Genomic DNA, 130,891 nt, shown 5'->3' with positions numbered 1-130,891 from the left:
CCCCTGTGCTGCTGCCCCCACCTCCTGTAGATCAGATCCAGACCCCAATTCTCATATCAGGGCCTCACTGCCCTGCCTTCCTCCCCGCCATTCCAGGTCTCTGGGTAGCTAGGCTCCCCCAGCGCCCAAACCAACCCCCTTGTCCTCTGTTCCCAGTTCTTCCTGGAGCCGTGTGAGATGGGCAAAGGCGCCCCTACGGGGCCATGTGAGGGGTTGTGCAAAGGTCCCCCTGAGGAGATGTGCGAGGCGATGTGCGAGGATCCCCCCAGGGAGCCCTGCGAGGTGGCGTGCGTGGAGCTGTGTGAGGACATTCTTCCCTGGGAGCTGTGCAGGGATCCCCCCATGGAGCCATGTGAAGGGCTGTGCAAGGAGATGTGCAAAGATCCTCCCCCCAGGAAGCCATGCCAAGGCCCCCTTGGAAGTCCAGTGCAGGGGAAGGCCCGGCTGCCGTCCATCGTGGTGGAACCCACAGAGGCAGGAGAGGTGGAGAGCGGGGAGCTGCGCTGGCCCCCAGATGACTTCCTGCTGCTGGAGGGTGAGGACGAGCTCTTCACTGATGAAGAGGAGCAAGCAGCAGAGCCCGGGCCCGGTGAGTCTGGCGGGCAGGGCTGGGGCCTGGAGAGTGGGGGGCAGGGCCTGGAGAGTCTGGGGGCAGGGCTGGGAGAGTCTGGGGGGCGTGGCCATGCAAGGGGGAGAGGGGCCTCAACAGGACCCTGGGATACAGACCAGAACCCTTTGTTTTGGAGGCACCTCAGGATCTGGGCTCCCCAGCCTCCATGGCGAGAGCCCCATTGGGAGGGGAGGGTGGCCCCATAAAGCTCTGGGGGGTGGGATGGTGCTGCAGGAGCCCCTCCCCCATTCAGTGTATCTATGAGGCTATTGGGGGGTCAGGGCGTGGGGCTGGCCCTGCTCTCCATCTCCATTCAGTGCCTCAGCCATGGTCAAATTGTGAGGGGAGTGTGGAGGGGATCCAGCTGGCTGCTGAGGCCTAGGGGCCACTGGGGCCTTGAGGGAAGCTGCCAGAGGAGCTAGAGGAGGCAAAAAGGCGGGGAGGGGCTTGTCAGTGCCTGGAAATGTACCAAAATAGCTCCTTGGACATTCTGGAGTGAAAGGGCCATGATCCTACTTAGCTCAGTCCACGCCCAGTGTCCACATGGGGCTTATTCCGAAATAGCTAGTGGGTCAATTTCCAAGAGCAGACAAGCCCTAGGAGGGATTTTCCTCTGTACAGGGTATTGGTGAGCCTGATCCTGGGGCTCTGAGGGCCACATCGGAGAATTGGAGGGGATCTGGAGGGCAGGAGAAAACACCTGCCAGTGGGAGACTGAAATAACTTGACCTGTTTAGCTCAGGTGTCTGAGGCCTTTGCGGGGAGAAAACAGCAGATAGAGAAGGGCTCGAACTGCACAGAGGCAGGCAGAACAAAAACAGTGGCTGGAAGCTGAAGTCAGAGTAACTCAAGTTAGAAACAAGGCCCAAATTTGTCCCAGGACAGGCGATTGACCATTGGAACAAGCTCCCCAGGGCAGGGGTGGAGTTTCCATCTCTAGTCCAGGCTGGCTTCCTCTCTGGAAGGCTCTTCAGTCAAATACGAATGATTAGGCTCAATGCAGGAGTGTCTGGGGGACATTCTCCAGCCTGTGCTACACAGGAAGGCAGACTACATAATCTAAAGGTCCCTTCTGGGCTTACATTCTCAGCCTCGGGGAATGATTCTGCCACTTATTCCCAGGGCCCACAACTTGGATGACTGAGTTGCTGTTTGACAGTCTTCTTAGAGCAGTGCCCTGCCAGATTTGATGCAGTGCCCTTTACCTTTTCCCACAATGCAATGAATAGGCAGTAGGTTTAAAACAAGCAAGAGGAGGTGTTCACGCCTGTGGAATCCATTGTCTGGGGATGTAGTGAAGGCCAAAAGTATAACTGGGTTCAGAAAATAATTAGATGAATGCACGGAGGACAGGCCCATCAGTGGCTATTAGCCAAGATGGTCAGGGACACAACCCCATGCTCTGGGTGTCCCTGAACCTCTGACTGCCAGAAGCTCGAGAATCAGACACTGGTGGATCTCTCCAGCATTGCCCTGTTCTGTACACTCGCCTTGAAGCTCTGGTACTGGTCACTGGTGGAGACGGGATACTGGGCTAGATGGACCTTTGCTCTGACCCCGTATGGTAGCTCCTGTGTTCGTATGACCTTTCCCTTGGGGTAGGCACCTTTCAGACGTTCTTCGGGCTATTGCAAGGTGCCCTCTGCGAGGACTGGCGCAGGATGCCACAGCTCGCTTACTGCCTGGCCGCCCAGCTGGTCAGAGCTTAAGAGGGTCTCTGTGACCCATAAAGTCCTGGGACCGTCCTGCCCAAGGGGCTGTTGCGTCTCTCCTTGGGCCATCCTGCTGTGACTGTGATCAGCAGGGATGTCTGAGCTGAGGCCCTCTCACTGAGGGTGCAGCTGGCAGGGCATTCTCTGCCAGGGCTCTGGCCCCTTCGACTTTGCCCCCCACCTATAGTTTGAGTTAGTCAAAGCCACCAGGCCGCGAGGCGTTGGGGAGGGGTCTGTTAACGCTGCTGGCATGGAGCTGGATGGTTAATGGAGCTTGGTCTGGCAGCTTGTGAGGGTGAGGGGAGGAGAGGGACCTGGGGAGAGGGTTGGAGGAGCGTTCAGCTTGGGGGAAGGGCCTGGGGAGCACAGAGGGGAGGGGCTTAGTATTTAAATAGATATTATCCTAACAGGGCCCCACATTACCTCCTGTGCTGCCCCAAAGGCTCTGACCTCAGGCCTCTCCCTGCACTTTGTTTCAGGGCCCCCTGCTCTGGAGAGTACCCTGGATGAAGTGCTGCTGTGAGGCTGCCAGGGGCAGAGAGGACCCCACTCCCCGCCTGGCTCCAGACCCCACTAGAAACCCAGCTGTAGCCTGGGGAGGGAGAACGTAGCTCAGGACACCCTCCCCAGGAGCTGGACAGCAGCAGGAGGGGATGGGCCCCCTGCCACCAGAACCTTAGGGGGCAGAATAAGACCAGCCTGGCTGCCTGGAGCTCCCTCCTTGCCGGATCCAGTGCCCCTCATCTGTGAGCAAGAGACAACCTGACTTTGATCTGGGACAGCAGCACCACGGGGCACGCATTGCCCCCACCACCTCCAGGAGCTGGGGCCCAGACTGGGCACCTGCTCTGTATGGACAGTGGGGACCCAAGGCTCAGGGGGGCCAACCGCCTGCGGGGTTTGTGCTGGTGGGTATAAGCTGCCCCCTCCTCCCCTGCTGAGCTCAGCAATAAAAGGTTCCTGTCCTAGCTGTGATGTCTCACTGTGAAGTGGCTGGTGAGGCCCGGGGAACAGGTGTAGTGTCCCAGTGGGGCTGGACTCCTGGGGGCTGCGAGCTCCACACTCTTCAAGCCCAGGTGGTGGCTCATCTGTGGGGATGGAGGGAGGCAGCAATACCTGGGCACCTGCAGCTGGGGTGTGGGGCCTCTGGCTGATGCAGTAGGAGGGGGCTGCTGTTCAAGGGAGGAGTTGCCCACTATGGGGGTGACCACCCCTAGATGTAGGGGGATAGAGTACCGAGCCAGACTCCAGCAAGGTGCTAATTCCTTTATTAATGATTCTCCAGCTGGCTTGGGCACCCCCACCCTGAGCACATGCTGCTGTGGAAGTCCCCTGGCACATTAACTGGAGGCACCATCCCCTTAGTCCCTAATGCTCCCAACCCTGAGTCCTGAACTCCCTTTGGGCAGGGTCCCCAATTCCCCACCCCCATATCCATGGCCCCATAGTCCAGGGTCTCCTGTGCCCTCCTAGTTCAGTGCCCGAGTGGTTGGTGTCTCTAGGGCCGGCCGGCAGAGCGTGTAGACATAGTAGCACATGCCACCAATGTGCCTGACTTCCTGCACTGTCACGCCAGGCCCCCCAGCCTGCTCCAGGAAAGGGACCCTGGCATCTGGGTCCTCGTCTGAAAACTGCAGCAAGCTGCCCCCAGGGCGCAGCACCCGCAAGCACTCAGCCACCAGCCGCCCAGCCTGGCCTGGCCCCTGGGGGCAGCGCAGCAGTGAATCACACGTGCCCTTGTCCAGCACCAGGTGGAAAGTACCATCCCCAAAGCCACCCCCCTCAAGGTCAGTGGCATCAGCCACATGGAGGTGAAGCTGGGAGAGGGGGTGTCGGGGTGGGGGGACCTCCTGGAGCAGCCGGTGAAGAGACCTGATGGCCACAGGGGACACATCCACACAGGAGATGTGGACAGGGTGTGGGGAGTCTCGGTATAGCCCCAGGCCCAGATCCGAAGTGCCACAGCCCACGTCGAGCACCCGAGTGGGGCTGGGATTAGGTTCAGGGGGGCCGCAGCCCCGCAGGGTTGGGAGCAGGAGCCCGGAGATGGCCCTGTAGTCAAAGAACCAGTTGAAATGGCTGGGGGTGCCAGCTGTGTCCTGCTGTGTGTAGAAGCGGTCCCATGTACCGGGCTGGGCCATGTTGTGGAGCAGGCCATCTGCGGGGAGGAAAGAGGGGTCAGTCCATGGGATGGGGAGTCGGTAGGGGGAGGGGGGAAGATCCCAGCAGGGCCCACAGGGAGGGGTCTGAAGCGCTATAGAGCTGGGATTGCCCAGTCTCAGCTCAGGCCTAGGCTGGGAAGGGTGGATCCCAGCCCTGTGGAGTTATGCTGGAGGGGTATGGGAGAGCCCCTGCAGCCCATGCAGACTCCCTTTGGGTGGCTGGGTGATGCAGATGGTGCAACCCTATCCTGGAGCAACCCTACACAGAGCCCACATATGCTGCGGAGCTGGGGATGAGGTAAGTGAGACTGAATGCTCCATTTCTGGGGCTGTGATCCCCCTGCCAACTGGCCCCATAGTGCTAGGACCACCCCTCCCCCCAGTCTGATTCCCTCTCCCCCATCATAACCCAGCCTGACTCCATATGACCAGGATCCTCACCTCTCCCCCAAATAGGGCAAGGACCCTTCCCACCCCTGTCCCCCAATCTGATCCCATCTCCCCACCTTACCCATAGGGCTGAGATCCCCATCTCCCCCACCCCTAGGCTAACCTCATAGGGCTGGGCCCCAACTGTGAGAGGCCAGGACCCCCCATCTTCCCCCCAACCTATCACCCCTATACCTCCCAGCCTTACCCCATGGGCCCACCTCATCTCCCATGCCCCCAGCATGATAGTCTAAACCAATGGGACTACGACCCCCGCCTTCTGCCCCTACAATTGATCCAATGGGCCTGGGAACCCCCATCCCTCCAGGCCTCACTCCATGGCCCCCCTCCCCCTGAACATGCCTGTGCCTTTCCCGGTGTCGTCGGAGACCCCTGGCAGCGGCACCCACTGCGGAGACTGGACACACCCGAGCCCATCCTGCCTAGACCACCCCGCCGGGGAGCCGGCACCCACCTGCCCAGGAGCAGAGCGGCCGGAGCAGGGTCCCCAAGGCCGGGCCGCCCCGCGGGAGGAGCATGAGCGCTGCCATGCGGCGGCTGCCTAACGCCGGACTCCCGCTCCTTGGGGTGCGGCGGGGCCTCGCTGCCCAGCCCCGCCCACTTCATGCGGCCCTGTGCTCGGAGAGGCAGGGCCTGGAGACTAATCCCCACTCAGGGACCCAGCCCTGAGCTCCCCCCCCCCCCCCATCCCCAGCTGTAACTCGAGCCTGCCCGCGGGCCTGAGAGCAGGTTCCCCTCCTCAGTGAAGCTACGTGGCTTTGGTCACAGTAAGCAGCAGCGGGGGATTAGCCTCTTGCTGGCCCCCCTCTACTCCATGGCTGGGCAGCCCCCGCCCTAGGAGCTGCGCAGCCTAACGAGCCCCAGGGGGCCCCTGCCGCCCATTAGCGAGGGGCTGGTTCATGGCCAGAGAGCAGGGTTCAGTTTCACAGGGATATTTTCCTCGCTCAAGTATGAGGGGGTAGCCGTGTTAGTCTGTATCTACAAAAACAACAAGGAGTCTGGTGGCACCTTAAAGACTAACAGATTTATTTGGGCATAAGCTTTCGTGAGTAAAAACCTCACTTTTTGCATCCGAAGAAGTGAGGTTTTTACTCACGAAAGCTTATGCCCAAATAAATCTGTTAGTCTTTAAGGTGCCACCAGACTCGTTGTTTTTTCCTCGCTCAGGCAGCTTGGTCTCCACCACGTCCCCTCCCAGAAACGGCTGAGGCCAGCCAGCGCTTTAACACGAACGCCCCCCATGGTGTCCCGCAAACAGAATCAACCAACAAGAGGGTTTGAACTCCATTCAAATCTTTATTAGCACAAAGAGCATGTTCATTGAGCTTTAGTGCAAGGCGTTCACGCGACCTCTTCCCCAGCACTTCTGTTCAGAGGCACCTGCTTTGCCAAGGTCAGGATCTCTTCAAGCCCCATGCTACAGAGGCGTTAATGGAGGCGAGAACGAGACTTACCAAGATCACCCAGCAACAGAGCAAAGAATAGAACCAAGGCCACCTGACTCCCACTACAGGAGTCTATCCAATAGGCTGCACTCACCCCACAAGCCCGCCTACGCAAAAACGTGCACTACTTCAAACTAGAATACCTCACCTCTGTTTAAAAGCAACTTCACTTAACACTCTACTCTGTCCAACAGATGTAAGCCAAATAGAAACAAAGTTGGTTAAATTTAAGTCCCCAGGACCTCTTTGCTAAATTGTGCAAACAGACAAGTCTGAACAGTCACCTGCCCCATATCGGTGTCATCTTGGACCCGGAGCATTAGCTCTTCCACAGAGGGACTGGGGGCACATTTTCAAAAGGGCTACGTGACACAGAAGCCTAATATCCCGTTTTCAAACTACCTGGGTACTTAAGAACCAGTCCCATTAATTCATGTGGGCTCAGCACCCCTAGGCCCACCACTATCAGCCCCCTGAAAGGAGTATTAATTCCACCCCTCCATTGAGCTCAAGTCTGAGCCCAAGCCGCATGGGGCCAGTTGTAAACCAAGCTAGATGCTATTGTTTGCATGAGGGGTCCCTGCCCTAGGAGCTCACAGCCCCAGGCAAACACACCCGCAGAATCAGTCTCAGCCCCTCCTTAGGCAACAGGTCTCCTAGAGGCATCAGGGCAGCTCTGGAGAGGAGGTTGCAATAACGTCGTGTCTGGTTCCAAGCCCCAGCATCGGTGCGCTCTAGCGACAGGAGTAGAGCTGAATCCTCCCGGCCTTATGGGAGCCTGAGAAAGAAAAAGATTCGTAAGAAACCCCCTCCCCACGATCTGTCACCAGGGCCAGCCACCCGCGACCCCTACCACGGAGGGTTACCCCCACCCCTCAGGAGAGCCCCCTAGTCTGGCACGCAGCCTCCCCACGGGGCCGCAGCTGCGTGTCCCGGTGCTTGAGGATAGAACCAGCAGATGGGGAAGCCGCTGGCACCGAAGACAGAACACCGGGGGGGATGGGATCCCCTTCCTCTGCCTCCGGAGCATTACAGAGCCGGGCACCGCATCGCCCGGGCCTGCCAAGAAAAGGAGGCGCCGTCCTAGGACCCCCAGAACGCTGCTCCCCGATGTCCAGCCACCGCTAGTCGTCCCCGTTCGGACCTCAATCAATCACCGCTCTCACCTTAGATCCCCAGATCGGCCGAAAAATTGTCACTAGAAACGTACCGCGTGTACGCCGCGCCTTATCCTGGCTGCTTATAAGGCAGGCCAGGGAGGGACTCCACGTGCCAGGGCAGGGGCGTGGTCTAGTGCACCTTCGTTGTGACTGGCCAGCCGGCCTCCCAATCAGAGAGCTGCATCCGGCTCTACCCAATCAGAGAACGCGTTGCGAATTCAAATCCCCAGCGCGGCCGGACGAAGGTAGGACACGTGTATGGGGGAGGCGGGAGGAATGAACCGGAAGACAAGTGTGATGATCACATCACGTGGCGTAACCTTCCAGAACCTGGAAGTGCTTTCGTCAGGGGCCGCGAGACCGGGCTCACGTGGGTGCAGCATGGGGACCCCAGGAGGGAAAATCAACCGGCCCCGAACGGTGACTGAGAGCTGCCCCAGCCCTACCCCCGGGGCTCTCCCCAGGGTACCCCACCCGGTGCCCTCCCAGTCCCCATAATCATCCAGTCCCTCATTGGTCTTGTACGGGATCCCCCTCGTGGTCTCAAACCATCTCCTGGGGGTCCTCTCTGGCCCCTCTATTGCCCCCATAACTGAGCCCTGCCTCTCCCTTTGCGACACGCCCAGTCGCTCCTCAGATCCCCTTTGGCGGGTTCCCCCTTCGCATTATCTTGTCTTGGACCCTACCCCCCCCCCCCCCCCCCCCCCCCCAGAAATCGTACACCTTGATCCCCAGTTCTGAAACGTATTGTCTCCTAGGGACACCAGCCCCATCACCCTTTTCCCCCACACATAGCTCTGATCTACGGTATTTCTGCAGTGCTGAGCCCCAGGCCCTTGCTCCCTGCCTCCCCCAACCCTGGGTTGGAAACGGGTGGTGGGCGGGAGGATTTTATTTCTCTCCAACCCCCAAATTCTCTCTGGCTCCCAACAAGCTGGGGACCATCAGACCCTCCCTCCTCTGGCATTGTCATTTGCTAAGTGTTTTATGATCTGGATTCTATACTGTTTTGCTGGGTCTGTGGCTTTGTGTCCTGTGCCCTCCCTGCCTTCCACCTGGGGTTTCCTAGCCCCATGGCTGCTCCAGAGGTGCTACTGGTGCCAGGTGGTGAGTTAAGAGCCTTGTGCTTTTCCTCCCTTAGGAGCTGAAGAAAAACCTCTTCAAAAGACGCCGGGTTTTAAGCAAAGAGAAAAGAAGGAAGCACCAGATTACAGGAGCTGTGGTGGACGAGGGACTGATCACCATCCACCACCTGAAGAAGCGTGCGTGAGTCCCCCTTCCAGATGCTGCTCTGCGACGGAGGGCCAGGGAAGGGCATTTAACTATCCCAGCTCAGAATAACAACAAGGAGTCTGGTGGCACCTTAATGACTAAGAGACTAAAGTAACTTTCACTCTATGCATCTGAAGAAGTGAGGTTTTTACTCACGAAAGCTTATACCCAAATAAATCTGTTAGTCTTTAAGGTGCCACCAGCCTCCTTGTTGTTTTTGTAGATACAGACTAACACGGCTACCCCCTGATATTTGACACCAGCTCAGAATAAGCTCAGCGGCCCCTAGAAACATTCAGGCCTCACCATCTCTTCAGGCACCTGGGCTCTATCCCCAGCTTTGGGAGGGTTGTGGGGTCTAGTGGTTAGAGCAGGGGGCCCTGGGATCCAAGGCTCTTGGGTTCTGTTCCCAGCTCTGGGAAGGGGGTGGGATCTGTGGTTTTAACATACTGGAGTCTCCATGGTAACAGGGAGAGCAGCGAGCACCTGCAGCTGGGAGGTAGTAGACGCTGCTGATTCAACTGCTTCTTCTGGTTCCTGCCCCGTCTCAGGGTGTAATATGGCTTTGGGTATCTCCCCTCACAGTTCCAGCTCACGAGCCAACATCACCCTCTCAGGGAAGAAGCGGAGGAAGCTGATGAAGCAGATCCGTCATGCTGCCAAGGAGAAAGCCACCATGCAGGGTAACCCCTTCTTGGCTGTGGCCCATGAGGCTTGGGGGAGGGTGTGTGTGGTCAGGGTCCTGAAATGGGTGAGTAACCCAAAGGGGGCCAATGAAGCTAAGAGCAGGGATGGACAGACTCTGCTCTGAAGAGGGGGCAAAGTTCAGGGTCTTCCGGCTCCTAAAATCTCATGATACTCACAATCCCCAGAATCTTCTGGGGCTTCCTGGCTAGTCCAGCGTCCATAATGCTGGACTAGGCCACGGATGGGATCAAATTCCTGCCTCCGCCACAGACTCCCTGTATGACTTTGGAGGAGTCACTTCATCTCTTTGAGCCTCAGTTCTTAGTCTGTCCAGTGGGGATAATGATGTTTCCTTTCTCCCACCCTGTTTAAATGGGAAGCAGGGACTCTCTCTTCTCTGTGACGGGGGCCCCCTTGCATCTTGGCCGGGCGTGACAGAGATTACAATACTGTTATCTGCGCACAAGTGATTTTCCTTTTCTCTTGAGCAAAGTTGAAGCTGTGAACCTGGCACAGACAAAAAAAATCACCGGCAGTGGGAGGAGAAAGAAACTTGCAGCCTCCCAAGACGTGGAGATGAAGGAAGCAGAGGCTGGGCCAGGACTGGACAGCTGAACCACCGACTCCAAAACTTGGAATTTGCCCCACCCTTGCTTGCTGCATTGATGCCTGCAGCTCTGTGACTTTCCAGCCTCCTTGGGGCAGAGAGTGTCTTGTTCTCATTCTCCTGGCTCTGTTCTATGCCGGACCCTGGGTGAATGGTCAGCTCCCAGCATCTCTGGCCTCTACCTGCTTTTCTAGAGCTGAAGCAATGCCAATCCCATCTCTGTGGGAAGTGACTGGCTGAACTGGAGCTTTGACGTGTGACTCAATGGTATCCTGTGAAAGAAATAAAATCATGGCTGGTCCCTCCGTGGGGCCAGAGGCACTTGGTATCTCAGCTTGTTTGCGCTGCTGCCTTTGGGGCTTTTCCATTGCGCCCCTCATCCCAGCAGTCTGTGTTGAGCATGGCGGCTGTAAGTCAGGGTCGAGAAGGGGGCTTTGTTTGTGGGAGGGAAGGGGACAGTGGCCGTGTATGAAATGAACCTTACCATCTCCCTCTGGCCTGACCCCTAGAGGGACAAGCAAGGGTGGGAGGGGCTTTTTTGGTAATGAATAGTCTCCTTCAGCTTGGCCTTTAGGAGATAGGAACTGAGCTGGGCTAGATGGGTCTCAGGGCAGTGGTTGTGGTGGGTCATTCCCCTTCAGGTGGAGCATATCAGGAGGGCTCCTTCTGGGGCAGGGGCTGACTGTGCTGCGAGTGTCTGTAGCTCACAGTTGTCTTAGTACAGCCATGACCAGGTGCAGCAGGGAGCCTGTTCCCTTTATTGGCTGAACACTCAGGGAACCTTCTCCAGCCCCGGTTAGCAATAAGCAGACTCGGGGAACATGCTGGCATGATGGTTTCCTTGGCAGGAGGGGATGCTGTCCAGATGCAGAGGGATCCCTTCAGATCATACACTAAGGGGTGAGGGGTCAGGAGGAACTGTGGGAAGAGGTCAAGGAAGCTCCTACCTTACAGCTACTGCTGGACTGCACAGTCTGTATGAGGTGGTAGGGGTGCGTGACTGAAGCTGGGTATCACACCTGGGGTAAAGAGGGGCCAGATGTATTATTATTGCCACTAACAGCATCAAACTGCGTCAGGGCAGTGCCAAGATGTTCCCCTCTAAGCCTACAGGCAGGATTGCCCAGTGGGCGCAACATGCTATGCATTATCTAAATCAACAGGGATCTTGGTGCTGGAGACAAGAGACTGGGGGATCACTACTGGTGCATGAATGAGGCAGGACGCTGGCCTGAAGGGGCCACATCAGCCAGCTCGGAAACCCAGCCCTGCTCCTACTTTCATTAGTCACTGACAAGGCTTCTATGGATGGCAGGGGGCTAGGTAGAGCCCTGCGCAGATACAGAAATTTGGATCCACAAAGATGGCAAACAATACAACCACATCCATGGATGCAGATATCTCTGGATCTAAAGCAGATATCTGCAAATGTGATGGTCTCTAGGGATAGGCATGTGCTTTATTGTCCCAATTGGGAGGGCAGGTCCCTTGGCAATGCTGTCCTGCGGGGACTTGGGGTGGGAGGGACTTACAGTGGCTGTCCCAGCACTGGGGGATTTGCAGTGGCTGGAGGGCGGTAGTGCTATCTTGGGGATCCAGGTTGTCCCTCAGTTCTAGCCTTGCTGCCAGACCTAGCACTAGTGTTTGGTACAAACCATAACAAACCTTCCTGTGCTGGGGGATGGGGGAGGACACCCAAAAGTGAAACCCTTTCGCATGGGAACCCAACAAGGCTTAGATGCCCCCAGCCTAGATTTCTGCTCAGTCTCCATCCCAGATCAAATCCGCCTGCCCCAGGTAAGAGATCTCTCTCTCTCTCTCTCTCTCTCCAGACCAGACCCTCAACTCACCACCAACCTCACAGCCTCCCTACTCCCCACAATTCAGAAGGTGGCAAATCTCCAGTGCAGGACCCACCATCCAAGCCCCCAAATCCCCCCAGCTGAGCATCTCTTCCTAGCCTGCCCCCAGCTCAGCACCCAACCCATCAGCCAGATTCCCAAATCCATTCCCTAGTGAGACACCCCATCTAGCCCATTTCCACCAACCTTGCACCCTCCCTGGCCTGATCATCATCTCCCCAACGTACCGGGGCAGGAACCTTCATATCGGGCACCGGGTGCGGGAGGGGCTATTTCGCTGTGACACCTTCCCTCAGTGCGCAGGCGCGGAGCGAGCCTGAGTGCTGGCACCGGGACCCCCCCCCGGCCCGGGATGTCAGCGCTGTGCGATCCCCCGGGGGCAGCGCCGCCAGGGCCTCCCCAGAACCCGGCCCATGGGGCCCACCCGCCGCTCAGGTATAGGGAGCCCCCAAGCAGACCTCCGACTGGGAACCCCCGAGGCCTTGAGTCCCACAGCCCCTCCCCCCGGGCAGGGACCTCTCACTGGGAACCCCAGGAACAGGGATGCCGCATAGGGAAACCTCCAGAGCTACAACCCCTCCCACAGGGACCCTGCCTTCCCTGGCAAAGCCCCCCACAGGGAACTCTCGTCTGGGGTCTTGAACCTATCAACCTTCCTCCTTCCCCACACCCCTTCCTGACTAGATCCCACCTCCCAGGAACAGGGACCCTTTCCCTCCAGCTGCCCAGCAGGAAATCCCCACTGCCCCCTTCACCTGGAGCCCCATAATCCCCACCTCTACCCGGGGAATTTGATCCCCAGCCAGAATCCCCAGGACCCCTCTGCTGTTTGGCAGGGACCTCCCAAGCAGGAAATTCCCCTTTCTCCAGGTTTTGTAGGCCCACAACCCATCTGACCAGGCTATCCAACTGCCCCAGCTAGGTACCTCCCTACCAGGTAGGGACTGATCACAATCCCTTCCTGAAATCCCCTTCTTCTCTAAGTCCTGGAGTCCCATGACAGCTTTATGGGTCTGTTCTCTCCTGAGTCATCAGGTGCTGCTTGATGTTGGGGGAGCAAGGTTTAAAGCCCAGCCCCAGTGGGTTGTAGGATATAATGTAGTTATAATCGACTTCCTAATGCATGAGAAAGGGAACTGCAGGCTGGCGACCCCTTCATAGGATGAATGACTGGCGGCCACTCCAGAATCCTTGGGCCTGCTCTCCCTCTTCCCCTCCCCCCCCACAGTGCAGTGGACCCCCCCCATCTCTCCAGGTGCTAAAACCACGTGGGAGTGAATTTTGGGGTCCCGCATCTTGTGCTCCAGAGCTGAGAATCCTTCTGGGATGTCAGGCTGCTATCTAGATACGTATATATTCTCCATCTCTGCAATATTGCGGTGCCTCACGCTCACTTATCCCTATGGCACCCTTTCCATCCCCACTGTAGCCAGGAACAGAATCCAGGTGCCCTGGTTCTGAGTCAAGTGCCCTACCCACTAGATAGCCCCCCCCCCTCCCCAATAGCATGAGAGCTGGTGATGAGGATGATGGTGAGGAGACTTGGGATCCAGGCTTCAGGGGAGGTTGGAACATACATCCCTGCTTGCAGCCTGATGCTATCTGTGCTTCCCCCTCTTGTTCACAGTTCCCAGGAGCTGGCCCAGGAGATCAAAGCCTTCCTGAGCGGTGTGGACCCTGTGCATGGTAACAAGCTGACCATCAAGGAACATGCCCGCTGTGCCATCCTGCTGCTGCGCAGCCTGCCACCTGCGCGCAGCGCCGTGCTGGACCATCTGCGCAATGTCTTCGATGAGTATGTCTGCACCTACTTGTTGGAGCTGGAGAGCAGTGAGGGAGGGCTGGGTGCCAGGCGGGCTCAGGGGCCCAACCTCGACGACGTTGTGCAAGAGATCCAGAATGTGCTGTCTGAGTTTGTCCGCATGAACCCCAAGGCCTGGGCACCTGTGGTCTCAGCCTGGTCCATAGACCTGATGGGGCAGCTGAGCAGCAAGTACGCAGGGCGGCATGGTGTGCCCCACGCCTCCAGCCTCAATGAGCTGCTGCAGCTGTGGATGTCGTGCAAGGCCACTCGGACGCTGATGGACATCTACACCCAGTGCCTGTCCTCCATGATCAGCACCTGCCCCGATGCCTGTGTGGATGCCCTGCTGGACACCTCAGTGCAGCATTCTCCGCACTTCGACTGGGTGGTGGCTCACATTGGCTCCTCTTTCCCCAACACCATCATCAGCCGCGTCCTCTCCTGCGGCCTCAAGGACTTCTGCGTCCACGGGGCAGCCCCTGTCGACCTGCTCTTCCCCACTGCCGCTGACAAGCGGGTGCCCAAGATTGCCTCGGTGGTGGGCATCCTGGGCCACCTGGCCTCGCGCCACTCAGACAGCATCAAGCAGGAGCTGCTGCGGATGTTCCACGAGAGCCTGGGCCCCGTGCGTGACCAGCAGCAGAAAGCTACAGTGCCCTTCCTGCTGCAGCTGGCCGTCATGTCGCCCATGCTGCTGGGGACTATCTCCTCCGAACTGGTGGACTCCCTCAAGCCGAGCGTGCTGAGCCAGCTGCACCAGCACTTCGCTGCACTGCCCCGCGAGGACTTGGAGAACATGGTGAGCATTGTAGTGCATCTCATCTGCCAGACGTCAGTAGGGGCCTACCGTATCCTGCAGTTCCTGGTCAACACGGCCATGCCAGCCTCGGTCATCACCACCCCAGGGTTGGCCGTCCATGACAGCGTGCGCGAGGCCTGTGACCGCATCATCCAGCTGTTGCTGCTCAACCTGCAGAAGCTGGTGTACAACCGGGGCTCGGCCAGCCTGGGGGACGCCCCGCCCCGGGCTGTGCCCTTCCTGGATGAGCTGAAGGGCCACGTGCGGGAGCTCTGCGTGGAGACGCTGCGGCTAGAGCGCAAGCGCTTCCTGTGGCAGCATCAGCTGCTGGGGCTCCTCTCAGTCTACTGCACTCCCAGCTGCACCACTGACGCCCTCTTCTACTTGCTGACGCTGTCCCGGAGCCAGGAGGAACTGGGCCTGGCCACGCAGCTCTACGCTGTGCTGAGCTCCTGCATGAGCGACCTGCTGCCAGCCACTGTCAAGAAGTGCGTGTGCCAGATCCACATGGGGGGGCTGTCGGAGCAGCACATGGTGCAGCTGTTCCACAACCTGGCCCTGATTGTGCAGTGGGAGGGGGAGGGCCCTGCCTCCATGAGCGCCCAGCTAGGGGCTGTCCTCTCTCTGCACCTCTATGACCTCGGGCAGCTGCTGCTGCATCGCAATCCCGAAGTGGCCGAGGCTGCCTCCCTGCTGCTTTCTGTCTGTCCCTTGCCCCGGACCATCCGGCCGGCTCACTTGCTTGTCATCATCCGTTCAGCCGTGCACCAATTCTTCCTGGTGCTGCACCGCCAGTGCCCCACGGGCATCAGCTACAGCACCCGGCTGCTCTCCCGTCTTAGTGGGGCCTCTCCAGCTGCCATGAAGGCCATCCTGCAGCAACTGGTGGAGGGAGCCCTGCACCCAGGGAATGCTGAGCTCTTTGGAGGCCTGGCCGAGCTGTCTGCTGGGGATGATGCCAGCCTGGAAGGCACCAGGATCTCCCTGTTGGACATCAACCGGCGCTTCACAACTGCCGTCAATTTCTCTGGCAGTGTGTGGTCAGTATTCCATGCCGGGGTGATTGGGCGCGGGCTGAAGCCACCCCAGCCCGCCCGGCGGCAGGAGCCTGAAGAGATTGTGCACAATGTCCAGAACTTCCTGAGCCTGCTGCTGCGCTGCTGCCGGGGCGGGCGCTACGGTGCGCCTGAACCCCCGGCCCACACAGTGGCTGTCAACCCCGAGGCAGCCAAAGCAGTGGCTGTGGTGCTGGTGGAGAGCGTCTGCCCCGACGTCACCAACAGCGAGCTGGGCTGGCCGCCCGAGGAGCACACTCGCAGCACGGTGGAGCGCGACATCCAGATCTGCAGGCGCTTCCGTGACAACCCGCTGCTCTTCCAGCTGCTGCGGCTGGTGGCAGCCGGCCCCCCAGCCCTGTGCTACTGCTCCGTGCTGTTGCGTGGCCTGCTAGCCACCCTCATGGCCCACTGGGAGGCCTCACGTCACGGTGACACCACCAGCTCACCGTGGCACCTGCACGCCTCCTGCGCCCTGGTGGCCTGCATGGCTGAGGGCTCCCTGCTGCCGCCAGTGCTTGGCAACATGCACGAGATCTTCCACCAGCTGGCGCCCTTCGAGGTGCATCTGCTGCTGCTGAGCGTCTGGGACTACATGCGGGACAACAGCCCCCTGCCCCAGAAGTTCACCTTCCAGGCCGATAAGGGGCTCTTCTTCCGCGACTTCTCCCGTGACTGTGACGTTGGGAAGTACCTCTGCGTGCTGCACAGTGTGCTGCACAAGAATATCGACCGCCTGGGGCTGCTGTCAGGGCGCTTCCAGACCTAGCGCTGCCCCCCATCCTAGGACAGTCCTGGACTCCTCCCACGGCACAGCCACCCCTGCCATCTCAGGACAGTCCCAGACTTAGCTCCTGCCTCACTCCTAAGACACTGCAGTGGCTGCTTGAGTGGGGGGGGATGGGACATTTGACTTTTTTTTTTTTTAATCAATTAAGAGTAACTGTAAAATTCTCCCAGGGTTCAGTGAGGGGGTCACGGTACCTCCCACACAGTCGCTGGAGCTGCAGGCAGGAGCTGGTGCAGCTGGCACTGGGGAAACTCCACCCCCTTGTCAGTTTCTCTCAGGGACTGGGAGCTTTAGTTTCTGGTTCCAAGGGGCTTGATGGCCCAGGTTTCGGCTGCCCTGGGGTAGTGAAGGGCCCTGGGCCACCCACAGTGAGGCACTGAGCATGCTCAGCAGGTCCCAAGGCCCCATCAGCTCACTGCAAGTGCTCCCAGGCTGCTGGGCTCTTGTCTCCCCACCCCTTGTGGGGGAATTACAGCAGGGCCACAAGGTCATGTCTCTGCCCTGGGACCCAGCTAGAGAAACTGGCTGGGGGTGGGAAGTGGGGGATACAGATGTGTTCAGTACTTCTGTTCCAGCCCACCTTCTCCCCCCACTCCCTGGTGCTGCTGAGCTGGGCCTGGGTGGATTCTGTTCCTGCTCTATTTTTAGAGCTGCTGTGGACAAGGGGGTCTCAACAGAGCGTAGACACCCAGGGGCCAAAACCAGCCTCCACCTCCATCTACCACTATTGGATGGGCTCTGCTGTGGTTAGCAGGGGCTGTGTGCTGGCGCAGCCTGGTTCAATCATCCTCCGAGCCACCATCTCTCTATTGTCATGGCCGGCAACCACATCCTGCTTTGGGATCAATGGAACAGGAATTGTCTGAAGACTCCAGCTATTCAGGGGGACAAAGGGGTGCCACATCCCACACAGCTCAATCTGCTGTCGCCTTTGCCAATTCCTTCTCCTTTTCAAAATAAAGACTGAGAAGGGACTGTTGCCCCTGCAGTTGGTGTTGGGGGGTGGGGGTAAGGCCCCAGGACCTGCAGCTTGGGGGTTGAGGAAGTTATAGTAAAGGAGCGGAGGCATGTTGGGGGCCTCTGTGTTTGAGAGAGGTGTGCACATGGACTTGGTGTGAGTGGGTTGGGGTTGTGACTGGATGTGTTGCCAGCAGAAGATGGGGTGGGGTGGGGGGCAGGATGCCTGGGTTCCATTCCCAGCTCTGCCTCGCACTGGCTGTGTGATCGCAGGGGCGAGGGGGGGTAGGTATGTGGTGAGGTACGTTGGGGACTGTGTGTGCGGGTGGCAGCGGAAGCCCCCTCCTCCCGCGATGACTGTTTCCTGCCTCTGAGCTGAGCCCCCGTGTGTCTGGGTCACGGGGGAGCGGTAACTTCTGCCCCAGCTGCCTGTTCGGTCCCCCTCAGCATTGCTGGGCTCCCTGGAGCTGGAGGCTCTGTCTCCACGAGGGTGACCCTGCGGAAGTGTCAGCACCCCCAGCTGGCCACGTGCTGCCCGAGCTCAGGAGCCTGGGCCGGCGGTGCGCGGCCCCACAGCGCTCAGGCAGGACTGAGCAGAGCCGGGATCCCTTCGCCAGGGCAGGGGACCCCCTGGGCGTGGGCAGCAGCCGCTGGGCGTCACCTTGGCCTGGGGCCCGGAACATCCGGGCTGTAGCCCAGGGACCTCCCAGAACAGAACGGGACCCGGGCGTCCGGGACCGACATCATTAATATTCATGACCGGGGCGGGGCCTGTACAAATAATTCAGCAACGAGGCGGGCGGGCGGGGCTCAGGCCGCGCCGGGCCAATGGGGAACCGAGCCGTGCTGGCGGGGGTGGTGTGCGGGGTCAGGCTCGATCCAAGATGGCGTCGAAGAGGTGAGAGTGGGGGCCGGCGGGGAACCGGTACCCAGAACCCCCCGGGGCAGGAACCCGCCCCCGCTAGGGCCCCGAATCCCAATCGAGTCCGACCCCGGCCCTGGGTCCCCCGAGACCATCCCCGACCCAGGCCCCCCAAATACCAGCCCGTCCCCCCTCCCCCGCCCGGCCCAGGGCCCCCCGCCAGATACCAGCCTCTGTTCCGCCCCCACCCTAGAGCCCCCCACTACCAACCCCTCCCCCTCCCTAAGCACCCTCCTCTCGGTTCCTGTCCCAGCCCAACTACCCTCTACTTGGCCACCCCCAGAGACCCCCAAATACCAGCTTCTTCCCACACATGCTCTGTGCTCAGCCCCCAGAAACCCTCCCTCAGATATTAGCTCTTCCCCCCCCCCCTTCCCCCAATACCAGCACCCCCAACCAAAGCTCAGGCTGCCCCCTAGACTCCAGCTCTGGTCCGTCCACTGGGGTCCAGCCAGAACCTGCTAACTGCACCCAGGGCAGCTGGTTCAGAGCCTGGGCTGGCAGTGCCCTGGGGCTGTCCACTACCTTCTGCTCCCTTGTCTCCGGGGGGGGGGGGGGTGAGGGGCTTTCAAGTTCCTGAAAATCCCTTCCCACCCCCCGAGCCACTTCTGCCTTTTGCACTGACTGCTGCCCTAAAATCCCCTGTCCCAGCGGATGCTGGGGGCCAGCTCTGGCAGGGAGGGACTGTGGGGGGAGCAGCCCTGGGAGTGGAGGTCTGGGGGCATTGTTCCCCTCCCCAGGATAATGGGAAGCATTAGTCCTGGTGGCAGGGGGCTCGATATTAGGGCTCCAGGGGTGTAGTGGGGCCAGGTAGGAAGGAACGGGTAGGCTCGTGTGGCCAAAGCCCTTCCCTGATCCCTACCTGTGCCAGTGCCCCTCAGTCGTGTCCTGCAGCCCCTGCTATCCCAGCACTGGGCTCCCCATGCACAGTTCTGCTGGGGCCCTTTAGTCCAGACCCGCAGCGCTGGGATTTGCCCTGATGCAGGGGGGAAGAGTTCATGCTGTAACAGGGTGGCTGGTTGGCACCGAGTAGCAAGCCCCATTCACATGGTGCTGCATGGCCCTGCGGCCTGTGTCGCAAGCGCTTCCTGCAGGAAGGTGCCCTTTGCTCCGTGCCAGCGTGAAGGGACCCTGTCCTTCATCTTCTCCCCCTGCTGCATCAGGAGCTGCCCCAGCGAGGGTGACTGCCAGGTAGAACCTCTCCCAGTGCCCCTTGCCTGCATGTCGGAGGGGCCCGTGGGGCAGAGGGACCCAATAGCAGGTCCTTTAATGAGTCCCATGGCTCATCTGGCTCACCTGAGGCTTCTGCCCTGGGAAGTAGGGAAATGGGCTTCTCACAAGAGTCTGGCAGGATGAGGGGCTCTGGCGGCTATGTTTGCCCTGTCCTGAGTGCCAAGTGCTGGAGGTGGGTGCCCCTAGGGCAGGACCTGTGCTGAACTGCCCCCTGCGACCCATGGTGCCCATGTAAGGGGGGCAGTGCTGTCTCTCCTCTCCTGGCACTGGGGCTAACTCTTATGCAGATGCATTAATTCCCCCCAAGTCCCATCCCTGTCCACACACACACACTGGCATTAACCTTAGCAAGGGGCCAATGCTGTCCCTGACTCAGGGCAGGTGCTGGGTACCCTGAAACCAGTGCTGCCCCCTCTGGGAAACCCATGTGCTGGGCTGGGCATTCCCCAGAGCTCGCCTCTTCCGACCCCGGCTCTCTTCCAGGCTGGGGATGGCAGCTCTCACCTGGATGGCTCTTTGCCTCGCTGCTGCCTTTGCTGTGGACAGGAGCAACTTCAAGACATGTGAGCAGAGCTCCTTCTGCAAGTGAGTAGCAGGGCAGGGGCATAGGGCTGAACAAAGCAAAGGGGGAACAGCGAGGGCAGGCAGCAGGAGTGGAGGGGACCGGGCTGGGAGGATCATGGCCCCTAGATGGGACCAGGAGCTGCTGCTCTCTCTGGCCACTCCCCCTTGCAGTGGGTTTCCGTGGGGGGTGGGCTGTTGTGCAGCTCCCAGCCTGGATTTTCCCCCCCAGCTCTCCCCAGGGCAGGGAACAGAGATACAAACAAGCTGTGCTGCTGTTGGGATCTGGAGAGCAGGGAGCCAGGCTGAGCTACTCCCCTGGAGGCTGCACCTGGCGCTGGCTGCTCTAACCCTCCCCCTGTCTCCAGGCGTCAGAGGAGTGTGAAGCCCGGGAGCTCCCCTTACCGGGCACTGCTGGAGTCGCTCCAGCTCAGCCAGGACTCCATGAAACTGCAGCTTGTCAACGAAGTGAATAAGGTGAGGGGGGCCCAGTTCGGGGTGGGGGCTCGAAAGGCCTGTGGCTAAGCTAGGGCCCAGCCCTGAGATGCAGGTCCTGGGTCCGATGAGAGCAGAGGCTGGGTAGGAGTCAGGATTTCTTGGCGGTGCTGGCGGCGTCGCACTGGAAGCTGTTCTGGTACTGTTCAGCAGCAGTGGCAATATTGTAGTTGAGCCATAAGGGGACCTGGTCCCTGAGCCTCCATGCTGCTGGGGGACCCGCTCACCCACAATGAGCAGCATGTTGCATGCATGGTCCTTCTGGACTTCGCAAAGCTCCAGAGCGAGTGGCAGCGTCTAGTGCAGCCAGCAGAGGTACATGACCCTCACGCTCCGGGGCAGGGGCTCGACAGCTCCTTCTCTGGCCTGGTCACATGAGCCGCTGCCTCTGGGCAGCTCAGCTCTGGGGCCAGGGTGTGTGTGGGGGGGCGGGGTCTGTGTGCCCTGGAGTGAGCAGGACACAGTGTGGGTGAGTCCTGGGGGGGTGGCATTAGAGCTGGAGACTAAAGGCTGCCGAGGCCCCAGCTGGTTACTGAGCAGGGACTGGGGTGGCCAGATGAGTTGCGGTGGAGAGGTTGGCAGGAACCCTGTTGGAAAGGACTCAAGCAGGGTAACCCTAGAGCAGCCAGGACACGCAGCCAGACCTCTCTGGAGTCGCCGGTATGTCCCTCAATTCAGTTCCCTCCTATCCGCACGGGTTTGGCACCGCCCCACCATAAATGTGTGTGTGTCTGGGTATGTTGTTTTTAATCTGGACACATCACTTCGGATAACCTGCTAGTCCTCAGCCAGGCCTGGTTTAGCCATTCAGAATACAACTAAAATGTGAATTCATTTAATAATTCTTGTGTACGAAAATCAGTATTTTAGTGGCGTTACGGCACCTTCAGATTTAGGACTAACTACTGCTCCTGGGTTCTTTCTCCAGCTCTGGGAGAGATGTTGGGCCTAATGAGGCAAGGGGACTGGCAACTAGGACTCCTGGGTTCTATTCCCAGTGCTGGGAGGGGAGTGGGAGCCAGTGGGTTGGAGCAGGAGAGCTGGGAGCCAGGACATGCCCCTCCCACCCCGCACAGCAGGATGATGCATGACTCCCCAGCTCTTCAAAGCGATTCCCAGGGTTCCCTCTGGCCAGGGAGACTGGCGTGTCCCCTGTTGGAGGATGCTGGGGGAGGGGAGGCCTTGGGACTGGTGTGAGGCTGACACTAATTCTCCCCAGGTCCCACTCCTGCTGGAGCTGTACGGGCTGCAGGGGAACATGACACGCATCAAGATCAATGAGCTGAGCCCGTTGCGCCCACGTTACGAGGTGCCTGATGTGCTGGTGCGCGACCCACCCACCACCTGGTAAGAGGCCTTACAGGGAGGGGGACCCCCTTTGCTGTGCTTGGGGGAGTTGTGGGGCTTACAGCGGGGGACCCTTGGGCCTGCTCTTCCAGCTGTGCTCCCTGAGTACGCAGATATGGGGGGATGGGCAGGGGGTCCCCCATGGCTCTGGCCCTGCAGGCTAGCGGTGTCCCCTGTCCATATCTCTGCCCTCCATCCCCTCTCTGCTGCCCCCCAGGCTGGCGGTGACGGGCCGGGACGAGAACAGTGTGGAGCTCTCATTGGGCGACTCTGGACACAAACTGATCCTGACAGGGAAGCCGTTCCGCATGGACCTGCTGCACGGGCGGGAGCTGGTGCTGAGCATCAACCCCCGTGGGCTGCTGCACTTTGAGCACCTGCGGCATCGGAAGGACTCGTGAGTACCAGGGGGAGGGGAGCTCAGCTCTGGGCCTCTCCAGCCCGTAGCCCTGGCAGCTGTGAGTGCCTCCCTGCAGGTGGGGCTGTGTCCCTGAGAGCCACCAGGGTTCTGATCCCTGAGGGGTGACCAGCTTCCATTCAGCTTAGTGCGCTCAATCTAAGCCTCTCCCGGCAGGGGGCATATAGGGGGCTGGGCCAGTGCGGTGGCTGCAGGGAGAGCTCCCAGCTACTCCAGCCCTGGCCTCTCCCAGCAGGGGGGGCACTGTAGTGAGGCAGCGTCCATGTTCAAGCTGTTGATGAACAGCCCAAACCCCTCGATTTCTTCTCTTTGGAGACCCTGGTTGGGGGCTGGTTTCAAGGCTGGTCGCTGGGGGGCTGGAGGGGGCAGGGGCTGGGACCCAGCCCCTTGCTGTGACTCTGTTAGGAGGCACAGCTGGGAGGGGGAGCAGTCCCTGCTGCATCTGTTGTGCTCCTTGGGGCGCAGGGCCTGGTGAGGGGCAGGTGAAGGGGGGGGCGGGGATCTCTCTGTCTGGAATTCCATGCACTGACTCTCGCTGTTTCTGTTTTGTTGGTTGTGCCTCCCCCGGCCCCAGTTTCTCGGATAAAGTTAGTAGCTCGGTCGGTAGCTTGTGGGATAAGATCAAGAGCCTTTTCTATAGGTAAATCCACAGCTTCTGCTACTGTCTCTGACCCCCACAACCCGCCCGTAGCCGGGGGCTGTAGTAGTACAGCTGGGGAGCCCTGGGACCAATCCCTTCCTCCTCCCACCGTGTCCAGATTTGGGGAGCCCTGGGGCTGATCCTCCCCCCTCCTCTAATCCCAGGGGGATGGTGTTCACCCACTGCCTCATTGTCTGGGGAGGGGTTGCTCCCTCTGAGCACTCCCCAGACCCTCAGTGACTTAATCCCTACCCCGGTGGCAGGCTGTGCCAGGCAGGCAGGACACACACAGGGAGGGAGCCGGCAGGTGCATGGGACCCCCTAGCTGCTCAGGGCAGGGGCCTGCCTGGGCAGCCACCTGCAGGAGCTAGGGGAAGGTAACATGGGGGCTCTGTGGACTTGGACAGGTAGAATCTGTTTGTGGGTTGTTTCCTCCCAGGGGGCAGGTTGGGGAGGGGCTTTGTCCCCCTGGGGGCCAGGCAGGGCAGGGGGGTGGGCCAGGGAGGGGCTGTGTCTCCTGCGGGAGGAAGGAGTGGGGATCAGGTGGGGAGAGGGTCTGTGCCCTGCCCCAGGGGCCATGCAGGGGGAGTGGCTGTATCCGGGGGGTGGTGGTGGCGGCAGGGACAGGTGAGCCTAGCCCTGCCCCCCTCAGGCTGAATCCAATCTTCCAATGAATGCTGTCAGGGAAGGGGCTGCCCTGGGGCTGGGAGACACCTGGCACTGTCCCCTCCCTCACCGTGGTATTGTAGCCCCAATCTGAGACTCTCTGAACCCCCTTTACACCGTTGTATGCCCCAGCCGTCTAGCTCCATAGGACCCTGCTGGTGGCGGGATGCTTGCTCTCCCTTTGGGCGATGAGACCTGCCCCGAGTATGTTAGCAGGGGGACCCAGCCCCCTGGACTGTGGAGCGTCAGGATGGGGGCAGCACCCTCCCTGGCATAGAGGGAAGGCTCTGCCCGGAGGGAGAGAGTCAGGTCAGGGGGCTCCCTGCAGAGTCTGGGTGCATCTAGGCTGGGCTGTCCCCTCTCACCCCCCGTCCCCGCTAACCTGGTGCCAGCCTGTGCGTGAGTGATTCCTGCTTCTAGAGACTAACGGTGCCTGCCTGCCCTGGAGATGCTGCTGTGCCCAGCTTGGGACGTCATCCCTGGCGCTGCCGTGCCCTAGTGGTGCCCGGGGCAGGTGCTGAGCCGGCTTTTCTTCCCTCTGCCTCTTTCAGAGAGGAGCCAAAGGAGTCAGCCCCAAAGGACGGGGCAGCCGGGGAGGAGACCGAGCCAGCTCTGCCTGGGGACCAGGAGTCCAGTGAGAAGAGCACAAAGGTGTGTGAAAGAGAAGGGGACTCGTGTGGAGCAGGGGGTGGGGGCCCTGTGCAGAGACTCAGGGGGCTGTGGTTGGTAGGACTTGTATGGCGGAGGGGGTAGAGCCTCTGTGGGAGGGGGTAGCTGAACAGTAACTGGGTGCAAAGGCACGTAGAGGACTTGCCTACCGTGCCCCATGCATGTGGAGGCTGGCCTGTTCCCCCAGAAGGGTTCCCCGTGGATGTGAATGGGAGCTTGGGGGCACCCATACTCTTCCCTGCAGCTCCCCTGTCTAACTTCCATTCCACTCAGTCAGAGGAGGTGTCGGACGGGCCGAACCGGGCTGAAGAGGAGCTGGGTTCCTGGGAAGAGACGTTCAAGACCCACACAGACAGCAAGCCCAATGGTGAGAGCCATCCTGACCCCACCGTTGGGTAGTGTGGGGCTAGACGGGCCAATTATTCTGATCTGGAGTGTGGGGGTTACTGAGCTAGACGGGCCAATTGCTCTGATCGGGGCGGGTGGGAGTGTTACTGAGCTAGATGGGCCCACTGGTCTGACCCAGAGAGGGTGTTACTGGGCTGGACAGGCCCATTGGTTGGAGGAGACCAATGCCCATGCCTACCTTGCCCCATAGAGCCTTTTGCTGTGGTGACACTGGGAGTGACGCTGGGCCCCAGCCTGCACAGCCAGCATGGGGGCATCGTGCTGAGGCAAGGAGGTCCCTTTCTGGGCAGGGCCTGGCAGTGCCATGCTGCCCCAGACCCCATGGGCTGCTGAGAGCTGCAGCGTTATCACAACCCTCTCATTCCAGGGCCGACCTCGGTGGGGCTGGATTTCTCGCTGCCTGGCTTTGAGCACGTCTATGGGATCCCGGAGCACGCCGACAACCTGCGCCTGCGCACCACTGAGTGAGGAGGGGGCCCATTGGCGCTGCGGGGGGTTCTGTGCCTGTCTGGGCCCATGGGCGATGTAGGGGTGCTGCTCCTGTTGGGGCTGGGGGGAGAGGAGGCTGAGGGACTGTTGGGGGACGGGATGCTGTTCCTCTCAGGGTTGAGGATGGGAGGGGCAGGGCAGTGACCTGACGTGTCCCCGCAGGGGGGGTGACCCGTACCGCCTCTACAACCTGGATGTATTCCAATATGAGCTGTACAACCCCATGGCACTGTATGGCTCCGTGCCGCTCCTGCTGGCCCACAACACCCAGCGCACCCTGGGCATCTTCTGGCTCAATGCCGCCGAGACCTGGGTGGACATCAGCTCCAACACAGCTGGCAAGGTATGGGGGCACTGGCTCCTGCTGGGCTGGCAGGGCAGGATTCAGAAATTGTCTCCTGGGGGGATAGTGTGTGTGGGGGTAGTTCCAAACGGGGGGAAGGAAGGTGGTTCCAGTGAGGTACTGCGTGGGGATGGCTCTGGGTGGAGGGGTTGGAGGGGGACAGTGGGGGAGCGGGTACTCCCCTACCCCCCATTGCTGATGACTCCCCCTGCAGACACTGTTTGGGAAGATGCTGGATTACATGCAGGGAGGCGGCGAGACTCCCCAGACCGATGTGCGCTGGATGTCGGAGAGCGGCATCATCGATGTCTTTCTGCTGCTGGGGCCTGCGCCCACCGATGTCTTCAGGCAGTACACAGCCCTGACTGGTACAGGCCAGGGAGGGGGAGTTACCCAGCCCTGATGGGTATAGGTGGTGGGGAGAGGGGGATACAAGGCCCTGGTGGGTACAGGCCAGTGGGTGGGGGTACGTGGCCCTGGTGGGTATAGGCCAGGGGAGGGGTTATGCGGCCCTGACGGGTACAGGAGGAGGGAAGAGTTTACGCGGCCCTGATGGGTACAGAGAAGTGGGGATGGGGTTATGTGACCCTGATGGGTCCGTGGGGGTGGCGGGGAGGGCTGTGTCAGGCCAGGCTGGGGGGTCTCTACACAGCCCTGTCAGGGGATCTGGGTGCAAGGGAAAGGTGGCTCCATGGGGTGGGTGGGGCGCCCCATGTATTGATTCCTATTTCCCCCAGGCACACAGGCCCTGCCCCCGCTCTTTGCCATGGCCTATCACCAGAGCCGCTGGAACTACAATGACGAGGAGGACGTGGCTGCCGTGGATGATGGCTTCGACATGCATGACATCCCCTGCGATGTGATCTGGCTGGACATTGAGCACACCAACGGCAAGCGCTACTTCACCTGGGACCCCAACAAGTTCCCCCAGCCCCGCAACATGCTGGGGCGCCTGGCCGCCAAGAGACGCAAAGTGAGAACCCCACCAGTTCCCGCCCCGACTTCTCTGGCACCCACCCACTGATCCCTCCCAAACCCGACTTCTCCGGCGCCTGCTCCCCAACGTGCACCCCCTAACCCGACCCGACTTCTCTGGCGGCCACCCACCAATGCCCCCCCCCCCCCCCCCCCCAAACCCGACTACTCCGGCACCTGCCCACCAACCCCAACCTCCAATCCCCCCCCAACCCTGACCCAACTTCTCCAGCACCCACCCACCAACGTCCCCCTGACCCTACCCTGCCGGGACCTGCCCACCAACGCGCGCCCCCCCCACCCGACTTCTCCGGCGCCCGCTCACCAATGTCCCTCTCCGACCCGACTTCTCCGGTGCCCGTCCACCAATACCTCCCTGACCCTACCCTGCCGGTGCCTGCCCAGCAATGCCCCCCCCCCCCCCCCCCAACCTGACCCCACCGGCGCTCCCCCAAGCCAACTTCTCTGTGCCCACCCAGCAAGGCGCCTGCCCCAACCCGACTTCTCTGGTGCACACTCACCAACACCCCCCTCCCCGACCCCGCCAGCGCCCACCTGCACTCCCCGGGGCTACTTCACTGGGGACCTCAGTCGGTTCCCCCAGCCCTGCAGCGTCCTGGGCCAAGAGATAGAAGGGGAGATGTCCCCACCACCTTGAACCACTGGGGTGGCTGCCGGTAGGAGGCCCTCTGTGAGGTCCCTGCAGGGGTACATGGCCATGAGCCCAGCCTGAATGGCAAGGAATGCCCTGCCCTGCCTGACCCCCCCCCCTCGGACTGTGGGGGTGCCCGGTTCAAGTCTCTGGCCCCTCCCCCCAGATGGTGTCCATTGTGGACCCGCACATCAAGGTGGACAGCGGGTACCGGGTCCACAACGAGATCCGCTCCCGTGGCTTCTATGTCAAGACCAAGGATGGCAGCGACTATGAAGGCTGGTGCTGGCCAGGTGAGCTGGGGATGCTGTTAGGATGGGGGACAGGGCTGTGGCCCGGGACAGGGTCGGGGTGGGGCTGGCCAGGAGAGGGTGCCTGGCAGAGTGCTAGGCATGGAGTCCCTAGGGTTTCACTAATCCTCCCATTTTCTCCCCCCCTCCCCTCCCCCCCCAGGCTCGTCTGGCTACCCTGACTTCACCAACCCTGAGATGCGTGCCTGGTGGGCCAGCATGTTCTCCTACGACCAATATGAGGTAGGGTGGAAGTGGGGCCATGGGCGGGAAGTGGGGCCATGGGGTGAGCTGTCCCCACACTCAGGTTGGGGGTCCAGCATTGGGCTGTCCCTTGACTCAGCAGCTTTTCCCAGGTGGGGCAGGAGGACTGGGGTGCTGCCTGTGTCTCATTGCCCCCCCATCCCCCAGGCCTCCATGGAGAACTTGTACGTTTGGAACGACATGAATGAACCATCCGTGTTCAACGGCCCCGAGGTGACCATGTACAAAGACGCCCTGCACGAGGGCGGCTGGGAGCACCGCGACCTGCACAACCTCTACGGCTTCTACGTGGTGAGGGGGTGGGGAGCACTTGGGGGGCACTGCCACCTGTACAACCTTCTATGTGGTGAGGCGGCCTGGGGGGGAGGGGGGGAGGGGGCACTGCCACCTGCACAACCTTCTACGTGGTGAGGGGACCCTGGGGGGCACAGCCATCTGCACAACCTTCTACATGGTGTGGGGAGGCACCAGGAGTGTTGGGAGCTCAAGAGCCTGTGGGGGGAGGGTTGGCCCATGGCTCGGGGATAGGGAAGTCACCCCCATGGTGAGATCCCAATGAGGGGGGTTCCCAGTGGGGGAAGAGTGTCACTCACCTGGGGTTGGGGATTGCAACCCCATGATAGGCTCCCAGGGGGATGGGGTTTCCCTAAGGAGTGGGGAGGTCCCAGTTGGAGAAAGGTGTTGGCAGACTCTGCCCGTCACCCTCACAGGGTCTCTTTTCCCTCCGGCAGCAAATGGCAACAGCACAGGGACTGGAGCAGCGCTCGGGGGGCCTTGAGCGCCCCTTCGTGCTGAGCCGTGCCTTCTTTGCCGGCTCCCAGCGCTACGGTGAGTGTGTGCGGGGGGGCGGCGCTCTGACCCCAGGCGCCCTTGCGGGGGCAGGTAGTGAAGAGGTTGTGATGGTTTTCAGGGGACCCAGGACTGAGACTGTGAGCTAGGATAATGGAAACAAAAGGGTCCCACACAAACCAGAAGCAGCACCCACTTTCTTGAGACACGTCGCAGGCTGATCTCCTGGCGAAAGCCCTTTCGCTCACCCTGAATATCCTTTGCAGCCTTTCAACCAAGGCTGGTTGTGATCATTTTAATGAATGTGATTGCACTGCCCAATTGCTTCCTACATGAAGGAGAAAGGGGGGGCTTCTTGCCACCTTTTATCCCCCAAATTTCCTTGTCTGTCCCCAGGGTCACCCCATGGCAGTGTGCCACCTCCCTGTTGATTTCACATCCCTCCCCCCTCTTGACTTCATACGCAATCGGGGCTTCTGCAGCGTTGGTTTACAATGCTCCATTTACATGCTGCCCATAAGCCAGGTGAATGCACACCTGCTATGGTGGAAAGCTGTTGGGCAGCTCTGCCTGGGTACCGCCTGGCAGACGGCGTGGTCAGTATTCACAGGTATCTCCCGTCGTATCTCCATACGTTTCACACCAATAGCAATGACTAGTCTGAGCCTGGCTTTCATTTAAGACCTGGCACGAGTATTTTTGGTGCACCAGACTGCACATCCCAGGGTCAGGGGAGTCTTGTAACCCCCTTGAGCACAGGGGACTGCTCTGTCCTTACTCCTTTCTCTGGCGCCCACCCCCTCGCAGGCGCGGTGTGGACGGGAGATAACGCGGCCGAGTGGGACCACTTGAAGATCTCCATCCCCATGTGCCTGAGCCTGGCCCTGGCAGGCATCTCCTTCTGCGGTGGTGAGTGTGTGCATGGGGCAGGGCTTGCCTTGGCTGCTGGCCTTGGCTGCTCTCCTTCCAGGCTGTGGCTGAGGGCTAGGGGTTGGCAGGACAGGGAGGTGGGGGGCAGTTGGGGGTCAGACTGGTCACTCCTACCTTGGCACTGTCTCTGTGGATTGGGGGCCTGAGGGGCTTAGGGTCAGGCTTTCACCTCTGGTGCTGGGCGGAGCAGGTGGGGTGTAGGGGTCAGACTGGGCTCTTTCCACAGCCCCATCTCTTAGGGGGCAGGAGGAAGGTTGGTGGGGGACATTGGGGACTGGGGTCAGACCAGGCACTCAACTTGGCCCTGTCTGTCCTGCTGCAGCTGATGTGGGTGGCTTTTTCAAGAGCCCGGATGCGGAGCTGCTGGTGCGCTGGTACCAGGTTGGCGCCTACCAACCCTTCTACCGAGCCCATGCCCACCTGGACACTGTACGGCGTGAGCCCTGGCTGTTTGGGGAGGAGAACAAAGCCCTGATCCGTGCTGCCGTCCGCCAGCGCTATGCCCTGCTGCCCTACTGGTACACAACCTTCTACCACAGCTACCGCTCTGGCCAGCCTGTCATGAGGTGAGCAGAGGTTGGAGGATAGAAATCTTGGGGCACAGGCATCGCTGGATAGTGCGGGAGCTCTTGGGCTGGGTAGTTGGGGGGCTCTAGGGTCAGGGACATGGCTGGGGATGGAGTGGGAGCACTACTGGAGAAGGCACTGCTGGGGACAGTGTGGGACCTCTTGGGGTGAGGGCATGGCTGGGGATGGAGTTCGGGGAGGCGTTGCTGGGTAATGGGGGTGGCTCGGGGCAGGGGCACTGCTTGTAACAGAGTGCAGGAGCTTGAGGGGCTCATGGGGGTCAGGGTCTGGTCTCCCCCTCATGCCCTGCTCTGTTCCAGGCCGCTCTGGGTGGAGTACCCTGACGACGTCACCACCTTCAGCATTGATGACCAGTTCCTGATTGGTGAGTGCCCAGCCCATGGGGATCCCTGGCTGGGGGGTAGGTGCTGCCTTCCCCTTCTCTCCCCCTCCCACTCCATGTCCTAGCTGCTGCTGACTTTGCTGTGTCCTCCCCCCAGGTAATGCATTGCTGGTCCACCCAGTGACAGAGCAGGGAGCCCATGGCGTGCAGGTCTACCTGCCTGGCAAAGGAGAGGTGAGGAGGGAGGTGGCTTGTGGTGGAAGGGCAGCAGGATGCTGAGAGCTATGGGGCACTGGCTGTTGGTATCCCCTGTAACTTCTCCTCTCTTGGCAGGTTTGGTATGATGTCCACTCGCACCAGAAGCACCATGCCCCCCAGACGCTTTATGTGCCTGTCATCATGAGCAGTGTGAGTCATGGAGGGGCATCCCCACTGGGAAATGGGACAGGGGGCCTTCACTTCTAGGGGGCTGTGGCTCTGATCCAGCTCCAGGTTAGAGGGGTTGGCTGGCTCAGTGGGTGAGCGATGGGACACGGGGCCTTTCCCCTCCAGGGACATGGCTTCGATCCAGCCCTGAGGGGCAGCCCTGGCTAGGGCCACTGACCACTCCTCTCCCTGCAGATCCCTACGTACCAGCGGGGCGGGAGCATTGTGCCGCGGAAGGAGCGGGTACGCCGCTCATCGGACTGCATGTACCGTGACCCCTACACACTCTACGTGGCACTCAGCCCCCAGGTGAGTGATGCAGGGCCCCAAGGTGGGGGTTTTCTAGTAACCCTGCCACTATTTACCAGCTTCTGTCTCCACACAGGGTACAGCAGAAGGAGATCTCTTCATTGACGATGGGCACACGTACAACTTCGAGAGCAAGGCCCAGTACCTGCACCGCCACTTCAGCTTTGCCAGCAACACTCTGACAGCCAGGTACCCACATGGTGCCGGCCTGTTACTGGTGCCGCACCTCTCCTCCTCCTCTCCCCCCCAGCGCTGGGCTGCCACCCCACCCTGTCCCACCTTGATGCTGGTACCCATGCCGCACCAGCGCAATGCTGACACCCCTCTTCACAAATGGCACCAGCCCACAATTCCTCCCAGACTGCCAGGTAGCCTCCCTTCCCCCCACCTACAGTGCTGGCCTAGCAGTGCTGCCCACCCTGGACAGCCTGGCTCTGCCCCCTATCTGGCAGCCTCTGACCCCCAGGCTCTGTCCCCTTTTCTAGATCGGCAGATTCCAAAGGCGTCTTCGAGAGCCCAGCCTGGATTGAGCGGGTGGTGATCCTGGGAGCAGGGAAGCCAGCCGCAGTCTTCCTCAGACAACCTGGTGAGTGGGGGCACAGGGCCAAGGGCCCTCTGGACTTCCTGGTCCAGTCATGGGGGATGGCAGTAAATGTCCTGTGGGGGTTGGGTCCAAGTTGTGGGGTGGGGAAGAGTGCTCCAGGGAACTCTCCTTTCTAATGGCCGCCCCTCCTGCAGGTATGGTTGATACACGCCTGGATTTCCAGCATGAGCCGGAGACCTCTGTCCTGACTCTCCGCAAACCTGGCATCAACATCGGAGCCGATTGGAGCATCTCCCTGCGATAATGCCGTACCGTGGGGGTGGAGGGGGGGGCTTGGAGTGAAGGATGATGCTCCCCCACCCTCCCCCCAGCCTTCACAGGCAGGAATGGGGCCTTGAGCCAGCAGTACCCCACTCTTCTCTCTGTATCTCAGGGCTGGTCTCCTCTGAGAAGGGCAGACAGGGGAGTTCTGACACCACCACCACCCCCAGCCCTCACAGTGTAGGGGCGGCAGGGAGGTGGGAGTGTCCAGCCCCTACCATCCTTATCTTTCTCTGAGCTGCTTCATAGACTAATTTCTAGCAATATTTGCTCCTGGTTCTGAATGACAAATCTTTGGGCTGGGAGCCAGGTTGGTGTGTTACTGTCCTACACCCCTTGCTGATCAGAGGCCCCTCCTAGTAGAGGTGGGAGTGGGAGCAGCTGCCCAGTCACCAAGTTCTTCAGAAACATTTAGGTGCCCTGGCACAAAAGTGGGACCAAACACTTTGGCTGGCCTGATCCTTTGACACCCCCCTTCCTGCCCTAGAGGGACTCACTACTTCTCTCTCACACACTTCTTGCTGCCCTTCCTCTAGGGGTGGTGCCCCATCTAACTCAGCCTGTCCCCTAAGCAATGCTGCTGGACCAGAAGCAAATTTTGGAATGTGCAGGGAGCCTCCCTGTATCCCACCACTGGGGTGGGAGGGCACCCCCACCTTCCTGCAGCCCCTGCCCCCATCCCATGGTGGGGGGAGGGGCGGGGCAGGTGGTGCGCTGCCCCTGCGGCTGGGAAGGGGAGGGTTCTGCTGTTTCAGGTATGGATGACAGCAACTCATTGTCGCTTGTATTTATAGTGGTGAGGGAGCAGATGGATCATGTGGCATTGGGGATCAGAATCCAGACTGGGCAAGGGGAAGAACTAGCTGCGTCTTGGCTCACAGTGAGAGCTAACGGTGCCTCTCAAGCTGCTAGGACTGGGCCTAAAGGCAGCCTCGTCCCCTCTCCCAGCAGGAGAAGAGTGACAGTGAGGGGTAATGGCGGGAGTATTCATCCCTACGCCCTCCCTCGGCTCTTGCAATGTTGCTGTCCCTGCCCTGCCACTGTCCAGGTGCCTGTGGGGTAGCATTCCTTGCACAGAGGGGCAGAGCTGGCACTGGCATGTCTTTTTATTCCCAAACTGCCTCCTCCCCCCAGATGACTGGACAGACAGAGCCACGGGTGGCCTGGCCCTGCAAGGGGCGAAGCAGTCATTGACTTCATGTTTTGATAAAAGATGAACAATAAAAAGAGAGGAAAAAAAAAAAGTGATGTTCTGGGTGTCTCGGCTGGGTGTGGTGGCTCAGAAACTGCAATTGTCCCAACTCTGGTTGGCTCTATCCCCTGCCACCTGTGCCTCAGAGACTCTTCCTCCCCCTATCACCCCAGCTCTACACCCCCACCCCCCTGCCTCCGGCTGGTGCCTCAGGACCCCTTCCTGCCCCCATCACCCCAGCTCTGCCCCAGGAACCCCTCCCCCGCTATCATGCTGGCTCTGGCTACTCCTGGGATTGACAGCTCAGGACCCTTCTGTCACTGCTCCGGAGCTGGCAAAGGCCAGAGCCGCCGGCCATTCTCGCTGGCTGGGCGGTGCCTGTTCCCCTCCCGCGGGGGGCTCGGTCCACTCGGTGGAGAGGGACGCGGAACCGCTTCTCTGTCGGGGCCGGTGATTGGCCGGAACTTAGAACCCAGGAGTCCGGGCTCCTGCAATAAGGACAGGAAGTGGGGGAGCTGCTGAAGAGATCGGACCGGAAGTGAGTTGCAGGGGGCGGAGGACGAAGGAGACCTACGGGACCCGGACCAGAGAGCGGGCCGGACCGGAAATGCCGGTGCCGGGTGCGGAGGAGGCTGCAGGGCGCTGAGACCCGCCTGCTGACCCGCTCCCCACCCCCCGGGGCCGGCGCGGTGAGTAACCAGCCGCGGTCTCCGTGGCAACGGCAGCACGTTCCCTCCCCCGCGGCGCGGTCTCCATAGCAACGTGTTCCTGCTCCAGTGGTGCAATCTCCCCGGGACGGTGCCGTGTCCCCTGCCTCCCTCCGTCCCCGTGCTGCGATCTCCCGGGACAGTGCCGTGTCTCCTGTGCCCCCGCCCCCGTCCCCCTCGTGCGATCTCCCCGGGACGGTGCCGTGTCCCCTGTGCCCCCGCCCCCTCCCCCTCGTGCGATCTCCCCGGGACGGTGCCGTGTCCCCTGTGCCCCCGCCCCCTCCCCCTCGTGCGATCTCCCCGGGACGGTGCCGTGTCCCCTGTGCCCCCGCCCCCCTCCCCCTCGTGCGATCTCCCCGGGACGGTGCCGTGTCCCCTGTGCCCCCGCCCCCCTCCCCCTCGTGCGATCTCCCCGGGACGGTGCCGTGTCCCCTGTGCCCCCGCCCCCCTCCCCCTCGTGCGATCTCCCCGGGACGGTGCCGTGTCCCCTGTGCCCCCGCCCCCTCCCCCTCGTGCGATCTCCCCGGGACGGTGCCGTGTCCCCTGTGCCCCCGCCCCCTCCCCCTCGTGCGATCTCCCCGGGACGGTGCCGTGTCCCCTGTGCCCCCGCCCCCTCGTGCGATCTCCCCGGGACGGTGCCGTGTCCCCTGTGCCCCCGCCCCCCTCCCCCTCGTGCGATCTCCCCGGGACGGTGCCGTGTCCCCTGTGCCCCCGCCCCCCTCCCCCTCGTGCGATCTCCCGGGACGGTGCCGTGTCTCCTGTGCCCCCGCCCCCCTCCCCCTCGTGCGATCTCCCCGGGACGGTGCCGTGTCTCCTGTGCCCCCGCCCCCTCCCCCTCGTGCGATCTCCCCGGGACGGTGCCGTGTCCCCTGTGCCCCCGCCCCCCTCCCCCTCGTGCGATCTCCCGGGACGGTGCCGTGTCTCCTGTGCCCCCGCCCCCCTCCCCCTCGTGCGATCTCCCCGGGACGGTGCCGTGTCTCCTGTGCCCCCGCCCCCCTCCCCCTCGTGCGATCTCCCCGGGACGGTGCCGTGTCTCCTGTGCCCCCGCCCCCCTCCCCCTCGTGCGATCTCCCCGGGCCGGTGCCGTGTCCCCTGCCCCCCCCCCCCCCCCGTCGCCCTTGTGCGATCTCCTGGGACAGTGCCGTGTCCCTTTCCCCCCCCCCGTGTCCCTTTCCCCCCCATCTCCCTCTTGCGATCTCCCCGGGACAGTGCCGTGTCCCCTGCCCCCCACCCCCCGCATGCAATCTCCCTGGGACAGTGCCGTGTCCCCTGTCCTCCCCCACATCCCCCTGGTGCGATCTCCCCATGACAGTCTGTGTCCCCTGCCCCGTCCCCATCCCTCTGGTGTGATCTCCCCGGGACGGTGCCGTGTCCCCTGTCCCCCCCCCCCCCCATTCTCCTGGTGCGATCTCCTTGCGGCAGTGCCGTGTCCCCTGCCCCCCCCCCCATCCCCCTGGTGCGATCTCCCCTGGACAGTGCCGTGTCCCCTGCCCCCTCCCCCCATCCCTCTGGTGCGATCACCCCGGAACAGGGCCGTATCCCCTCCCCATCCCTCTGGTGGGATCTCCCTGGGACAGTGCCATGTTCCCTCTCCCCCTCCATCCCCATGCTGCGACGTCCCCAGGACAGTGCCATGTCCCCTGACCCCCATCCCCGTGGTGTGATCTCCCCGTGACAGTGCCATATCCCATGTCCAACCCCACATGTCTCCATGGTGCCATCTCCCAGGGACAGTGTCATATCTCCACCTCCCTGTCCCATAGTTCAGTCTTCCCAGGGATGGGGCCATAGCCTCCTGGCCTGGATCCACAGGTCTGGTTCTATGGCCCAAGCTTTGGAACTACCTCTGTGAGGAAACTCCTGCAGCATGCCAGACCCAACTCTTCTTCCAGGATAAGCCACTTGGCTTCACCACCTCCTAGGCTGGACCTCTGGTCTATCAGCACTTTGCTTCACACCGTGAGCTCCGTTCAGCCAGTCCAACTGGGATGGACCTCCTGAAGGAGACTTGTACAATCTTAGGGAGCAATGCCCCACCTCAGACATCTGTGGGGGCACTCAGCCAGCATTGTAGAATAGAAGGGTTTGTTAGTCCTTAGCTTAGCACAGAGAACAGAAAGTTACCGCATGGTCCATCTTGGCCAGCCCAGAGCCTTATTCTGACCCCTCTTTTGTCCCAGTTCAGGAGAGTCTCCAGCTTCCATCCACCTGGCCCCTCCTCAGTCCTATGTTCCTGTTCTCCCGCAAGCATGGCTAGCTTCCTGCGGAGGGGAGGGTCATCCGTGGTCCTTAGTTGCTAGGTACCAAATGTCTGGGCAATGGAGTGGCCATTGTCATCTTGGACCCTCCAGGGACATGGGTCCCACCCCCCTGACAGCATCAGTAACACCTGGGTCTCTGCAGAGAGTAAACAACCTTTTCCCAGCACCTACTTAATGCAGCATGCAGGGGAAACTGAGGAGTGCACACACTATTCATACAAAATATTACAGAAAATTCCCACTCCATCACACCCCTGTCCACTCCATCCCTGTGGCGTGATCTCCCCAGGAATGGTGCCATATCCCCCCACCACATCCCCGTGGCGTGATCTCCCCAGGGACAATGCCACGTTTTCCCCCCATCCCTGTGGCGCAATCTCCCTGGGGATGGTGTCACACCCTAACCCATTCCCGGGGACGGTGGCACATCCTCCATCCTCCTCCCCATTCCCGGGGTGTGATTTCCCCAGGGATGGTGCCATGTCCCCCTTTCCCCCCAGTGGGCACAGTGGCCATGGTGGGGCTGAGATTTACATGGCTCCAAATCCTTATCCACTTCCAGCTGCATTGCCCAGCCTGAATTGAAGGCTCTTGTCAGGGCTGGGGGCCCAGTCGTGCCAGGGGCTACCAAGAGACATGGTAAGCCCCGCCCGGAGACACTCCCAGTGGTGGCGGGTGCAGGAGGTCCAGGGTGGCCATGGTACAGAGATGGGGACTGCGGTGCTAGAGGTGCGTGTCCATGTGCCCAGCATGTCCTGGATGTGCTCACCATAGCAGTTTGGGGGGGGTGGGGGGAGTGCTGCAGCAGGATACCCCCATAACCAGCCACTCCCTCCCCATCTCCCCAGGGGCCAGAGTGGCACCATGAAGGTGAAGCTGAAGAATGTGTTTGTCATTTACTTCCTAGTGTCGGTGATTGGGCTCATGTACGCGTTGCTGCAGCTGGGTGAGTGCTGGGCTGAGCGCAGCAGCTGCGGTGCTAGGGCTGAACTCAGAGCAGGTTCGTGGGCCCGGACAGCGCTGTTGGGCCAGGAGCTGTTCTTGATCCCCACCAGAGCACGATGCCAGCAGTCACTGGCCCCTGAACATCCTCTCTCCCCCTAGTGAGACAGACAGACAGAGGGGAGCCTGTCTGGGTACCAGTGCCAGCCCCTGTCCTACTGGATGCTAGCCCCTGCCCCAGCTCCACTGGATATCTGCGTAAAGAGCCAGGAGTTCAGCCAGAGGTGCGGAGTGAGGGATTGGACTGGAGGGAAGAGCACAGATCCTGTCTCAGGAAACTCGGGGAGTCACAGGAATACTCGAGGGTCAGACGGTGGGTTAAGAGGGAGCATGTTGGTTTGGGAGAAGGGATGGGAGCCTGGTTGCTCCCTGACCATGGCTGGGTCCAGCTAGGGAATCGTCCCCAGGGGAGAGGCTGGGAGCCACGCAGCTCCCTGATGGGAATGGATCTGGCTGGGAGCCCCGCTGCTCCCCAGTAGGGAGAGGAGGAAGGGCTGGGAACACCATTACTCCACAGATTTCAAGTCAGGCAGGGAACGCTCTGGGGACCAGGGTGTTGGGCCCAGTCTTCCCCTAGGGAGGGGTGGGCTAGCTGCAACCCAGAGGGTCTCCCTTCTCTGACCTGTCTGCCTCCTCTGCCTGGCTCCAGGGCAGCCCTGCGACTGCTCCCAGCACCTGAGATCAGCCAGCGACCTCATGCATGGCAAGGACAAGAAGATCTCCCAGCTGCTGAGTGAGGTGAAGCGGCTGCAGGCACGAGGAAAGGGCCCAGAGCTGGAGGGACAGGCACTGCCCATCATCTACGCCATCACACCCACCTATGCCAGGTGGGAGCTCCTGCTGGGGGGAGCTGAAGGGGGCTTGGCCATGCTGGGAATAGGCTGGGCTTGGGGAGATGGGAGGCTCTGCTGGGGATGGGAAGAGTCTCCATGTGCTAGGAACAGAAATTACTCCAGGGCTGGATTCAGCAGCCTGAAACCCAGCCGCAAGGAGAGCAGGCACCTGCAGGTAGCAGGTTAGGGCCCTGTGGCTCCCATGGAACCTGCCAGCTGGCTCTGCTGCAGTGTTAGCAGTCAGGGGGCTGAAAGAGGCCCTGCTCCCCCTGCCCAGCACCAGTCAGTGTTTATGGAAATACTCCAGTCACTCCCAAGCACCCAGGGAAGCAACCTCTGCAGAAGCTACTAAGCCATATTTCCCAGGATCTAACTGGCCTGCCTCTTCCCATCCTTGTCAGATGAGATCATGAGTGTGGGTTTCCATACCCCCAGTTAATGTTGCCTTGCTGGGGTAAGACATGGCTGAGGGGAAGTATATCCCTCCAGCAGACAGAGTTGGTATTAAACCCATTTGTGCCGGAGGAGCTGAGATTTCTCTAATGCCAAGCACTGACAACTCCAGAAATGGATATTTCGATACCCAAGAGGTGCTCTTTGGAACCCGACTGCTTCATCTCTGTTGGGAGGAACCGTCTAACTCCACTGCGTGATCCCCCTTGCCCACCCCAGTCTGCCTCATCACCACCCCTTTCCCTGATGGCTGCTGCATGTCCCTGGTTTCTCTCCCACTACCACCTTCTCCAGCTGGGTGCTTCTCTCTGGCTTCTCCCCCTTTATTGTTCTCCAGGCCAAGTTGGTATGTTCCTCTATTGTTTTCCCCTTCCCCCTAGGCTGAGCTGCCCCATCTCTATTGTTTCCCCCCTCCTCCCGAGGCTGAGCTGGTGCATTTCTCTATTATTTCCCTCTTCCTCCCCAGCTGGCATATTTCTTTATTGTCTTCCCCCACCCCGCCCGCCAAGCTGAGATGGTGCATCTCTCTGTTGTTTCTCCTCTCCCGCAGGCTGGTGCAGAAGGCTGAGCTGGTGCGCATCTCACAGACCTTCCTGCACGTGAAGAACTTCCACTGGATCGTGGTAGAGGACTCCCCAGTGAAGACCCAGCTGGTGTCGGAGCTGCTGGCCCAGAGCGGCCTGCGCTTCACCCATCTGCACACGGAGACACCCAAGGAGCACAAGCGCAAGGAGAGCGACCCCAACTGGCTGAAGCCCCGTGGCGTGGAGCAGCGTAACCTGGCCCTGCATTGGCTGCGGGAGAACCGGGAGCTCAGTGAGGAGGGCGTGGTCTACTTCGCCGACGACGACAACACCTACAGCCTGCGCCTCTTCGATGAGGTGGGTGCTGTGTGCTTCGGGGGGAAGGAGTGGGGCACTGGGACAGCATAGATGTAATGTGTGTGTGTGGGGGGGGTGGCAGGTCACTGGAGGCATGCTGGGGAAGTGGGGGAGGCAGGTGTCACAGATCCACGTGATCGGTGCTATGGGCCCAGCTCTGGAACAGTCTCTAGGAGGAACCGCTTCATTGTGCCAGTCCCCCTAGGTTCTCACCCTGGAGGAAACGTGAGCCATACGGCTTCACTTTCTTCCTGAACCTGTTCCTCAGGGCCTCCAGCACTCCTGCTTCGCACCATGAGCTTTGTTCAGCGAGTCCAACTGAGACACCCTGATGGAGACTGGTACACTCCCCAGGGATCAATGCACCTTGCCAAGCATTTCAGTGACACTCACACAGTGTTCTCCTCTGGAACACACCATAGGCAGTCCTTAGGTTAGCACAGAGAACACATCAAAGCACAGTCCAATCTGGTTAGCCCAGAGCCCAGCCGAGCTATAGTGAGCCCCTTGGTTCAAGCTGTCTCTGACCCTCTGTCTGATTCCTCGGACTCCCCAACTGACTCCTGCTCTTCTCCCTCCTCTCACATCTCTTCAGTCTGGACCTGAGACCAGCCCCCATGTTGTAAGGCAGGGAAGTCCTATAGTTTTCTGGGCTACTTGGTTGCCAGGTATCAATGTCCGGGCAATTGGATTTACCATTGTCTTTTTACAGGCTCCACTTCTATGGGGATTAAGGCCCAGACAGTTAGGTGACACCCACACCTCTGTCTCCTAGCCAGCCCCAAGACCAAACAGTCCTGCCCTGCCCCCCTCCCAACACCACCACTGAGTAACAATGTAGCATGTAGGGGAAACTGAGGCACACATAAGCTTCATAAAAATATTACCAAAAATTCCCATTTTGTCACATCTCTTCCCTCTTTGAGACCAGTCACCTGCAGAAGTTCAAACCCACAAATGTTATCCAGAGATACTACAGCATCTTCCCCTTCTCCTTAGTAGCTGTCCCACCCGGCACTCTCGAGATTCTTATAGCACAGTTGCCATTCAGTCCAACTTATAGTTTGAATACGCCATTCCGAGCACTTTCCCATCCTCCCTTAGGTCTGGTCTGTTAGATGGCACCAGCAGGGTGCAGCCCCTCGCCCTTTTATACCCCAAAACCTTGAGTTTGAAACTGGGCTGAGATCCAGCCACTCCCTGGACCCCCTCATTGGCTGGGAGTGAGGAGGGCAATGAGCCCCGGTCCTCCAAGTGTCAGCTTGGCTGCAGCCGGGGGTGTCCTTAGCCTAGGTTGGGGTAAGAAGTGACTCCTGGATCATTTGGTCTTCGCCTAGCCATATCCCTGGGGCTGTGGTGTCCCAGGCTCTGGTGAGGCAGGCATGCAAGGGGCTCCTTCACATTGGTGTGTCTCAACCCCAGCGCTGTGTGATGCAAGGAGCCCATCTCCCTACTTGGGATCAGTCTGTTGCCTTCACCCCCAGGACAGTCCTCTCATCCCCTGCTCCTGGTGGGCCGTGATTCAGGCTCTCTTGGCTAAGAGAATGCATGTGGTCAGGGCCACCCTCTGATCAGGTGTCTGTTACCAGAAGCGGCCTCTTCACTGGGGTTTCTCTCCCCCTGGCCAGGGCAAACCTGTTTGGCCATCCCCCTGCCCTGCCTGTGTCTGCCCACACTCAGCTGGGGTTTCAGATACCACAGGGCTTGGCTCTGCCTCTACTTTCCCAGCGAGGGCAGGCCGGGAGCTTGCTCCCTTGGTCACAGCATCAGACGTCAGGGAAGTTTCACCTGAGCCAGTGTGACTCACATCTCCCGTGTGCGGCTGGCTGAGGCCGTTCCCCTGCCCCACTCAGATCTGGCTGTATGGTTACAGACTGAAAGGTGTCCTGAGCTAACAGCCATTCCTTTCTGTTGCAAGCAAGGGGGAAAAACCCTCCTGCTCCCTGCCAGCCAAGCTATTTGCATTTTCACTGACACCTCCAGTCTGAGCCTGTCGGCTGGGGTGGTTCAAATCCTGGGCTGGTACAGAAATGGGCAGAATTTTGTCTTAAGGTGATACAGTCAGTCCCCAAAAGGATGTCAGAGCTGATATCTTGGAGACCAGCCACCCCGAGCCCTCCTGGGTCTGCACAGAGCTAGACAAAAGGAACCTTAACCCAGCTGACACAGCCTTTCAGCATGTGATGGGTTGTACCACATGTGCTCTGACAAGGGCTCTCTGTCCCAGAATCTCTCTACCCCAGGAGCGTCTTCCCAGTAACCGGCACCTTCTGCTCCCACTGGGGATCCCATGAGTCTGAGCCCAGCGGAGTACCACAGGACATGTGTACAGTGCCTGGGTCAGGAGTCCATCTTTCACCACTCCCGGTGCCCCCAAAGAGCTGGCTGTGTGACTCACACTCAGCGCCTGAGCTACAATGCGGCCTTCTTGGTTGGGCAGAGTGAAGTAGCAAACCTTATTTCATGAAGCCTTGGCCATAGTGCCCACTTCTGTCCTGTTTTCCTACAGATATTACATCTCCCTTGGAAGAAGCCTGCCCGCATGGGTTTACCTGAGTCCCACTCCTGGGGTGCCTCCACTGGTTCCCTTTCCCAGGACCCATGCTTAGCCCAGTTCCCTTTGGGTCTCTCTTCATACCCACACCTACTGTCCACAAAATCATTGGCCAACTGACCTGTGCTATGCAGATCCTTCAGTTCCCTGTGCACTAGCAACATTTTAAGTTTGTGAGGACAGATCTCATAGAGTTCCTCCAACCCACCCAGGTTATACCAATCCTCCCGTATAGTGTCCCTGCACTCTTACCCCACTTGTGGAGATATTGTCCCATCAGGGTGGTGGTTTCCATGTAGGTCACACCCTGGGTCTTTTGCGCACCCCGAAACCTCCCTATAAGCCCCAGATGTCAATTCAGACGTAAGCCATAGAGTCTTTCTGAACTGTTCATAGTCCCGAGTGTCAGCTCCATGCATGTGGCTGAACGCCTCTATAGCGGTGGGCCTGAGTAAGGGGTGAAACAGCGGAACCTGTCTGCAGGGTCAACCTGGTTCAAATCACAAGCCTTTTCAAAGGCAGTGAGACAGGCATCAATATCCCCACTCCGTAAACTGGGATCTACGTTCCCTGCGGAATCAGCATCTTTCCCCACTTGTCCCTCTGCTTCTCCATATCTGGTTCCTGCTTTCACTCCTTCTCCGGGTTCTTCCGCTGTTCTTCCTCCTTGGAAACCGAGAGGGAACAATCTACTAGCATCTTCATTCTCAGCGCCAAATCCCACCACTTCAGATCTATCAATGGGGAACCAAGTCACAAAGACCACTGCTGTACAGGGAGCCGGGTCTCAAGGATGCCCTATTGCTGTCTCTGTCACTCTCACACCCTCTTGGAACCCTGCCTGGATCTGGAACCTGCTTCTTGGACCGGTCATCCTTCTCCAGCCGTGCAGCTGCACCTTGTTGAGCTTCCCAAAGCTTAACCTTCTTTGCCTGCACATGTTTCATCGTCTGTCTTAGGGAGCTGGCTACAGACCATTTTTTTGCTGTTTCCTTTAACTATCCTTGTTTTACTGCTGCAAGTCATTTATTACAAAATGCTACCGGTGCATTCAGCATCCCACCTCTACCACCACCTGTCATGGATCCACAAGATCGGTGATACGGTGTCAGTTTGGGAAGAGTCTCTAGCAGGAACCCCTTCGGTGTGTCAGACCCCCTGGAGGCCGTGTAAGACACATGGCTTCACCGCCTTGTGAAACTGGACCTCTAGGCCTCCGGCATGCCTGCTTCACATTGTGAGCTCCATTCAGCGAGTCCAACTGAGACAGACCCCCAGTGGAGACTGGTGCACTCCCCAGGGATTAGTGCACCTCGCCAAGCATTGGCAGTGATACTCACACAGTGTTGTCAAAACACTTGGGTTTATTAGTCCTCTGGAACACACCATACGAGTCCTTAGGTTAGCACAGAGAACAGACGTTAAAGCGCAGTCCAGTCTGGTTCGCCCAGGGCCCAGCCAAGCTGTAGTGAGCTCCTTGGTTCAAGCTCTCACTGACCCTCCGTCTGATCTCCTCTGTCAGACTCCAGGTGAGAGCCCCGGCTGCCTCCAGCCACCCACTCTTGCCCCTCCACCCCTGCTCACATCTCTCCAGTCCTTGGATCTCAACCTGGGAGAATGTTGCTCAGCCCCCCTCCCCCCTGCTGAGGGGCGGGGAATTCTATAGCTTTCTGGGTCATTGATTGCTAGGGAGCAATGTCCAGACAATTGGATTTGTCTGGTGTCTTTTGAGGTGTGCCACTAGTATGGGGATTGAGACCGAGACAAGCAACCTCCCCCCCCCCCCCCCCCCCCACCACCACCACCACACACACACACTGGATAACAATGCACCGTACAGGGGAAATGGAGACAGTTAGAGGTGTCATAAAAATATTACAAAAAATTCTCACTTTGTCACAGCAGGGTGCCGGAGGCAGGGGGTGGGTTGATGGGGAGGTGGGGGCGGCAGGGCGCTGGAGGCATGGTGGTAGGGTGACGGAGAAGGGGGTGGGCCACAGGGTGCTGGATGCTGGGGAGGGCAGCAGGGTGCTGGAGGCAGGGGGTGGGGTGATGGGGAAGGGAGTGGGCGGCAGGGTGCTGGAGGCAGGGGGTGGGGTGATGGGGAAGGGAGTGGGCGGCAGGGTGCTGGAGGCAGGGGGTGGGGTGACGGGGAAGGGAGTGGGTGGCAGGGTGCTGGAGGCGGGGATTGGGGTGGGGAGCGCAGGGAGGCATTTGTGTCACCTCCCCAACGTGGGGGTCTCTTTCTGCTGCTGACACCCCTCTCTCTCTCTCCCCCACAGATCCGCTCCACCAAGCGTGTCTCAGTTTGGCCCGTGGGGCTCGTGGGTGGCCTGCGCTTCGAGCGCCCCCTGGTGGAGAAGGGCAGGGTGGTGGGCTTCTACACAGCCTGGAAGCCCAACCGGCCCTTCCCCATGGACATGGCTGGCTTCGCTATTGCTCTGCAGCTGCTGCTGGCCAATCGCGAGGCCCGGTTCGACTTGCTGGCTGAGCGTGGCTACCTGGAGAGCAGCCTGCTGCAGTCACTGGTCTCCATCGAAGAGCTGGAGCCTCGAGCTGACAACTGCACCAAGGTGAGGAGGGGGACTGGGAGCCAGGACTCCTGAGTTCTATCCATGGTGCTGGGAGTGGGGAATGTGAAATTTTGCCTCTAAGCAGGATGGTCCCAGGTGTCTTCAGTCCCCCAGCTGTGCTGACTGGCTGGGGGTGCTGTTTGGGGGAGGGGCACGGTTTGGGGGGATCTCTCTGGACCCCACCTCTGTCCTGCACTCCTCCATTGCAGGTTCTGGTCTGGCACACACGGTCGGAGAAGCCCAAAATGAAGCAGGAGGAGCTGCTGCAGAAGCAGGGCCTGGGCTCTGACCCAAGCATCGAGGTGTGAGTGGCACCTGGAGAACCAGTACATGGAGGCCCGTGTGGGGAGCTGGCCCAGAGCCCAGGACAGGATCAGGGCTGCTCCCAGAGTAATGGACTTGGGGACTGAACGCCCCAGACTGCTTTATTTATTGTGACGTGCAGGGGCCCTGCCCCCAGCCCCCACCCCACTGGCGGAGCAGCCTCTATCCCAGCATCTCCAGTGCTGCTGCTCCCTGCTGAGGGAGCCCCCCCAGCCCAACATCCTCAGTTGCTACTGCCTGGAAGTCAGACCCTGCCCCCAGAGAGGCAGCTGCTCCAGGATTTGTTCCCAGTGAGCCCCTCCAGGACACGTTCCCCCTGCCCAGCAGCTCCTAGGGGGTCCTAGCCCCTCTGCATGGCGCCTGAGGATGGCGGCTCTGATCCTGCCCTGCTGGGCAGGGCTCCTAAGGACGGTGGAGCTGAGAGAGAGTGCGACACAATGTTCCTCCCCCCACCCACCCCACTCATCAGTGGGCTGGGATCCCCCTCCCCGGCTTCAGGGAGCCCTGTGTGTCCATATTGTGTGCGTGGCTGTTGCATGAACGTGGTGGCTGTTACAGCAATAAGCATGTTATATCCTCAATAAAGCGCCTACCCCCCATTACCCCTGCTGTCTCTCTGCCCCTCAGCCCACTGCCGCTGCCCCACATGTCCCAGTGGTTATGCCCTACAGGCAGCTGCCCAGGCATAGGGGGCAGTGCAGGGGCCAGGCTGAGCCTGGATGGAGTCTCTTGTAGGGGCAGGTCCTGCCCTCATGGCAGGGGGCTCCTATAACCTTGTGCTCCCCATGAGGAGACCACAGCCCCTTGGCCCCCAGTGGGGCAAACTCTTGGAAGGTGGGGCTCTCCATGCCAGGCCAAGGGAGGGGTCCTGCCCCCCATCACATGAAGAGCTGCTCCATGTCCCTCCCATAGAGCAGCCCCAGCCCGGGGCAGGCCAGGGCCTCAGCAACGGGCTCGGCTGGCTCTGTGTTGGCCCAGGGGGGGCACCCCACATGAGGGGCAGGGAGAGTGCCAGGTCCCAGCATTCCCCCCTGCCCACCCCAGTCGTCCTGCTGCCGATGGATCTTCATGTGGGCATTTCGGCTCTTGATCTTGTAGAACGTCCTGGGGACAGAGTGGGGGGCAGGGGTTAGTGAGGTGTCTGCGGGGGCCCTTCAGCCGAGCTGCTTCTCCCCCAGCAAGCAGGAGGCCTGGGGAACACTCCCACTTGGAGCCTGCCCCCCACCCCCCACTCTGGTGGGTGTGAAGCCCAAAAGTTAAAGCCACTTACTTGCCACAACGTTTGCAGGGGAAGCTGGAGCCGGGGGGGGAGTCCTGAGGGAGCTCTGGGGTAGGTGGTGGCTGAGAGAGAGAGAAAGAGGGGGACATCATAGACCTCATCACAGACCTCCCCCAGGCTGCTTCCTTGTCTGGGGAGGGGCTCCCCCCATCCCTGTCCCTGAGGTCTCACATACCTGCCCGGGGCCGGCCCTGCCTACGATGGCGCCCGACTCTGACCCGGCACCACTTCGTTTGTGACTGCGCCGCAGCCGGCTCTTGTGCAGGTAATAGAACTCCACGCACTGGGCCAGCCGCTTGGAGGGCACCTGGGGGGCAGGGAGAACTCGGTCAGCTAGCATCCCCCAGCCCTGCTGGGAGAGGCCGGGCCTGGAGTAGCCGGAAATCCATCCCCTTGCAGCCAGCGCTCCCACCCCACTCCTACAGCTCCCCCTGCTGGGAGAGGCCGGGCCTGGAGTAGATGGGTGTCCGTTCCCCCCGCAGAAGGTGGTTGGAAGTGAGGGGTGGGGAGGGGGCTAGTGCTGCTCTCACCGCACGTTGGATCTGGGCAAAGTCCTTCCTGTGCAGGGCGAAGGCTTTGGAGAAGAGGCGGCGCTCGTGGGTACTCCACACATCACTGCCTGGGGGAGGGAGAGGAACCTGAGACAGAGTATCCTGCCCCAAGCCCCTCATAGCCCTTCCACACCCTCCTTCCCCCCACAGCCTGGCCCCATCCCACCCCCCGCATAGACCCTGCCCCACCCAATGTTTCTGTCCCCCCCCCTGCTGCTCACAGCCCCAGGGGCTGGAACTGGGGGTGCGGCTGGCTTGAAGTGGTTTCCATCATATACAGGGTTTAGCGTTTGCTTCAATGGCTCTCAGCACCCCCACTATGCAAATTGTTCCACTGCCCCCTCACAGCCCCGCCCCCAACCTCCTGTCCCCTACAGCCCTACCCCCTCACAGCCCTCCCGCCATCCTCCTGTCCCCCACTGCCCTACTCCCTCACAGCCTTGCCCCCAACCTCCTGTCCCCCACAGCCCTACCCCCTCATCCTACCATGGCTCCCAATCCTGCCCCCACTCCTCTTCCATCCTGTCCTGCCCAGCTGCTGCTACCCCTGTTCCCCTTCTTCCCCTGGCCCTGCCCCCACTGGCCCCCAGCCTCTGCTAGCTACCCTGGCCATGCCACTTGCCTGCCCCCCCCCTTTACCTGTGTAATGGTAACTGGCCAGAGGGTGACATTTGGGCCACACTGGGGTTCGCAGCAACAGAGTCTCCAAGGCAACCTGAGGGGGGAGTAAAGCTGAGAGGGGGAAGCTGCCCCAGACCCTTTCCCTCCCCAGGGCGCTCCCCTGCCAGAACCATCCTGGCCTCGGGTCAGACACTGCTACTTACCAAGGACCAGGCCCATGGGGTGAGGGTGGTCTCTTACCATGACATTCCCGCCAGCCTGGCACAGGCAGTGCAATGCCAGCTCCTGATTGGTGCCACCCCCGGGGAGGGCGCTGGAGCAAGCCACGTCCAGCAGTGTCTCCACTGCAACCAGATAGCAGCCATCAGATGGGCCAGTGGGATCCCTCCACCCCCCTCACTGCACCCAGACAGCAGCAATCAGATGGGCCCTGGGAACCCCCACCCCATGGGACCCCTCCACTTCCCCCAAGAGGCTGGGGATTGACTGGACCATGCAGACTGAGCCACTGGGGGTGGGCTTGTCCTGCTTCTCCTCCCCTCCCCCTATTGTAAGGGACATATGGGCCTGCCCCACCTCTCCCTGCCCCCGCCTGTGGGTGCCCCAGCTCCTCCCCGTGATAATCCCCAGTGCTACCCCTCACCTTGGCGTTGGGTCTCTGCATCCTGCTCCAGCCCTGGCCAGGGCCTCCAGGCCAGTTCAGCCTGTGGGGGGTCCAGCTGGGCCAGGTGTGGGTCCCGCAGCACTGGCAGTGCCGGCTGGAAGGCGGGGCCCACGTTTATCTGTCTGCAGGGGAAGGGGCAGGTGAGGGAGCCTCAACCGCAGGCACATGCCCGCCCTGTTACTGCCCCTCCCAGACCAGCCATTTCCCACCACTCATGCTCCCCAGCCTGGGGATTCCCCCCGCCGCCAGGAGGTCCCTGGCCCAAAGTTCCCTCCCTGGGGCCTATCCCCTTTGCCACACCTGCCCGAGGGGCTGTAGCCTAGTTTCCCTCCACCCCAAAAGACAGGACTTACGGGGTGTCCAGGTGCTGGAGGGGGTCGGGGCTGCCACCTGTGGAGGGGAGAGTCCAGCAGTGAAGGCCCCTGGCACAGACACAGTTCCCCAGCTTGCCCTGAGACAGAACTCCCGACCTCCTCCCCATCTTCCAGGGCCCTGCAGGTTCCCCCCATGTGGCTCTGTACCCACCCAACAAACCTTCATGGACTCCACACCCAGGGACCCAGTTCACATGGCTCAGTGGAGGGAGAGACCCTCCCTCACACCCCTGCCCCTTGGCCACGCTCAGCCGCATCTGGGAGTAGAACCCGGGAGTACTGGCTCCCAAGCGACCAATCAAGCCCCCCAGCCTGCGTTGGAAGGTGGCCAAGGTGGGCACTTACCACCTAGCGAGGCGCTCAGCTCAGCAAACAGCCCAGTGCCTCGGCGCAGCGGGTTGAGCATGGGGGGTGGTGTGTAGTGCGGGGGGCCCCTGGCCCAGTGCATCCGGCTCCAATAAGGAGTGCCTCGATAACTGGAGGCCAAGGAGCTCCCAGAAACCTGGGGAGGAGAGGTGGTCAGAGGCTGCAGGGGCCTATCCCATGGGGGAGCAATGAGGGGAATGGGGCATCGTGGCCTCCCCAGTGCGGGCACCCCTGCTGGGTCCGGGGGGGCAGGACTCTAGCAACTCCCCCCTCCCCCCCATGCTGGGAAACACCCAGCTAACCACCAAGACATCCCCCCAACCACTCCTTCCCTGGCTATCCTCCTCCCCAGTGTCCTCAGCCCTCCCTCCCCTCCAATGAGTGATCAGGAGCCCATCTGGGTGCAAGGTTGCGGACTGTGATTGGGACAAGTGGCTGGGTATTGGGGGGGTGGGAGGGCTCCCTAGGGTGGAGTGGGGCTTCCCTGACTCCATTGCCCCACCCATGCTTCCCTGAGGGCTCAGGTGAGGCAGGCCCCACTCTCCCAGCCCCAGCGTCCCACTCTCACCTGGGGGGTGGCAGTGTGGCCTGCCAGTGGGGGGCTCTGCTCATGCCCTAGCCTGGCAGCAGCGACCTCTGAATCCGGATCCCCAGGGGAGACCCCCGGCCATGGGGCAAAACCAGCAGGGAGAAACTCCAGCCCCTTGCAGTAGCGCTCAGTGTCCTGCAGGGGATGACAGGCTCAGTGCAGGGAGTCAGAACCCACAGCCAGGGAGAGAACCCCGGAGTCCTGGCTCTCAGCACCAGCCCCGCTCTAACCACTAGACCCCACTGCCCCTGCCATTAATCTTAGGGGAATCTCCCCACCCCAGCCCCTACTTGGCAGCATGGCCCTGGGACTAGGCACCACCCATTTTCCCACCACCCTCCTCATACCAACCCACCTGGTAGCAGCAGAGGCTGGGGGCGGCATCAGGGAGCCAGTCAGGGGGGCCCAGGAGCCCAGCGTACGTCTCAGGGCCTGCAAGCCCCTGGGGAGCTGACACACAGGGAGAGGAGGTTAGGCTGTGACAGCAAAGAGCCAGAGTTCCCCCCTCCCATCCCAGCAGCCTCCCCCCAAAGCTGGGGGCCCTCCCTAGTATATCTCGTAACCCTCAGGGTTGGCCCCATAACCCCCCTGAGATGAGTTCCCCCTTCTGCCCCATAACCCACAAGGAGCCAGGCGTCCCCCTTCCACCCCCCACAGGCACGTATCTGCCTGTATCCATACCCCCGCATCCTCCTGGGCCCACATATCCCAGTGGTGCCTCCCAACCCCATGACTCTCCAAGCTGGAGTCCTCCCTCCATGCTCCTCTGTCCGGATACCACAGCCCACCCCCCCAAGTTGTCTCTTCCCCCCACCACAGCGCCTGAGAGCATCACCTAGTTCCATAACCTTCCCAAAACTGGGGGCCCCCTCAGCTGGCCTTCCCCATCTTGGCCCCACCATCCCCTGAGAGCACCCGTAACCACCCTCCTTTCACCCCGTCACTCACCGGGCCCCGGGTAGCCTTCTGGGGGGCTGTAGCTAGCAGACTGGTTCTCTTGGTATAGACACGAAAGCGGGGGCTCCTTGCGCTGCTGCCCGTATCCACCTCCGCCCTGCCCCTGCCTCTCTGGGAGGCTGCAGTAGGACAGAGGAGGCCCTGACCCCTCCAGCTGGCCTCCAGGGAGCTGCAGCAGCAGGGGGCTGCCAGGGGGGTATCCCTCCTGTGGGGCAATAGGGGGCGGCTGGGCCATTATCTCCTGCAGGCTGCAGCCCTGGCTCCTGGATGCCTGAGTCCCCAGCACCCACGGCTTCCCGAAAGGCAGGTTGGGGAAGGCTTGGGCAAAGGGGTCCAGCCTGCGGTGGGCTGGCTCAATCCTCTGGGGCCAGAGCCCATAGGGGCCCCCCGCTGCCCTGGGCTGCTGGCCCTGCTGGGCTGGGTTCCCCTCAGGGCCCCAGCAGGGCTGGCCCAGGGCAGCATATGGCCCCTGCGTGCTGACAGGGTCCCCGGCCTCCATGCTGCAAGGGGGATAGAAGGGGCCGTAGGTGCTCATCTCAGGCTCCATCTCTGTGGTGTCGAGTCCCATACGGAGCTGAAAGAGACCCAGAGAAATGAAGGGGCAACACCCCCCCACAGAGCAGGTTCTAAACGAAGGGGTCCTGACTCTGAGCCTCCCACCCTGTTTTAGCCAGCTGGAGACACAGCTCTTCTGGAGCTGGGAATAGAGCCCAGGAGTCCTGGCTTCCAACCCTCCTGCTTTAACCATTAGACCCCATTCCTCTCCCAGAGCTGGGAAGAGAACCCAGCCGTCATTGCCCCCACTTTACAGAGGGGGAAACTGTGGCAAAGAGCAGTGAAGTGCCTTGTCCAGGGTCACCCAGCCAGCCAAGAGCTGGAATCCCGGTCTCATGTTTCCATTCCAGTGCTCTGTCTTGCCCCTCCAGCTCTAACCCACTAGACCCCACTCCCCTCCCAGAGCTGAGGATGGAACCCTGGAGTCCGGGCTCCCAGTAACTCCCCCGCCCCATTCTAATCATTAGACCCCAGTCACTCCTGGTGACGGGGATAGAACCCATGAGTCCAGGCTTCCCCCCTCCCCACACAGTACCCACAGACTCTCGGCTGACGCCCGCCCGGTTCCCTGGCTGTTTGCAGAGGGTTCAGTGCAGCGTTGTGGCACATCGTGCTGGTCCCGCAGAGACCCCCCTCCCGCTTCCTGTCAGCGCGGCGGCTCCGACGGCTGCTTATCTCCCAGCGCGAGCGAACGAACAAACGGAAAACAGGTGCCTTCGCCGCGCGCCTTCCCAGCCCAATATCCTGTGTGAGAGCGGGAGGGGGGGGCTGGGGGGGGGGCAGACACAGACAAACACATGTGGGGCAATGCGCATCGTGGGGTGGGGAAGGGACCTGCCCTCCAGCTTGTGCAGTTGGACAGGAATAGAACCCATAAGTCCTGGCTCCCAGCACCCCTGCTCTAACAACTAGACCCCAGTCCTCTCCCAGTCAGGGATGAACCCAGGAGTCCTGGCTGCCAGTCTCATCTGTGGGCCAAAGGGCCGTCTCCCTTCCCTGTGTCTTGCGGGAGCAGCTCCCTGCAGAGGAGGGAAGGCGGGGGAGCCCAGCAGGGCTACAGAACTGGGCCCGACTCCCCTCCCTTCAGCGCAACCCCACAACTCCGGGGGGAGGGGCTGCACCCCGCTTGCCCCACATCTCCCTGCTCTGCTCCAGAACAAATTATAACACTGCAGGTCAGGGTCCCACAGGGCAACTGGGATTGTCAGGGCCCCCTCCCCATCCAGCATGACACAGAGACCCAAGCACCAGAGACCCCTGGCAGACAACACAGGGGATGGGGGCCCAGAAGGCATCAGACAGAGAAACCTTAGCCTTGACCTTGAGCTGAGCCGTGACCTTGACCCCAGCTCTGCTGCGCCTGGCTCATCGACATCACGGCCCCAGGCGCAGTTCTGGGTCTGAGTGTGAAGGGGTGTCACTGAGCCCCCTGCCCTGGTGACCTCTGTGGATGGTGACCTGGGCAGGATAATGGGGCTGGGAACGTTGGCACCCTGAGCCTCTGGCGCCAGGCTCATCCTGCCCTGTCACCGCCCCAGAGCAATTAGTGTCACAGGCTCCTGTGCTCATGCCCTGGGCACTTGGTTCCTTTTTGGGAAGGGCTGGGACCAGGGTGAGTTCTACACATGTAACCCCACCCTGACTGGGGAGGGGGTCATCCTGCATGGAGAGTCTGCAGTAGGCAGGATCTGGGCTGCAAAGCTGGAGTCCCCCAGTGCTGGGAAATGTAGCCGTTACCAGGCAGGAGCCATGTGTCCATCGCTGCAATCTGTCCTGTGTGACACGTATCCCTTTGGAGAATCTACCGCACCCCAGCTGCCCTGGTCCTTGCGAGCGCCCCCCGCCCGCTGCCCTGCCTCAGCCATGATGTTCACTGGAGACATGGTCGGCTCTGAGCTAGGCCCAGCACTTCCCGGGCTTGCCAAGCCCACAGATGCCTCAGTTCTAGACCAGAGGGGGCCACAGTGCTCATCTAGTCTGACCTCCTGTGTGACGCATTCCAGAGAAAAGAACAGGAGTACTTGTGGCACCTTAGAGACGAACACATTTATTTGAGCATAAGCTTTCATGGGCTGTAGCCCTGTAGCCCACGAAAGCTTATGCTCAAATAAATGTGTTCGTCTCTAAGGTGCCACAAGTACTCCTGTTCTTTTTGCGGCTACAGACTAACACGGCTGCTACTCTGAAACATTCCAGAGAATCTCCCTGCATGAAATCCTGGCTGAACTAGGGCAGATCTGCTGGAAAAACAACCCCTGGAGATGGAAAACCAGCCAGCAATGGCAACTCCCCGTCTAACGGGCTGTCCCCCTCGCTGGGAACATTTACACCGTATTTCCACTCTGAATTTGTCTAGCTACTTCTCGTGTTAGGCCTTCATCTGCAAGACTGTTACCCCAGATCTGTTTCCAGTGTGGTTCTTAGATCAGGTCACTGTTCATCTTCTTTTTGTTCAGTTACTCAGATTGAGAGCCTGGAGCCCTGCCCGATCTAGTGCCTCCCCGCCCAGCACTGTGCCCATGCGGGGGAGCTGGGAGCCTGGTCAGAGCCTGGAGCAGAGCAGCTGGCGGGACAGGGACAGGGAGTGCGGGGGAGAGATTCCCCCAACATCTAGACCCTGACACAAAGGTGAAGGGGAGAAGCTGCCTCCGCCCCTGGAGAGACAGAGACATCCACACACACCCTGGTGCCATGGAGCCACCACACACGGAGCATGGGACCCCATTTGGGGGGCTGTACCCCCAAGACAGCCCTGGGGGTCCGGCTGCGCCTCGCACTTCATCGGCTTGGTAACATCTTCTCAAACTGATCCCAAGGGCTTTGGCACTGCCCTGCCCGCCCTCCCCAGCTCACTGCCCCCTGGTCGCTGCAGCCCCAGCCCTCCCCTACCCCCCCCACATCTGGTGGTCCTGCTCTGCCCTTGGGGATGATCTAGGCCAGGCCCAGCGGGGCCAAATGGCACAAAAGCTCCCTCCCCCACCCCCAGCTGTTCCACCAGCCCTTCATGCATGCGGTGAATTGCAGAGAGCACAGACCAGGTGGCCAGGGCCTGGGCTGCAGTCCCCAGCTGAGCTGCCTGGCTCTGGGGCCAATTTCCATGGGGCTCAGACTCCTGCTAACCACTGGGACCTCCAGCTTCCAGGGGTCTGAGTGGTCGAAATGGGGTTGGGACTCTTTGAGGTACATGGGTCTGAGCCCTCTGTCCCCTGCGGAGTGGGGTCCCAATAGTGGGGCGGGGGGTCTGTAATGCTGAGTGCCTGTTGCAAGGGAAAGCCCTGTGCGTGGGGCGATACCTCAGGGCAGCAGCCAAGGATACAGGGGGCAAATGAGAGCTGGGCTTGGGGAGCTGGGGGCCCTGTCTGGGTAAGAGTTTGTTTTCTGCTGGGGTCGGGGGGCTGGATGTCCTCTGCTCCTCCTTGTGCTGCTGGGGTGGCAGGGACTCTCTGTGCTGGTCGCCTCCCCCCTGTGCTAGGCCATGCAGCTCTCCAGAGCTTGCAGCTGGCCCAGCTCATGTGATGGCGGGGTCCCTGGGCAGGGGGACAGGTGACGGAGACAGGACAGGCGGGCGGAATGCCCAAATTGCCCTGGGTTATGGCAGGTTGCTCTGCCCCCAGCTGAAAGGGGTTTCTGTGTCTCCATTTGACCCCTGCCCCCGAGCTAGTGCTGCCTTGGGGCCCAACCCCTCCCACTGGCCATGGGGCCAGGACACTGGGCTGATGGGCTCTTGGGAGAGATCAGACGCTGCCAGCGCACCAGGCCCCAGAGGCCCAGTCTGTTGAAGCTATTGGGAGAGTGCTCCACCCCCGGTGTCCTGCTCCCCCTGGCTCCTGGTGAGAGCTCCCTGCCAGGCAATTGGGGTCGGCGGTGCCCTCGCTGGGTCTGGGCAGAGCTTGGCCTGGATGGAGACACCCCACCTGGGGGAGCAGGCCAGCCAGCAACACCTGGAGCCCTGGGAGTGCTGGGATCCCAGTGACTAAGACTGAGGGTGGGGAACCCGGCCGGGTGGGGCAGCTGGGCCTAGAGTCTGGGGCAAGGGTGCGGGCTGGAGCCAGCTTCCTCCCCATCCCCCACCCCTGTGACCGTAAACCCTGACCCTAACCTGACTCCTGACCGGTAAGCCCCTAACCCAAATCCTGATCCCGTGAGGCCTCACCCTGCCCCTTGAGTCCTTGAACCCTGCACTCCAGGAAAAGGCCATGTTGAGCAGCTAAGGCTTCTGGCTTGGTCCAATACCCTCTCCCCTTATCAGGTGGCTGTGGGACAGGTGGCCAGGCACTGGGGGCAGCTGTGGGCAGAGGCTCTGGATGGAGGGAGACCAGCCCAAAGGGACAGAGGCATCAGCAGAGCAGGGCACCCTCCGCCCCGCCATGGTACCCACGGCAGCAGGGGTCAGCGCAGAGAACTCACCCAGGGCCCGAGCCTGAGATCTGGGGGCAAGGACCCAGACCAGCAAACGCAGCAATTAACTTAGAGAGAGCTAGGGGTTCTGAGGGGGCTGGGCACAGCCCCGACCCCAGCTGCCAGCTTAGCCGCCCCCGGGTGGGGGCTGAATGCTCCCCATCTCCTGCTTGCTGCCCTTGGGCCCAAGGTCATTTCTCTCCCAGCGCCTCCCCCACAGTGGGGGCCTACCCCAGCACTCTGAACCCCAGAGCCCAACACCCGCTAGGAAGGCTTGGCCTCTCAGTGTGAAACATCCCTCGGCCGATGCCCCCTGGAGCTGCTCCCCACCCTGCTCCCTGTCCCTCCAGTCCCACTCCTCACCCCATTCCCTGTCCCCCCCCAGTCCCACTCCTCACCACCCACCCCGCTCCCTGTCCCCCCTCGGTCCCACTCCTCACTCCCCACCCCGCTCCCTGTCCCCCTCCAGTCCCACTCCTCACCCGCCACCCTGCTCTCTGTCCCCCTCCGGTCCCACTCCTCACCCGCCCCCCCGCTCTCTGTCCCCCTCCGGTCCCACTCCTCACCCCCCACCCTGCTCCTTGTCCCCCCCCTAGTCCCACTCCTCAACCCCCCCTCCTGCCTGTCATTCCCTGCAGCAGGACAGCGGGTCCAGGGGGGTGAGTTTGCCCATGAGCCTGGGGTGCAGTGGAGGGGGGTCCCTCACCTTAAAGCTCCCCCTGCTGAGTATGCCTGAGCCTGCGAGTGGGAAAGGGAGGCAGAGACAGCAGGGTCCCCACTTCCCCGGCGGGTTCTGCTCCTGATGCAGCCCTGTGTGCCAGGAAGGGAGGATCCCCACCCCAGGGCTCCAGTGCAGACCCCAGCGCAGGCGCCAGCGCCAGAGCCCCATGCCCGGAGACTCTGGACAGACACCCAGCCTCAGGGAGACATGCCCTGCAGGGATCCAAACCCAAAGAGTCCTGCCCCCTCCCGCTGCCAGGACCCTACCTGCAGTGCCGCCTGTGCTCCGTGGTCCCGGCCGAGTGGCTGTGTGGGAGCCCTGGTCTCACTCGAGCAGGGAGGCTGCCACCCAATGAGGTGCGAGTGGGGCTGGGCCCTCGCGCTATGACTGTGCAGGATCCGGCTCAGCGCCAGCTGGGTTCACACCTTCCACTGGGGGAGCAGTGGGGGGCTCAGATTTGCCCCCAGAAAGGGGCAGCCTTGGAGGGAGCAGGGGCTCAAAGATGGGACTGTTTAAATTGTGAGCACTCTGGGGCTGAGACTGGGTGTGAGCTCCCATCATGATGGGGGCCCGCATCTTAGTCGGGGTCTGTGCAGCGCCTGACACAGTGGGTGCCCTGATCTCGCTTGGGGTCTGTGCAGAGCTGGGTGTGACAAGGTCCCTGATCTCGCTCACGTCCCGTGCAGTGCCTGACACAATGGGGGCCCTAATCTCTCTTGGGGTCTGAGCAGCATCTGATGCGATGGGGGCCCTGATCTCGGTCGGGGTCTGTGCAGCGCCTGGCCCTGATCTCAGTCAGTAAGAGATAAATTAGAGTAATGCCTCCCAGCCACACAGTGAATTCCAGTCGATCAGTTGGGGGGCGGTTCCCGCGAAGCCCGTGGGGAGTTTCACTTTCAGGATGAATCGGGGCCAGCGTCGCTCTTTGTTGTGGGTTCGGGGCGCTGGGACTGACGGTCTCCATTCATTGTGAAACCGGGGCGTGTGGGCGCCATTATTACAGCCTGGCCTAGACAGCAGCTTTCCTCTGACCGCACCACCCTCAGCCCCGGTTCAGGGCCCTGTCTGTCCCCACTGTGCAGGGAGCGGCCATGTCTCCGACTCCCGGGGCAGCAGGCGGGGATTCTAGGCTGGGTTCCTTACAGGGCTCAGTACATCAGAGGCACATCAGGACCCCCCCCCGCCCGCCCCTCCTGGATCAGTGTGAACCTGTCGTGAGAGGTGGGCCATTTCTGAAACCTCCATCTCACCCAGTCCAGGGGCAGCTCCCCCTCCCAGGCTGCTGGTTGGGACTAAGGGGCACTGGCAGAGCTGAGTGGGGAGCCCAGGGCTGGGCTAGCAGGGGCTGCGGATCAGGACTGAGGGGCACCAGCAGAGCTTGTGGGGAGACCAGGGCTGGGCTAGCAGGGTCTGTGGATCAGGACTGAGTGGCACCGGCAGGGCTGCGTGGGATTCAGGTTCAGCGTCTCCTACACACGTTTGAAATGAGGCTCCTGGATTCTCCACTGTGTCTACAACAGGCCCTGTCCCCGATCCTGGCTGGGAGGGTGTAGCGGCTGAATGGGGGGGGCAGCAGGGGCTCCCAGTCTCACACTGAGCACCCCCTTGGGCTGGGAGAGTTAACCCTTCGTGTACCAGTGCTGTGGCTCTGACCTACATCATGGGGCGTCCCAGCTTCCTGTACTGTAACCACAGCTTACAGTGCAGCCGCAGCCTCTCCCTACCTCCCAGTGCCTGCCTGGGGCTCTGCTAGAGATGCCTGCCCCACTCCCCATTGGCAAACCTCCATCCTGCACTAATCCACCCCCTTCCCCAGTCTTGATCCTGTGCCTATCCCCATCTCTCCCACCTTACAGGGAGAGCTGGGCCTTTAAGGGGGAGGGCTTAGCTCAGCTCCCCAGGTGAAAGGAAGGAGGCTCAGGTTAGGAGCCTGGGATGCAGGACTGTCCTGCTGGGTGAGGAAGGGTCTGATGGTGGGATCAGAGCCCTGCCATGCCCCACCTAACCCCGATCCTCTTCCCCTGCTCCCAGCCCCGCTTCCACCCCCACCCGCCCATGGCAGGCAGGCACACTCTGACTGGCTCGGCAGGGCGCTGGGTTTCCAGTTGAATCACCCCTGCCGGAGAGCGGCCTGGTCCTGACGGTGACACTGGTGGCGGGGCAGGAAGTGGGAGAAGCCACAGCGGGAGCAGCCACCCACGGGTCCCATAGCGTGGTTTGGGGCCCGCTGGGGGAAATTTGCCCTGACTCAGAGGGAGAGCGGGGCTGGGGGAATGGGATGCAGGGCCCAGGTGAGATCGTGAGCTCTGGGCCTTCCGGGCCCAAATCACAGACACCGCCCCCATTTCCCACTCCCACCCCTTGACTCCCTGCTCATCACCACACAAAGATCCACGATCTCCCCCATATCACATGCACAGACCCCCATCTTTCCCACATCACACGCACAGACCCCCTGTATCATACACATGGACCCCCACGTCCCCCATATCACACACACAGACCCCATCTCCCCCACATCACACGCACAGACCCCCCATCACAGACACAGACCCCCCATCTCCTCCCACATCACACGCACAGACCCCCCATCACAGACACAGACCCCATCTCCCCCACATCACACACACTGACCCCCCATCACAGACACAGACCCCCCATCTCCTCCCACATCACACGCACAGACCCCCATCTTTCCCACATCACACACAGACCCCCTGTATCATACACACAGACCCCCCACATCACACACAGACCCCCATGTCCCCCATATCACACAGACAGACTCCATCTCCCCCACATCACACACAGACCCCCATCACACACACAGACCCCCCATCTCCCCCATATCACATACACAGATTCCCCCCATCTCCCCCTCATCACACACACCAGACCCCCCATCTCCCCCATATCACACACAGACCCCCCATATCACAGACAGACCCGCCATCTCCCCCACATCAAACACACAGACCCCCTGTATCACATACATAGACCCTCCATCTCCCCCCACATCACACACAGACCCCCACATCTCCCCCACATCACACACAGACCCCATCTCCCCCACATCAAACACACAGACCCCTATCACACACACAGACCCCCTATCTCCCCCACATCACACACACAGACCCCACATCTCCCCCCATATCATAGACACATAGGTGCCCATCTACACCCCCCGCCCCCCGCATATAGACTCCATGTCACACACACTCATATCCCCTATCTCTCCCCAGTATGAGATTTCCCCTCCCTCCACAAGCTGTATGTGTCAGGAGTTAGGCACCCCTGGGCCAGGTGCCAGGGTCATATGTACTATGGTGTGGATGGGCAGTGCTGTCCCAAGCACCCATGCCCAGTTCTGTCCCATGCCTGGAACCAGGGGCCCGCCTGTCTGTCCAGCTCAGCCTGGCACCCAGCCCTGTTCTGGCCAGTCTCCTTGGAACCCCCAGGATGTCAGGGTGTGAGGACTGCAGCGCGATGCCTGCCTCGTGCCATACAGGGGAGCTAGACACACTGAAATAGAAGCCAACAGGGGGATGTCAACAGGGTGTCTCTGTCCCTTCTCACCCCATTGTGCTGGGTGGGGTGCTGGGAGTGTGAATCCTGGCACTAGTGCCCTGGGGTGTGGATCCCGGGGGGGTGGGGAAGACTGGGGGTGTGAATCCTATTGCTAGTGCCCTGGGGCATGGATCCCAGTTGCGGGAGGTTGGTGTGTGTGTGAATCCTGGCACTAGTGCCCTGGGCGTGGATCCCAGTGGAGGAGTCTGGGGGTTGCTAGTGCCCTGGGGCAGTGGTTCTCAACGAGGGGTACACATACCCCTGGGGGTACATAGAGGTCATCCAGGGGGTACATCAACTCAGCTAGATTTGTGTTCTCAACCTGGGGATGGTGACCCTCAGGAGGGCTGCGAGTCAGGTTCAGGGGGTAACAAGTGCAGGACTGGTGTTAGGGGATAACAAACAGGGCAATTGCTTGGGGCCCCGCAAAGGTACGTTCCTTGCTTCAGCACTGGGCGGTGGGGCTCAGGCTTCAGACAAGGCTGGCAAGTGAAAACCAGGCTCAAGTATCCCACTGAAATGTAAGTACAATATTTATATTCCAATCAGTTTATTTTATACCTATACGGTAAAAATGGGAAAGTAACAGTGAGCTGTGACACTTCTGTATTTTTATGTCTGATTGTGTAAGCAAGTAGTTTTGAACTGAGGTGAAACTTGGGGTACGCGAGACAAATCAGACTCCTGCAGGGGGTACAGTAGGAAAGGTTGAGAGCCACTGCCCTGGGGCACAGATCCCACAGAAGGAAGCTAAGGGTGGGAATCCTGGTGCTAGTGGATCCCCAGTTGGGGGTGGGAGCGGGGGTTGGGATTGTGAATCCCTGGTGCTAGGGTCCTGGGGTGCAGATCCCACTGGGAGTGTGAAATCCGGCCACTAGTGCCCTGGGTGGAGCTGGAGGTTAAATCCTGGCGCTGGATCCTGGGTGCTGGGGGTGGCTGGGACTGTGCATCCCGGTTGTAGTGCCCCAGATCCCACTGGGAGTAGCTGGCTGACTCTTCTCTAGAGTGACCAGATGTCCCGATTTTATAGGGACAGTCCCGATATTTGGGACTTTAACTTATATAGGTGCCTATTACCCCCACCCCCTGTCCCGATTTTTCACACTTGGTGTCTGGTCACTCTACTTCTACCCAGTGTTGCCCATGGTCCCTGGACGAGGCTGGGAGACGGTGTGTCCTGGCAACCAGGCCCTGGCAACGCAACGTCAGCACTGTGGGGGCCAAGGAAAACAGGAGCCACTCGCTCCAGCCCGGGATTTTCCACCTCCCAGGGCTGCCTGCCCAGCCTGGATACAAACCAGCCAGCTCCAGATACTGGCTGCAGAGCCCCCCTGCCACAACCCTGCCCCCAGCCCCACCACAAACCAGCCACCCCAGATTCTGGCTGCAGAGACCCTCCACACAGACCCTGCCCCACAGCCAGAGCCAGCGCTAGGTGTAAGCAGACTAAGCAATTGCTTAGGGCCCTGAGCAGCTTAAGCCCCGCCCCTTCGGTTTTTATTATAAGAACTTGCCTGTTTTAGTATGGGGGGGGGGATATTCCTGCCTAGGACCCCCAGTGGGCTAGCACTGCCACTGCCCCCAGCACTTGGGCTCCTCCACTCCAGAGGTGGATGGGACATTACTAGCCATGCCAAGGTGACCCAGGTGATCCAGTGCATCCCATATGTGGGGGGCTCCCTCCCATTCAGTGTCACCCCTCACTCTGTTAAAAGGGCTGGGAGTCAGGGTCCCTGGATTCTATCCCAGGCTCAGGGAGGGGAGCAGGGTCTAGTGGTTAGAGCAGGAGGCTGGGAGCCTGGACTCCTGGGTTAATTTTCCACCCTGGGGAGGGGAGTGGTCTGTGTCTAGTAGTTACCCTGTGTGTGGTGGTGGTGGTGGGCTTGGAAGCCAGGAGCCTAAATTTAATCCCAGCCTCTAGGAGGGGAGTGGGGTCTAGTGGTTGGAGGTGGTGAATGCTGGGAGCCAGAACACCTGGTTTCTGTCCTCTGGTTCTGAGAGGGGAATGGGGTCTAGTTTGTGTGTGAGTGGATGGGGGTTGTGAGCTAGGACTCCTGGGTTCTAGCCTCTGCTCCGGGAAAGGAGTGGCTGTAGGGTCTAGTGGTTGAGGAAGCCAGGACTCCTGGGTCCCCTTCCGTTCCCCACCATGCCTTGTCTCTGTGGGTGCCCTTCCTCTCTGGGGGCTCTCAGTTCCTGGGCCCTTCGTCCCACAACTCGCGCCTCCGGATTTATCGCTGGAGTGGCTCCCGGCTCCGGGCAGCGAAGCGTTAACCCCCCCTGCCTGCCCCAAGCCGAGCGAATCCGGAGTCACACCGGGATCGGGCCCGGGCTGCGAAGGGGAAATGACACGGCGCGCCGCTTCCTGGGGTGGGGGAGCCGCGGCCCCAGCGCTCGCTGCCTCCCTGGCGCTCACACGGCGAGTCGGGGCGCCAGGGGCGCATGGCCCGCGGCGCGATGGACCGGTGCTCGAACCACAGCCCCGCGGGTGAGTGCCGGGGGCCCGGCCAAGCTGCCAGCTCCGAGGCGCGGCTCCCCCGCGCTCCGGACCGCCAGGGGCCCGTGTTCCGCCCGGGGCCCGCTAGCGGATCGGGGGCTGGAGGAGGCGCTGTGCGGGTGGGAGCCGGGGGCCTGGCGGGGCGGGTTGGGGTGCACGGGGAGTGTGTGTGGCGTGCGTTATGTGGGGGTGCAAGGTGTGCAAGGGGTCGGGGTGGGGATGCAGGTGTTTTGGGGTCCACGGGGTGTATTGTGGGGATGCAGGTGTTATGGGTCAATCGGAGGGTGCTCTGTGTTTGCAGATGGGTGGGGGTGTTGGCTGCATGCAGGGCACTCGGGGGTGTGTGGAAAGGGGGTGTACTTTGTGTGGCGGGTCTGTGTGGAGGAGAATTCACTGCCTGGGAAGGGGCTGGGGGCTCAGTTATTGGGGGGCACTGCGTGTGGAGGGGAGTGGGCTGGGTGGGTGTGTATAAGGAGGGTGCTGGGGTGTGCATAAGAAGGCAGGAGTTGTGTGTGTGGGGATGCATGTTGTGCTGGGGGGGGAGTGGGAGACTCTTCCTCCTAGGACAGAGTTTTAAATTCCTCTTTGGGGTCCCCATCTCTCTGATACCCTCCAATACCCCCAACCTGCCAACCCCCCCGCCCCATTGCACCTTTCTCTCCACAGTGACTCAGCCTCACTAGCTGCCATGGCTTTATCCATTTCACAGATGTGGGAACTGAGGCCCAGAAAGATTCCCAGGGACACACACAGAGCTGGGAATAAACCCAAGAGTTTTGGTTCCTAGCGCCCCTCCAAGCCACAATACCCCACGTCCTGAAGCTGGGGATAGAACCCGGGCATCCTGGCTCCCAGTCCAGTCCCTTAACTGCAAAGTTGGCCTCCTTCCATCTCTGGACAGGCTGGCATAGCATCTGCAGTGGGGCTGTGTGCCCCCTCTCTGCAGGATAGTTGGCTCCCCATAGTACCCCTGGTACCTCCCCCGTTGAAGTATCAGTGCTTCCTAACCATCCTGAAGCCAGGAGGAAGCCCAGCCAGCGCCAAGGCAACCCAGCCCAGAGACATGGGCGATGGGGGAAGAATGGAGAGGGGGATGTCAGGTCAATGGTCAGAACTAGGGGTGCAGAGGAGGGAGTTCAGGTGGTGTCTGTCTGGTCCCCTACTCCAACTCTGCTGCTTTACAGGGCTCTCCTGCCATTGGACCACTGGGCTGGTGGGGCTCCTGGCCTGGGGCTGGCCTCGCCCCTCACTCTGAGTCCAAAGGTCCCTGCAGTGCTGGGTAGCATCCTGCACTGGGTCCAAAGGTCCCATCAGTCCTGGCGTCCTGCCCCACCTCCCACTGGCAGCTGCTCCCTCAACCCCACCCCACTGCTCCTCCTTGTGTACAGAGGGCCAGGGACTTGGGTCCTGACTGGGGGCTCTGTCTAGCCTCGGTCCGCCCATCAGGGGCACAGAAACTAACAGGCCCCTTTGTCGTCCCCCCTCCAGCTCTAGCCAGTCCCTGCTGGGATTCATGTTGTAGCACAGATCCCATACCCACATGTGTGGGGGGGGGGGTGACCACCACCGGGAGTCCCAGTGGTGGTAGAAATAGGTGTGCTGGGGGTGCTTGAAGTAGTAATAACAAACGCCAAATATAGCATGACCAGATGTCCCGATTTTATAGGGACAGTCCCGATTTTTGGGTCTTTTTCTTATATAGGCTCCTATTACCCACCACCCCCATCCTGATTTTTCACATTTGCTGTCTGGTCACCCTAGCCAAATACCTGGTTTCCATTTTCAGCACCCCCACTATGAAAATTGTTCCAGCACCCTTGGGCAGTCCCCATGTCCAGGGAACAGAACCCCTAGGGGGCACGTCCCCAGTGGGGCAGGACCAGGGCTGAGGGCTGGGTTCAGGGGCTTTGTTGGCTGGGGTGGGGGATGTTAGATACATAAACTCAGCCCCCCCCCCCCCCAAATCCCATCTCCCCAGACCCAGCTTGTCCTACTGATGGCACCAAACCCAAGCTGGGCCCAGTCTAGGGGCCCATGTAGACAAATGTGCTGCTGGTGGAGGGAAGCTAGGAGATGGGAAAGCACCCATCTCAGCCCCACACTCCTTCAGGCCTGCCCCCCACCAGCTCCAGGCCTATTCCCCAGGCCTGCCCCTGGACCCATCCCTCAAGCTGACCCCTTCTTCCCCCTCTCCCCACAAGTTTTGGGTCTATCCCCCAGGCCTGGCCCCTGCTCCCCATGGGCCTCTCTCCAGGTGGCAGCCGGAAGAGGTGGGGGTTTGGGTGGCTGAGCCCATCTGCCCCATGTCCCCAGCCAGAAGACTTTCACCACAGCCATGCTCAGTGCCCAGCCACAGCCCCCTGGCACTGCCCTCTTCGCCCCCCACCCCCCCACACAGAGCAGGGAGGAAGCTGCCATGGGCCCAGAGATTGCAGAACTGAGTGGGATCAGAGTGCTGGGAGACCCCCAGGGCAGCAACCCCATTCCCCAGCACCCAGTCCTACATCTCCCCCTGCAGCTGGCAAGGGAGCACCAGGCCCCGAAGGGTTAATGCCAAGCTGAGCACCTCACCCAAAAATGTCACCCAACGTGTTTCCCTGGGGGTGGGTGGGGGGTGCGGCTTCCTGCGAGGAACTGCTAGAAAAAGCAGCTCTGTGGTTTAAGGCGCAGGATAGGCCGAGGATGCCTGGGTTCTAGCCTCAGCTCTGAGGGGGCTGGAGGCTAGTGGTTAGAGCAAGGGAGGCTGGGAGCCAGAGCTCTTGGGTTCTAGCCCAGCTCTGGAAGGGAAATGGTGGGGTCCCATGGTGCCCAGCCCAGCCCCTCCCGCTCTGGTGCTTGGCCAGTTGGCCTGCCCAACTCCTGGCTTTCCTGACCAGCATCTTGCCAGGCTGCTCCCTCCTTCCCCCCCCCCCCCCCCCCGCCTTCCCCTCTCTGGCTGGGGCTGGGCTGTCAGGCTGGTGCCTGGGGGAGTTGTAAATGCCATTGAGAAAGCAGCTTTGTGTTTGGCTGGGGCTGCAGCTCCCTGGGGACAAAGCAGGGCCTGTCCAGGGCTGGGGGCGTGGGGCAGTGGGGGTGGATGTCCTCAGGGCATCCTGTTGGAGTCTGCTCGGAGAGCTGCCCCAAGTGTGTGTATGTGGGGGGTACCCTCAGGGGCAGGATCCCATTCCCTCTGGCCCTGCACAGAGCCCCCAGCCCTTTTCAGCCTGGGCTTCCTGCTCCTTCTCAATCCTCCCTGTGGGGGCTCATCTGCTGGGGCTGGCCTGGGTAGAAGTAGCGCTTTGGTCCTTGCCCCATCATGCAGCAGGGGGTGTTGGGGTGGGGAGCGGCCCCTGTAAGCAGGCACTGTCCAGCCCCTTCTCCCTGGCATCAGCTTCCCTGTCTCTCGGGATTGGGTGTTAGGGGTCTTCGGGGCTCCATTCCATGTGAGGAGGTTAGAGGAGGGGGTTGGGAGCCAGGACTCCTGGGTTCTGTCCCTGCTCTGGGAGGGGTGTGAGGTCTAGTGGTTAGAGCAGGGGCTTGTGGGTCAGGACTCCTGGGTTCTATCCCCAGCTCTGGAAGGGGCATGGGGTCTAGCAAGTTAGAGCAGCAGGGGGCTGTGGGTCAGGACTCCTGGGTTCTGTCCCTGCTTTGGGAGGGGCGTGAGGTCTAGTGGTTAGAGTGGGGGATCTGGTTTGGGGGCAGGAACCTGCCCAAGTGACTGGAGCTAACGATTCTGATGCTGCCACTGCTAGATGAGACCATCTCAGCCCTGCGCCCTGACCGGTTGGCCAGCCTGGAACTCCGGTTGCAGAGCCAGGAGGAGGAGCTGACACTGGTGAAATCAGCACTGGCTGATGCGCTGCGGAGACTCAGCCTCTACGACCAGCAGATCCCACTCCTCACGCAGCAGCTACTGGCAGGTGGGATACAAAGGAACTGGGATAGGAGTCTAGCAGCGGGCGCTGCATGGAGCAGGGCAGGAGCGCTGGCTGTGGGCGGAGCTCCGGGTTACTCCAGCCCCAAGCTCTCCCAGAAGAGGGCGCTGTAGGGCACAGGGCAGGAGCAGTCGGGGCACTGTGGAGGGCAGCGTTAGAGTGATCTGGGGAGTTGGGGTTTCCCATGGGGCTGACATTTCTCTGTCATTTCCCTGCAGTGAATGATGCCGTCCCAGACACCCGGCTGTTCCTGGATCCTTCGCTGGGCCATGGGGCATCCTGGATCCCACTGACTGCCAGCTGCAGGTATCACCCAGGTTGTGCCCCCACCCTGGTGCAGGGACCCCAGGGACTTCTGGCTTAGGGACAGGGAGGGGGCCAGAGCCATGAGGCAGGCACGACCCTGAGGTTCAGGATCAGTACTGAGGGGGGAGGGAGTGCCAGGTTCTGGGGAGGGGACTCCAGGGCAAGCCCCCCAGATGGGAGTGAAGAGGGGATGGGGGACAGTGGGGGGATTTTGGGGAGATAGTAGGCAGAGGCCATGGGGTCAAGTCTGGGGGATTGGAGGGGTAAGAGGTTTTGGGGCAGGCAGTGTGGGCAGGCTGAGGGGGGTGAGGTGGGCACTTGAGGGGCCTCCCACCCCACAGGGCATTCTCTCTGCCCATGCTGTGGTGCTTTGGTTCACAGCCCAGTGCCCGCATCGGGAGTTGTGTGCCATGAGGAGTTGGGTGCAGGGAGCCTGCTGGGCGCCCCCATCAGCACCGGGACCCAGACTGACGAGTCGGCCCTGCTGGACGTGAAGTGGGGCTGGAGCCCCAGCCACAGGACCCCGCCAGGGATTGGGGTCGAGGCAGAAGAGCCAAACGCCCTGGGGATGCCTCACAGTCCACTAGGCCTGGCCCAGCCAGCCTCAGCCCCCGACATACTGGGAGCAGGGCCTTCCCAGGACTCCTCCGAGCCTCCCCACGACTGTGAAGCAGCCGCCCCACTCCAGGGCAGTGCAAATGGCAGCCAGCCCCCTGAGAGTCAGCTCCATAGGGAGGAGATGCTATCCCCGGAGCCCCCATCCGAGGGGAGCAGCAGCAACAGTGCCACGGCCTCCCCAGTGCCAGCGGTCCATGCCCTGAAAGGCACCAGGAAAGAGCTGTGAGTGGGGGACAGAGGGGGCACCAGGATACCTGGGCTTTATTGTCAGCTCTGGGAGGGGAGTGGTGTCTAATGGGTACAGCAGGGGTGTGGAACCCAGGGCTCTGGGTGGGGATTGGGGTCTAGTGGGTGAGTGTGTGTTTACGGGGGCCAGAAGGTGGAGGGTGAAGGAAGCTGTCTGGGAACCAGGATTCCTGGGCTCTGTTTCCAGTTGATGTGCCCAGCCGCATCCCCCAGTGCAGCCTGAACTGTGGGGCTGGTAAAATCAGACTCTGTCTGTGTCTTAGGTCCCCCGCACACGGGAGCCAGGGTGGGGAGATCCTCAGGGGGAATCGCTGAACAAAGAGCCCCATTCTCCCCTTTGCCTGAGATGGGGTGTGAGTGGATTGATGTGGAAAAAGGGAGTTCATGTGGGGGTGCCCCTGCCTTTGGGAGCTGGGGGATGGCTCATGCTGACCGCCCCGGTGCATGTAGTTAACCCTTTGCTTACCACTCCCTCTTCCCCCCAGCCTGCGCAGGAACAGCTCCTCCGACAAGCCTGACAAGGTCAAGGCCCGGCAGCGCCTTAGCAAGAAGGCAGCATCCTCCGCCAACCTGCTCACACGCTCCAGCAGCCTGGAGAAGTAGGGACACTCCAACCCCCCCACCCCCCACCCCGAACCAGTGCCCCCTGCTGGGAACAGCCCCCCACTCCCTGTGGTGATCCCAGCTGGGAACAGCTCCCCCCGCACACCCTGCCCCCCACAGCGATCCCTGCTGGGAACAGCTCCCCCCGCACACCCTGTCCCCCACAGCGATCCCTGCTGGGAACAGCTCCCCCCGCACACCCTATCCCCCACAGCGATCCCTGCTGGGAACAGCCCCCCCTCCCCCGCACACCCTGTCCCCCACAGCGATCCCTGCTGGGAACAGCTCCCCCCGCACACCCTGTCCCCCACAGCGATCCCTGCTGGGAACAGCTCCCCCCGCACACCCTGTCCCCCACAGCGATCCCTGCTGGGAACAGCCCCCCCTCCCCCGCACACCCTGTCCCCCACAGCGATCCCTGCTGGGAACAGCCCTCCCCCCACATCCCCTGCCCTCCGCCGCGATCCCTGCTGGAACACCCCCCCACACACACACGCACCCTGCTGCATAGAGTTCCCCCTGCTCCACTCCCCACAGTTAGAGCCAGAGCCCACTCTCTACAGCCTGCCCTGCTGATGCTCTGCTTTTCCCTTCCAGCCGAATGAAGGACCCTAACCTGAGCCCAGGTGAGCTGCGGGGAATCTGAGTTGTGGTCAGTGCCCAGGGGGTGTCATTTCACTGGTGCCAGGGTCCTAGGCAGTGTGGGGAGGGCATGTGGTGGTGGTGGTGGGAATTCAGCCCCTTGCCCTGGTCCTTGGTGCCGCCACACATGGTCCAAAATCTCCTGATGCTCCCTGTTTCCTTGCAGGGCCCTTGGGGTCTCGGCGTGGGACCTACAACCTTGGTGAGGCTACTGGGGCAGGCATTGGAGGCTGCCCTGGGTGGCTGGAGCCATGGGGGGATGGGACCCAGTGCATGTTTCTGATGGGGCTTGTGAGATGAGGTGCCTGCAGGGGCGCAAGCCCAGGGGATGGTGGTGTGGGAGGTCAGGTGTGTGTGGGACTGGTGAATGGGATGGAGTGGGGAGGGATTGGGTGGAGCCGGGTGGGGGGTGGGATGGCCTGGGAGTGTGGTGCTCTGGGGGATGCGGTGGATGGGGTGGGTGGAGGTGGCAGGGGGTTGGACGGGGTGAGCGTGGGCAGGCTGCATGGGATGGGGCTGGCTGTGACCTGTCTCCCTCCCACCCCCGCTAACCCCCAGAGGGCCTCTCGATCAAGATGTTCCTGCGGGGCCGGCCCATCACCATGTACATTCCATCGGGCATCTCCCACTACGAGGAGCTGCGTGCGGAGCTGCCTGCTGAGCACCTGCAGCTCGACTGGGTGTATCCTTCAGCAGGGCAATACCCCCCTCCCACAGCCCGCACCTGCCCTGCCCCAGGCAGCACTACTCCCCATAGAGCACTATGCCCCCTGCTCCCTCCAGAGGGCACTGTGTTCCCGCCCCCCACCAGGTGTGCTGTGCCCCCCCTCCAGAGGGCACTGTGCTCCTGCCCCCCCCCCGGGTGCACTGTACCCCCCTCCAGAGAGTGCGGCACTCCCGCCCCCCCACCCCAGGGTGCACTGTGCTCCCAGCCCCCCCTGCAGTCCCACAGGGTGCGCTGTGATCCCCCAGAGGGTGCTGCGCTCCCACCCAACCCTCACATCCCCCGAGGTGCGCTGTCCCCCTCTGTTTCCCCAGCCCTGGGGCTGGCTGGCTTGGCCCCCTTGCTCCCCTCTGTGCTCCTTGACAGGCCTGCCCAGCTATGGGTACCGTGGCCGGGACAGCCGCTCCAATCTTTACGTGCTGGCCTCAGGGGAGCTGGTTTACTTCATCGCCTGTGTGGTGGTGCTGTACCACATCCAGCACCGCAGCCAGCGCCACTACCTGCGCCACACCGACTGTGTGCGATGGTGAGTGCACGGGGCAGCACCAACGGCGTGCAAGGGGGAGTGCACGGGGCAGCACCAACGGCGTGCAAGGGGGAGTGCACAGGGCAACACTGATGGTGTGCGAGGGGGCGTGTGGACTGATGGCCAGGGCCTGGGGAGCACTGACTGAAGGAGATGGGGTGTACATTGAGACACAGAGCTGCTGGGAAGCACCAACTACGACAGAGGGAGAGTACATGGTGGCATGGACTGAAGTGGAGGGCAAGGGCACAGGGGGCACTGACTGCAGCAAGGGCACGTGTGGGGGTCCCAGGCTAGTCTCCACCCTGGCTGTGGCCCCTGAGTTTTTGAGCCAATAACCTCCCTCCCCCCATCTCTCCCCTGCAGCCTGGCTGTGCATCCCGACAGAGTGCGCGTGGCCACAGGGCAGACTGCTGGAGTGGACAAGGATGGCAAGGTACCCACCGAGGGGGGACAGATCCTGCAGGGCTGTCCCAGAGCGGAATTTAGGGAAGTCCCACTGAGCCAGCTTCCTGGAAAGCCGGGTGAGAAACCCTGCCATGCCCTGGGCTTTGGCCCCACAGGGTGGGGAGAGCAGGGGTCTCAGTGCAGGAGGCCAGACCTACCGCAGGGTCCCTGTCCAGGAGGCCCTGTCCCCTGGACCTGCCCCCCCGGTCCCTGACACCCCCCAGCTCCTGTGTCTGTCCCTGTCCTGACCCATCTCCTCTCTTGCAGCCCCTGCAGCCCTTCGTGCACATCTGGGACTCCTCCACGCTGCTCACCCTGCAGCAGATCGGCCTGGGGAGCTTCGAGCGGGGCGTTGGCTCCCTTGCCTTCTCCACTGCTGTGAGTCCAAGCGCTAGCTCTGCCCCCCCTTGGCCTCACGTCTCGCTGCCCTCCCTTTCTCCACCCCCAACTCAAATCCCTGCCCCATGCTGTCCCATTGCCCCACCCCAGCTTGGATCCTTCCTTGCCCCCTTGGGCTCTGGAGGCAGGATTCCCTCAGGACAGCCTGACAGGAGGTGAACCCGGCTGGAGTGCCCCCAATTCCCCTCCCCTCCCAATCCTTGTCAGCCTTGGCTGTGCTGGGGGCCTGGGCTGTGCAATTGGGGGGGGAGGAGATGAGTTTGTGTCCTGTATCCAGCCCCCCCAACATCCCCTGCATGTTCCCCATTCCCCCGTGTCCCCATATTCCTTCCTTGAGGAGCCCCCGTTGGCAACTGTCCTTCCCGGCTGCCATCTGCAGGACCAGGGGGCCTATCTGTGCGTGGTGGATGACTCCAATGAGCACATGCTGTCGGTGTGGGACTGTGCCCGCGGCACCAAGCAGGCCGAGATCAAGGTGAGTCAGGAGGCAGACCCCAGGGCTGCATAGCATTGCAGGAAACAGAACCCAGGAGTCCTGACTCCCAGCCCCCATCCCTGCTCCCACCCACTAGCTCCCACTCCCTTCCCAGAGTTGGGAAGAGAATCCAGGCGTCCAGGCTGCAGCCCCCATTCTCCTTCCCTGGGTGACGCTGCGGTGCTGCTCCTGCTTTCTGGGTGCCGTCTCCATGGCACCCTGTACATATTTGGGGAGCTGAGGTCATTGCATTGCCCCCACCACCACGCAGGGACCCTAGGCTGGGCCAAGGGTCTGAGGCTGGGCTGTGCATCGATCCTGCTCTCCTGGGGATGGAGCTAGCTGCAGGAGGAGGACTCCCCTGGGGTAGAGGTGCTCCCCAAAACTCAGTAAGAGACCCCCCCTCCCAGCCCCTGGGCATCCCCCTGCCGTCATCCACTGGTGGGAAAGGAGCAATGAGGGGTCTCCCCATCCACACCCTTTGGGGGCCCCACACAGAATCCTGCTGGGCACCCACAATCCCTCCATGCCCCTGACCCTCCAGTTGCCCCCTGTCCTTTCATGCCCCCTCTCTCCCCTCTCCAGAGCACCAACGAGTCTGTGTTCACAGTGGAGTTCAACCCCCAGGACAGCAGCAACTTCATCACCAGCGGGAAATCCCACGTCTACTTCTGGACCTGGAGCGGCAGCACCCTGAGCAAGAAGCAGGGCATCTTCGGGGTGAGGGGCTGGGGGCTGGCTGGAGGGGGCAGTTTTCAGCCTGGCCGGGGGCCTGTGCTGAGCCTGGCTGGGGAAGGGCTCTGGGCTCAGCCTGTGAGGGGCTGGGCCTGGCTGCCCCGTGAGCCCCTCCTCGATTCACTTCTCTCCCCCCCATTTCCAGAAGTACAAGAAGCCCAAATTCATCCAGTGCTTCCTGTTCGATGCCAACGGGGACGTGCTGACCGGGGACTCAGAGGGGAACATCCTGACCTGGGCGCGCACGGCCGCCGACATCCGCACGCTGGGCAAGGGCGCCAAAGGTATCGGGCGGGAGGCCTGCACAGACCCCTGGGCTGGGGGAGGGGGGTGAGGATGTGGGGGGAACCCTGGAGTGGAGGGAATGCAGGACTCCCGTGGACTGGGGAGGGTGGGGGGAGAGGGCCCAGCAATGACCCCAACCCACATTGCAGAGACCTACCAGATCGGGCGTCAGACCCGTGCACACGAAGGCAGCATCTTCTCTCTCTGCATGCGGCGCGACGGCTCGGTGCTGAGTGGGGGCGGGAAGGACCGGCGCCTCGTGCACTGGAGCCCCAGCCTTGCCCTGCTTCAGGAGGTGGAGGTGAGGGGGACCCTGAACCTGCGTGGGGTAGGAAGTCCAATGGGCTCAGATCCCAAGCGGGGGCAGGGCAGTGGTTCTTGGGGTGGCATCTGCATGGGATTGGGGTGAGGTTGAGTATGGGGGATCCACAGGGGATTGTAGGCGGCAGGAGTGGGGTCAGAATCTGCCAGTGTTGGAAGGGAGGATGGGCAGGGGGATCTGTGGGGAGGGTTGGGGTGTATGCAGGGGTTGGGCAAGGGGATCTGGAGTTGGATACAGAGATGGATGGGGATTTGCTTGCAGGATCTGTTGGTGGGGAGGTGATTGGGGGATCTGTGGGGGTGGTCAGAGGGTGTTTGGGGGTTGATGAGGGGGCTGTAGTGGGTGGGGCTGGGGAATCTGCAGGGGCGGGCAGCGGGTGTTTGGGAGTCAGTGAGGGGGCTGTAGTGGATGGGGATGGGGGATCTGCGGGGCGGGCAGGAGGTGTTTGGGGGGTCGGTGAGGGGGCTGTAGTGGGTGAGGGATATGCAGGGGGTGTTTGGGGGATCAGTGAGGGGGCTGTAGTGGGTGGGGGATCTGCAGGGTGGGCAGGGGGGATTTGAGAGTCAGTGCGGGGGCTGTAGTGGGGGGATCTCCAGGGGCAGGCAGAGGGTGTTTGGGGGGGTCAGTGAGTGGGCTGTAGTGGGTTTGGGGATCTGTAGGGGTGGGCAGGGGGCCTTTGGGGGGTCAGGTGAGGGGGCTGTAGTGGGTGGGGGATCTGCAGGGTGTGTTTGGGGGTCAGTAAGGGGGCTGTAGTGGATGGGGGATCTGCAGGGTGGGCTGGGGGTGTTTGGGAGCCGGTGCGGGGGCTGTAGTGGGGGGATCTGCAGGGGCAGGCAGAGGGTGTTTGGGGGGTTGGTGAGAGGGCTGTAGTGGATTTGGGGATCTGCAGGGGTGGATGGGGGTGTTTGGCGGTGAGGGGGCTGCAGGAGCTGGGGATCTGTGGGGGGGCATGGTTGGGGAAACTACAGAAGTCCTGGGTGGGCGCTCAGGATCTGCAGGGTGCGTGTGTGGGGTGCAGCAGGAGGCTGTGGGTGGGAGGAGGCATAGGGGAATCTGCTGGAGGGGTCTGGAGGAGTCGTGGGTGGGATAAGGATCTGCAGTGAGCATGTGGGGGGATCTGTGGCTCCTGCTGTCTCCATCCCTTCTCAGTCAGCCCTTTGTGCCTCCCAGATCCCGGAGCAGTTTGGGGCTGTGCGCACCATCGTCGAGGGCCCTGGGGCCGAGCTGCTGGTTGGGACTACGCGCAATGCGCTGCTCAGGGGCAGCCTGGCCGCTGGCTTCACCCCCATCATCCAGGTGAGCGGGGAGCTGGAGGGCCTGGGGGATACAGAGACTGAGGGGCTGTGGGAGGGCTTGGGAAAGAGAGGGGTTTGGGGAGGGCTTTGGGGGTACAGCAGGGTGGGGGCTGCTTGGGAAAGCAGAGGGCCCTGTGGAATGGCAAGGGGGACAAATGGGGTTGGGGGCTGGGGGGCAGATGGGATCGAGGTCATAGGGAGCAGCATACAAAGGGGTGAGCTAGGCCCCCGCCTGTCCCCCTCAGGCTCTCCTTGGTTGCAGGGTCACACGGACGAGCTGTGGGGCTTGGCCACCCACCCCTCGCGGAGCCTCTTCCTCACCTGCGGGCACGACAGGCAGGTCTGCATGTGGGACAGCGGGGAGCACACGGCGGCCTGGAGCCTCACCCTGGAGGTACCACCCCGGTGGGATGGGGGACGCAATGGGCTGGAGCCTCACCGTGGAGGTACCGCCCCTGGGGTATGGGGGGACGCAGTGGGATGGAGCCTCCCCCTGGAGGTACCACCCCTGGGGTATGGGGGGACGCAGTGGGATGGAGCCTCCCCCTGGAGGTACCGCCCCAGGAGGCATGTTGGGGACGCAGTGGGATGGAGCCTCCTCTGGAGGTACTGCCTGAGGAGGTGGGGTGGGGTGGATGGGAGGAGGGTCAAGGTCCTTACAGGGTGTCTCTCCCCCCTAGGAGACTGGGCTCTGCGCTGATTTCCACCCCAGTGGCCGGGTGGTGGCAGTAGGACTCAACACTGGACGGTAACTCTCTCCCCACCCACATATTGCCCCATTCTGGCCTCTCGGGGTGCTGGGACAGCCCTTCCCGCCCCACCAGAGTCACACCCAAAGTGGTTGAGCTACTGGTGGCCCTGCAAGCAGCACCCTGAGATTTGGGGCTCTGCCCCCTGCTTCCTGAGTCTGGCCCCCTGGGGTTAAGGGGTCACTGAATTTGCCCTCAGGGTCGGAAACCACCCCCTCTGTTGCCCCTGCTCCCTGGGGTGGGGTCCTCTATCTGTCTCTGCATGTCCGGCGCTGCGGGAGCTCTGACCCCCTCCTGTGCCCCCCCAGGTGGCTGGTGCTGGACACAGAGACACGGCAGGTGCTGTCGGGGGGCTCGGACGGGAACGAGCAGCTCTCGGTGGTGCGCTATTCACCAGGTCAGACCCCCATGCCCCTCCCCCGCCTCGCTCCCCCCCTCTTCCCTCCGCAGGCCCCATTCCCACCAGGTTCCTCCCCCACTGCAGCTCTGGCCCCCTCTGGCCCCCAGCACTCCATGCTCCCATTCCCATCCCATCTTCCCCACATTGCAGAGACAGCAAGTTCCTCCCATTCTCCCCCCTCCCCCATGGCTCTGTTTCCACCCCTCCTCTGCCCCCCTTTTGCAGCTGCCCCCCACGTGGCCCCCTTCCCACCCCTCTTTTCTCCCCCTTGCAGACGGTGAGTTCCTGGCCATCGGCTCCCATGACAACTTCATCTACATCTACAGCGTGGGGGAGGGGGAGCGCAAGTACAGCCGCTTCGGCCGCTGCACGGTGAGGGGGGGGCAAGGAGAGAGGGCTGCCAGGAGGAGGCTGGCAGGGATGGGACTACTGCGATGGTGGAGTGGGTCACTGAACCAAAGGTGGAGGAGGGAAGGGGAGAGGGTCTCTGGGAGATGTGGGGCGGGTCCTGGGAGCCAGGGGGGTGTATGATTCCAGGCCCTTGGATTGTACCCCCTCGGGAGGTGCCTGAGGCTGGGCTGGGGGGTCCTTGAGTAACTGGTTTTGATGCCCCTGTTCCTCCCCTTCCCCCCCAGGGACACTCCAGCTTCATCACCCACCTGGACTGGTCCAAGGACAGCAAGTTCATCATGTCCAACTCTGGAGACTACGAGATCCTCTACTGTGAGTGCCGGGAAGGGGACTGCTCAGGAGCCCGTCACCCTGGGGCCTGGGTGTGAGTCGCCCTCGTTGTGCGTGGGCCCGTCCATAAACCTCCGTCATGGGTGGAGGTGGCTCTGGTGCCCTGGGACAAGTGTGTGTGTTGTCCCCTGGGTACCTGTGGCTGGGAGCTGTGCCCTCATGTGGCAGTGCCTGTTGCTGCAGCGGGACCCTAACCCCGTGTATCTCTCCCCCGTTTGCAGGGGATGTGGCTGGCGGCTGCAAGCTGTTGAGGAATCGCTTTGAGAGCCGCGACCGGGAGTGGGCATCGTACACCTGCGTGCTGGGCTTCCACGTTTTTGGTGAGGGTTGGGCCCCATGGGGTGTGGGGGGAGAGGGCGAGTGTTGGGGTACAAGGGCTCCCTGGGAGAAGAGTGTAGCGGGGGGGGGGGTGGGAAGGGGTCCCAGGGGCTCAGAGCCATGGTCAGGAAGGAGCACTAACAGCTTGTGCATGTCGTGTGTCTCCCCTGCAGGTGTGTGGCCGGACGGCTCGGATGGCACAGACATCAACTCCCTGTGCCGCTCCCACAACGAGCGTGTAGTCGCTGTGGCAGACGACTTTTGCAAGGTGCATCTGTTCCAGTACCCTTGTGCCAGGGCCAAGGTGAGACTGGCAGGGATGGGGGGGATTAACCCTGTGCCAGGGCCAAGCTGAGACTGGAGGGGGGGGCGGGGATTAACCTTGTGCCAGGGCCAAGCTGAAACTGGGGGTGGGGAATTAACCCCTGACCCCAGGGCTGAGGTGAGAGGAGGCATATGGGGGGAAGATTAACTAGGGTTTTCTCTGCCCATTGGCTGGGGACTGCCCTGAGGGTTTGGGGCACAGGGATGCCCAGGGGGTCTTGGGCAGGGAACTGGGGACTCTATGGGGGGACATCCCAGGGGATCAGGGAGTCTCTGTAGGATCTTGGGCAGGGGAATGGGGTATCTCTGGGGGTTCTGAGTGGGGTGGGGGATCTCAACTGGGGTATCAGGGTGGTTCTGGGAGGTCCTGGGGGTAGTGGCAGAGCCCAAGAGCCTCGACCAGGGGGTTGGGGAACACTTTGGAGGTTCTGGGTGGGGTGGTATTCCAGTGGCAGTCCCCACCCCTGACCCCACTCCCTTGTTCTCTCTTGCAGGCGCCCAGCCATGTGTATGGGGGTCACGGGAGCCATGTGACTAATGTGCGCTTCACGAATGATGACAGCCACCTGGTCTCACTGGGGGGCAAGGACACCAGCATCTTCCAGTGGCGGGTGCTGGGGGGCAGCCTCCCCCACAGCTGCTCGCTCTCCTCTGCCTCCCTCTCTTCCCAGGAGGCTGGGGGCTGCGCCTGAGCTGGAGACACTGCAGGGACCAAGCCTCATTGCCTGTGGGCCTGGACAGCTCTGGTACATGGACCCCAGCGAGCCAGGCCCAGCCAGAGGGTTCCCTCACCTCCTGGCACTAACGCGTGCTAATAATGCGACCTGCTTCATTAACACTGGGGGGCAGGCCTGGATTCTGCTCAGGGCCCAGCACAGGTCAGAGTGGTGGGGCAGGGCTGAGGGCCTGTTGGCAGCTCCCACCACCAGGGCCCAGGGGCTCAGCTGGGAGGGTGCTGGGATTGGGGCTCTTGCCTTGAAGTCCTCATTGCATGAGGGCCGGGGGGAGGGGGGGATGTCTGGCAGGGGAACTCATGGGTTAGGGGGACCATGTGGGTATTAATGGAGGCAGCCCATCTTTAGGGCTGGGGCTGTCCTGTGTCCACCCTCACTCGGTTCCCCATTCCCAGAACGTGTGTACAATGGGGCCTGTCCACCTGGGGGTATTCTCTCCCCCCAGGAGCCTGAGGGCTGCCCCCAATGCTGGGACCAAGCCTGGAGAAGCAGGACACTGCTCTCCCCGCTTCGTTTACATTCCTGGCTGCGCCAGAGCAACAAGACGCTGAACACTGTGAGAGGCAGCAATAAAGCCTTGGCATCAGGGGCTGGGCTCCTGTCTCCTTCCTGTCAGGGCTGGGGAGCAGGCACACAGCAGTGGTAGGGAGTGGGGGGAAGAAGGCTGTGGGCAGGGGCCACAGCACTGGGGTGGGGGAGAGGAAGGCATGCTAGGGGCAGCAGGGGCTGGGGCTAGCCTGCATTAGGATGGGGCAGGGATCACTGTTAACACGGCCAGGGTGGGGGGAGGGGGGAGAGCAGTGCTGAGGCTTTGGTTCCAGAGTGTGGGGAGAGAGAAATGAGGGATTTAGCTCCCCAAGTCTAGTGGGATATAGAGAGAACATCTCCGCCTCTCTGCTGCGGTGCTGTCATTCCTACATGGCAGGACACTGGAATTAGTGCAATGGTGCCCCACTCCAGAAGTGGCTGCATCTCACCTTTGGATGCAGGATCCCCTTGCAATCAGTGAATTCCTGGGCGTGAGGAGTAAATTAGTGGGTATTTTGGGTTGCACAGCTGTAAATTTGCATATGTACATGTATGCAAATAACCCTGGTGCAGTTGAGGCTGCTGGGAATTGCCCCTGTTGCCAGGGGCAGCCTCGCTGGAGAGGAATGGGTTAAAAACCCAGCGCTGCGGTCTCCTTCCGGAAAGGCCCGAGCGGGACAGTCTCTGTCCGGAAATAGCCGAATGCTGCAGTCTCCGTATTTACCCGAAGATCACCGGCAAGGCCCGAAGTTCTGCCCGGCGCCGGCCATCTGGACTGGAGTCACTGGGCGGAAGGACCCGATCACCGGGAGGCTGTCGTCGGCGATGCCCGAAGCTTCCCCAGGTGCTTCCGGAAAGATACGAATGTTTCCGGAGAGACCCGATTTGGGCCCGAAGCCGCCTCGGATATTTCCGAGCCTCCCCGATCCTTTCCCGGAGACCCCCGAAGCGCGGCCGGAACCGCCCGAAGCCGCCTGGCCCTGGCCTTGCGTGAGGAGGAGGAGGCGGCGGCGGCGCGGCGGAGCGGGAGGAGATGAAGAGCGGCCGGGAGCGGGGCTAGCGAGGGCCCGAGCGGAGCCGGACGGAACCCCCTCCCCTTCCCCCATCGCGCGGCGGGGCCATGGCGGCCAATATGTACCGGGTGGGGGGTGAGTCGGGGCCGGGGCTGCCCCCGGCTGGGACTGAACTGGACAGAGCGGGGTTGGCCCGGGGGGAGTCAGTGCGCGGCTGGGCGGGGAGTGCGGGGAGCCGCGGGCTGGGGGAGTGAGCGGGCAGACGGGGCTGGGGCGCCCCCAGGCGTGTGGCGCTGCGGGGCAGTGGCTGGGCCGGAGGTGTCAGTGTGGGGGGAAGCGGGGCTGGACGGGGCGGTGTGTCCCCAGCACTAGCGGATTGGGGGGGGAGGCTGGGCTGGGCGGTCTTGGCTGGGGTGGGGGGAGGATGCCCTCTTAGTTCCCTAGAGGAAGAGGCTGTTCTCCCCCCACATGCTGCGCCCCTGTGTCGGGGTAGGGGAGAGGGCGGAGTGATCTGACCCACGGGGAGCAGGCTGTATGGGGGGATGGGTGCTGGTTGGGGGTGGGGAGCAGCGGGTTTGTTATGTGGGGTTTGGGGTTATAGGGTGGGGGCGCTGTGGGATAGGGAGGTGGTTTCATCAGGTATGGGGTGTTCACAGGCTCTGGAGGGCATGGGGCAGTCGGGGGGGATCAGGTTGTGGGGGGGAGGTGGACAATGGGGGTAAGGGATGATGGGCTAGTTATGTGGGGGCAGGGGAGTCTGGTGTAGTGAGCTGGTGGCATGGTGTGAAGAAGTTCAAGTACAGTGGGAAAATAGGGCACTTGGGGTTCTGGCTGGTGGGTTGGGCTGGTAATAGGCTGGTTATTTGGGGATGAGGTAGGTTGTGGTGGGAGCTGGCAGGGTATGGGGTGGAGGGAATCCTTTGGGGGGCAGTGAGTTTGGTTAAATGGGGTAAGGGAATTTACCGGGTGTGGGGCCCATATGGGGTCCGGGGCGGTGGGCTGGTTATATGGAGTACAAGACTTGGTGAGCTGTGGGTATGGCTGGTCGGGGAGCGATTGGGGAATGGGGGTCAGGGAGGTGTTTATATGTGGTCAGGAGTTTGCTTGTGGAGTGTCTGGGGCAGCTGACCAAGTAGGGTGTGAGGTGCTTGTGGGGGAGAGTTGGGAGGAATCTGGTTGTGGGGAGGCCAGGGGGGCAGGTTATATGTGGGGGCAGTTTGGGGGCGTGGGGGGTGGGTTTGGAGGGCTGCTTGAGGTGTATGTAATTTTGGGGCAGTTACGGGTGGGTTATGGGCTGAGGGAGGGGGTGTCTGGTTTGGGGATGTTGGGGAGAGTGGGTTATGTGGGGGGCAGTTTGTGGGGGGGGGTTGTGTGGGGGGGGGTTGGAGGGCTGGGAGAGGTATATGTAGTTTTGGGGCTGTTGGGGGTGGATTATGGGCTGTGGGAGGAGGAGGCCTGGTTGGGGGATGTTGTGGAGGGTAAGTTATGTGGGGTAGCTTGGGGGTCTGGTTATGGAGATGGTGTGTGGAACAGTTGGTTGGGAGGTGGGGACAGTTGTGGGACATCTCATTTTAGAGCATTTGGGGGAGTGGCACTTTGGGGGAAGGGTCTCTCCTTCCTAGTGGCTTTATTTTATAACATCCTCCCCTTGTGCTGACTCTGGGGTGTCTTCCGCAGGTGTGTGTGTGATCTTGCACTGAGATCCCTTTGCAGTTGTGCTGCTTTGAGGGGGGGGCTGTCTCCTATCCTGGCAGCGCTTTGCCCACACCAGTACCTGGCTGTTTTGCTGCCTGGGCACTGTGGCTCAGCTACCTCCTGAGCCTGGTCAATGCTGCCCATGCCTAGCTTTTGCTGCTCCGGGCTGGAACCTATCACCAGGCACTGGCAATGCTGCCCTTAGACTGGGCCATGTCCGTGCAGATGTTTGGCAGGTGGTGCCAGCAGGGGGGCGCTGCCTGGCTGTGACTGGGAGTGGCAGTGGGGGGGTCTGGGTGCTAAGAGGGGTGGGATAGAAAGTTGGCCCCTGCTCTGGGGTGCTGCAGCCTGGGCAATGTTGCCTATGTGTGCAAGTGGGTGCTGATGGGAGGAATGTGTTGGTGCCTGCTGCTGTGCTAACTGGCGAGATGGAGACTGGGAGAGGGACCCCCCCTTTGGGGGCTGCCTGGTTACTGCTGTTCAGGGCCTGGCTGAGGGTGGGGACAGGAAACCCCATGGATACACCGGGTGCTTGGCAGGCGAGTATGAAACAGCTGGGGCAGTCTAGGTGAGGCAGCCCCACGGGGGAGGAGATGAATGCCCCATTGGGAGCAGGTGGCACTGGGATGGAGACTGGGAATGCCCCATGGGGACAGGTGGCTCATGTGATGGCTCTGAGGGTTCAGCCTGTGCTTCCTGGGTGGCTGCCTATTCTCCTGATTTCCCTCCGACGTCTTCGGTCTCAATTCTCTCTGCAGATTACGTCTATTTTGAGAATTCCTCCAGTAACCCCTACCTCGTCCGGCGCATTGAGGAGCTCAACAAGGTGAGGGGCCATGGGACCACACCCAGGGGACCCCCCTCCACCACATGTCCTGCATGCATCCCTTAGGGCCACAGGACCACAGCCAGTACCTGTATGCTCACCCCCACCAGCCGTGCACCAGAGACCCACCCCCCCTCCACCTCTCTTGGGCTTTGGGACCAGAGCTAGACATCCGTACCCCCTCTCACACTAGAGACCCACATCTCTCCCCCTGCCCCTCCTACTGGGTTTGGGCGCAACAGCCAGATGTACCCTGTCTATACATCCCCCCAAAGGCTAGGGACCTGCAGCCAGACCCCCACAGACACACACCATTGGGGATTTGTAGCCAGACCCCCTTTACAGGAGGGACCCCTTGGCCAGATTGAAAGGTTGCTCCTGGGGGCACTGCAGCCACTCTGAGCCTGCCATGTGTACGTACAGGAGGGAGCTGGGATCCCCTGGCAGTTCCCTCAGTGCCCCAGCTGGGAGGCTGCACCAAGTGCTGTGTCTAGGGCGTGGGGGTGGTGAGGAGCAACTCCCAGGGGAACAGCAGTGCCAGCCTCTCCTCTCAGGCAGCGTCCTGCTCTCATCCCCAGACAGCCAATGGCAATGTGGAGGCCAAGGTGGTGTGTCTCTTCCGGCGCCGGGACATCTCCAGCAGCCTCAACAGCCTGGCTGACAGCAACGCTCGTGAGTGCTGGGGCCCATCCCCATGGCTCTACAGGCAGGCCTGGGGCCTCTGGGGTCTGCCTGAGGGGAAGCATGGAGTGGGGTAGAGGTCTTGGGGGCTATTAGGCTGTCTCAGGCTAGCAGGGGGTGGGTCTATCTTTGGGGATGAAGTAGTAGGGGCCTGCATAGGGTTGGGGGACAGTCCTAGTCATTGGGGAGCAGTGGCTCTCTCTCAGGTGTGGGGTCTTGGGCACTGGGATGTGTGTGGGGGGGCTGTTGGGGGGCAGTGGGGCATGTGTGGGGTGGGGCTGGTTGGAGGAATATTATGGCCCCGTGCCTGTGATGCAGGGCAGACATACTGACAGAGTTGCTGCTGCCTGGAGCTAGTGGGTAAAAGGCCACCCTGCCTGCCCCTCCCTGGGCAGCTCCCTGCTTGCCTGGCTAGGAGAGCTGCCAGCTCCTTTCCCAGCCCCGTCTCCTCCTTCCCCTCCCCGTAGGCTGCAGGCACTGGGTAAGAGTGGCACTAATCCTTGTCATTTGTGGTATGAGGCAGGGAGTGTCTCTGGGGTGATGAGCCCCCCCAGCACACAGTACAGTCAGGGTCCCACCTCCTCCTCCTCCCCATCTCACGCCTATTCACCCTGCATTGGGCAGTGTCCAAGGATCTGTGAAGGGTCTTGCAGGTGCCTAGACTTTGACCTTTCACCCCAAGAGCACTGGTGTCAAACACACAATCAGCAAATGCAACTGAGGAGACCCGAGCCTAGGGTGTGTGTGTGTGGGGGAGGGGAATGTTAGTTCATTTCCCAGTCCAGAGCTGGGGTAGCAGGGGGCCGCAGATTGGGAGTGAGGGGCACCAGCAGAGCTGTAGGCGGGGGGGAGGGGCTGGCACAGCAGGGGGCTGTGGGTCAGGAGTGAGGGGTGCTGGGGCCGGAGCTTGCCCAGCTCTCCCTAGCCCCTCATGTATGAGGCTGCTGCAGCATGGAGGCCATGGGCAGTGCAGAGTTAACAGGCCGTGGGAGCTCTTCCGGTTGGGGCCTGTGCTAGCTGCTCGCCTGGGCTTGGGGTTTCCGGGCCTGTTTGGTGGGGGCCACCCTTGACTCTGCCCAAGTGGGGTGGGCGAGGAGTGGGACTGGGTCCCAGGGGGCTGCCCCCGCCTACCCTGCCCCCACCCCACAGGGCTTCCTGAACACGTGAACAGGGTGGAATCAGTGCCGTCCCCCACTGGGCTGCTGCCAAGTGCTGGAGACAGTGGGGCTGGGAGAACAATGAGCTTCGTGGCGGGTGGCGCAGCTTGGCCACTTCCTGCTTTGAGGGGGGAGGGCCTCTGAGGATGGGGGGAGCGTGCTCTGCTAGAGGGAGGGTTCTGAGGGGGGTGCATTCTGCTCTTGGGCAGTGGGGGAGGGTTAACCTGGGGCGGTGCTGTGCTCTGGGGGTTATTGGGGAGGGGGTACACACTGCTTTTCAGCATGGGGAGGGTTAACCCAGGCAGGTGCTCTGCTCCAGGGGGAGTTACGGGTGCTCCCGGGCAGGGAGGGGATGTTGAAGCCTGGAGCTTGCCCTGTTCTGGGCAGGGCAGTGTGCTGTGAAACTGGTGGGGGTAGGAAGGGGGAGGTTCAGCTTGGGGGCTGAATGGGGGGTAGGGCAGTACTCTCTGCTCTTGGGGGATAGAGTGGGTGATGGGAGCAGCAGAGCTTTGCTCCTGGGACTGGGGGGGCGGGCGAAATTGGGGGCAGTGAGTAATTAGGGATGGACAGCAGCAGCCTTGGGGCTGGGATGTGGGAGGGTGGGGTCTGATTTTGCTGTAGGGGCTGGGGTCTCTGTGGGGCTGTCTGTTGGGGAGGTCTTTGTGGGGCTGTCTGTTGGGGGGAGGTGGTGGGGCTGGGGTCTCTGTGGGGACTTTCTGTCGGTGGGAGGTGGTGGGGCTGGGGGCTCTTTGTTGGGGGGAGGTGGGCAGGCTGGGAGCTCTGTGGAAGCTCTTTGTCGGGGGGAGATGGTGCGGCTGGGAGCCCCTGACCCTCGTGTCCTGCCGCAGGCGAGTTTGAGGAGGAGTCGAAGCAGCCGGGGGTGTCGGAGCAGCAGCGGCACCAGCTGAAGCATCGTGAGCTCTTCCTGTCGCGCCAGTTTGAGTCGCTGCCAGCCACCCACATACGGTGCGTGGGGGAGCTCTGCTGGGCACGGGGGCTAGGGCTCTTTTGAGGGAGAGGCCTTCCTCGGCCTGGGGGGCCTTATCCTGGGTTTCGTGCCTCCCTGTTGCCATCTCCTGGGTCTGTGTCCTCTGGGGCGGTCCAGCACCAAACCAGTTTCACAGGGAGGGGTGTGAGCCCGGGGCAGCAGCTCTGTAGGGCCGACTCTGCTGCTGCTGCTGGGATGTGGGGATCCCTCAGGGCCCCGATCTGGGGCGGGGGAACCATGGGGCCAGCCTGTGATGTGACCTGTGCTTGGTTCCTGCAGGGGGAAATGCAGCGTCACGCTGCTCAACGAGACTGACATCCTCAGCCAGTACCTGGAGAAGGAGGTGAGGAGTTGGGCCTTTGGAGGGGCTGGGCCTACAGGGGTTGAGGGGCTGGGCTCAGCGCCCTGGAACTGGTCAGGGAGTGGGGGCAGGGAGGAAGGAGGACTTGCCCCCTGGCCTGGCTGCAGGTGAGAAGGGTTGAAACCAGGGCAGAGCTCTCTCTTGGGGGTATGGGAAGAGCTGTTTCTGGGTGGAGCAGGGTTGTGAGAGACCAGTCTGCTGGGGTGCCCTGCCTAACCCCTCTGCCCCTACCCCAGGACTGCTTCTTCTACTCGCTGGTCTTTGACCCTGTCCAGAAGACGCTTCTGGCTGACCAGGGGGAGATTCGGGTCGGCTGCAAGTTCCAAGCTGAGATCCCCGACCGGCTGGCTGAAGGTGATGGGGGAGGGTGTCTCCTGGACCGATCTGTGCCCCTGGGGGAGGTCAGCCTCGTTCTCTGGGGCAGCCGTGTCCCGGAGGGAGGGCCCCAATGCCCTAGGGGAGCCATGTACCTTGCCTGCCTCTCTCGGGGTGAGGGGTGGGGGAAGAGATGCAGTATCGTCTTTCCTGACTGGCTCCTCCCCACAGGTGAGTCGGACAATCGGAACCAGCAGAAGATGGAGATGAAGGTCTGGGACCCCGACAACCCACTGACCGACCGGCAAATTGACCAATTCTTGGTGGTGGCTCGGTGAGATGCCAGCTCGGGGGTGGGGGCACAGTGCTCCATGGACTTGGGGGGGGAGAGGAGGGGGTCTCTTGGTTCACGTGGGGCTCCCTTGGGCTCTGGGTTGTCGCTAACCTGTGTCCCTCCCCAGGGCCGTCGGGACCTTTGCTCGAGCTCTGGACTGCAGCAGCTCCATCCGGCAGCCCAGTCTGCACATGAGCGCAGCCGCCGCCTCCCGGGACATCACACTGGTGAGAAGGAGATGGGGGGGGCAGGGAACAGGCTGTGTGTTTTCTGAGTTCTGCAGTCCATTTGTGTGGTGTCCTTATCCCCAGTGGCTCCTGGAGGAGCCCCTACAGCCCAAGGTGACTCACTGGATGTGACGGGCCTCAGAAGCTGCCTCAACCCTCCTGACCCAAGGCTGGGGGGCTCGGGTTGCCCCCTGCCCAGAGGGTTGAGAGACGTAACCCCTGGGGAACATTGCACTCCTCTCATGGGGTGCTGGCTCGGAGGCTCGTGTGTCCCCCGGCAGCCAGGAGAGACAGCCTGCTGACCACCCCTTTCCTCGCAGTTCCATGCCATGGACACGCTGCAGCGGAACGGCTACGACCTGGCCAAGGCCATGTCGACGCTGGTGCCCCAGGGGGGCCCAGTGCTGTGTCGCGACGAGATGGAGGAGTGGTCGGCCTCGGAGGCCATGCTCTTTGAGGAGGCGCTGGAGAAGTACGGCAAGGATTTCAATGACATCCGACAGGACTTTGTGAGTGGGGATGGGGGGGGGGTGGATCTGCCTGGGACCCGCTCTAAGGCCTTCCTTTGTGGGGGTGGTAAGAACCTCCCAGGCACCCACACTGGACTGCTCCATCTTGGGGGGACGTGGACCCAGGAGAGGGATTGGGACCCCCTGGAGACTGATCCTGCACTGGCTCGGGTCGGCATGGGAGGCTGAGGCACTGCTGTCTCCCTCCCACCCCATGCCTCCTGGGGCTGGGTGTGTGGGGCTCTCCTGGCGCTGTCTGACCACCTCTCTGGCCCTTGCAGCTGCCCTGGAAGTCCTTGGCCAGCATTGTGCAGTTCTACTACATGTGGAAAACCACCGACCGCTACATCCAGCAGGTGAGCTGGGCCCGGGAGGTGAGGGGCTCTGGGACTGGGCCTTCCTCCTGCCGGGGGTGAGTGAGGGGGCTGCATCTCCTCCCCTGCTTAGGCCGTGTCTCTGTTTGCAGAAAAGGTTGAAGGCCGCTGAAGCTGATAGCAAACTGAAGCAGGTCTACATCCCTACCTAGTGAGTATTGTGGGTGTGTGTGTGGGTGTGGCGGTCACCCCTGCCTAGTGTGAGCGTGGGGGAGGGGGGGGGTCACCCCCAGTGTGAGCATGTGGGGGAGGTAGGACAGGAGGCTAGGCCTGAGGGAGGGGCTATGTCCCCTTCTAGTGGGGTCTGGGATAAGAGGTGCCTGTCCCATGCACTGTGGGGAGCAGGCCCCCTGCCCTCCCCCTAGGTGGTGGGTGGTCTGGAGTTGGAGTTGGGTGTGACCTCGTCTCTTCTCCCCTGGCAGCACTAAACCTAACCCCAATCAGATCATCTCGGTGGGCTCCAAGCCTGGCATGAACGGGGCTGGCTTCCAGAAGGGGCTGACCTGTGAGAGCTGCCACAGTGAGTGCTGACGTGGGGCTCCAAGGCTGGGGGTGGAGGGCCCTGACTGCTGCCATGGTTCTTGTCCCGGGGGAGGGGGCGGATCCCTGGGCCTCCCTGTCAGCAGGTTGCTCAGCTGTGGAGTCCCCTCCCCCTAATGCTGCAGTCTCTCCTCGCCCTCAGCCACCCAGTCAGCACAGTGGTATGCCTGGGGCCCGCCCAACATGCAGTGCCGCCTCTGCGCCTCCTGCTGGATCTACTGGAAGAAATACGGGGGGCTGAAGACCCCGACACAGCTGGAGGGAGCCGCCCGCAGTGCCACGGTAATGCCGGCTGAGGGGCATGGCACCACAGTAACACCTCCCGGGGGATGGGCATGCAGGGCACTGACAGTGTTGTGGCAATCCCTGCCCGGGGCATAGGCATGCAGGGAGCTCGGTAATGCCTGCTGGAGTGGATGGGCATGGGTGCGGCCCTCCATGGTTAATGCCTGCGTTTGGGGGTAGGTGGGGGGGCAGGGGTATTAGGCTGCACTGGGGAGGCCCTCATTCCTCGTGGTCCCGGGGGTGTACATACCCCACAGGTTGAGAGCTGGGAACTGCCAGCACTTGAGCCTTGGGCTCCTCTGTCCAGCCTGTGCTGGGCTGTGTCCCTGCCCCCAGGCTCTCCCAGTGCCCCATGCTGGGCCCTGACCCACCTACCCTTCTGTGTCGCAGGAGCCGCACTCCAGGGGCCACATGTCAAGGCCGGAAGCCCAGAGCCTTTCTCCCTACACGACCAGCGCCAACCGGGCCAAGCTGCTGGCCAAGAACCGCCAGACCTTCCTGCTGCAGACCACCAAGCTGACCCGCATTGCCCGCCGCATGTGCCGCGACATCCTGCAGCCACGCCGTGCTGCCCGGCGCCCCTATGCTCCTATCAACGCCAACGCCATCAAGGCTGAGTGTACGTGTTCTGGGCTGGGTGGGAGGGCACCATGGGCTCCCCCATCTCACACCCACTCTCTGCTTCCCTCCATAGGCTCTATCCGGCTACCCAAGGCAGCCAAGACCCCCCTGAAGATTCACCCCCTGGTGCGACTGCCGCTGGCCACCATCGTCAAAGAGCTGGGTAAGGGCCAGGGGCACGGAGCTCTAGGCACAGCAGGGAGAGCCCAGCTTGGGAGGACTGAGGCCTGCAGCCCCACACCTGCCTGGCTTCCCATGCCCCACACCAGCCTTACCTCCATTCCAAGGGGGAAACTCCTCAGCCCCCCCATTGACCGGACAGCACTGCTCTCCACTTGAACAGGGCTGTTGCTCCACGGTCTTTGAGTGCTTGTCTGTGGATCCCACTCTAGGTGCATCTGCATGAGGTTGGATGCCCTTGCATGCCCTCGGCTGTGGGCATAAAGGGCAGAATGGATGCAACTGTACCTCAGTTCCTCTTGCTGCCCCTGGCAGCAAGATGGAGCCAGGCTATGGCTGCCTGCTGCCCTCAGCATGTTTCCTAGTGGTAGGTAGGTCGCCTTAATCCCTTAAATGCTTTTTTCCCTTAGTTTTCTCAACGATCCCCTCCCCGCTTCTCCCAAGTTCCTTATTTTTCTTTGGTGCTTTATGGATTGAAGGCCCTCAGGCTTTCCACCCTGTGCTTGTTCCCCTTTCCCATGGACATGGCCCTTAACTATCTGCTTAGGCAAGACATGTATCTGATTGGTGCACGCTCTGCTGGTCCTTTATGTCAACAAGACAATCAGGGACAATCGGCTGAAATGCTGCTTCTGGAGCAGTCGTGGGGCACTTTGAACCCAGAAGAACGGATATCAGGCTCCACACAAGACCTTCAACTTCAAGTCCCTGGCAGTCAGTGCTGTTGGCAGCTGGGATGCAGCTCCTGAGACCGGTACCATTGGGGGAATCTGAAATGGTACCAATGGGCCAGCCACAGCTGCCAAAAGTCAGCTTGGCATCACTGGTTGCTCCAGTGCTGAAGACTGGTACCACATCCTCCACTCTGAGGCAGACTTGCCCAGAACACCAGACCACACTTGGCTTTAGGCACCAATCTACCTTCCCTGAACCCGGAGGTGCCGAGAGGCCTAAGAAAAGTCATTGGCCTTCAGTCCCCTCCCTCTCAGAATCCAGGGGCAAGTGACAAGGAATCGAGTGGTTTCTGGTTTTGGGAATTGCTACTTCTCTGGTCCCAAGGATGCTACACACGGAACAAACTTCAACAGCTGTACTGACACACCAGCCAAGAGGTCACTCTGCTGTTGCAGGAAATCTCCTCTCCCTCTCCAGACCAGACCACACCACACCACCACCTCCCGCCCATGTACCGGGCTCTGGGAAGGGTTCCTCTCCAGTGAACACCACTTGTTTCAGAGCGCTGGTCTGTCCTCTGACACCCACCTCCATGGCAGTGGTCTGACCTGCCCCACTCTTACAGCTCTTCACTGTGGCCGTACTGGGCTCTGCTCTGAAAATCCTCCAGAAGTAGCTCTCCCTCTAGCACACTGGCAAGCAAAGAATGTTCCACTGTCCTGCAGCTTTGACTACAAGGCCCCCTTGAGAGACGACCCAGATCCCTTGGCCGTGAGACGCTTGGAGGGTTAGAGATAAGGAAGAACATCCGCAGAGGAGGGAGAGACAGGTCCTGAAACTGAGGAGCAGTGTCCCCAACCTCTCCGATAGATCCCTCCTTGTCTCACCCGATGAAGCGGCCTCCTCTGCTCTGGATGCCTACAGAATATTTCAGGAGCAGACTACTCAGACTCTGATGCCCTAGAAACTGAGAGCTCAGTGATCCAAGACCCCTCATCCCTCAGACTGTTTGACATCTTTGCTCTGGGCAGGATGGTGATGCCAGTCAGGAAGGGCACAATGGAGCCAGTCACAGATCTCTGGAAGCCGCTGGGTACCTTCACCCTAACTTCAAAGCAAGCAGAGAAAAAAGATCAAGTTCTGCAGAAGGGAGCTGAGAAGTTCTACACCCACCTGGTCCCTGGATTCCTGGTGGTCTTGGAAGGAGAGAGCCTGGTCCACTGATGTCTACTCTGAAAGACAAAATCCCCAATAGAAAGCTTGACCTCTCAGGTAGAAAAGCTTATTTCTCAGCCTCTTCCCAGGTACAGATAGCAAATTACCAAGCACTATTCTGAGTCGGACTCTAACTTGGGAGAAAGTAGCTCCCTTTATCAGTAGACTTTAAGAGGATAGACAATATCTAAAGGCAATAACATCTGTCACTAGTGCAAACATCTCTCCAAGCAGCCATGGATGCTTGGGATATGCAGCTAGATCCATGGCTGTGGGAGTCACCACATGGCTAAAAGCACCAGGTGTCCCAAAGGAGTTTCAGAATACCATTTCAGACTGGCTGTTCAAAAGATATTTAGCCTGTACTATCATGCTCTACATTCCCTGAAGGATTCCAGAGACCTGCTGCGATCATTGGGCATTCGTACCCCGGCCTACAGAAGGAAGCCAGATCAGGCAAGGAACAGACATCTGCTCGCAGCAGCAGCCCAGGTTTTCTCATGCACCACTAGCCATCCCAACTTCATTGTCTGGGGAGCAGGTTTGACACAGAGGTCAAGAGTCACAATCCAGAGCTGCTCTCCCCAACCTTATCTAGGGATGCCACCTTTATTCACTCTGATGTGGAGTAGAGTAATTACTGACCAATGGGTACTATAAGTTATCTCCCAGGGTACTCCCGTTCCAGTCTCTGCCCCCTTTCCTGTCCCTCTCCAGGGGCCCTTCTCATGAAAACCAATTGCAAGTGGCCTCCCTGCTTTTCCTAGGAGCAGTGAAGAGGTTTCTACTCCTGATAATTCTTTATTCCAAGAAAAAAGGGGGACCACATCCCATCCTCAACTTGAGAAGACCGAACAGGCACATATGCACCTTCCTGGATGGCAACGCTCGCATCCCTCAGTTACAGGGTCAAGGCTGGTTTGTGGTTCCAGACTTACAGGATGTGCCCTTCCTGTGGGCTAGAGCGGTCATGCTATGGAAGTACCTCTGACTGTAGGGTCAACCATTATCACTGCAAGGTGCTGACCTTTGGTCTCTCCAGAGGACCAAGAGTCTTCACAAAGTACCTGAAGAGACAGAGCATGGATGTCTAGGCAGCCCCATCAGGAAGTCTCCCTAGATTTTGTCCTTGGCCTATTCAAGAAACTCGGCCTTATCCTAGAACTGGAAGGGAACTTACTAAGTCATCTAGTCCAGTCCCCTGCACTCAAGGCAGGACTAGGTAATAACTAGACCATCCTTAACAGGCGTGCGTCTAACCTGCTCCTAAAAACCTCCAATGACGGCGATTCTACAACCTCCCTAGGCAATTTGTTCCAGTGCTTAACCACCCTGACAGTTAGGAAGTTTTTCCTAAACCTCCCTGGCTGCAATTTAAGCCCATTGCCTCTTGTCCTATCCTCTGAGCTTAACGAGAACAATTTACCTCCCTCCTCCTCGCAACAACCTTTTATGTACTTGAAAACTGTTATCACGTCCCCACCTCAGTCTTCTCTTCTCCAGACTAAACAAATCTAATTTTTTCAATCTTCCCTCATAGGTCATGTTTTCTAGACCTTTAATCAATTTTGTTGCTCTTCTCTGGAATTTCTCCAGTTTTTCCACATTTCCTGAAATGTAGCGCCCAGAACTGGACACAATATTCCAGCTGAGGCCTTATCAGTTACTTCTCGTGTCATGCTTACAACATTCCTGCTAATACATCTCAGGAGGATGTTTGCCTTTTTTGCAATATTACATTGTTGACTCATATTTAGCTTATGATCCACTATGACCCCCCCCAGATCTTTCCGCAGAACTCCTTCCTAGGTAGTCATTTCCCATTTTGTATGTGTGCAACTGATTTGTTCTTTCCTAAGTGGAGTACTTTGCATTTGTCCTTACTGAATTTCATACTACTTACTTCAAACCTGATGTCCAGATCATTTTGAATTTCAATCCTATCCTCCAAAGCACTTGCAACCCCTCCCAGCTTGGTATCGTTTGCAAACTTTATAAGTGTACTCTCTATGCCATTATCTAAATCATTGATGAAGATGCACCGAACCGGACCCAGAACCGATCCTTGTGGGACCCCATTCATTATGCCCTTCCAGCTTGACTGAACCACTTAAAACTACTCTCTGGGAACAGTTTTCCAACCAGTTATGCACCCACCTTATAGTAGCTCCATCTAGGTTGTATTTCCCTAGTTTGTTTATGAGAAGGTCACGCACAACAGTATCAAAAGCCTTACTAAAGTCAAGATATACCACGTCTACCGCTTCCCCACTAGCCACAAGGCTTGTTACCCTGTCAAAGACCACTATTAGGTTGGTTTGACAGGATTTGTTCTTGACAAATTCATGCTGATTGTAACTTATCACCTTATTATCTTCTAAGTGTTTGCAAATTGATTGCTTAATTATTTGCTCCATTATCTTTCCGGCTACTGAAGCTGACTGGTCTGTAATTCCCTGGGTTGTCCTTATATCCCTTTTTATAGATTGGTACTATATTTGTCTTCTTCCAGGCTTCTGGAATTTCTCCTGTCTTGATGATGATAAATTCCAGCAAATTATCCCTCCACAGATGGTTCATAGTAGCTCTGATTGATTCCCAGTTCATCAGTGGTGTACCTTCCCGAGGAGAGATTTCCCCAGATAATCATTGGCTATGGCAGGGGCCTCAAGCAGTAGTGCACTTTGCTCCCTCCTAGTCTCTGCCTGTGGCACATACTAGTTTAGTCCCGAGAGGGCTATAATACTTAGTCTACTCCAGGTTATTGAGCCCAATAGCCTGAGTTAACTGGGTGGGGTTGAGTGGTCTGTGCTATACAGGAGGTCAGACTAGATGCCCTCATAGTCCTCCTGGCTTAAACTCTGTGACCTCCTACATCAAATTAAATCAATCAGCCATGTTGAAAACCTGTCCTCGACTCTTAAGCTGCTCTGACATGCTGCTGCTAGCTAGGCTTTGCCTCCCCCAGCACAGGGCTGGCTCAGGTCGGTATATTGCCTTACAAGACAGATGTGCACGTCATTGTCCCAATTCATATCCTGTCATCATTAAACTGGTGGACAGAAGCTCTGCATCTCCATCCTTCCACCAACAAAGACCTCAGTCCCAGATGCTTCTGGGACAGGCTGGGGTGCTTGGATGGACCAGCTTCAGATAGGGGAATCATCGTCTCTGGGAGAGATGAGACTGCCTACAACCATCTCTCTAGTTGCTGGATCTCATTCAAATGTCACCTCTGCCTTCAATAGCACTACCAGATTGTCCTGATATAGTATCTCAGAATCATGGCCAGATTCTCCAGCCAGACGCAAACATCTAACTACCTACTTGTGTTGGCTGGTTAAGGGTTGCCAGTAGAGCCTGTTCATTGCAAGTCTGAGGACTGATTTTACCAAGCAGAAAGCCCTCCACGAGGAGAACCAACTTCCACAATGAGAAGATCCTCAGTCTGGGAGCAACCATGTAGCCATGACTCTCTGGAAAGCCCTGGTGTCAAGAATCCTTGACTGTGTGGTCTGCATCTGAATCTCTGTGGACTCTAGATCAGTTCGGTCAAGGTCCACCTTGCAGCAGCTAGAGCATGCCAGCCCAGTCAGTCATGTGGTGTATTCTCCCCCCCTACTGTTCCTCCAACAGTTAGAAAGCCAAATAAAGGCCTGGCAGGGCTCATGTAGCCACCTCTGAGCCCATCTCTGAATATTCCCTTCAGCACCTTACTCTCAAAGTGGCTCTTCTGGTGGCCATTCCATCAGCCAAGCACGTCGGCAAACTCCCAGGTCCCCTGGCTCCATTATACCATGTTTCATCCAGATCAGGGGGTGGCAAGACTACTTCCTAAAGTTGTTTTAAGATTCCCACTGAATCCAGAAAGTGAATTTCCCTGTTTTCTTTCCTAAATACAATTCCTTTTGGGGGGGAAAGAAGTAGCTCCACGCTGGAGAGATCTCTACAGCCCTGTTCTCTTACCTAGTAGGACCAGTCTCCCCGCCTTTTGGTTGCATTAACTGGCATTGCTAAGGGACAAGTGGTCTCTTCCTAGAGCCCATCTCAATGGCTTCCCCAGTGGATTCTAGTGTTATCACATGGCAGGTGTTTCCTCTCCCCAGGTATCACAACTTTTTCAGCCAGAGGTCAGGCTGCCTCCTCTGCATGTTTCAGGAACCCGCCCGTTGGAGTAACCCGCTGCCCTGTGTCCAAAGCTGTGCCCTAGACAGGGCTTTAAGCCCAGAGGCCAGGTTCAGGAAGGCCATGTTCCAATCACTGTTCAGTGCCACTGATGGCACCAGGGAGGTGGGACTGCTGGTCAATCACCTAGGATGAGATCTGTGCAGGCACACACACGAGGGAACAGAGGGATGGTCATGGCCACACCGCCCTTCATATCCTCAGGTGTGCGGAGAGGGAACAGGACAGACAGGACACTGCTGTGGCCCCAACGGGCACTGCTGGGCAAATGATTCCCATCTTGCATGTGGGCTCATACACTTAGAGGGGAATTCCCATGGACACCACCGACCGCAAGCCCCCCAGTTAGTGCAAGTTAAGGAATGCCCAAGGGGAGGTTGGGTTGCAGCCCTGCAGAATCCTCATGAGGGTGCAGTGGGGCATTGTGGTGGGGGAGGGCTCTGTTTGATTAATATATTGGGGTGGGGGTGCATGGAGAGTTAAGATGTTGGGGAGGGGCAGAGGGCGATGAACTAGGCTGTGGGATCCTAATGGTGCTGTCTGGTTTTCCAGCTGCGCAGGCCCCTCTGAAACCAAAAACGCCACGCGGCACCAAGACGCCCATAAACCGGAACCAAATGAGCCAGAACCGGGGCCTGGCCAGCATCGTGGGCAAGAGGGCATACGACAGCGTGAGTGCCACGCACACACTCTGGGGTGGGGGGCAGCGATGGCATGAGTGACGGGGGAGGGGGTCCCCACCCATGGGTGGGTGCTCGCTGTCAGAACTTCCTGCCTGTGCTCCAGAACCCCAGAGCCCCTTCCTAAGGGGGGCGCTGCTCAGGCAACCCCATGGGAGTCAGGTTAGTGGGTCCCAACAGAGGGTGGGGCTCAGCTGATGGCTCCGGTCTGTGATTGATGTAGGGGGTGGGGTCCATGCAGAGGAGGGGGTAAGGCCCAGCTGATGGCTCTGGTCTGTGATTGGTGCAGGTGGCAGGGAGCGGGGTCCCGTTTTCGGCCAATGGCCGACCTATGACCTCGGGGATGCGGTCGAGTGCCCAGCCAGCTGTCAAGCGTCAGAAGCTGAACCCAGCTGATGCCCCCAACCCTGTTGTCTTCGTGGCCACTAAGGACACCAGGTACCTTGGGGGTGAGGGGCAGAGGGGGCCCCAGGTAATGTGGGGGAAGGGGAGTCACTAGCTCACGGAGGACAGGTCCCACCAGGCAATGGGGGAAATCATGGCAGGTGGGGGGACAGGCAGAGGGGACACCTGGTAATGGGAGTGGATTGGTGGGGAGCACCCCAAGGCCAACTGGGGAAGAATCGAAGCTCTCAGTTGGACGGGGTGAAATTGGGGGGTTTAGTCTCACCCCCCCACTCCAACCCACTAGTCTTCAAATGGGGGAGGGCATTCCATCTCTTCTCTCCCCCCCAACCTCTGGGAGGGCTGGGGCTGTGGCCTCATTCTTGCTGTGACTTGCTGCCCCTCACCGAGCTGTGGGCTCTGTGTGTTGCAGCAGCAGGAGCTATCTGGGTTGTGCCTGCTTGAACCTAGAGCTGCCTGGGGGGGGTATTTGGAGGGGCCCTGCCCCCCTGCTTACAGGCTGTCCCACTGTGACCCGCTGTCTGTCTCCTGCAGGGCGCTGCGCAAGGCTCTCACCCACCTGGAGATGCGCCGAGCTGCCCGTAGGCCCAACCTGCCACTCAAGGTGAAGCCAGTGCTGCCCATACGGCCTGTGGTAGCGCCGCTGGTGCCGGGGCCCCCAGCCCACCCTGCCAGCACCAGTGAACCCATCATCCTGGAGGACTGAGCCCAGCCCCTCTTCCCAGAGCCGCATCTCCCCCTTCTCCAGAGCCTGTGTACATGGCAGGCTGGGCTGCAGTGCCTGGTTCCACGTGTCCCCGTTGGGGCTTCCCCAGCCCCCTCAGGGATCAGCCCAGGGGTGTGAGGAGCAGGGGTGTGGCTTCCACTTTTTTAAAATATATTTTTATTTCCACAAACTCCCACTCCCTCTTCAGGGCTGGGGTGTTCGTGTTAGGATCGTGGGGAGGTTGAAGTGGGGAGCCAGGGACTCCGTCTGCCCCCTCTCCCCAAATGCAGTTACTTCTCGTCTTTCCTTCTTTCCCTGTGTTGGTTCTGCTGTCTCTGCTCATTTCCCACAAGCCACAGCTCTGCCCCCACCCCCCAAGCCCATGTCCCCAGCTGGGCCCAGCTCCACCTCCCCCACCCCCCCCAGCCGGGCCTGGGTTTTGTACATGATCAGAGAGGAGAATGTCTGTTTTTTTAACTCGACCTGTAACCAGTTCTTATAGCAACCAGGAAATAAACCAACGCCTTTTCTTCACCTGCCCACTGCTGGGGGAGGAGGTGGCTGGGGCTCACTTGATGGGAGAGGGACAGGAGGTGGATGGAGCCCTCAGTTCATGGGGTCTACTGAGGGAGGGGGCTCTTTATGCTGGGCAGCTGCATCTTACCCTGGGGCTGGGCCCTGTTGTCCCAGAGCAGGGGGGAGGGGGGGGAGAGGAGAAGGAGCCAGTTTGTGTGTGGGGGGGGGGGTGTTGGGAAGGAAGCAAAGGGTGATAGGGCCCCACCCTCTGAGGCGCAACTCAAAATCAGGCACAGTCCAGTGCCAAGGAGCCAGTTTAATGTCCTAGCAGGGAAGAGTTGCCAGGGGGCCACCTATGATCTGTGTGTGGTTCACAAGAGAGCGCCCTCTGTACCTTCTCCAGTGCTGCCAGAGTGCCAGCTTCCTCCCCTGGAGGTGGCTAGGTTGGGGAAAATGGCTCCAGCAGCCCAGTCCGCTCTCTGTGGTGGCAGGATCCTAGCCTTTGCTGCCTGTGAGTGTAGGTCCTACACAAACAAAGGCTCTTGCTCTTTGTCTGTCTCAGGGAAGGTATGTGCTTCCCACCAGTCCAAAGGGCTGGGAGGGAAACCGGGCTGGCTCTAGTAGGGCTATGGCCCATAGTCCAACCCAGAGAGCTTTGCCCTTCCACCACCACAAACTCTCCCCCCCCCCCCCCCATCTATGGGCTGGCTTCCAACCGCTGCATCTCCTCCCACATGCATGTAGGTCAGGGGCCCAGGCTGTCCCTCAGCTGAAGTAGCTGGTGATGAGCTCTTGCCGCAGGCACTGGGCCTCCTGGGAGAGGGGCTCAGGGTGGGGAGAAGCCTGGTCAGGTAGCCTGGCACCGAGCTCCACCCCCTCAGGCATGGCAATGCCCCGCCCCACAGCCATGTTGTGCAGGACACAGCAAGCCACAAAGATGTGGCAGACCTTGAGGGGGCTGTACTGGAGCACCCCCCCTGCCTGGTCCAGGCACCGGAACCGGCCTTTTAGTGCCCCCACTGTACGTCCCACCACAGCCTGCGTGGCCATGTGCGCTGCATTGTATCGCTGCTCAGCTGCTGTCTCTGCTGCCTCCACAGGTGTCAGCAGCCAGGGCTTCAGGGGGTAGGTGCCATCCGCTGTGGAGAACCAGACACAGGGGTTATGCTATGCAGGTTGACTCGCTAGCTGTCCCTGGCCTTCCACCCATCCCCATGGCAGTCTCCAGGCTTTAAGATGGGGCCTCTCCCCTCTATAGGATGCCAACTCCAATCAGGCTCTGGGCAGGGGCCCTGACAGGCTCAGGGGAGTGGAATAATGGGGGCCTTTCCCTCTCTTGGGCAGCTTGGAAGTTGCAAATGTCCATGATGCTCCAAGAGGGAGGAAGGGCCTATCAAGACACAGTGTACCCCACTCCCCTATGGGAGGGGCAGGGCAGGCTGAGGCAGCTAGCAGAATCTGGTAGGTGGGTGGGCACTCCCTCAGGGCCCCCTGCACATAGCAGGGAAATCAGGCTGGGGTGGAGGATGCAGGTGACCAGCAGCTGTCATGGAGCCTTCACCACACAACCTGTGTTCAAACCACCCTGAGCAATCTCACCACTGGAGCTTGGCCTGTGGTTTATGGCTGGTGCAGGGAGCCTTGATTTCTTCCCTGGCTCCTACGTGCAGGCATGGCTGCAGTGATGGGCTAGGAGTGGGATCCAGGTTACTCTGCTGAGATAAGAGTCCTACTTCTGTGGTGGACAGTGGAGACACTGGAGAGTGAGGACAGCCAAGTAAGGGGTGCCACAGGTGCATGACATTGGCAGGTGGGGCAACTGACGGAGGGGCCCCTAGGCCATGGCTCACCCAGCAGCCAGCCATCCAGGTTCTGGTGCCCCTCAAAGATGCCCCTGAGGCTGGAACAGCTGAGGATGTGGGCATCCGGCACAGAGCCAGGGAACTCAGCCACCACATGGGTTATCATGCCGTGGGCATCGCACACCAGCTGCATGTTCATGGAGTGGAAGTGCAGTGGATTGCGGTAGAGGTTCTCATGATCCGAGGGCGGCTTGAGGGCCACGTGGGTGCAGCCCAGCGTGCCTAGCACGTTGGGGAAGCCAGCAATGCGTAGGAACTCCTCTTTGGTGCGGGCCTGTTGCTGAGGCTGGAAGGGGAAGCGGATGTAGGCGTTGGCACGGCGGGTCAGGGCGGTCGTGACTTGGGAGACACAGCGGGACATGCTGGCCTGGCTGATGCCAGCTGCGTCGCCTGCCGGCGTCTGAAATGTGCCCGAGGTGTAGAAGTTGAGGGCAGCCGTCACCTTGACATAAACAGGGAGAGCATGGCTGCGGCCAGTCGAGGGCTGCAGGTCACACTCTAGTGCGTGGCACAGGTCTCGGATCATCTCAGGGTTGAGCTGGTAGCGCCGCATCACCTGCTCCTCTGGCATGTTCAGGAACTGGATCCGGGGTTTGAACACCCGCTCCTGGGGCACCCGCCGCCGCCGGCGGGCATGGGCACGCTGGGCCAGCAGGTACAGCGCCATGGGGGAGCTGCAGCCCCCTGGGGGAGAACAGCTCGACCTGCAGAGAGCAGGCCTAGCGGGAGGCTCTACAGGGGCTGCGGGCAGGAAGGGGGCAGGGGAGGGATGGGGCTGGGAAGTGGAAGGGTATTTAGGAGTGGGGGCAGGAAGGGGTGTTTGGGCTGGGAAGCAGAGTCCCCACTTGCCCCGGCCGGGGGTGGGGGAGGAGCCGGAGGGGGATCTCTACTTGTTCCGGCCCCGGGGGTATCTAGATCTTAGGGTCCCCCCGCTGCTGGGGGAGGCTCCGAGCCGGAGGGAGCCGCTGCCAGCGGCTCAGCGTCTCCCGTTCTCCGCGAACCCTGCGCAAACACGCCCCCTCTTCCACCAATCAGCGCGCCCCACTCGTGATTATTAATAAGGTGTCAACCCCTACACTACAATACGGCATATTCCAATTAGCCCCACCTACGTTGTAGGAATGGGAACGGAACGGACCACGTCCGGCGGAAGTTATAGTGGCGTCAAGCCACTTCCGGTAGAAGCGATCGCTAGATGGGGCACTTCCGTTGGAAGTGCTTCCTGGTAGGGAAGATCAAGGAGGAAACACTTCCGGTGGTGCGTAGTTCGGTCCCGGGATGGAGCCGGATGTGGAGTCGCTGCCCCGCGGAGGCTTCCGTTGCCGCCTATGTCATGTGACTGCGGCCAACAGTGAGGGGGGGTCGGGGTCACCGGGGTCGCGAGTCACCTGGGCGTGGGGGTCTGGACGGGGGTAGAAGTTGGGGGGTCGGGATCAGAGATCACACTCGGTGGGGCTGCAGTGTTGGGTTTATGGCACCACTTACCTAAGAGGTTATAGGAGGTCTGGTCCTGGGGTCAGAAGTAACAATCGGTCAGAGGATGTGACATCTTTGGACTATAACCTGGATGGGTTGCTGTCACCATGCAGGTCAGAGGTCACAATCGGGGTCAGTGTTGGGGTGTTATGGTGTGTTTGGGGAGCCAGGGGTTAGTGTTAGGGCAAACAAAGCAGCATTGTGGGTGTAGATGTCTCGGTCTCCCATCCAGGTCAGGGGTCGCAGACTGGGAGTGCTTGTGGGAGGTGTTAAGTCAGAAGTCGCTATGTGGGAGTTAGTGTCAAGTTAAAGATTGTCCTCTGGGTCAGGGATGTTAGTATTTGAGGGAGTTGCAGTCTGGGGACAGTGTGACCTTCAACCCCACCCTGCCTCTGCCCTTGCATTTCCCCATCACTCCTGAACTGCATGTGTCTCCCCTGCAGAGCCCAGCCTACAAGATCATCTGCAGGGGAAGAAGCATCAGCGGCTGGAGAGCTTGCGTGCCAAACGCCAAGACCAGGAGCTGCGCAGTGTCTTTGTCAGTGGCTTCCACAAGGGTACATCAGCCCCTGAGCTGAGTGAGTACTTTCAGGCCTTCGGGGGCGTGGCCAGTGTGGTGATGGATAAAGACAAGGTGAGTCCCATGGTCAGGCCAGGGGCTCCCTGGCGTGGATGAGACCCCTCCCTGTTACTAACAGCCTGTGCTTTTCGCTCGCAGGGGGTCTATGCTATTGTGGAGTTGCAAGACCAGGAAGTGATGGAGAAGGTGCTGGCCCAGCCTGAGCATTGCCTGGGGGGGCAGCGGCTGCGGGTGAAGCCCCGGGAGAAGAAGGAATTCAAGTACATGCCTCCCAAGAAGCAGGGATCTGCACATCATGTACAACTGAGTCCTGAAAAGCTGGTCCAGGCACTGTGCCAGGCTGATGATGTGAGTGTGGATGGGGACCTGGGGCCTCTCCTGGCTGCTGGCAAGGGTGGCTGCTGAGCTGCATGAGTAGGGACACTCCCGTAGGGTGTGTGTATGAGGGAGGTTCTGAGCTGTCTGGAGCTGGGATGATCCCTGGAGTGGAGGTTTGGGCTGTGAGCTCACAGAGCTTAGGGGTGGGGAGGAAGGAGGAAAGGGGGGGGGTTCTGAGGTGGGTGGGGTTTTGGGCTATGCAATCCTATGCACGTGTGTGTGGGGGGGGGGCTGTTTGATGTTGCTCCCTCACTCCTCCACACACACCCAGGTGGATGCCCAGATGTCACAGCTGGTGCAGCTGTTTGAGCTCTCCGAGAGCGAGAGGCGGCTGCGACACCTACTGGTCACCCTGTTCCAGGAGGTTTTCTCAGAGTTCTTCCCTGGTAAGTTTCAGCTCCATGTATGTGCACGTGTGTCTGTCTGTCCCTGCCTGATGTGCCACTGCTGTGACCTTTGCCTCCTGTGTGCGCGCAGGGTGCGCCATCCTCCCCTTTGGCTCATCGGTGAATGGATTTGACATCCATGGCTGCGACCTGGATTTGTTCCTGGACCTGGAGAAAACAAAAACTTTCCAGGCATCTGCCAAGGGACCCCAGGGGGCACAGGTGAGAATGGATGGTAACGGGGACCCCTGGGGGGGGTTGGAGGGTTGCAGGGTAGGCACTGGTAGCAGGGACTTCTGCAGGTTGGGGGCACGATGAGTGCTGGGCACTAAGTCCAACCCCTTGCAGGCCGAGGAGGGAGCAGGGCCAGACTCTGACTCAGAGGACTCCATCCTGAGTGACATTGATCTGACAACAGCGACGGTGCCTGAGGTGCTGGAGCTGGTGGCAGCTGTGCTACGGAAGTGCGTACCAGGTGTGCACAGTGTCCAGGCGGTGCACAGTGCCCGTCGCCCTGTCGTCAAGTTCTGCCACAAGGACTCAGGGCTGCTGGGAGACATCTCCATCAACAACAGGTGCAGAGCCTGGGAGGCGGGGCCCAGAGACCAGGGTGTGCATGTGGGGGATGGTGGGAGGGTATGTTGAGCCTGGGGTGGGAGCCAGCTCCATCTGGGAGGGGAGGGGGACCTCTTCCGTCTAGAGCATCCCTCCAGGGCAGGGTGTGTAGAGAACAGTTGACCCCACTCTGGGGAGACATGGAGTGTCCTGGCTCCATGGCTGAGACTTGTTCACCAGCGCCAAATCCACATGGGCTGCCCTGGGCCGGGTGGGGGGTGGAGTGGACAATGGAGAGGACAATGGAGAGGTTTGGGGGTGCCTCAGGTGTCTGTGTGTGTGGGGTGTTGGTGCTGCCCCCCCCCCCAATGTGTCCCATGTCTCTGACAGGCTGGCGCTCTGCAATACGCGCTTCCTACAGCTCTGTACGGAGGCTGATGAGCGGGTGCGTCCCCTGGTCTACGTGCTGCGCTACTGGGCCAAGCAGCAGGCCCTGGCAGGTAAGGACTCCCACTTCCCCTCACTGGGGGGTGCATGGTTAGAGCTCCCCTCTGGAGGAATCATGCTGGGCGGTGCATGGGTCTAGGATTTGGGGTATGGACACCCCTGTTGCCTTGTCTAATGGCCCCCATCTCCCCTCAGGAAACCCCTTTGGGGGCGGCCCCCTCCTCAACAACTACGCACTGACCCTGCTGGTGCTGTTCTTCCTGCAGACGCGCAGCCCCCCAGCCTTGCCCACACTGGCCCAGCTCAGGAAGCTGACAGGTAGGAGTTACCCCACAGTGCATTCAGTTGGCGTTGCTGCATTAGCCCCTTGTGCAGTGTTTATCTCACCCCCCACCTCTGTCTCCTCCCCAGGGGATGGGGATCAGGCCATTGTGGATGGCTGGGATTGCAGCTTCCCCCAGGACGCGTCGCGGCTGGAGCCCAGTGCCAACACGGAGAGTCTGTGTGAGTGCCGGGAGGGGGGGAGGCGGGGCGGGTAATGGCCTGCAGGACGTCCCCCCACTCCATGTACACAGCCTACTCATGGGCCTGCCACTTGAGACCAGGTGGGCTCACCCTGCCCGCCTGGGACGGGGCCGGGGGGAGGGTGGTCTCAATCCCCAGGGAGCCGGGCAAAGGATGTGAATGATTGTCCCAGCTCTCAGGGGTGGTTTCCCTTCATCTCTTCCAACCCCAGAGCATGATGGGAACACTCCCCTGAGCTGCTGCTCCAGGATCCATGTAGCCTGGTTTCCTGTTGGCAGTCCCGTGCAGGCAGGTTCCTTGGTGTCATTGTGGGGGAGGGGAGAGAGAAGAGAATTTCTCTTTCCCCAGCTCCCCATATGTCCTGCAGGCTGAGAGCTCTTCCCCAGCCCCTTTGTGATCTCATGTCTGTGCAGGGCTTCTGTCTCCCCCCCCCTCACCCCGCCTCTTGCCTACCTGATTCTCCTGCGGCCACCCTGTGTTACCTGCACAAAATTATCTGTTACGTACACTCTAGGGCACCCACCTTTACCCTTCTGTGGGCTCAAGCCGTAACCCTGTCAATTTAGGCACACCCACCCTTTCCCAGTTCCTAGGGCTCTGGGTATAAGGCACCCAACTTTACCCTAAATTTGTTGCCCGCATGCTCTAGGACATCCCACCTCTACCTAGTTCTTGGGGCTCAAGGCGTAACCTGGTTGATTTAGGCACCCTCTCCCTTTTGCCAGTTCCCAGGCGAAAGGCACCTAACTTTACCCCTCCGTGGGCTCCGGGCTCTACCCCTCCATGGACTCGGAGCTTAATCTTCTGCGGGTTTACAGGGTCTTTGACCAGTGAAAGAGCATTACACAGGAATATCCTACTTAACCTCTATTTATTAACAATCACCAAAACAGAATGCACACGCTAAGCATATGATGCTCTCTACAATATGACTACAGGAAAAGGCCTTATCCTTACTCCTGGGCTCACCCTTCTCCCCCCAGCCACCTTCCTCTCATCTGTCTGCATCTCCCTGCAGGTTCCCTCCTAGCCGAATTCTTCCGCATCTTTGGGGACCATGACTTTGCTGGCTGCGTGATCTCGCTGCAGGAGGGCCAGGCGCTGCCCCTGCCCAGCTTCCTGCTCTCAGAGGTGGGTCCCAAGTTCAAGCTGGGTCCTTTCAACGTGCAGGACCCCTTCGAGCTGAGCCACAACGTAGCAGCCAACGTCAATGAGAAGATAGCACAGCGGTTTCAGCACTGCTGCCGGGACGGGGCCAAATACTGCCGCAGCCTGCAGTACCAGCGCAAATCCAGCAAGGGCAAGGCCTGGGGGCTGGTGCGGCTCTTCCAGCCAGGGGTGCCGGAGGCTGGGGAGCTGGGCCCCAATGGGCTTCTCATCACCATCCCCTTCACGCTGATGGCGCTCTCCCCTGGGAGCCGGCAGCAGCTGTGCCAGGCCAGGGACTTCGGGCGCTGCTGGTTTGACAAGGTTTGTGCCGCCATCACCTTCGTGCTGAAGGATGTGCTGAAGTGCAGCTGCATGAGGCCTGCAGGGGAGCCCCTGGGGCAGGAGCCCACAGAGCAGAGTGGAGGGGAGCAGCCTATAGTGGGATCCAAGCACCCCCGGTCTGACGAGAGAGGAAGCTTGGTTGTCTCCCCAGCCAAGAAGAGGCCGAGAGTAGAGGGCCCAGCGCCAGAGGAGGAGGAGAGCGTGAGCTGGAGCTGTGCTATGTGGCACCGTGTCTGGATGGGCCGGCGCCGCGTCCGGCGCCAGCTCCGGCACCTGGGCAGCCCCCAGCCAGACACAGAGCAGGAGGCTGGCTCCCTGGAGGTGGAGGAGAAGGTGTCGGAGGCCATAATCCAGCAGGAGGGAGATTCCATGGGGGCAGAGCCTTTGCTGAGGTTCACGGCCTGTGCCCGGATGGGCGGAGGCCAGGTGGACACACGGACCCTCCTGTATTTCACCCCAGCCCCCCAGCAGGGCCCCCTGTTCCAGGACTTCTATCACTTTCTGCAGGGCTTTCTGCCCAGGATGGTGGAGCGGTATGTGGGCAGAGCAGCTTGAGGCAGGGAGTGACCACTAGTGACATCCATGCCAGCACTCTGGGGGATGCTATTTTAAATGGACTTTGCTGTGTCTGTACCATGTGACTGGGAAGGGAATAAAGGGCCTAGACAAGTGCCCCTCTGGGCTGTCCTGTCCCGCTGCTTGAGGGGTGGGGGCAACTGGCTGGGGGCCTGGCTCGAGTGGGGAGCAGGCAGTCCCCAGCTGGATGCAGGCCTGTCTCCTATCTCCCTGCCCAGCCTTTTGTGAATTTGCTGCTGTTTGTCCCCTCTGGTGCCCCATAGAACTGGGCTTTGAAGGCCTGGCAGTATTCTGCATGCACATTATCGGGGATGGGGCAGATTCTTCATTGGGGTGGGGGCGGACTATCAGCAATGGCCAATGGGGCACGAGTGGTGAGTATATATGCAGCTGATGCCCTGGGAAGGGAGGTGGGGCGTCAGTTGCGGAGCAAGGAGTAAGAGGCCTGGGGTGGACAGACCTTGACTCTGGCCAGTTCAGCTCCGCTCTCCTCTCCATGCAGCAACAGTAGCACTATGTGCTCCATTGGGGGCTATCAGGGAGGGATCTATGGGAAGGGGTTTCAAGGGGGCAGTAAGTGGGGGGGGGGGTGTACTGGGAAGGGATGGGAGGGCCCTAGGAGAGGCAGCTCAGAGCAGGACCAGGCTGGGCCATGGCCACTCCCAGAGCTTTGGGTACTACCTTTCCCAAGTGGAATAGGTCGGGATGTGGGGAGGGAAGAAGAAAAGGTATTTGGGGCCCTAGAGCCTGCAACACTCCCTCCCTCAGGGTCAGGCAGGTGAGGCAGCATGGGCAGAAGGGGGCCAGGCTAGGACTGGGGTTCTAGAGGCGATATAGCCCCTTTTTCCCCATAGTGCCTCACCAGTGGGCACCATACCTGAGGGCATTTCACAGAGATGAACAGGTTAAGCCAGGGGTGGGGGTGCAGCAGCAGCGTGGTCTCTGGTACTTTCAAGTAAAGCCCTGCAGTGCAGTATGCTACTTAACTCCCTTCACTGCACCTACTGAGTTCTGAGAGGTGGGCGGGTCCAAGACCCTTTCCCCAGCCTAAGGGGAGGGGCAACAACCAAATGATACTGGGGGACAGCTAATAAAAAAACGGACAGGATTGAGGATATAGGGCCCTAAGCAGGGAACTGGAGGGGGACAACGAGCAGAGTACCCCAGACGGCGCCTATACTCCTCAAAGGGGTCTAGGGAGCCAGTGGATGCAGCCTAGAGGAATTCTGCCCGGCTGTGTGATGGAAGGGAGGAGTGGAAATAGGCCCCACAGTTGCAGAGCACTTCCCTGTCCAACATCCTCTTCCTGGTGTTATCCAGCGCCAAGAGGAGGTTGACAAGGAGGGCTGCTGACTTTGTGGGGCCATGGATAGGAGATGCGGGGAAAAGTGCAGACAGAACCTTAGGAGAAGGTTAAGCCAGGGGTGGGGGTGCAGCAGCAGCGAGGTTTCTAGTAGTTTTAAGTAGTCCTGCAGTGCAGTATGCAATTTAACGCCGGTCAGATCTACTCCAACCAAACATAGGGATGGGGAGGGAATGGCTGGCTGTGCCTTGGGAGATTGAACAGACAAAGGGTGGGACATAGGCCCCTTAGACTGAAGCAGTCTTATGTCGTCATTCATTTAAGGGGGGAGTGGGGGAGAGACTTCAGGCACCCTGTACCCATTCACTGATTGGATCTCACTGATTTATTGTGTTTTGTATTGTAGCCATTTGTTTCCACCATTCCTTGTTGCTAGTGGAATCTGTTTTCTTAAATAAAACTTTTATTTCATTACAAGTGCTGCATGTTATACAATCGCAGGGATTTAAGGTAAAGCTAATACATTGGGGTAGGGACAGTGCTTCTTGGGGGAGGGGAGGACACTGAGGATCTGGGATTTGTGTGGGGCTGGATATCACAGGGGAACATGTGTGGAAAAGAGAAGACTGAGAGGGGACATGGTCGCAGTTTTCAGGTATCTAAAAGGGTGTCATAAGGAGGAGGGAGAAAACTTGTTCACCTTAGCCTCTAAGGATAGAACAAGAAGCCCTGGGCTTAAACTGCAGCAAGGGAGGTCTAGGTTGGACGTTAGGAAAAAGTTCCTAACTGTCAGGGTGGTTAAACACTGGAATAAATTGCCTAGGGAGATTGTGGAATCTCCATCTCTGGAGATATTTAAGAGTAGGTTAGATAAATGTCCATCAGGGATGGTCTAGACAGTATTTGGTCCTGCCATGAGGGCAGGGGACTGGACTCAATGACCTCTTGAGGTCCCTTCCAGTCCTTGAATCTATGAATTTATGTTTTGAGTGGCTGACAGGCTCCTGGTGGTCCTGAGAACCATCATTCCCCTCCCCCCTCCTGAGGGGCTGCACTATACTGTCACTAAAGGAGAGGCCAGGGAAGACTTGTGGCTTCTCTTCTCGGCCTCCCAAAAGACAAGCAAAGTGAGTGCAGAGTTGCCAGTATTCAGCCCCTCAGATATCACCCCATGTTTACTTAGGTGTGGAAATAGATCAACAGTTCTCAAACTTTTGTAGTGGTGACCCCTTTCAAATAGCAAGCCTCTGAGTGCGAACCCCCCCCCCCCCCGATAAATTAAAAACACTTCTTAAATATATTTAACACCATTATAAATGCTGGAGCCAAAGCGGGGTTTGGGGTGGAGGCTGACAGCTCATGACTCCCCATGTAATAACCTTGTGACCCCCCTGAGGGGTCCTGACCCCATTTGAGAACCCCTGAAAGAGATTTAAATCTTCAATTTAGGAGAGACCTTAATGCTTTCTTAAACCCATTCCTAGTCAGGTCTGCACTTAAGCACATGCTTAAGTTGATATGATTTATGCATGTGCTCAAGTGCTGCCCTGAACAGGAATACTTTCCTAAATTGGCAACTGAGGTGCAGTGTGTGCAATGGGGGTCCATCTACAGCTGGGAGTTAATCTGGATTAACATGTGGGTGGGTACCCCTGGAGGGCAGCTAAACCGCAGCAAGGCAGCACTACTCGGGCACAGCGCGTCCATACACGGAGTTAACGTCACAGGAGCCAATCCCCTGGACCCACTGAAGTGTAACTAGGGCTGTGGAGTGACAGGGGACACTCCCCATGCGCAGACACGCACTAAAACCAGCCTGCCTGGTGCAAAGCGTGGAACAGCCCGGGGCAGCAGCCTGACAACTCCTGCATCGGGAGCGTTCGCGCCTCCGCCCCGCTCCCGCCGCTCTCCAAACCCGACTGAGATTCGAACTCCTGGCACTCCCGCTCCTCCCCGCCCCCTGTTGGCCCGGGCACCCGACGCGCCCCGCCCCATGGCGGCCTCAGGACGTGTTCTCACGTGGGTTTGGATAGATTTGCACAGCGGCCAGTAGGCGCTTGAGATTAACACACAAGATGTTAATTGGCTGAAGGGCGGCGGAGGCGGGGCTAGCTGCGCCTTGGGATAAGGGATTGAGGCTGCAGCCGGGTGAACCCCGATTCCCCCCCCGAGCCCTAAGGGGCCCCGGGCTCCCCGCCGCCATGTCCGAGCGCGAGGAGCGGCGCTTCGTGGAGCTGCCGCGCGAGTCCGTGCGCCTGATGGCGGAGAGCGCCGGGCTGGAGCTGACGGACGAGGTGGCCGCGCTGCTGGCCGAGGACGTGTGTTACCGCCTGCGGGAGGCCGCCCAGGTGCGGGAGCCGGGCCCGGCACTGGGGGCGGAGATTGCACCGGGGCTAGGGGGCCGGCCTGTGACCCTTGACCCTTCCCCGTGAGGGGCTGCCCCCAGGACTGGCCTGAGCCCCCCCGCGGGCGGTTGTCCCTGGGCTGGTCCCTCCGATTCCTCACTTCCCCTCTCCCCTCCCGCAGAACAGCTCCCAGTTCATGAAACACACCAAACGCCGGAAACTGACGGTGGAAGATTTTAACCGGGCCCTTCGCTGGAGCAACGTGGAGGTGAGCGAGCAGGAGATGGGGCAGCGGGAGACTGAACCAGGAGCCCGGCAGGGGAAACTCACCTGTTGCTGCTGCTCTCTCCTGCCCACAGACCAGTGCTAGCTGGATGGAGTCCAAAGAGCGCCCAGTCCAGTCCTCTCTACCAGGACACTGATGGTGGTGGCAGGCCTAGCTGTCCCCAAGATGGGCCTGGCAAGGGAGTGACCATCTGGTGTCCTTGCAGGTGGTGTGCGGCTATGGCTCCCAGGACCCCCTTCCCTTCCGTGCTATAAAGGAAGGGGAACTCTACTTCCAGGAGGACCGTGAGATCAATCTGGTGGAACTTGCCCTGGCCACCAACCTCCCCAAGGGCTGTGCAGAGACAGCAGTGAGAGGTGTGTGTGATTACTCCATCCTCCAGAGTTCTCCCTCCAGACTCTCTAGGGCTTTGGGCAGCCTGCCTCTGAATGTCCCAAATTACAGGATTCCCAGCTCCTCCCCTGGGGAGGATCTACTGGCCACATCCCTTCCCCCTATCTGCAAGCAACAGGACGCCCACCCAGCCCCTCTGCCTTGAGGACAGCCCCGTCCCCCCTATCTATCCCATAGCAGGGCTCAATGGAGGCCACCAGGGGAGGATAGTTCCCTGTCAGGATTGTTTACCAGTCTCCTTTAGTCACTGCTCAGCCAGGCAAGACACATGTTGCTTCCCCTGTAAATTAGTTCCTTCGGCACTCAGATCCAAGCTGTTGGGCTAGTGACTCTTCACTGGACCTGCACCTAATGCATAATGAGCACGATATCCCAAGTGGGGTCTTCTCAGAGCTAGCGAGGTGGGGTTGATGCCCTGTGCTCTGTGACTAGGGTACCTAGATCTCTCTCCCAGGCTGCCTCATGAGAAGGGGAGCATCCTGGCCCAGGAAAGGCTGGCGGGATCAGCCAGGTTGTTTAACAGCATCTGTACTTTCATTGTAGTTCATGTCTCTTACCTGGATGGAAAAGGAAATCTGGAACCACAGGGAGCTGGTAAGAACTGCTCAGTAACCCATTCCCTTGCCCTTATCTCCTCCTTGTATTGAAGCTGCATGTACAGGCCCCAACCAGTAGGGGGACCCCACTGTGCCGGATGCTGTACAGACATTTGCTGCCCTGCAGAGCTAACAATGATCTCATCCTACTCCCTGTTAAATTGCTCTCAAACTAAACCCTGAAGCAGGAGGTTTTCTCTCCCTTCCCAAATCTTTGCTAGCATTAACTATGCAACACTTGCTTGTCCTACAAAAACAACAAGGAGTCTGGTGGCACCTTAAAGACTAACAGATTTATTTGGGCATAAGCTTTCGTGAGTAAAAACCTCACTTCTTCGGATGCGTTGAGTGAAAGTTACAGATGCAGGCATTATATACTGACACATGGAGAGCAGGGAGTTACTTCGCAAGTGGAGAACCAGTGTTGACAGGGCCAATTCAATCAGGGTGGATGTAGTCCACTCCCAATAATAGATGAGGAGGTGTCAAATCCAGGAGAGGAAAAGCTGCTTCTGTAATGAGCCAGCCACTCCCAGTCCCTATTCAAGCCCAGATTAATAGTGTTGAATTTGCAAATGAATTTTAGTTCTGCTGTTTCTCTTTGAAGTCTGTTTTTGAAGTTTTTTTTGTTCAATGATAGTGACTTTTAAATCTGTAATAGAATGACCAGGGAGATTGAAGTGTTCACTTACTGGCTTATGTATGTTACCATTCCTGATGTCCGATTTGTGTCCATTTATTCTTTTGCGGAGGGACTGTCCGGTTTGGCCAATGTACATGGCAGAGGGGTATTGCTGGCACATGATGGCATATATAACATTAGTGGATGTGCAGGTGAATGAGCCCTTGATGGTGTGGCTGATGTGGTTGGATCCTCTGATGCTGTTGCCAGAGTAGATATGGGGACAGAGTAGGCAACGAGGTTTGCTACAGGGATAGGTTCCTGGGTTGGTGTTTCTGTGGTGTGGTGTGTAGTTGCTGGTGAGTATTTGCTTCAGGTTGGGGGGTTGTCTGTAAGCGAGGACTGGCCTGCCTCCCAAGGTCTGTGAGAGTGAGGGATCATTTTCCAGGATATGTTGTAGATCGTGGATAATGCGCTGGAGAGGTTTTAGCTGGGGGCTGTATGTGATGGCCAGTGGTGTTCTGTTATTGTCCTTGTTGGGCCTGTCCTGTAGTAGGTGATTTCTGGGTACCCGTCTTGCTCTGTCAGTCTGTTTCCTCACTTCCCCAGGTGGATATTTTAGTTTTACGAATGCTTAATAAAGATCTTGTAGGTTTTTGTCTCTGTCTGAGGGGTTGGAGCAAATTCGGTTGTATCTTAGGGCTTGGCTGTAGACAATGGATCGTGTGATGTGTCTTGGATGGAAGCTGGAGGCATGTAGGTACATATAGCGGTCAGTAGGTTTCCGGTATAGGGTGGTGTTTATGTGACCATCACTTATTTGTACTGTAGTGTCCAGGAAGTGGATCTCTTGTGTGGACTGGTCCAGGCTGAGGTTGATGGTGGGGTGGAAATTGTTGAAGTCCAGGTGGAATTCTTCAAGGGCCTCCTTTCCGTGGGTCCATATGATGAAGATGTCATCAATGTAGCGCAAGTAGAGGAGGGGCACTAGGGGACGAGAGCTGAGGAAGCGTTGTTCTAAGTCAGCCATAAAAATGTTGGCATACTGTGGGGCCATGCGGGTACCCATAGCAGTGCCACTGACTTGAAGGTATAAGTTGTCCCCAAATCTGAAGTGGTTGTGGGTGAGGACAAAGTCACAAAGCTCAGCCACTAGGCTTGCTGTGGCCTCATCAGGGATACTGTTCCTGACAGCTTGTAGTCCATCCTCATGTGGAATATTGGTATAAAGTGCTTCTACATCCATGGTGGCCAGGATGGTGTTTTCAGGAAGAACATCAATGCATTGTAGTTTCCTCAGGAAGTCGGTGGTGTCTCGAAGATAGCTGGGAGTGCTGGTAGCATAGGGTCTGAGGAGAGAGTCCAAATAGCCAGATAATCCTGCTGTAAGAGTGCCAATGCCTGAGATGATGGGGCGTCCAGGGTTTCCGGGTTTATGGATCTTGGGTAGCAGATAGAATACCCCTGGTCAGGGTTCTGGGGGTGTGTCCATGTAGATTTGTTCCTGTAGTGTAGCTGGGAATTTCTTGAGCAGATGGTGTAGTTTCTTTTGGTATTCCTCAGTGGGATCAGAGGATAGCGGCCTGTAGAATGTGGTCTTGGAGAGTTGCCTGGCAGCCTCCTGTTCATAATCCGACCTGTGCATTATGACTACAGCACCTCCTTTGTCAGCCCCTTTGATGATAATGTCAGAGTTGTTTCTGAGGCTGTGGATGGCATTGCGTTCTGTACGGCTGAGGTTATGGGACAAGTGATGTTGTTTGTCCACAATTTCAGCCTGTGCACGTCTGCGGAAGCACTCTATGTATAGGTCCAGTCTGTCATTTCGACCATCAGGAGGAGTCCACGCAGAGTTCTTCTTCTTGTAGTGTTGGTAGGAGGGTTCCTGTGGGTCAGTGCACTGTTCAGTGGTGCATTGAAAATATTCTTTGAGTCGGAGACGACGAAAGTAGGCTTCCAGATCACCGCAGAACTGTATCATGTTCGTGGGGATAGTGGGACAGAAAGAGAGTCCCCGAGATAGGACAGACTCTTCTGCTGGGCTAAGTGTGTGGTTGGAAAGATTGACAATGTTGTTAGATGAGTTGGGGTACCATTGTTATAGCCCCCAGTGGCAGGTATTAGTTTAGATAGCTTACTGTCCTTTTTCCTCTGTAGAGAAGTGAAGTGTGCATTGTAAATGGCTTGTCTCATTTTTGTAAAGTCCAGCCACGTGGAAGTTTGTGTGGAAGGTTGGTATTGTATGAGAGTCTCCAGTTCTGAGAGCTCATTCTTGATCTTCTCCTGTCTGCTGTACAGGATGCTGATCAGGTGGTTCCTCAGTTTCTTTGAGAGTGTGTGGCACAGTCTCTCACCATAGTCAGTGTAGTATGTTGATTGCAATGGATTTTTTACCTTCAGTCCTTTTGGTATGATGTCCATCTGTTTGCATTTGGAGAGGAAGAGGATGTCTGTCTGTATCTGTGCAAGTTTTTTGTTGAGGTTGATGGATTTCCACTCCATACGGCTAAATTTAGTGCCTTGCATGGTGTCAAGTATCAGGGGGTAGCCGTGTTAGTCTGTATCTACAAAAACAACAAGGAATCTGGTGGCACCTTAAAGACTAACAGATTTATTTGGGCATAAGCTTTCGTGAGTAAAAACCTCACTTCTTCGGATGCATAGAGTGAAAGTTACAGATGCAGGCATTATATAGTGACACATGGAGAGCAGGGAGTTACTTCGCAAGTGGAGAACCAGTGTTGACAGGGCCAATTCAATCAGGGTGGATGTAGTCCACTCCCAATAATAGATGAGGAGGTGTCAATTCCAGGAGAGGAAAAGCTGCTTCTGTAATGAGCCAGCCACTCCCAGTCCCTAGTCAAGCCCAGATTAATGGTGTTGAATTTGCAAATGAATCTGTAACTTTCACTCTATGCATCCGAAGAAGCGAGGTTTTTACTCACGAAAGCTTATGCCCAAATAAATCTGTTATCTTTAAGGTGCCACCAGACTCCTTGTTGTTTTTGTAGATACAGACTAACACGGCTACCCCCTGTTGCTTGTCCTAGTTATCCACATACACATCCAGTCCCTCTAAATTTCATTTAGTTCTTAACCTCTGCACCATCCTGCAGCAGGGAGTCCCCCAGGCCAATCACACTGTGTGTGGAAAAGTATGTCCTTTTATCAGTTAGGATTTTTGCCACCTTTTGGTCGCTCCTGTCCCCTTGTCCTTGTGTTCGGAGATTGGGAGAACAGAAGTGTGACGTTCTCCTCTGGTGTTATCCGGACCGGTGATCTGCCAGGCCTCTCCAATCCTTGACTCTAGGAACCAGCCTTACCCTTCCCTGCTGTGAGAACCCCCACTCCTGGGCTGTTCACACACAGCTTCTGGTATGTAAGCTGCTCCCAGCTACTTGCAAGCAAATGACACTAGCCAATATCTCCGGTCCCAGACGCAACCCTAGGAACCTCCGTCTTGCAGTGTCCGGTTATGCCTGCTAGACGCTGCAAGCTTATATGAGTTCATCAATTTAACAAAGAAATATATACGTACCAGGCTTGTTATCCCAAGGGGAGCCTCTGACACACTTCAAACCAAACGCACTGCTTCAGGTAGAATAAACAAACACATTCATTAACTGTAAAGATAGATATTAAGTGATTAAAAGTCAAAGCATAACCAGTCAGGTTTGGTCAAATGAAATAAAAGCAAAACGCATTCTAAGCTGATCTTAACACTTTCAATGTCCTTACAAACTTAGATGCTTCTCACCACAGGCTGGCTGGTTACTTTTCAGTCAGGCTCTCCCCTTTGATCTGCTTTTCAGTTGCTTGATGGTGGTGGTGTCTGTAGATGTAGGTTGAAAAGAGAGAGCATGGCAAAATGTCTCTCCCTTTTATCATGTCCTTTCTTTCCTCTTGGCTTTGCTCTCCCCTCCTCTTTCCGTCCCCCCACCCCCTTTCAGAGTCAGGTGAGCATTACCTCATCGCAGTCCTAAACTGACCAAAGGAAGGGGGATGACTCCCTCAAGGGTCTAACAGATTCTTTTGTTGCTGCCTAAGCCAGTGTCCATTGTTCCTGTGAGGCTGAGCTGGGTTTGTCCCATCCATGCCCTGATGAGGTGTGAACTGCCTCTCTGTTCTTGGAGAGTTTTTGCATGGGCTTGCTTTAAGCCATGAGGGTACATTTTCAGCCTCATAACTATGTACATGAAATTATAACCTATAACCTCACTATAACATTACTGTAACAATTTCTATAATATCACTACAACAACCATGCTCAGTGCATTATGAGCCTTCCGAAGACATTCAACATGACAAACTTTGCACTGGATAGCACACAATCATTTTATAAAGATGAACATGGGGGTGTAGGGTGTTCCCCCGAAGTACAAAGCATCACAAGAAGCTCCAGATCTCCCTTCTATGTCCCAGTCATTATCAACTTTTCTCCTGTCCCCTTTCTAAACAATCCCAATCTTTTCATATGAGAGTTTTTCCCCGGTCAGTCTCTGACACACACACATTTCTGCCATCTCCTTTCTGAACAATGCCCCATGGCAGGTCCCTACCCTGTACTGGGGCTCGGGCTGCTGCTGCTCTCGTAGGGATCATTGGTGCTTCAGAGGGGTCTCCACTGAATTCCCATAACCCTTGCCTTCCTGGCTTCTCCTGCAGTGCCCAGTGCTGTCTCCACACTCTCAGATGACCTGCTGAAGTACTACCAGCATGTGACCCGAGCTGTGCTTGGGGATGACCCGCAGCTAATGAAGGTGGGTGAGGGGCTGAGGATCGGTGCCTTTATCTCAGACTGGCCTGGAATGTGGGGGGGCAAATGAGGGTTTCAAGGACTGTAGAGCCCCAGCCTCCACAGAAGCTACTTTTGCTCCAGGCTTGATGCAGCCCAGTGGGGGAAGGATCGCAGAAAGTTCTGGCCCCAGTGGTCCAGTTGGAGAACTGCCCACCAGCTCTGATTGGCTCGAGTGTCTCAGGAGGACATGCAGCAGGGATCGCTGGCCCTGTGTGGGGAGCCTGACTGAGGGAGAATGGCTACATGACAAACCGTGATGCAACCCCTCTCCCCAGGCTGGGGCTCTCCATTCCATTCCTGGCTGTGGCACCCCTCTTCCTCTGACCCTTATCTGACACTTCCTCCCCACAGGTTGCCCTCCAGGACCTGCAGACGAACTCGAAGATCGCAGCCCTGCTGCCCTACTTTGTCTATGTGGTCAGCGGGGTGAGTGGAGCAGGAGGCCCCGGGGCATGTGACCCACCTGAGAAACAGGGTGGGGTGGGCAGGAGACCCTCCCAAGGGTGTGGCTCCCCTGGGGCAGCCTATGCCCTCCTTCCAGCAGCTCTGAGCCTTTCACTCTTTCTTCTCCTGTCCCAGGTGAAGTCCGTCAGCCATGACCTGGAGCAGCTGAACCGCCTGCTGCACATCGCCAAGAGCCTCATCCAGAATCCCTACCTGTGCCTGGGCTCCTATGTCAAGAGCCTGATTGCCAGCGTCATGTACTGCGTGCTGGAGCCACTCGCCGCATCCATCAACCCCCTCAATGACCATTGGACGCTCCGGGACTACGCTGCTATGCTCCTGAGCCACATCTTCTGGTGCGGCATGGTGGGGAGTGGCTGAAAGGGCGTCACTGCCACCCCCAGCACCCAGGCAGGGGAGTCAGCAGCATGTCTGGTGTCAGTGGGAGTCTCCTTCAGAGTCCAGTGCTGCCCCTGCTCTCCCAGGCAGGGCACAGTGCCCCAAGGGTGTCTGAAGTTCCCTTTTTCCATGCATGCAGCTCTGATGGAGCATGATTGGGTAGGGGAGGATCCTGGATGGGATGCACAAGTCCAATCTCCAGGGATTTTCAGCCTCTGCTCGGTCTCCTCCCTCAGGACGCATGGCGACCTCGTCAGTGGCCTGTACCACCAGATCCTGTTGTCCCTCCAGAAGGTGCTGGCTGATCCAGTGCGCCCGCTTTGCTCTCATTATGGGGCAGTGGTGGGGCTGCATGCCCTGGGGTGGAAGGTAAGGAACAGCTCTCGACCCCACATGATCTTTGCTCTCCTCTCCCTGCCCAAAGGGTGGTGGTACCCAAGCCAAACACCCTGTTTCCCTGGGAGGTGGGTCTGAGAATTGAAGCAGTGATGCCTCCCAGGAGGATGGCTACACTGGGTCCCTCTATGTTGGGGGGCATGGGAGGAAGTGGTGACCTGCTCCAAGGGCTGGTAACTGCTGCTCTGTGCCCCACTCCCATCTCTTTGTGCACACACAAGGCAGAGGACCCTGGCTCAGCTCCCCAGGCCAGTACTTTTAGCTTCTCATGTATTGGCTGTGCTGTTGGTTCTTGGACAGTCAATAAATGGCCCTTTTGGGGCTGGATCTTTGCTCTCTCCTCTCCAGGCTGTGGAGCGAGTCCTCTACCCCCATCTCTCCACCTACTGGGCGAACCTGCAGGCCGTGCTGGACGACTACTCTGTCTCCAACGCTCAGGTGAAGGCTGATGGGCATAAGGTGTACGGTGCCATCCTGGTGAGTCTCACCCCTCCCGTCCAGAGGAGAGGGCTGGGCCAGGGCTCTGCCCCCAGGGCCCACACACTCACTGCAGTTCCAGGCAGCCCAGAAGCCCCTGACTGAGCTCCCATCTCCCAATAGCATAGCATCTTGCCTCAGTCAGACTAGATACAGGGCCCCTGCCAGAAAAGGGATGGGGGTGACTTGGCTTCCCCTTGGGTAGGGTGAAGGTGGTTCTCCAGTGCCCCTTATATCAGGGATGGGGAAGGGCAGAAAGGGCTGTGTGAGCAGCAGCCTCAGGCAGGGGCCCAGCTGAGCCAGGGATCCTCCAGTCTCCTGCTGTGTGTGGCTGGGTTTGCAGCTGGGGTTAAAGAGCGGAGAGGCCAGGGCTTCTAACCAGAGCAGCTCTTCCTTTGCCAGGTGGCAGTGGAGCGCTTGCTGAAGATGAAGGCCCAGTCAGTATCCGTCCAGGGGGACAGACCATGTAGGGATGGGTGCCGTCGAGAGAGCTCTCCCTGGCTCAGCCCCCTGCAGGATCCCCAAGTGGAGTTCAGCTTTGGCATTGCCAGCCACCTTCTGCAGCTGGGCAGCGGGGGCCCCCAGCTGGGCACTGGCATCTCTGCTGACCCTCCTGCTGTCTCCCTGCACGAGACCTACCGGGAGCTCTATGACTTCTTTGGAGACAGCCTGGCCACCCGCTTTGGCACAGGCTCGGGGCTGCACGCAGCCGAGCCGACACCTCCCGGCCCCAAGGTCTTGGACACCAAGAAAGAGCAACCGGCCTTCGGCACAGGGGATGTGGTGCGCAAGATGCCCCAGCTGACAGCCAATGCCACAGTGAGTCCCCGAGAGGAGGAGAGCCCCCGGGCAGACTACCCACCAGGCAGGCCAACCCTCCATCGCTCGGCCAGTGTGCCCCGCTCTCGTAGCGCATCACGCCAGCAGGGCCACCGGCCTGGGGTCCGTGACGTTTTCCAGAAGTGCCGTTTCTCCCCCCAGGGGCCACCCCACTTCAGCTTTGTGATTGCTGGGCGGCAAGTGGGCCGGCGGTGCAAGGGCCGAGTGTTCCAGACCTGCTTCCCCCAGCACCATGGCCCTAGCCACATTTCCCGCTATGCCCAGAAGCTGCCCATGATCGGCAGGACCAGCAAGCCTGTGAAGAAGTGGGCCCATTCAGAGTACTCCCTTTACCTGCCTCTCTGAGGAGTGACCTCTCCCCTGCAGGACTTCAGCTCATGGGTGCTTCATCCCTCCCCTGTACTACTGAGCATCCCTTGTTGGATGAAGTCAGGGGCCCCCACTCAAGCCAAACCTCTCAGGAGAGGATTTTATTTTCCAGGGTGGAGGGGGCCTACCCAGCAGTCTCTGACACACACAGCTGAGACACACTCTGCCCTCAGCGGTGCCTCCTACGTGCCCAGACTGTGGGGCAGGCTGAGCCTGCTACCTCTGCACCTATGGACTGTGCTCTCCTCCAAGGGCCATCTAGGGTTTTCTGCTGTGTGATGGCTGAGCCTTTGCTGGGGAGGTGTTGGGGGAGTATGCGTGGGAGAGGGGAGGCGATTGCAGGGCTTAGGGCCTCTGTGTGATCTAGGTACAGCACACAGCAGCAGATTCCGTAGCCTAACTAAAGGATTTTAGCTCCCCGGCCCCAAGCCATGTCCTCCCCTGAGGCACGAGTGCTCCTGTCCTTGCGTACTCAGCACTCCCCTTGGAGTTGGATTTTCCTGACAGCACACAGCATTTCTCCAACTCCCCAAGCCTTGTATTGACACCTGCTTGTTTAATAAAGATGCTGTTGGGGACTGAGAATTTGTTTGCTGACCTCTCCCTTGTTGCATGGGGGTGGGGTAGCTATTGCACCTCCTGTCTTGCCCCTGCTAGGGGCTGCCCCTTAGCCCCTCTGTGGGCCAGTGCTCACTGAAGGTAGCCAAGGGAAGACTAACATCTAGGAAGCTCTAGCTCTCAGAGCTGAGGGACCTGCTCCTGTCTTCCTAACCCACCACCATAAACTAGGGGCCCTACCGCCACCCATCTCCACACCTGCCATGTCTGCCCCCTCTCAAACACTGAATCAAAGCCTGGCAAGAGGAGCTGGGCCTGTCTGTAAATTGAGGCCCACAAGGTTTTCTGAAGGTGGCTTTAAACAGCAGGACTAGGTTGCTCTTTGAGCATGTGTAAGATCCCATGGCTGTTGTAACTGTGTTTATTTTGGGGGTTAAAGGGGGTTCAAGCATGGATCTGGCTAAAATCACCCCACTCAGTTACATTTCAGCAGCACTATATGGCCATGCTTTGGGAATGATGCGGAGTCACACAAGCTCAGGGCTGGGCTGTGGCTTCTCCAACACTCACTTTAGTAAGGTGTCAAGGATGTGATTTTGTGTCTTTCTGTGATGCTTCACAGGCATAGCTCCCAGCACCGAGTGCAAATCCTCCCTGAGAGTGGGAGATGGGACCAGAGCAAAAATAAAGCCTCTCTGTTATCTTCTACCCCAGTACCCCAGGGCTTGTTTCTCTCCAAAGGGGGAGCTGGAAGGTGATGGGCAGCAGTATGAAACCGATAGAAAACAAGTCATGTATTCAAGGTTAGGAAGCCCAAGTGCTGGTATTAGCTCACCTTCCAAGAGAGGGCACGGGTTCAGAAAGTGCCAGTTGATAACACAACTGCTGGTAGAGGTTGGTGAAATCAATGGAAAAGTGACAGCCAGGACCAAGCACCTTTGCAGCTGGAGCTGTGTATGTACCGCCAATTATAGGAGTTTGACCAAACACAAACGGGTCTTTTACAACTGAGAAATATCAGGGTATCACCGTAACAGTGTAAGGGAAGCAGAGCCACCCCAGGACTGTGGCATGAGCTCCCATGGGAACTAAAGACTAGCACAAACCTTGCCAGGCCATGCTCCTCTGACCCTGCTGTGTCTGTCTCACACATTGCTGCATATCTACGGAGAGATTACTAGAACAATCCAAACCCTTCACACACTTCTGCTAGAGAGAGGATGAGAACAAATGTCAGCCATGGTGCTTCATGCACTGAGTGGGGGGCGCTCAGGTACTGTGGTAATGAGTGCAGTGCACGCACCGCTATTGAGGATGGCAACCGATTCCCACCCAAGGGGACGTATTGGAGCACTCGGATGGGACTTACATGATTTACAGAGGAAGAATAATCGCAGGGGAGGCTATCTAGAGGCTCTCACACAGAACGGTTTACATGTGGGCAGTATGCTCGGGACTAGGCCTCTTGAGCCGATCTAGGATGCCTGCTACCCCGAGGTTGGAGCAGGTGTGGAAATCAGTGGCACTCCAAGCTCTCCAGCTGCGTGGTGAGGTAGGAGGCTGTGGGTAACCCGCTGTAGACAGACGGCGCTTTTGGCCTGCGCTGTACAGTGCCCGGCGTAATGGGGGGTGAGGAGCCGCATGTGGTGCACAGCAGAGGGGTGGGGCTGTGTTATATCCCCGCACACACTGGCGGGGCCAGCCCTGGCCGGGTTTGTAGCAGCGGGGGGGGGAGGGGGGGGCGGTTGACCAGATAGCAAGTGTGAAAAATCAGTACAGGGGGTGGGGGGTAATGGGCACCTATATAAGAAAAAGCCCCAAATAGCGGGACTGTCCTTATAAAATTGGGACATCTGGTCACGCGGGCGGGGGGGGGAGTTTTACTGGAGCAGGGAGCAGGGGTCTCGCGGTACTAACGGGGGGGGGGGTGACGGGACAGGCTCATTTCAGCACTGAAATGGGGGGAAACAACACGTGAGCGGGCCTCCGACACACACAGCGTCCCGCTGGAGCCTCCCCAGGCTGCCGGGGGCGGATCTCCCAGGGGGCGGGGATTGGGGCTTCGGGCCCTGGGCTGGCCGAGGGGAACATGGCGGTGTCCGCGCTGCAGCTGGGGGAATTGGCCCTGCACGGAGCTGCCTTCCTCTGCGGGGTGGTCTGCGCCTCGGCCCTGACTGTCACGCAGGTACTACCCCGGCGGGGGGGTCTGTCCGGGAAGGGGCGCGCGAGCGGGAAGCAGGGGCTGGGGGAAAGGTGAAAGCTCCCCCCCACCCCCCGTGGAAAAAGGCAGGGGAAACACCCGGCCCCAGTGTGCACCCCTCCCCCCCCCCAATGGCTGCTGGTGTCTCCGTGTCCGCTACCCGCAGCAGCGCCCCCCGCTAGTCTGACTGCCTCCAAAACACCCCCACCCGCAATCTGCAGCACCCCCACCCAGGACTCCCTCGAGCAGCCCCATTACACCCAGCGGCTTCTCTCAGCGCACAACTCCCCTCCCATCACCTCCACCCCTTTAAACCGTCCATCCCTGGACAGCCAGCGATCGCTAGCTGCACTGAGTGCCCAGCGGGGCAGGGGTTAATCTAAAAGGCCCTGGAAAGACTCATCACTACCTGCCAGGTGCTGCCGGAAACATTGGCCCACCTCCCTCCCTTTGGTGCTGGATTGTGCACCCACACCCTGGTGCACTCAGCCCCTGACCTGTCATGTGAGCTGTACAGCCCTGGAGCTAATGCGAGTCAGCTGAGGCCCTGGAGAGGCAGGAAAGCTCCAGCAGTTAGTTTCCTTCCTGCCCCGCCTAGGTGCACACACCCCTCCCTGTACACACACAGGCCCCATCCTCCCATCTGGGGCCCTGGGTCCTGTGTCTCTCAGGACACAGACACTGGTTCTCCACCACTGTTCTTCCCCCTCCCATTCAGCCCCAGGGAAGTCATTACTGTATTTGGCATTTGGCTGCACCTATCCGGCTCCCCATCCACACAGGAAGTCATCAGTCCTGGCCCTAAGAGCTTAGAAGGCAAGTGACAGAGCCAAGCTGTGAGGCTCTCAGCCTGGTCTCCACTGAGGCTCGGAGCAAATTCTCCCCCGGCACCGCTCAGGGGCTTGGGAGACTAGCCAGACTGGGTACTGCCAATTGAACCTAGACCTGCTTCAGGCAGGGTTAAAGAACTCGATGGTAAAATGCCCCAGCCCTCTGCTCCCAGCATGGGTACTGCAGAGAGGAAGGGTGGATGGCCCAACTGGCATGAGACTTGGTTACACACCTTGCTCCACCACGGGCCTCCTATGTGACCTGTGAGTTACTTATGTCTCCTCCAACGGCTCCGTAGCTTGTCCCCCAGTTGAAATGGGCAGAGGGAGGAAGTGCTGAGACAAAAGTGCCTCAGCAAAACTGTAGCAAACTGTGACAAAGTAAGTCTATTTTGTAATATTTCTATGAGTCCTGTCTGCCTCAGTTTCTCCTGCTGAGAGTGGTAGAAAGGGAGCATTTGATCTCCGCTCAGGCTAGGAGATGTAGGTGTGGGTGTCGGCTAGCTGCCTGGGGCTTGGGCCCCCATATCAATACAGCATTTGAGAAGACAATGGCAAATCCAATCACCTGGATGTTGGTGCCTAGCAACCAAAGACCCCAAGGGACAGGGATTTCCACACCTCCTGGCCTCGAGAATAAGGGACTGGGAAGGTGGGGAGATAAGAGTGGGCTGCTGGAAGGAGTCAGGGCTCACCTGAAGCCTGACCAAGGAGATCAAATGCAAGACAGAGCTTGCACCAAGTGTTCACTCCAGCTTGGCTGGGCTCTGGGCTAACCCGAATGGACTGTGCTCTAACCTTCAGGTCTCTGTGCTACCCAAAGGACTTCCTATGCTGTGTGCCAGTGAACTAATAAACCCCACTGTTGTGACGCTGTTTGGTGTCACTACAGATGCTTGGCAAGGTGCACTAATCCCTGAGGAGTGGACAAGTCTCTATCAGGGGTCTGTGTCAATTGGACTCACTGAACAGAGCTCACGGTGTGAAGCAGGAGTGCTGGAGGCCCAGAGGTCCAGTCAAAGGAGGAGGTGAAGCTGCATGGCTTATCCTGGAGGAAGGGAGACCCTTAGGGGGTCTGGCACACTGAAGGGGCTCCTCCTAGAGACTTCCAAAGCAGAGGGCGTAGCACGATTCTGTGGCTCAGTGACAGGCTGAAAACAGTTCCACACGGGGGTCTGGGAAGGGCAGACAAGTTCTCCCACAATACACCACAAACCAGTTCCTAGAGCAGCTTCAGGTGCTAAGGGTCTTGGGACACACCCCAGAAATCCTAGCGCAAAATACACACAGCTGCAGCGCCAGTGTGGCGATAGGCTGGGTACATGCGTGACTGCAGATGTGCCAGCCAGGAGACAGGTACACCATTGCGTCTCTGGCCCAGATCCTCACAAGTATTTAAGCAACTAACTCCCCTGGGGAGGACAGTCCTTCCCATGGGAGTGAGGTGCCTAAATACCTTTGAAGAGCTGGGCCTCAATTCCCCAAGGAGCATACAGGCATCTTAGAGTCCTGCCCTCCCCGCCCCTGCCAATCTTGGGCAGGGCCTCAATGCCTTGCTATAAAACAACGGAAATGCTGCTGAATGGGAGTGTCCATGTCCACTGTGCTGTGGAATCTGCTCCCCAAGGAGGCCGTCTCTGTTCTCTCGTTCCCAGGGGGAGTTTGGTGGCCGGTGTATTCTCTATGGGTCCGTAGACAAGAACGGGACGGCCCTCGCTCTGTCTCACTTCAGCAACATCTCCCTCTGTTACTTCGTCACTGCCATCTCCATCCTCATCGCTGTGTACTGCTTCGCGGTGCTGCTCTACGGCATCTACAGCTGCTGCATGGACGAGAGGAGGTGGTGAGCAGAGGGGACATGTTGGGGTGGGGAGTTAGAGCCACCCAGTCCCACCGGCTGGTCACACTGATCTCTCCCCCATCCCATTCCAGGGATCACACCTGGCTCACCGTGAACCTGGCAATCTCTGCTGTGATCCTTTTCTTCCTGCTGGTCTCGGCCTGCATCCTTCGGGTTGGGATGGACACTCTGTGCTCGTCCATCCTCCAAACCAAACTTGTGAAAAGGTAGGTGGGCTTTTCTCCCTCAGGGAAGGACCGCACTCCCCATGTCCAGAGGGACTCCCTGCCCCACAGGATCACATCATTCCCAGCAGCCACAAGCTCTGAGTCGGTGCAAAGACCCAGCACCGGGGGGAAATCATCAGCCCGTGTGGGATTTCTCCTCTAGCTCTCCAGCTAATCCATGCTCTGTCCTTTCTTAACTCCACTCTAGCTGCCAAGAGGCCCAGCACACGCAGTGGTTCCCACAGTATAATGCAGCAAGGTTCTACGACAATCTCTACAGTGCTGAGGTGAGAATTAACCCAGGGCTAGGGGGCAGCAGCTGACGGGGGCGGAGGGAATAGCAGAACTTCTGCCCCCAAGAGTTTCAAGGGGGGCTGGCCATTGCTGTGAGAAACAGGGAAGCACAGCAGCACGAACACAGCATGAGCGGCTTGTGAGAACCATTATTCTCAGGCCCCTGGTTTGGGCCCCGTCCCATTAGAGGAGACCATGGGGGAGGGAAAGAAGGTGGGCTCTATCCAATTAACAGTCAGTCCCTTTACTATTAGTGAGGAAATTCCGCTTGCTGCAGTGCAGTCAGCTTGGGGGACTCCAGGCAGCCGGATTTAGTATCTTGGTGGCCCCTGATGTTTGTAGGTGAGCTAAGAACGAAGTCGAACACCCTCATGCTTCGGGGGAGGAGGGAATCCCACCCCACGTGGGCCAGGTGTGGTACAGCCAGGTGTTCACTGATGGAGCAGCAGGCAGGACAGACAACTGTACAAGCAAATGGTCTAGCTGCCTCTTCCTGGGGCAGGGGCTTTGGAGGAAGTGTCTGAGGGAGACGGGCAGGGAGGGCAATACACAGCCATGTTTCACCAACCCCCTGCTACCTGTGGTTCTCCCCACTCCGACAGGCGGCTGCCTGGGTGAACTTCTTCTTCTGGTGTCTGCTGATGGTCCTGATGCTCGTGCAGCGCAGACAGGAAGCCCCGTTCCAGCTCCTGCAGCGCAACGACCCCGAGTGGAGCTCCGAGACAGACGCCATCTTTGGTGCCCGGCCACAGAGGCCATGAGACTGGGAGGGACAAGCAGCCTCAGTTTGGGCAAGGGGGGAATGTGTTTGTGTGAGAGAGAGAGAGAGAGAGCGAGCGCACGCATGAAGGGGGGAGAGGAGAGGGCTGGAAGCATCCCCCTTCCCCCTCCCCCCGTGCCTTTCTTCTGGCTTCAGGGGTGCTCTGCTTGTCCTCCTCTGGCCATTCTGGTTCTTGATAGTGAGGGAAGCCAATGGGCTGGCCAGTAATCCTGGCTGTCTGGCGTGATCCCACTCATAGTCCCAACCTCCAGTACCTGTCTCCTCCCACCTCCACCCGTACAGAGGGGGTGGGCCAGGCTAGGGTTCACCTCGCACACAGGCACCCTACGGGGGGGGCGGGGTGTTCTGAATATGAGAGGATCTCAGCACAGACATGAGCTGTGCAGCGCTCCTTGACATCCCCACCGGAACCCACTGTTGACACTGCAGGTTCCGTAATCCTTGGATCTGAGGGACACCGGCAGCCAGATCCAATCTCCCCTCCCCCGAAGCTCTCTGATGTCAGTGTGATGGGCTTTATGTAAGACCGTGGGGTGCATCTGCTTTAAATACCAGAGACACTGGGAGTGCATGAGCCCATTCCAGCTGGGCGTGTGTAATCACAGAACTAGCTTAGTGGAGGCAGAGTGATTCTTCTCAGGGAGTGGGGAAAGGAGGGCTTAGAGCGGGCCCCTGCCCGGATGGGAAGGACAAGCCCCAGTAGCACCACTGTGACACTCGTTACAGGATGTGGGGCCCAAGTGCCAATGGGCTGGGTGTCCGATTGTCCAAAGCTGGTTGCCGTACCCTCTCAACGAGAGGGCACCTCATTTCAGGAGCCAAAGAGAGAATGCCAGCTGCCTAACTGCAGGCGATCCTGCTGGGCCAGCAAGTCCCTTCCACGGGGTGTTTGAAGACCAGAGCAAGAGGGAAGGGCCCATTCATGCCTAAATGCCTCTGCAGACCCCGGTCCTGCTCAGGGGTCGGGATCTTCTTGCACCATTATTGTATGTGGAACTGGGCCCGTTTCTTGTGCCTTTTCATTTTGTATTAATCCTTGTTATTAAAATGATTTTCACCAGATCAGCTTGTGCAGGGGCCATTTAGTCTTCCTGGAAACCCCCCCAGATGCTGTTACTACTCAGTACAACCGCATGTGGAGACCCACACCCAGCTATATTGCATGAATGCTACCAGAGCCACTCATGAATCACACAAAGAAAGGCACCACCCAAATCCCCCCAGCTCCCAGCACTGTACGTCAGGAATATACCATCTTGCACTGCTCAAGATGAGTAATGCAGATTTATTAACTGGTTCACCACTTCATCAATGGAAAATGGACATGCCCCAGCCTTTGTGACCTGAGCAGATTTACCAAATGCTTCAGGCAAACTTGCTGGAGTTATCAAAAGAAAATAAAAGATAAGCACGCAGTCTAAACTCTCAAGCAATAGACTGGGTGACATCTAGATTAAGCAGTTTTTCTTACTGCACTGGATATTGCAGGTTGGTCACAGTCTTTCATCTGCAGGCTTTTCCTCTTAGCCTCAGGACAATCTCTTCAGCTCCAGCTTTCTTGTTGCCTTCAGCGTAGGTAGGGGAGAAGAGAAAGGACGAAGCATGTGGCCACTGTGTTGTGCTTTATACCCTTGGTCCATGTGCTTGGAGAAAACGAGTCCAGGCATGTCTGGTGGGCATTGCTGAGTCCCTAGAGCAATTCTCTGGTGTGGCCTTGTGCAAGTGAGTCATTGCATTGTAGCTCCCTTGCTGGACAACGGCTATTGATGGTTGTTTGACACCCACCCTGATGTTGGTTAGCTCCTTTGTTCTTGTCTCTGGGGAACTAATATCTGGGCTATTCCTCAGCGTATTTTAGTGGCATCCAGATAACCCAATATCATGACTTCATATGCACTAATGATACACATATTTAGATAGAACAATGGCTTTCAGCGGATCATAATGGAAAATGGACATGCCCCAGCCTTTGTGGCGGGAGGGATAGCTCAGTGGTTTGAGCATTGGCCTGCTAAACCCAGGATTGTGAGTTCAGTCCTTGAAGGGGCCATTTAGGGATCTGGGGCAAAAATCTGTCTAGGGATTGGTCCTGCTTTGAGCAGGGGGTTGGACTAGATGACCTCCTGAGGTCCCTTCCAACCCTGATATTCTATGATAACCTTTCCCCAATACCTCTCCTGGCATGATTTAGATGAAATATCACTATCATATATACACGATGACTATGGGGGTTACAGGGCGCTCCCCCCGGGATATAGAATGTCACAATAGTGTGCTCTGTTTGGTTGGGGCTCCGTATCCTGAGCCTAGCTATTCTGTTCATTCCCTCTGGGGCACCTGGCATTGGCCACTGTCGGAAGACAGGACACTGGACTAGATGGATCATTGGTCTGACCCAGTATGGCCAGTCTCATGTTCTTATGGACTTGTCATCCAGTCATTGCAAGGCCCTCTATAAACATTCTGGTATCAGTCCGGCTCCGTAAGATGGAACAGGATCTAGGTCCTGTCTTCAGTACTTAGTGGATTCCCATTCCAATGATATCTGAGCCCCTCGCAATCTCTTAACATATTTATGTTCACGACATCCCTAAGATGAACGGCAGGGCTGTTATTCCCATTGACCAGATGGCAAAGTGAGGCACAGGGAAACTATGTGACTTGCCCGGGGTGACAGGTCTGGGTCTCCCAAGTCCTAGGCTAGTGCCCCACAGCAGCTCTCCATCTTACAAAGGGGGGCACCAAAGCACAGGCTGGGAAAGTGACTTAAAAGTTCAGTTACACAGTGAGTCAAAGGAACTAAGAAATGAATTCAAATTTACAGTGAAATTAGGGAAGAAAAGAGGGCAGATTTTGTTGCACAGAGCATGAGGCAGAACCTTTTAAACAAAATCCTTGAGGCTTTTACTTACAACATGCAAGAGATACCATATTCTGGCCCAGTATGAAAGTACAAGGTGAGTTACTGCAGTATGTGTATAGCACCTAAGGCAAAATACCGAAGAATCAACAATTGTGTAGGCACCCAGTAGCTTTTGATGGCACCCCACGGTGCATAGAAACGCCTTGAGATAGAATAAATAGTTGCCAAAAGAAAAGTAATTTACTTGTCTTGCTCTCTTAAATGGCACAACTTCAGGATACCCGACAATAGACGATAAACCTCACAGGAGCTGTTTTCAGTTAACATGGCTTTTCTTAACAGTTTCTTATGAGTTTAGTTCTTAATGAGCATCCACACTAGGGAAAACAGGTGTGCTTTTATTACATGCTAGCCAGGGCCGGCTCCAGGGTTTTGGCCGCCCCAAGCAGCCCCCCCGCCCCCCGCCCAAAAAAACCCCAAAATCAAAAAAAGCCGCAATCGTGATCTGCGGCGGCAATTCAGCGGGAGGTCCTTCGCTTCGAGCGGGAGTGAGGGACCATTCGCTGAATTGCCGCCAAATAGCTGGACGTGCCGCCCCTCTCTGGAGCGGCCGCCCCAAGCACCTGCTTGCCAGGCTGGTGCCTGGAGCCGGCCCGGATGCTAGCTGACCTGGTAAAATCCCAGTGAGGACAAGGCAGTTTGTAGTTTTCACATGCGTTAGCAGTCGCAGGTAATCCCAACCCAAAAGTTTATCTTGATTTGCTAATGTGTTAAAACTACACTTGTCTTGTCTTCACTAGGACTTTATTTTGTGTTAGTTCATGTTAGGAACACGCTTTGTATTCCCATGTGACGACAAGGCCTCAGAGAAGCAGCTGCAATGCATGAATCACTGAATCCTGTACATTTGCAGCAAGCTGGAGTTTCGCACAAAACACAACCCCCTTTCTGAACTAGTGCAAATCATATGTGTTGCCTAAGAAGCATTTGCAACTGGCAAAAGTGTCTAGATCAGGGGTCGGCAACCTTTCAGAAGTGGTGTGCCGAGGTCTTCATTTATTCACTCTAATGTAAGGTTTCGCGTGCCAGTGATACATTTGAACGTTTTTAGAAGATCTCTTTCTATAAGTCTATAATATATAACTAAACTATTGTTGTATGTAACGTAAGTAAGGTTTTAAAAAATTTTAAGACACTTCATTTCAAATTAAATTAAAATGCAGAGCCCCCCGGACCAGTGGCCCGGACCCGGGCAGTGTTGAGTGCCACTGAAAATCAGCTCGTGTCCCGCCTTTGGCACGTGGGCCATAGGTTGCCTGCCCCGGTCTAGATCAAGGCAAGGTACCCAAGTTCTGTGCCTCGGAATGCTGAACTGTGGGAAAATACTGAATACCATCTTTTCTCCTCCCAAAGAGGGCAGCATTTTCAATTGCAATAGCAACAACAAAGGAAGGCAGGAATAGTATGGAAGAAAGAGCTAGTGAGGATACGTAGGACAACAGTGTGTCAAGAGAGAGCCCAAAAAGATCAATAGAAGGAGAATGGAAGAACAGTTAGAATAAGAACCCAGAGCTAAGAGGTAACCAGCAGGTCTACCTGTACTACACTAGCTATTACGCATGTCTTAAAGCACCATGCTACTCTGGACAGGGACATAAGCAGTATTTGTTAATTAATAACATTTGTGTTGCAATACCCCAGAGGGCTCAGTTTGCTTTCAGAATGTTACGGCACTGAAGCATAAGATACAGTCCAGCCCCTGCCTTCAGGGAGTTGACAAGCCAAGTGATATGGTAGTTTTAGTGAAGAACACATACCCATTAACGCAAGCAGAAGTGTTTGAGTCAGGGAGTCTGATTGCCTTTGAGAAAGCAGGGGGCGGGGGGTGGTACGCAGCATGTGGTGATAGACACAGCAACCATTTTTCCTCTGTGTAATGAAAGTCTTAATTTCTCTTTGGGGAAAACATTGCTCTATGCTGGTGGTGTACATTTATTTGTGTGGATAAAAATGAACTTCTTTGTCTGCTACTGGTGGATTTTTAAAAAGCTGATTAAAGTAACAATGTGGGAGTCCACTCTGTGCTGTGACCACTTTCAATAGGCTGGTTAACTACTACTTGCCAGACTGAAGGGCCTTAGAGAGACAAAGGTGGGTGCAGTGATATCTTTTAGTGGACCAACTTGTTGGTGAAAGAAATAAGCTTTCGAGCTATACAGAGCTCTTCCCCAGGTCTGGGGCTATGTCTACACTGGAGACCTTACAGCTGTACCACTGCAGCTGCACTGCTGTAAGGTCTCCCGTGTAGCCGCTCTATACTGGCGGGAGAGCTCTCTCCCATCAGCATAATAAAACCATCCCATGAGTGGCGGTAGCTATGTCAATAGGAGAGCATCTCCCAGCGACATAGCGGTGCTTCTGTCAGTGAAACTTATGTCAGTCAGGCATGTGTTTATTTCACACCCCTGACCAACAAAAGTTTTACCAACAAAAGTGCTAGTGTAGACATAGCCTAGGAAAGGTACTTGGTGTCACAGCAAAATACAAGATTGAACGGAGAGTTTAGCCTAAGTAGTTAGCACATAACCTAAGGGACCTTTTTATCGTGCTGTATATTTCAGTATAACCCCCCCTGCTCTAAATAAGAGCAGTTCTATTCCTCTGCTTCCAAAGTTCTTCTCCTATAGCCATGCTGGTCAGTTTCCTCATGTAGACAGGCCCTGAGGCTCCCCTAGATATACCATGATCCAAGCTGATGCGGGTGAGATCTTTGACATGTTCATTGGTGCTTCATTGGAACAAACTACCGAGGGCAGCGGTGGATTCTCCATCTCTGGATGTCTTCAAGTCCGCAGGCCTTTCTGGGAGATAGACTTAGTCCCACATATGTTATTTGGCTCCCTACAGGGGCAAATGGATGAAATTCTATGGCCTGTGTTACACAGGCGGTCAGATCAAATGATCCCATTGTCTCTGCTGCCCTTAAAGTCTAGGAAGCCATTGTTGCTGCTTTGCCAAAAAAAGGAAGGGAGGTGGCAAAGGAACGTTTGAGATGACAGCCCCTCCCTAATGAATGGCACATTTTCAGCACTTCAGTAATTTAACTGGGAATCCCGTCTGTCTCTTCTCCGCTGAGCTAGGGCAGACCTACCCCTCAGAAACACTTGGATTCTAATCTCCTCTGAGGCAGATCTCCAGTCAGATCCCACTCTAAGCAGTTTTCTGTGTTTAACCAGTTTTGCTATGGCCAGGGAGAGGGGGATTCTAACCTGGTGGGTAATAGCTGTTTGTGCAAGAAAGCAGTGTGTCTGTGAATGGATTTCAGGGTAGCAGCCGTGTTAGTCTGTTTCCTCAAAAAGAACAGGAGTACTTGTGGCACCTTAGAGACTAACAAATTTGTTTGTCTCTAATACATTTGTTAGTCTCTAAGGTGCCACAAGTACTCCTGTTCTTTCTGTGAATGGAGTTTCTGAATGTCTATTCTAATGTCTCAGAAGTGAATCTGGAATTGGATCAAGAGCAGAAAGATGTCACTGGTCAGGAAAATGTTTCTCAGGAGCAGATTAAAGTAAATGGTCAGGTTAAAGCCCTAACTGAAGAAAGAAAGGGTGAAATACTGGGGGCTAGTACAGCTTGTAGAAGTGAACCTGAAAAAGGTAACTGTGATTTGCTAAAAGTAGCTCAGTGTAGTGAAAAGAGCAGCAGTTTATCTGTTGGGAAGGCAGGGATAAAGGAAGAAGGTGTCTCCAGCTCTTCTTTGTCTGTGAAGCAGACAGAAGGTGCCTTTCAGCCTGTGATGGTTGAAAATAGTGTAGCTGTCTCAAAGTTGGTTCTGGATTCAACTAAAGCCCAGGAAGGAAATGGTCCTAAGTTTGTGTCTGCTGGGGAGAATGGCACTGTAACTAGGTTGCATCCAGTTAGTGTCTTAGCAAAATCCCAGAGACCAGACTTGTATTCTGGTGCTTGTATGCTAATGTGTGGTTGGAAAAGGGTATAGCAACTCTGTCTGATCAGGGTAATATCGTAGCCAGGGCACAAGGAGA

General features: G+C 59.0%; 13 protein-coding genes, 1 long non-coding RNA gene and 1 other non-coding gene across 29 annotated transcripts in view; 10 read left to right on the top strand and 5 right to left on the bottom strand.

Annotated features, from left to right (window-relative positions):
- Nucleotides 1-3,539, top strand: part of LOC128840557 (uncharacterized) — a 4,408-nt gene extending 869 nt beyond the window's left edge. Inside the window, exons 3-4 of the mRNA XM_054034726.1 lie at nucleotides 157-589; nucleotides 2,802-3,539. Of these exons, the coding sequence (XP_053890701.1) occupies nucleotides 157-589; nucleotides 2,802-2,845 (477 nt within the window). The 3' untranslated portion in view covers nucleotides 2,846-3,539. The remainder of the gene's footprint in view (nucleotides 1-156; nucleotides 590-2,801) is intronic.
- Nucleotides 3,540-3,573: 34 nt separating this feature from the next.
- On the bottom strand, nucleotides 3,574-5,521 carry CSKMT (citrate synthase lysine methyltransferase). The gene is made up of 2 exons (XM_054034725.1): nucleotides 5,389-5,521; nucleotides 3,574-4,480 (listed from the first exon to the last, which is right to left on the bottom strand). Exons 1-2 carry the CDS (start codon nucleotides 5,462-5,464, stop codon nucleotides 3,792-3,794), a joined length of 765 nt encoding a protein of 254 aa, XP_053890700.1. The 5' UTR covers nucleotides 5,465-5,521; the 3' UTR covers nucleotides 3,574-3,791.
- Nucleotides 5,522-6,210: 689 nt separating this feature from the next.
- On the bottom strand, nucleotides 6,211-7,677 carry LOC128840740 (uncharacterized). The gene is made up of 2 exons (XR_008445697.1): nucleotides 7,546-7,677; nucleotides 6,211-7,157 (listed from the first exon to the last, which is right to left on the bottom strand). It is a non-coding gene; the product is annotated as an uncharacterized LOC128840740 (long non-coding RNA).
- On the bottom strand, nucleotides 7,305-7,455 carry LOC128841376 (small nucleolar RNA SNORA57). The gene has a single exon (XR_008445817.1). It is a non-coding gene; the product is annotated as a small nucleolar RNA SNORA57 (small nucleolar RNA).
- Nucleotides 7,678-7,815: 138 nt separating the features above from the next.
- Nucleotides 7,816-10,438, top strand: C7H11orf98 (chromosome 7 C11orf98 homolog). The gene is made up of 4 exons (XM_054035126.1): nucleotides 7,816-7,959; nucleotides 8,681-8,805; nucleotides 9,397-9,494; nucleotides 9,992-10,438. The coding sequence occupies exons 1-4, from the start codon at nucleotides 7,816-7,818 to the stop codon at nucleotides 10,111-10,113; spliced, it is 489 nt and encodes a 162-aa protein (XP_053891101.1). The 3' UTR covers nucleotides 10,114-10,438.
- Nucleotides 10,439-12,277: 1,839 nt separating this feature from the next.
- INTS5 (integrator complex subunit 5) lies at nucleotides 12,278-17,394 on the top strand. The gene is made up of 2 exons (XM_054035124.1): nucleotides 12,278-12,402; nucleotides 13,595-17,394. The coding sequence occupies exons 1-2, from the start codon at nucleotides 12,320-12,322 to the stop codon at nucleotides 16,392-16,394; spliced, it is 2,883 nt and encodes a 960-aa protein (XP_053891099.1). The 5' UTR covers nucleotides 12,278-12,319; the 3' UTR covers nucleotides 16,395-17,394.
- Nucleotides 17,395-18,238: 844 nt separating this feature from the next.
- GANAB (glucosidase II alpha subunit) lies at nucleotides 18,239-33,207 on the top strand. 2 transcript variants are annotated; one of them, XM_054034329.1, is made up of 25 exons: nucleotides 18,239-18,270; nucleotides 20,011-20,112; nucleotides 20,457-20,565; nucleotides 21,803-21,930; nucleotides 22,148-22,327; nucleotides 22,923-22,988; nucleotides 24,206-24,305; nucleotides 24,597-24,690; nucleotides 25,099-25,195; nucleotides 25,383-25,563; nucleotides 25,778-25,931; nucleotides 26,301-26,536; nucleotides 27,357-27,483; nucleotides 27,644-27,723; nucleotides 27,892-28,035; nucleotides 28,476-28,572; nucleotides 29,341-29,442; nucleotides 29,786-30,029; nucleotides 30,351-30,415; nucleotides 30,531-30,607; nucleotides 30,707-30,781; nucleotides 30,995-31,108; nucleotides 31,185-31,297; nucleotides 31,594-31,694; nucleotides 31,847-33,207. In XM_054034329.1, the coding sequence occupies exons 1-25, from the start codon at nucleotides 18,257-18,259 to the stop codon at nucleotides 31,954-31,956; spliced, it is 2,910 nt and encodes a 969-aa protein (XP_053890304.1). In that variant the 5' UTR covers nucleotides 18,239-18,256; the 3' UTR covers nucleotides 31,957-33,207. The 2 variants fall into 2 exon arrangements, with proteins under 2 accessions (XP_053890304.1, XP_053890303.1); XM_054034328.1 differs by lacking the exons at nucleotides 18,239-18,270; nucleotides 22,923-22,988.
- A 503-nt stretch (nucleotides 33,208-33,710) lies between these two features.
- Nucleotides 33,711-45,355, top strand: B3GAT3 (beta-1,3-glucuronyltransferase 3). 9 transcript variants are annotated; one of them, XM_054035855.1, is made up of 7 exons: nucleotides 33,711-33,854; nucleotides 36,696-36,772; nucleotides 36,982-37,079; nucleotides 37,785-37,962; nucleotides 38,972-39,302; nucleotides 44,139-44,429; nucleotides 44,639-45,355. In XM_054035855.1, exons 3-7 carry the CDS (start codon nucleotides 36,998-37,000, stop codon nucleotides 44,735-44,737), a joined length of 981 nt encoding a protein of 326 aa, XP_053891830.1. In that variant the 5' UTR covers nucleotides 33,711-33,854; nucleotides 36,696-36,772; nucleotides 36,982-36,997; the 3' UTR covers nucleotides 44,738-45,355. The 9 variants fall into 9 exon arrangements, with proteins under 9 accessions (XP_053891830.1, XP_053891833.1, XP_053891832.1 ...); XM_054035858.1 differs by having other exon boundaries at nucleotides 33,712-33,854; nucleotides 37,041-37,079; XM_054035857.1 differs by lacking the exon at nucleotides 36,696-36,772 and having other exon boundaries at nucleotides 33,712-33,854; nucleotides 37,041-37,079.
- LOC128841123 (uncharacterized) lies at nucleotides 44,821-51,353 on the bottom strand. Of its 3 annotated transcripts, XM_054035853.1 has the most exons (13): nucleotides 51,249-51,353; nucleotides 50,146-50,728; nucleotides 49,553-49,647; nucleotides 49,177-49,332; nucleotides 48,588-48,744; nucleotides 48,222-48,258; nucleotides 47,848-47,990; nucleotides 47,445-47,548; nucleotides 47,223-47,298; nucleotides 46,563-46,651; nucleotides 46,208-46,339; nucleotides 46,024-46,094; nucleotides 44,821-45,857 (listed from the first exon to the last, which is right to left on the bottom strand). In XM_054035853.1, the coding sequence occupies exons 2-13, from the start codon at nucleotides 50,720-50,722 to the stop codon at nucleotides 45,632-45,634; spliced, it is 1,863 nt and encodes a 620-aa protein (XP_053891828.1). In that variant the 5' UTR covers nucleotides 50,723-50,728; nucleotides 51,249-51,353; the 3' UTR covers nucleotides 44,821-45,631. The 3 variants fall into 3 exon arrangements, with proteins under 3 accessions (XP_053891828.1, XP_053891826.1, XP_053891827.1); XM_054035851.1 differs by lacking the exon at nucleotides 51,249-51,353 and having other exon boundaries at nucleotides 50,146-50,972; XM_054035852.1 differs by lacking the exons at nucleotides 46,208-46,339; nucleotides 51,249-51,353 and having other exon boundaries at nucleotides 50,146-50,972.
- A 10,344-nt stretch (nucleotides 51,354-61,697) lies between these two features.
- Nucleotides 61,698-77,284, top strand: EML3 (EMAP like 3). The gene is made up of 24 exons (XM_054035748.1): nucleotides 61,698-61,883; nucleotides 65,624-65,791; nucleotides 66,025-66,112; nucleotides 66,494-66,952; nucleotides 67,462-67,575; nucleotides 68,177-68,205; nucleotides 68,388-68,423; nucleotides 68,780-68,903; nucleotides 69,322-69,471; nucleotides 69,838-69,907; nucleotides 70,186-70,296; nucleotides 70,697-70,792; nucleotides 71,378-71,512; nucleotides 71,673-71,811; nucleotides 71,962-72,113; nucleotides 73,305-73,430; nucleotides 73,692-73,823; nucleotides 74,110-74,177; nucleotides 74,487-74,575; nucleotides 74,853-74,950; nucleotides 75,214-75,301; nucleotides 75,541-75,639; nucleotides 75,811-75,941; nucleotides 76,456-77,284. The coding sequence occupies exons 1-24, from the start codon at nucleotides 61,838-61,840 to the stop codon at nucleotides 76,651-76,653; spliced, it is 2,946 nt and encodes a 981-aa protein (XP_053891723.1). The 5' UTR covers nucleotides 61,698-61,837; the 3' UTR covers nucleotides 76,654-77,284.
- Nucleotides 77,285-78,229: 945 nt separating this feature from the next.
- On the top strand, nucleotides 78,230-95,729 carry MTA2 (metastasis associated 1 family member 2). The gene is made up of 18 exons (XM_054034724.1): nucleotides 78,230-78,371; nucleotides 80,690-80,757; nucleotides 81,336-81,429; nucleotides 83,444-83,561; nucleotides 83,863-83,926; nucleotides 84,181-84,298; nucleotides 84,491-84,593; nucleotides 84,721-84,820; nucleotides 85,141-85,329; nucleotides 85,611-85,685; nucleotides 85,796-85,854; nucleotides 86,126-86,223; nucleotides 86,386-86,525; nucleotides 86,919-87,147; nucleotides 87,223-87,312; nucleotides 93,957-94,075; nucleotides 94,374-94,522; nucleotides 95,024-95,729. The coding sequence occupies exons 1-18, from the start codon at nucleotides 78,344-78,346 to the stop codon at nucleotides 95,193-95,195; spliced, it is 2,013 nt and encodes a 670-aa protein (XP_053890699.1). The 5' UTR covers nucleotides 78,230-78,343; the 3' UTR covers nucleotides 95,196-95,729.
- Nucleotides 95,730-96,007: 278 nt separating this feature from the next.
- On the bottom strand, nucleotides 96,008-98,659 carry LOC128840676 (putative nuclease HARBI1). Its single transcript, XM_054034970.1, has 2 exons — nucleotides 97,562-98,659; nucleotides 96,008-96,850 (listed from the first exon to the last, which is right to left on the bottom strand). The coding sequence occupies exons 1-2, from the start codon at nucleotides 98,238-98,240 to the stop codon at nucleotides 96,477-96,479; spliced, it is 1,053 nt and encodes a 350-aa protein (XP_053890945.1). The 5' UTR covers nucleotides 98,241-98,659; the 3' UTR covers nucleotides 96,008-96,476.
- Nucleotides 98,660-98,783: 124 nt separating this feature from the next.
- Nucleotides 98,784-105,767, top strand: TUT1 (terminal uridylyl transferase 1, U6 snRNA-specific). Of its 2 annotated transcripts, none has more exons than XM_054035805.1 (10): nucleotides 98,784-98,831; nucleotides 99,493-99,627; nucleotides 99,768-99,977; nucleotides 100,279-100,393; nucleotides 100,485-100,615; nucleotides 100,742-100,968; nucleotides 101,339-101,448; nucleotides 101,591-101,713; nucleotides 101,807-101,899; nucleotides 102,939-105,767. In XM_054035805.1, the coding sequence occupies exons 3-10, from the start codon at nucleotides 99,807-99,809 to the stop codon at nucleotides 103,964-103,966; spliced, it is 1,998 nt and encodes a 665-aa protein (XP_053891780.1). In that variant the 5' UTR covers nucleotides 98,784-98,831; nucleotides 99,493-99,627; nucleotides 99,768-99,806; the 3' UTR covers nucleotides 103,967-105,767. The 2 variants fall into 2 exon arrangements, with proteins under 2 accessions (XP_053891780.1, XP_053891779.1); XM_054035804.1 differs by lacking the exon at nucleotides 98,784-98,831 and adding an exon at nucleotides 98,841-98,924 and having other exon boundaries at nucleotides 99,493-99,683.
- A 1,630-nt stretch (nucleotides 105,768-107,397) lies between these two features.
- TAF6L (TATA-box binding protein associated factor 6 like) lies at nucleotides 107,398-117,840 on the top strand. 3 transcript variants are annotated; one of them, XM_054034931.1, is made up of 10 exons: nucleotides 107,398-107,638; nucleotides 107,817-107,903; nucleotides 108,127-108,277; nucleotides 108,858-108,908; nucleotides 114,198-114,292; nucleotides 114,682-114,756; nucleotides 114,910-115,130; nucleotides 115,410-115,542; nucleotides 115,918-116,046; nucleotides 116,449-117,840. In XM_054034931.1, the coding sequence occupies exons 1-10, from the start codon at nucleotides 107,492-107,494 to the stop codon at nucleotides 117,229-117,231; spliced, it is 1,872 nt and encodes a 623-aa protein (XP_053890906.1). In that variant the 5' UTR covers nucleotides 107,398-107,491; the 3' UTR covers nucleotides 117,232-117,840. The 3 variants fall into 3 exon arrangements, with proteins under 3 accessions (XP_053890906.1, XP_053890905.1, XP_053890907.1); XM_054034930.1 differs by having other exon boundaries at nucleotides 116,434-117,840; XM_054034932.1 differs by having other exon boundaries at nucleotides 107,551-107,638; nucleotides 107,822-107,903; nucleotides 116,434-117,840.
- Nucleotides 117,841-119,873: 2,033 nt separating this feature from the next.
- On the top strand, nucleotides 119,874-125,047 carry TMEM179B (transmembrane protein 179B). The gene is made up of 5 exons (XM_054033977.1): nucleotides 119,874-119,998; nucleotides 122,499-122,686; nucleotides 122,776-122,910; nucleotides 123,119-123,197; nucleotides 123,807-125,047. Exons 1-5 carry the CDS (start codon nucleotides 119,903-119,905, stop codon nucleotides 123,963-123,965), a joined length of 657 nt encoding a protein of 218 aa, XP_053889952.1. The 5' UTR covers nucleotides 119,874-119,902; the 3' UTR covers nucleotides 123,966-125,047.
- The last annotated feature ends 5,844 nt before the right edge of the window (nucleotides 125,048-130,891 follow it).

The sequence above is a fragment of the Malaclemys terrapin genome, chromosome 7 (assembly GCF_027887155.1).
Source record: "Malaclemys terrapin pileata isolate rMalTer1 chromosome 7, rMalTer1.hap1, whole genome shotgun sequence".
NCBI lineage: Eukaryota > Metazoa > Chordata > Testudines > Emydidae > Malaclemys > Malaclemys terrapin.
The sequence above is the reverse complement of the archived record's forward strand: the minus strand, read 5'-3'. Positions and strand labels throughout refer to the sequence as shown.

Bases quoted from the DNA above. Each gene is read 5' to 3' on its own strand.
- CSKMT (XM_054034725.1), bottom strand. From the start codon at position 5,464: ATGGCAGCGCTCATGCTCCTCCCGCGGGGCGGCCCGGCCTTGGGGACC. The intron at 4,481-5,388 runs GTGGGTGCCGGC...TCCTCCCCGCAG, and splicing joins GCCGCTCTGCTCCTGGGCAG to ATGGCCTGCTCCACAACATG.
- C7H11orf98 (XM_054035126.1), top strand. From the start codon at position 7,816: ATGAACCGGAAGACAAGTGTGATGATCACATCACGTGGCGTAACCTTC. The intron at 7,960-8,680 runs GTGACTGAGAGC...TTCCTCCCTTAG, and splicing joins AAATCAACCGGCCCCGAACG to GAGCTGAAGAAAAACCTCTT. The intron at 9,495-9,991 runs GTAACCCCTTCT...TCTTGAGCAAAG, and splicing joins GGAGAAAGCCACCATGCAGG to TTGAAGCTGTGAACCTGGCA.
- INTS5 (XM_054035124.1), top strand. From the start codon at position 12,320: ATGTCAGCGCTGTGCGATCCCCCGGGGGCAGCGCCGCCAGGGCCTCCC. The intron at 12,403-13,594 runs GTATAGGGAGCC...TCTTGTTCACAG, and splicing joins GGGGCCCACCCGCCGCTCAG to TTCCCAGGAGCTGGCCCAGG.
- GANAB (XM_054034329.1), top strand. The intron at 25,196-25,382 runs GTGAGGAGGGGG...GTGTCCCCGCAG, and splicing joins CTGCGCCTGCGCACCACTGA to GGGGGGTGACCCGTACCGCC. The intron at 30,608-30,706 runs GTGAGGAGGGAG...CTCTCTTGGCAG, and splicing joins ACCTGCCTGGCAAAGGAGAG to GTTTGGTATGATGTCCACTC.
- B3GAT3 (XM_054035855.1), top strand. From the start codon at position 36,998: ATGAAGGTGAAGCTGAAGAATGTGTTTGTCATTTACTTCCTAGTGTCG. The intron at 37,080-37,784 runs GTGAGTGCTGGG...GCCTGGCTCCAG, and splicing joins GTACGCGTTGCTGCAGCTGG to GGCAGCCCTGCGACTGCTCC. The intron at 37,963-38,971 runs GTGGGAGCTCCT...CCTCTCCCGCAG, and splicing joins ATCACACCCACCTATGCCAG to GCTGGTGCAGAAGGCTGAGC.
- LOC128841123 (XM_054035851.1), bottom strand. From the start codon at position 50,902: ATGGTTAAAGCAGGAGGGTTGGAAGCCAGGACTCCTGGGCTCTATTCC. The intron at 46,095-46,207 runs GTATGTGAGACC...TCTCTCTCTCAG, and splicing joins GCAGGGCCGGCCCCGGGCAG to CCACCACCTACCCCAGAGCT. The intron at 45,858-46,023 runs GTAAGTGGCTTT...CTCTGTCCCCAG, and splicing joins CCCTGCAAACGTTGTGGCAA to GACGTTCTACAAGATCAAGA.
- EML3 (XM_054035748.1), top strand. From the start codon at position 61,838: ATGGCCCGCGGCGCGATGGACCGGTGCTCGAACCACAGCCCCGCGG. The intron at 65,792-66,024 runs GTGGGATACAAA...ATTTCCCTGCAG, and splicing joins CACGCAGCAGCTACTGGCAG to TGAATGATGCCGTCCCAGAC. The intron at 66,953-67,461 runs GTGAGTGGGGGA...TCTTCCCCCCAG, and splicing joins AAAGGCACCAGGAAAGAGCT to CCTGCGCAGGAACAGCTCCT.
- MTA2 (XM_054034724.1), top strand. From the start codon at position 78,344: ATGGCGGCCAATATGTACCGGGTGGGGG. The intron at 81,430-83,443 runs GTGAGTGCTGGG...GTCCTGCCGCAG, and splicing joins CCTGGCTGACAGCAACGCTC to GCGAGTTTGAGGAGGAGTCG. The intron at 94,076-94,373 runs GTGAGTGCCACG...TGATTGGTGCAG, and splicing joins GCAAGAGGGCATACGACAGC to GTGGCAGGGAGCGGGGTCCC.
- LOC128840676 (XM_054034970.1), bottom strand. From the start codon at position 98,240: ATGGCGCTGTACCTGCTGGCCCAGCGTGCCCATGCCCGCCGGCGGCGG. The intron at 96,851-97,561 runs GTGAGCCATGGC...GGTTCTCCACAG, and splicing joins CCTGGATGGCTGGCTGCTGG to CGGATGGCACCTACCCCCTG.
- TUT1 (XM_054035804.1), top strand. From the start codon at position 98,852: ATGGAGCCGGATGTGGAGTCGCTGCCCCGCGGAGGCTTCCGTTGCCGC. The intron at 100,616-100,741 runs GTGAGAATGGAT...AACCCCTTGCAG, and splicing joins AGGGACCCCAGGGGGCACAG to GCCGAGGAGGGAGCAGGGCC. The intron at 100,969-101,338 runs GTGCAGAGCCTG...TGTCTCTGACAG, and splicing joins GACATCTCCATCAACAACAG to GCTGGCGCTCTGCAATACGC.
- TAF6L (XM_054034930.1), top strand. From the start codon at position 107,492: ATGTCCGAGCGCGAGGAGCGGCGCTTCGTGGAGCTGCCGCGCGAGTCC. The intron at 107,904-108,126 runs GTGAGCGAGCAG...GTGTCCTTGCAG, and splicing joins TTCGCTGGAGCAACGTGGAG to GTGGTGTGCGGCTATGGCTC. The intron at 108,909-114,197 runs GTAAGAACTGCT...CTTCTCCTGCAG, and splicing joins TCTGGAACCACAGGGAGCTG to TGCCCAGTGCTGTCTCCACA.
- TMEM179B (XM_054033977.1), top strand. From the start codon at position 119,903: ATGGCGGTGTCCGCGCTGCAGCTGGGGGAATTGGCCCTGCACGGAGCT. The intron at 122,687-122,775 runs GTGAGCAGAGGG...ATCCCATTCCAG, and splicing joins TGCATGGACGAGAGGAGGTG to GGATCACACCTGGCTCACCG. The intron at 123,198-123,806 runs GTGAGAATTAAC...CCACTCCGACAG, and splicing joins ACAATCTCTACAGTGCTGAG to GCGGCTGCCTGGGTGAACTT.